Consider the following 118,453-nt stretch of genomic DNA (forward strand, 5'->3'; position numbering starts at 1 on the left):
GGTGATAACATCAGGTGAGAAGAGTAGAAATAAATCATTAAAGTTGCCTGCAGTGACAGGGGTGAAAGCTCAATGGTCAAAGTCACAGGTCAACGAAATTAAATAAACATGCCAGTTTCTGACCTCATATTGAAATAGGTAAGTTCAATTATGCTTTTTCGTAGTGTGTGAGTAAAGGATTAAAATAAAGTAAAAAAAATCTTCATGCAGAGAGGGTTAACTTCAATCCCTGATGATTGGTGAAGATCAACGAACTTCGTCAAACTGTATGTACAGCTGCACAGATAGCTATTTCATGGGATGTAGAGGAACACTAGGAGACAGCCATGTAAATGAAGAGCATTTCTTTTTTCTCCTTTTGTGTTTCTTAAATCAGTAAAGCCAATGACAAAAAAAAAATCTGTAGCTGGTAGTTGAAGAAAAATGCATGGTTCATTATTTCCCAAATAACCAAATCAAGCTATCTGTCCATATACAATTTTGTGGTTTATAGGGTCTCCAATTTGACACAATGATACATGTATTATGATAACTACACATGTACTGACAAAATGATACTAAAATTCTTATTTTTCAAGGCTCTACAACCAAATATCATAGGATCAGCAATTGAAAAAAAAAAATCAGATTTAATTTACCAGATGATGATGATGATGGAATATTTTGAATGACCACACACTATGTTACCTTAACATTTTATTCACACTTTCAACCTAATTTCACATGCATGTTATATAAAAAAACACAAGCTCATTATTTTGCATAATCCCTTGTGACAGAATCTCACAAAATATCATAATTGTGCTTACATTCAACCTGAGCATAACAAATATGATAAGATTAGTGATTGTCACTTTTTAAATGGATTCTCACTGATAAAAGTCTGAAATACATGAAAACACACATAATTTTGAAAAGTAATTTCAGTATCAGTAATTTCTGCATCACTGCATTACAGAAGGCAAGGACATATATCAGGTACAGTTAGAGTCAGTGTTTTGCTATCTACCAAATTGTAAAGTACATTGTATCAGGTAGAGCAAGCATTTCTGTATGTCATGCTGACCATAGAAACAGTACACAGTGTAGAATATTTCTGAAAATAGAGTCAACATGTTCACATCAAATACTTCCTGATGTCTGCAAAAAGTCATATAATCAACCACTATGTGACTTTCTAATAACTTTCCTTTAGCTCTAATCCTACCTGGTATTCAAAATACATGTATTAATACTGTACCATAATTACACAGATATTCTTTCCTGAGATACTTTTGAAAATGAATGGATACTACTCATGTCAGTAACCTGCAACAACTTCAAAAATCTATTTGAAAACTAATGTTAAAGCAGAACTTTGTCATCTTCCACCCTGCAAAGTCATAGTGAACAACATGGCTTTTCACTCCACTTTCATGAGATTGCATAGATATATTTATTTCAATACAACATTCTATTACAGTTTGATTATCTTTTTATTGACACATCTGCATTCCACTGCTCTGTCTCAGTCATTATTGCTTTGAAAGTTGTCTTAGTCCATTAGGCAGTATCAACCTCTTTTTCCCAATAATCAAACAATATTACACACAACATCCAAACCCCCAGCAGCAAAAATGGCAGCAGTTACTGTAGGTGCCGCTGTCCTCTATTTGTCTGGCTTTCTTGCTATCATGATTTCATACCCAGTTATCAATTTGAATTCCTGACTGGAAGACCGCTGGACAATCTCATGCAACCTGCATAATAAACAACAAACAAACACAACACGCAAACAAATACAGGATGAAATCGGAATAAATAATATACTTGTATCACCATCTTTTTCTTCTTCTTCTTCTTCTTCTTCTTCTTCTTCTGCTTCTTCTTCTTCTTCTTTTTTACAGACAACCAGAGTATAGGAATTATTTCCACTGGCCATTTTGCCTCTGACAAAGATTCCGCTAGGATCGAAAGCTCAGGCCACTTTGACTCCAATCATTCCCACTCAAAGATCTGTGTTAACAGTGATTTAATATTAAGTTTAGGTTTTTTTTTAATTCTTTAATTTACATTATCCATCCATGTGCTAAAAATTTCTAGAATTATTACTGAATAATTACAAAGGAAAACTTCCTCTCCAGAACTTTATTTAGAACATATCAGCTCGAGACAAGAGGGGTGCGAGTTTGCAATACTAGTAGAATCTCCTTCATAGGCAAACTGACTGCAGGTAATGGGTCAAAGTACTTCTACAGGCTTGCAACGGCTCAAAGTCAGCAATTATCATCAAGAAACCATCAAAATTTCTGTGATTTCGTAATGCAACAAAGCAATCTCTGCATAGAACTTGTTTTATAATCATACAACATGTGTAAAATCAAAGTAAGTTTAGTGCTAGATCTCAAGCTACTGAAATTCTGTGAGCAAGGGGTCCCATTTGTTCTTTGAATGTAAAAGGGGTTTGTCCATCTTACTACTCCTGGTGGGGTCTCAGACAGACTAACTATTTCCATTCTCTGATTATGTGCTGAGAACTCACCTTTTCTCTGTATCCACAAAGAGAGATGTGTCTGGATGATTCTGTTGGTATTTGACAGCATAGCTCATGGTCTTCACTAATTCAGTGAAGGTGTGGGGTGTGTGCTTCACGGCATAATCAATTCCATATCTTGGAAAATGAAGAAAGGTTCAGATTTAGATATAAATGAAATTTCCCTTCTTACAGTGAGGAAAAATTGAAAAACTTATTCTTTTTCATTCTCTAACATTCTCTGACACTTATTAATACTTTTTTTTTTTACTACAGAGATGAAAATACCACCTTTGAGTATGAAAAAAGCTGACAAACTCATACATTTTCATTTTTTTCTCCTTTGATAATGCTGAAATGCTAATTTATGCTACATTAATGTATAAGTATAAAGAATCCAAAAACTTGTCATTACACATGCAGTATATGCAATATTCAAAACAAAATGAAGGTGCTGCATTATCCATATTTCTTTATACCGCACCTTAGTGTTCTTTTTTTTTTTCATATTTTTGACTGAATTGATTAAAAATCAAGACATACCTGATCATCTCATCCTGGGGAGCAAATGGAAATTCCAAATCGCAGTAAAATTTCTCCTTGTCATTGTGACCTATTGGAGCAAACTGTTCCATTTTCTTTAACTGTGGGTATGAAATATATTTAACACATGAATACAAGAATACATTATATAGATGATGACTGGCGGGGGAGGGAACATACCGAATGTTCCACCCAAAGGGTTTGAAATGCTATTGAGGGAGGTTATAAGTCCCGAGACGAAGTCAAGGGACTTATAGCCTCCCGGAATAGCATTTCAAACCGTGAGGGTGGAACGTTTGGTACATGTTCCAGACAACAAAAGTCATTATCTGTTATATTATATGGGTTAGTCAAATACGTCAATGTCAACCACCAGCACAACGCACTCGATAGCTCGCGCAGAGCCAAATTCACTGTGCGCGCACGGTCCTAGGCCTGCTGTCATTTGTTACGTGAAAATGTTTTCCCATGGGAGAACATTACAAAAATGTTCTGCCCATGGGCGAACATAACGAATGTGCCTCCATCACGTGACTGTGTTTAGCCAATCACTAAACCGGTATTTGACTAACCCATTTAATATTGTAGGATGCCGACCAAATCTCACAATTCTTTTGTATACAAACACAAACTACTACTTTTGTGACTTTGGGCCCTTTTGCTTGGACTTCTCAGGGACTGCTTGTCTTGAACAAGATTACACTGAACAAACAATTGATGCTGATATCTCTGAGGTATCACAGGGTTAAGAAGTATCATTTGTTCATCTGTGGTTGAAAGTGTTTTGTCAAATCATCTTTAGTGGATCTGTCCTGGTAGAAGGATTTCCTTGTTTGCCGATTGTGCTTCATTTCTATTTTGTTTTGGTTTTGGTGCTTTAATTCTATCAAATTAAAACATTAATCTTAGTATCACACTCAATATGATGCACTTTCACATCTACATACATGATTTTTTTTTTTTTAAAGATAATGAAGGAAGGGGAATATCATCATGTATGCAATGAAACTTCTAAATTACATTAAACAAAATGAATATCACAGGTAGGAGGAAAGACTCTGTTGTTTCAGGGGTCACACTTACACACTCTGCAACACAGTGGTGGAGATCCATTTGAATCATTGGCTCATCATGGTATATCCTTCTCCTTAATGGAGTCAGTATGGCAATAACTCCTCCTGGCCTCAACACCCGCTCAGCCTCGGCAGAAAAGGTTGCTAAAGGGAACCAGTGAGCTGCAGAGGCTACTGTCATGAGGTCAACTGACTTGTCTTGAAGCGGAAGGTCATCTGAGGGCGCCACACTGTTAATCAACATTAAAAAAAGCAGGATACATATGTTAAACCAGTAGCACACATACTTCTATTTATATGTTTGATTCAAAATCTGCTCAGCAAGAGAGACAGACAAGTTGATTCTAATGTTGCATTGATCAATCAAGGCAATATCATCAATTATACAGAATCTCTTAACAAGGATAATTTAATGAAAGCATGAGAATATTAAGCAGATGCGTGAAGGATTAATATTCTCTGCTTAATATTCATTTCCTTTCATCAGTGCCTTGTCTGCCTTGGACTATACTCAACCCATTGAGGACAGACTGATTTTGTTACAACACGCACTTCCAATAGACACTTGCCCTGAGTATATTCGGGACTCGTCCTCAATGGGTTAACACAACAAAGTCAGAATTTTGGAGCTTGGGTATTTGTTCCACGTCCAACATGTCACTGACAGCCACCAAAGAGAGCCTGGTGGTAGTGTTGCTGCCCAAGGAGCAATAGATGACAGGTTAGAGTCCAGTGGTTCCTTTTTTTTTTTTTGGACATGTTTGTTAAATTATAGATCAGCAGTTGCGATCTTACAAATTTTCTTTGTAGAGGGAGACAAATTGAAGAAAATTTAAGGATAACTTGATAAATTGGTCACTCAAATCAAAATTATTATTTAAAGAATGGTTAATAGGAAACAGGCACGCATGTTTTACCGGTACCTGAATTCCAAGTTTGGCATCTGAATGAGTCTGTTAGCTTCTGCTATTTGACCTTTGCTGAGGTCAAAGCCCATGACACGGTCACAATATCTGGCCAAACTTTGAGTAAACTGACCACTCCCACAGCCTACATCAACCACCAGTGCAGGTTTGCCAGATTCATTCTAAAAGGAGAGAGAAAAGGAAGATCTTCTTTAGTGAAACTACAAAAATACTTCATGAGCATACACTTATCTCTATTTCAATTCATGCATTGCCAAAATGATTGTTCAACAGTTCATCATTCACACACTAAGATAAATTAAACTGGTGACAGTGAACTAGTCGGGTTAATTTAACACATCACACATAAAACGGACTTTGGTGCACACAAACCTTTCTTTGCTGGCACTGGGAGATATCTATCATTTCAATTTTCATATTAATTCTGTAAATTGAATATATATTGGGACATTATACTCCTAATAAGTTGATAGACCAAGTTCAGGACTAATTCTATAGCTTACTATATTACTATATTTTTTAACATTGCAAGACACAAGAGTGCAAACCATGGCATTATGACCACAGGTTATGGCAACAATAATGCTATTGTTCTTGTTACTTGCCTTGTAACTGATTTGTGAATTGTCCAAAATAGACTTTGTAACATGATCTGGGACCTTCTGCCGGAACTTCATGTACTGCTCAGCAACAGAGGAGCCTTCAAAGGCTTCACTTCCAGAAACTTTCTTGGTCGAGGAGCAAGCAAGAGTTTGGCTACAAAGTGAAATGAAATGATAAGTTTTAATACAGCTAGAGATAGACATGGGTGTGCATCCAAATGTGAATTGTGTCATATTTAATATTATAGACCTATATGTGTGTACGTCACTAAATATCATCACATAAATGGCCATGACCCAGATTACTTCAAAAAGGACCAAATCTGGATCTGAATATCTATCGAGACATACAAAATGTAATAGGTGCGACACGGTCACAGTAAACAAAGAAAAAAAAAAACACACACGTCCACACGTACACACGCACACAGCTGCACAAGACAGACAAACAAACAAACAAAAACAGAAAGACTGAGTCAGAAATAGACTAACCCTCATTCTATCGGGAGTTGTACTCTTGAGCAGAATTAAGACACAGAATTTAATGTTCAAGTTTCTGTTTAAATTGTTTTTCTTCTTCTGATCCCTACATTAATAATAATACCTCTAGTCTAACGTCATCATTTATAAATCACATGACATGTGATGATGTGTTCACTAAAGGCCATGTCACACCATAATGCGGGCTTGTGGCGAGGAGGTAGTTTAAAGCACGTAGAAGATTTTCAGCGGGCGAACAAGAATGTTTGCAATTTTCATCCATGCCTTGTCATACCGTACAGGGGAACTTCTGCGGCTTGACTTGCGGGGAAACACAAGGAGCTCTCCGCAGTTGGTCCGCACCTGGCAGTATCTAGCGCGTAGTTGCACAGAGGTGCTCACGCAAGTCCGATTTAACCGCAGCCAAGTTTTGAGCATGACCAAAACTTTTTCCGGGTGAGTCGCGGGAATGCCCGTAGAGGTCCACGCAGAACGCCAGTAGGAGACCCTTAGCGGCAGTACTTCCCAGGCAATTCCCACGCAGGTACTTCGCAGTCCCGTATGCAGCCAAGATAATGAAATTCTGTGAGATTTCAGCCATTCCATTAGAGGAATTCCTTCACTAAGTTGTCAGCTCCCACGCGACTGGTATACAAAGGTCACACAGTATACTCACAAGTATAACGTGTCCAGCAAGTAAGACACATGCGCTGACTCGCACAAATCCTTTTCCGCCCTCAGGAATGTCCGGTATGCTAGAAAATCCCTACACGTAACAAGCCCGAGTAGCTTGCCCGGAAAGGTGTGACAGGGCCTAAACACGGTTGCGGGTAAAAAAATATGTGTGCGCACCTCCGGGCGACTACTTTTCGAGATACATGCTAGGTACTGTCATGTGCGGATATCTATGGGGACCTCCGGGTAGTCAAAATTGTTATTTGCAAGTCACACGCAAGGCTGGTGTGACACGGCCTTAACATCCTAAAATCAATGAAAGGAAAGAAACCAGCAGAGAAAGCACATGGAATTTGCCATTTTTAGCCTCACCCTAATTTCTAGTTTCCGGTTAAGTGTAGATTTCTATATTGAAACTGAAAGGCAAAAGTTTAGCATACGGCACCCGCACCAAGGTTCGACCTTCCGTGACAAAATTCGACCATGTTTTAACGAAACATGTATTTTAACGAAACATGTATTTTAGAGGAGTCTCTTAGCCTCCCAAGCACGGATTCCAGCCTCTCTTCACAGTGGTCCCACCTATGTCATCCTGTGTTGGCCTGAAACCTAACTCCTCCAAGCTGCACATTGTTTGGGAATCCTGACTGCCTTTCTTCATTGAATGATACATATTCTTCCAGCTGATGCCAGAATCATCATGCAAACTAGCAACTGATGGCGTAATGTATTATTGATCAGTTATTTTAAAGCATGCTGATGGCTCATTTTACCTGTTGCTGATGTTCTATCTCATTACATTGACCTGAGACTGAGTGATAATGATATGTCTACACATGCAATAGGATTGTGCATAGTGTGATGTATTGACATACTACTGTACCGTACATCTGATCTGGTACTGTGCTGGTCATCTCAATTTCAGCTTCTGTGCTTGTATTATTATATCAAGTGCAACTGCACTTTTTAGTGAAAATTACCTGTTTACTGCAGTTTTTTTCCAACTGACATCAGAGTCATCCGACCAATCAGCTACTGTACTGTGCAGCTGTGCATTGTTTTGACTCATCACCACATCTACAAAAGAATTGCTTTTACATGTAACGTATGGGTATTATTGACTACCTGCCTACACCTGTACTCTCCGAGTTTAAGCTGAACTATTTCTGTTAGTCCTACATTGATCTACATCATGGAGGTCAGCAAGAAACCACACCACATTCTACTTGTTTTTCTCGCTACTGCCTGTGTTTTTCACATACTGAAATGTGACCTTCTCACAGCCCGCAGTCACAATAGTGCTGGATGTAAAGCTTCTATCCTCGTGTCAATGGGCAACAAACTGAGCACTATTTCTTCAAGGGCACGTTTGTTGACCTTCCACTCGGTATCCCCAAGCCACCTTGCAATGCTACTCCTCCTTGGTGGACAAGTGGAAACAAACCCCGGACCTCTTGATAATCCAGTTCCAAATTTTCCCTGTGCAATCTGTGACAAGGAAGTTCACGATGATGATCCTGCTATCAAGTGTGATGCCTGTACTTATTGGTGCCACATATCCTGCGCTGGTGTTTCATCTCGTTCTTACCAACAACTGCTCAATAAGTCAAGGAGTTTTGCATGGAACTGTTTTCAGTGTGGTTCTACCAACGTTGGATCCAGCTCATCGCTGCATGTACTTGACTTTTCCCATTCCAACAGCTTTTCTCCTCTACGAGATGATGACGAGGATAGCCAAGCAGCCTTCCCTCTCACGTCTACACCGACAGCTAGCCCAGCTAGCCATCTACCTCCTGCCCAGCCAAGCTTTTCACCTCCAAGATCGCACCGTACGCCGAAAAATCAAAGAAAAGCCTTCCGGGTGATGGTAATCAACTGTAATGGCCTCAAAGGGAGCACAAAACGAGCAAACTTCCAAGCAGCAATATCACAATACTCGCCCGACATCATCCTTGGATGCGAATCCAAATTGGATGCTGACATCTCTTCTTATTCCATCTTCCCTGAAAATTTCTTGGTCCTACGCAAGGATCGCAATCAGCACGGTGGTGGCGTGTTTGTCGCAGCTAGGAGTTCAATAATCATCACTGAATGTCCTCACCTTGATGCTGACTGTGAGATCCGGTGGTGCAAACTGGAGATGCTTTATAATGCTAAGCCCCTATTCATTGGCAGTTATTACTGCCCACCAGGCGCTCGTCAAGCAGGCATAGCTGGACTTGAAGCCTCTCTGATGTCTCTGATGAGAAACCAACGAGGTCATCCCAAACCCTGGGACTCATCCGCAGAACCCTGTCTCCATGTACTAAAGAAGTAAAGGCCAGAGCCTACACTGCACTGGTCCGTCCACAACTAGAATACGCCTCTGCAGTGTGGAATCCTTTCACTTTTATTAATATCAACTCACTCGAGCAAGTACAAAAGTCTGCAGCCCGTTTTGTCCTATGTGATTACAGCCCAACATCATCTTCCACAGCCCTAGTAACAGCACTCGGATGGGATAGCCTTCACTCTCGCCGCCTTCTTGCACAATGCACACTTTTTCACAAAATCCAACACCACCTGGTTGCCATGCCCCTCCCACCCGATATCACCCCAGCTAACTACATTGGAAGACAAGATCACCAACTCAAATACACAATCCCTAGATCCACCATTGACTCCCACAAGTATTCATTCTACCCAAGAGCCATAAGACTATGGAATCGCCTGCCGGGACCCATAGTAAGCACCGCCAACCCAACATTATTCCAAGGAGCTGCTTTGCCCATCCTCAGGGCAATGCAGCCTCCTGCTGGATCAGCCACTGTGTAAGAGGATCGACGCTGTTTTTACTCGCACTGAGCACCTATACTCACATTTTATTGTATGATAGTGAGACATCTGTACATACACTGAATGACACCCCCTCATGACACACAGTTCGAGTTCATCCCAGTATAGCTTCATGTACAAGCTGCTTCAAGGGATTACTACATCAAGGTATCAAGGTAAACGTTTCTTTTTCAACTCTTGCAGTGCCAGTGACAGTGGAGTCCAACTGCTTACTACAAAAGTTACGAGTGGGACCACAGACTGATGTCAGATGTTATTTTACAACACCGTAGATCTACTCGTAAACTTTTGTCCTTACCTCCATAATCGATATCCACGTACAAGTCCTTTATCCATGGGGCAAAAATTATCAGTCTGACCTTTATTTCTTTAATCTAACTACTGACACACGGAAAAAATGATTAACAATAACAAACGCCGCTTGACTCCACAGGCATTTAAACTGACCTGAGGCGGCTCCGAATACTTGAAGAAGTGACACGAAAGTGCAGCTGGCAAGTACATGTAAATTGACGTCTGGAAAACAGGCTAGTGCAGGGGAAGTCCCTAGTCCCTGGATTCGGTGGTCATCATTTGATTAGTATCTGAATCTATCACATCCGACACCTTTGTTTTTCTCTCGCTTCCCCTACTTTCCCTTCTCCCCCGACTCCTTTCTACTACCAATGCTAGCAAAATTTACGGCCCACTAAAAAAGTATTGCCTCCCACAATGTGAAAACATTGTACATGTATATCATTATCATCCCAGGTGGGAATTAAGGAAAGGACTCACATTTCCTCTGGAAAAGGGATAACACCTTGTCTGTCACTGTGCTTCTTGATCACAAAGTCAGCCGCTTTAAAATTGTCTTGCATGGCCCAAATTGGAAAAAAAAAATAACAATAAGAAATAAACATGCAGTCTTAAAATGTATGCCCTATACAGTGCATACACTGTATAGTAAAAATGGGTGTGAGTAGAAGGGAGTGTAGCAAAATTTGCAGTACGGTAATGGTAACGGTAGTACCAGCAGCAGTAGCAATAGGAGCCTACCACTGTATCTGCATAGCATGAAAATCAAAGTGGTATTCCATTCATAATGAATACCTTTATTATCATCCAAATGAAATATTCAAGTAGATTGATTGTTTCTCTAGCTTTTATAATTTTCCACTCCACCCCAACATGTACCTAGCCTACAATCTAGGCAGAGGATGCACCTACGGTCTTTACTGTCACACAATTTTTCATACCAACAACTGCCACTGATTCATAGTCGATAATAAGAAAACAACAACTAAAGCAAGACAGGATATAGGCTGTGGATGCTTCCACTGTTGTGGTAGTCTTGCCACACCAGACATATCACTTAGCAAAGACAACAGTCTTACCGCATCAGACGTTTTGTGTAACAGCAAAGACAGTGTAATATAGCTGCTTCCTCCACCTACTGTAAAAACCAAAATTTTTGAGGTGTGGAAGTTTAGGCGCATTTCGCGCAACCAGACGTTAGCCCGTAAATTGCATGCCATACGTTCCAGTGTCCTATTTCCACAGAATTAAAAACACACAAAATTCACCTTACCAGACCGAGCGCAAAAGATTGCTCACACGAAAATATCCACTTTAAGAATAGGATATAGGCTAACATGTACACGGTACCCAGAATTTGGCACCATCACACTTGCACAGAAAGACACAAACACATCACCCCATCCTTAGACCATGCTTCTGGCATACGCATTAGATCTCACAACTTCTCAAATAAAACTTAAAGGCACATGGTCCCGGTGGTTTAGTCAAATGCGTATGCGGGCGCACGGCGCAAGTTTCCTATAGAGACCTACGCTATCGACTCCTCTTTAGCGCTTACGCTGTGACCCATTTCCCCCGAGTCCGAAGAGGTCCAATCCACTGTGGTCAGTGGTCCGATCACAGTTCGGCTCATGATTCAGCTGAGGGGACGACAGCTTTAGCAAACTTCTTTTGTGATGTCATAATAAGAAGCACATATGCACAGGCATTACTACAGACTGCATGATGCACAGAGAAGACAACGAAGGCAACGTTACCTAGCAAGACCTACGCGCTTTACTCTTGATAACAGCTCAACTTCGGCAATCTTCGTATCAATGCTAGCGGTGATCAGCAGTATCATCAACAGCGCCCTCTACACTACCGGGACTATGCGCCTTTAAATAAGTTTGCAAGAACAAGTTGAGCAAAACAAGTCAAGCAATACCAAAAGCAGTAATACAAATTCAATCAGATAATATCCATTGTCTCAATTTTATTCTCCCTAAAAGCCCATATATCATTACTGGAAATGATCATACACAATAATGAGTGATTACATAATTTCAGTACATACATGTATAAAGATTTAGATACTTTTTATATACAGTTATGGATAGGCTGGATAATTCATAGACAATAGGCATGATTTGATTTTACATGTATTTGCAGTTGACCCAGGCATTTCAACCCCCATAATGTGAAACCCACAATTTTATGTAAACAATGCAAATGACCAAAGGACATAGAAAAATAATCTGCAAGTACAGTGTACATTGTATGTATAATCATGATGAAATTCTTTAGCCATGTTGTTAGTAAGATATTTGAATCATATGGAGAAGGTACTGATTTCTTTTACATTTGTCATTGACAAATGATTCTACTCTCAGAATCAAAGGACCCAGCTTGAGGTGACAGACCTCCTTTAGATTAATGCATGACAGATTTTGAATGGCTCACCACTACATCTGGGACTGCCACAAAAGAGTAACACTCGTTCAATGCAATCTCTGATTCAAGCAAGAATATTTCACACACATTGCAACAATATACATGTAAAAGTCATGACATCACATTGAATAAAGTGATAAGGGCAGTGAATATTGTATGTTCTATATTTCCATGAAACACACACACACATCCTATATTCCTCTCAGAGACTTTCTTGGCGTATCCAGTACATGTTTTAGAAAACATCACTGAAAAAAAAAAAAACTTTGGTAGGCATCAATGAAATATCTAATTTTGTATACACAAAGTCAGTTCAAAAGATACATCAATAAAACTGAAAGAAACCAGACATCTCTGACACTTAAAAAAAGGAATAATAATAATGAATATCACACTAGTGTTTACACCTCACACAAGAAAGAAATTTACAGGTATGCATAATATTGTATGCAGATATACACAGCTAGGAACACAATACCATGAAAACAATCTATATTGCGATGCAACTGTTTGTGTCTTGTCTTGCAGGTTCAGGGCAAATCATCTCTGTTGTTTCAATGCACTTTGAAATTATTTGTAATGTTACTTAATCTGTTTTCATCACATTGTAGCAAAGTGTTGTTTGAAAGAAAAAATGTTCATGATTTCTTTCCAACATTCCACTGCAAAGTTATGTAAATCTCTCTCCTCTCACTCTTTCTTTCTGCCTTTCTTTTTTCTTTCACACTTTCTATCTATCTATCAATCTCTGGAATTGGGTCCTCTCAGAGTACAATTCTTCACCTCTTAACTCATTCAGCTATAATCAAATTACTACTTTGACAACTAGAGAAGCACTCTGAGAGCGAAGACCTCTGCCAAGCAGCTCATTTCCACTATTGATCTTGTTCTCCAAATGGTATTAGTGATTTCCACCCATGCATATGGATGCCATGCACGCTGAAAATCACCCGATTTCCAAATATAGAATCCTTTTGTTACATCATCAATTTCCAGTTGCGCAGAAATTAGAGCACACATTTCAGTGCGCATATGCAAATCTCAAATACGCACAGCTTGAACTCCCAGGTTCATTGACCCTACCGGCCAAAATATCGAAAATCCTTCATAAAATCTACAAAACTTTCTGGATCACTACCAAAATTTGATGATCTGTTCCTTGTGTCACTATCGACTTTTCCTGCATGTCTCATTCAAATCCATTCACAAATTTTTTAGTTATCTTGCAAACAGACAAACCAACGCTGATAATCACTTAAACTCCTCTTTCCTTGGCGGAGGTAAAGAGTGAGACAGTGAAGGAAAACTTCAGTGAATGGCAAAAAGCACACCAACCGATCCGAATACACACATACTGGCTCTAAGGCAACATTATGCAATGAGCTATGTGTCGTCATCTATACCCATTTGTTATTCAAGTGAAATAACTGCTGCACACTCTCTATTAATGCCAGAAGAAACTGGTCAAATGTATCAGAACATTTATTATGTGGAATGACAGTGTTTTTTTTTTCTTATTACATATACATCATATCATACACTGTATTTCAGGCAGTGATTTAAATTCATGTATGGCAAAATGACCCAATGAAAATAAGTTCACAATACATTGTAGGCCTAACTGTATTTGGAATAATCATCAATCTTACCAGAGTTCAAATACATACGTAAAGTTGCATTGATTGAAAGAGCAAAGGTCTCATTACAGTTGAGTGCATGCTACAGCAGTTTATGAGTAGCATCATTTACTATTGTAGGTATGAATCCCAATCCACTCTAGACACATCAATACAATTGGTATCCTTGTTATACCAATTTTCTCCTTTAAAAAACATAAGAAGACTTCTGCATCATTTTAAGACATAAAACCAGAAAATTAAAATGGCAGACAAAACTGCAAGCTAACAAGCACACACACACACACACACAAAAAAAAAAACACATAGAAAAACAAGCAAAGACTTTCAATTAATCTCACTGCCGGCACACAAACATCAAATGTTTTTCTAAAGCTAATGTATCTCCATATATGCTGAAAACAAATCCTCTGTCTACTCCCAATTCATCCAGGGAGCAAATATAAGTATGATCACAAAAAGGCTAATCATCAATGATAGCTAATCAGGGTCATCCCACGAGACCGACATCGATGAGTCATACAGCCCGTGATTTCAACACTAGGTAAAAACAGCCCACGAGTTCGACAGATACAACACGGGGCTTAATGTGTCGGTCTCGTGGGCCTTGTTAGTTTAGTGTCGAACTCATGGGCTGTATGACCCGTGAGCTGTATAACTCATGGGCTGTGTGACTTATGAGCTGTATGACTTGTGGCCTGTATGACTCGTGGGTGTCAGTCTCGTAACGTGCACCCAGCTAATCATTGGTGATAAGAGCTTTCCCCTTAGACATGAGGAGCATCCACACAACGTCTAATCTTTATGACTTAACTATCAAGCCACAGTCCCACTTGATTACACCACAAACCAGAAGAAATAGAAACACACAGTGCTAGCAATAAACCAGATAATATGATTGATACAGTAAAGTACTCCACACAGTGCAGGTTGACCTGGAAGCTAAGGGGAGAATGGGATTCACAGAGAGAACATGCTACCTTTTTGAGTTAGTTGATTACTTTATTTTATATTCATTCTATCATTATCACCACTAGATTCACTCATGCATGTGCAGTCCATTCGCCTTGCACATGAAATACACAGGGAAAACAACTTTTCCTAAGAAATCAAGCTACTATAATTTTCAGCATTTTTTCGCACCATTGGCCCATACAAACTGCTTTTACATGAGAGTGACTCTTTGATCTTTAGTCTTCCCCGAGAAGAAATGTGAGAAATTTTGGTGGCAGATTTCAACGATCAAAGTTCTTACTACTGAAATCCGCAAACATGACTGCCATTTCAGTAGGCAGCAACACCACCCCGAAGTTGCAGAACACCAGAGAAATGCTGAGCACAACTAGAGCCGAAACCTTGTGTAGAATAATGTAACACGGACTGAATTATTAAGACTATCACGGATGAAAGGTATGGTCAACATTATGAGTATCACGAGCGGACCCCATATTGAAGTTCCAAATGAAACAGCAATAATAGTTTCCTTTTACCCTCTTTTGCGTGATTCTACACCTTGCTGGGCAATATTGCCATGAGCCCATCTACGAGGCCTGATCCCAAGGGCTCACCAGCAGGGAAACCCTACAAAATGAAACAGAAAAGTGAATGGGGAAACCTGCTCTAGTGAGTCTAAGAACTCGGGGACCTAAAAAGAAGGGCAAAAAGCCTGTGGCAAAGAAGTACTTCCTGGAATTGTGGGTGGATTTGACAAATATTAGAGTCTTTAATGAAAAGAATGTCAGAATATTTGCCATATACAACTGCAACTGCCACTTGCTCCACCACGGATACACAACATAGTACAGCTTCAGAGATTGTGAGTTTTCTTGATGAGCATGAAGATGATTTTGAAACGCTTGACACTGGAGACATACTAGATAAATACCCAATGGATAAGGTTGAATAAGTCCACAAGCAGCAGGATGATGAAGAAAAAGTTCTTCCCCTTGTGCAGAAATATGCAATTGACTTTCTCCTAAATATTCATGGCATAATTGTTGTTGTTCATTTTCCATCTGTGAAGATGGCTGGATAGCCCATATTCAGCTACGCTAAGCTGGTCTTCCATGGGGTCCAGTTGGATGTGGGGTAGGACCACTTCACCGGGTTAGACACCCTGCTCTTTGCGATGAATGAATGAAGCGGGATCTTTTACGTGCATGAGCTGTGACTCTCTCATACACGGGACCTCCATTTTATGTCCTATCCGAGGGACAGAGTGTTTTGCCTCTTGCTAGAGGGGACGGTATGTTTACACACAACATTGCTCAGTCCAGACTCGGGTTCGAACCCGGGCCGCGTGATCGTGAGGCAGACGCGCTACCGACTGAGCCAACTCACCGCCCTTAATGATTACACTTCAAATGGTAAATTCTGGTCCAATCTTAATATTGTGTCCAAATATTGTGTCCAATCTTAATATTGTGTCCAACTCAAAACAATGCACAGGGATCCTCTTCAGCTCATGGATAGAGCATAATAATTAAAAACCTCGCAGTGCTAAGCATCAACTCATAATTTTACAAGATTGCACAATTCCAAAAATGTCTACATAGGGCTAAAACTAGAAGCTTATCATTAAAGTTTAAAACTACAAGTTAATCTTTCTGATCAGCAGACCTCTACTTGTGAACCTACATACTAATACTAAAAGTAGCCAGATCAATCAGACTTTATCACTTCTTCACATCATCCAGCCTGCCTGATAATAATCACTAGCTGCTACCTTGACCAGGGCACTTAAAGGGATTGTATAGTTTTGGTTGAGACCTAATTTCATGTTTCTAACATTTTTTGGTGAGATAATGAGAAAACTCTTATGAAATATGAAAGAGCATGTAATTCCATGAGGAATTCAACGTTTATTTGATGAAAATTGGTTTTGAAATGGCTGAGATATCCAAAACAGAGTGATTTTAATAAGTGTGGGACCCATACTTTATTACGATTGCTTTGTTTTACTTTGTTTTTGGATGTTTCAGTCATTCCAAACCCGATTTTCATCAAATAAACTTTGAATTCCTCTTAAAATGGTATGCTCTGTACTATTTCCTAAGTGCTTTCTTGGTATCTCGCAAAAAGTTAAAAGCCCAATTCTCATCTCCACCAATACTGTACTATCCCTTTAAAAAGCAAGATGGACACAGAACTCCTGCTGTGTCTTCTTCTCAATTCAGGAAGGATTAAAATCCATGATGGCAAGAAACCCTACAGACTCCACTAAAGGACATATAAACAGATAAAAAACAGTTCCCACCAGAACTCAAATCTTTTCGGCAGGAACCTCCCATCCCTGATTGTTCTAGATTGTTCCTTTCTCAATCCCTAAAAGAGGTTGAATCACAAGCAAGCATGTCTGTATTATGTTGGTGATATATGGTTAAAAAAACTACTAAAGCCTTCATAATTTTGTGTAATATCTTTGTAAAATATGATACAAATGCTAGATTCCACTATATAACAATTACAGGCAAAAAAGCAATGCAACATACACTAGCAGATGAAAAACCGCAAGTGGAGTATAACAAATGATTATATAATCATATAGTAACTTAAAAAAACAAAACAATACTTTTGGCCCCTTCAATTGGAGGATAAGACATTGTAATTCTAAATCAAACTGCTACATATCATATATGACTTTATAATTCAACCACTCAATATTTACATATTATTCAAGGCCCTAAATATTGCAGCATCAAAAACTTGAGTTTACTTAAGATTAAGAAGTTTTGCTTAGAAAAGCTATTTTTCTTTTCTCAGCAAACAAGCCACAAATCTTTAAAGACAGCACAAGCTTTCAATACATTCACACATCTTTCTAAACCTGACAAATTTGAGGCATGGAACTGGCAAGGTGGTATATGACAGATATACCTGAGGAGGACACATATACCGTTATCTGCTTACTATCAAAGAATGGACACAAATCACTAGCATACAGTCCGTGTGGACATTTCTCACTACCAAGCCTGGACATTCGTTATTTGAATCCTCCCTGAGCCGATGCATGGCTGTTCCGCAGTAAATGCAGAATATTTAAAAGAGTTTTTTCCACTAAGAAACATATCTCTTTCACATTGCCCTGAGTGGACAAAAGTCACTCACAAATTACGAACACAGATTCTAATCATCTCAGCAATATTAAAAAGACCTCCCTCATTTCTTTGCCAGGAATGTGACTGACACAGCGCACTGAAAGACTTCATTATTGTTATCATTATTATTATTATTGGAATACTCCTCAGTTATCAATTGTCCACATTATAGACACTGAATCGTCATAATACTGCCTCAGGTGGACAGTCATAATCACAATACTGATTGTCCTAGATTGACAGTGTCCATTTGACCTTCTATTTGTATTATACACCTTTAGTTAAAATTTCCATCACACACTGTGGCTGTCAGCCATGAAATTTTGTTTGAGTAAGAATGGATAGCGCATGGCTGACGTCACCCATTTTCATTGACTCCCTTGTTAAACTCACGATTGACCCCTAAGTTTTTGTTCCATCGCACGGCTCTGATGTCACAATAAACAAACATTTGCCGCGCGCACTCATCAATCACAAACGCGCTTACAAGCGTGTACTTTTGTCACTCATTTTTTAAAACAACTTCAACCGACAGGCTTTGCGTACATACGTACACGTACGGTGACTGTGCTGTGTGGCTACTCATTCGTCTTTCATGGAAAATGGTTGCCATTTCCGTGCTAATTCCAGAATCTGTGTGGAACACATCTGTTGACGTTCTAGGTGTCGTAAAAAACAAAGTGTATGGTCTTTTGTACTCATGCAATGGAACAAGATTTTGCACTCGGTGAAAGAAGAGGCCTCTATTTAACTTGGCTTCGCCTTGTTGAATAGAGCGCCTCTATCTTTCACCTTGTGCAAAATCTTGTACCATTGCACTCACTATTTATATAATAACCATGCGGTCAGATTAGTGCGTTGCCTCCTTGAGGATATCAAAGTAGACTTGTGGTTGGTGCTTCCTCTTCAGCATACGCTCCAGGACCGCCCCAACTCGAAGGATGCGATTCTCCTCCCACCACGGGCCCATGATCTGGAGCCCAATGGGAAGATTTTTGGCATCATAGCCTACTGGTACCGCCAGCCCTGGTATACCACTCAAGTTGCCCACTGGAGCAAACCTGTAACATAACAGATATCACCGTCAATGTCAAAGGTGTGACAACTCATATTCAAAATAAAACAAAACAAGTAGTACATCATGGCAGCACTTAAAAATCTAGCACACATTATCTACTTTTTGAATAATCATCCATTTCAAAATCATTCGATCACTTAATTCCACTCCATTCAATAGAGTCAAATCCACTTTTATGTGTACATACAATCTATTCAACATGGACTCCTGGCATAAAAACTATACAATAATTTTCCTGTAGGGAGAAGTTTTGAACATTTCAGTATTTCTGATGTCACAAGCACCTCTGGCTTTCCCGAAAATAGGAAGCATCAAACAAATTATTTTTGTTTATGAGATGTGAAGCTAAAACAGAAAAGAAAATGAAAAAGAAATAATAATAATAATGATAGCAATGACAATGACAACAACAACAAAAAAGCAACCAAGTGGAAGAATACAATGATACACGTGTATGACAAGCTTTCTGACTGCTAGAAAAATGTTTTGCTTGTGCATAAAATAAAAAGACATAATGGAATGTTCTTCAGTCATTGTTAACTCTCTCACCTCATGAGGTCCAAAAGGGTTCCCGTGTCATTGACTCCAACTTGTAGATCTCCTGGCATGACTTGGGGAGCTGTCATACCGGTAGCTGTTTGATAACAAAAATTGGAAATATGACCTCATTATCATTGAAAGTCTGACAGGTAATTCTGGGCCAGGGGGTACTAGAAATCTATATCGGGCCACCAAATCCAAACTGTTTACTTAAGTGGTCCAATCGGGCAATTAAATTAAAAATTTTGTATAATTATATTTCATTTTATTTTGGGGCCAATATATTTCTTTTTGGGCAAACAAAATTTCAAACAAGAAAATAAAGCACTCTGAGAGCGCAGACCTCCGCCAAGCAGCTACTTTCCAATGATGATTTTGCTCTTCCATAGAGATCAGTGATTTCCTCCCATACATATGCATGCTGAAGATCGTCCGATTTCCCAATATAGAAGCCTTTGTTACGTTATAAACCCTCAGTTGCACGGCGTGCCTCGCCCTAAAAGAAAATACAGCACGCACTTTAGTGCGCCTATGAAAACCTAAAAAATGCACAGCTTGAACTCCCAAGTTCATTGCCCCTTCCTGCCAAAATATTGAAAATCCTTCATAAAATCCATAAAAATTTCCAGATCACTACCAAAATTTGTCATCTGTTCCTTGTGTCATTCTCAATCTTTCTTGCAAGTTTCATCCAAATCCGTGCACAATTTTTGAGTTATTTTGCACAAGGACAAACTAACTAACTAACAAACAAACCAACGGTAATGAAAATATAACCTCCTCCCTTGGGGGAGGTAATTACAAGATTCTCGCAGCCAAAAAAGGCCATCATATAAAAAAGTTAGTGTCTAGCCTTGGGTAATCACATTAGGAGACCAGTCCTCTGCGCTAGCTAAGCTTGACATCAGCAATGGGTAATCAGTTAAAGGCTGCTGAAGATTCATTTACAAAAAGTGATGACGATAACATACACGGAATTACAGGACCAGTAAATGCATTGCTTGGAAGGACAATGTTATTCAATTCTATCTCACCAGTTTCCCAATTTCAATTCTGATTACTTCATTAATTCATATGATGCACATTCTTGTACCAGATATGTCTATCTCAAGGTTTTTACCCAGGCAATTCTAAGTTCTGTGGACACATAATAGACCATCTTCAGCATGAATTAAGGTGATACTCTACATGTTGTCATCATTCAGGGCTCAGTTGACAAGACAACTGATTTCCTAGTAATGCTTCATTTACAGTGAACTGAAAGATTTTCCAAGAGAAGATGTCATTCTCAGATGGTGAAGAGAGTACATTGTAAATCATCAGAAAGTGAGAAATCTTCCGTCAAAGACTCTGCAGAACACATACCTGGGCAGACGATAACGTCGACCTCCTTAAAAATCTGCTTCAGAAAGTGGATGGTTCTCGTCCGCTGCTTGTTGGCATTGATGTAGTCCACTGCTGAGGCTGTGGCTGCCAGACCTAGAACCAATGTGGTATCAGCTGCCTGCAAACAAAAAAGAAATCACAACCTCATCTCCCATACGGCATCTCATCTTTTTCACTCCTACACTTTGACAGCAGCAACGTTTGCATACATTTTGATAATTGCTACCTTACATAAGGCTCAGACTTTCGGCAAAACCTAGGACAAACTTTTAGGTTGCTTTAGCTGCCAATTACACATGGAAAGCATGCACAAAAATTCACATTCATTGGTACTAGGATATATTAGACTACAGCATACCAAAATGAAGATGCCATAGTCTTTTGTTATAGCTTAGTGCTGGTTCTTAACAAAATGTCCTTCCACGAGGCTTCAGCAGCGGGTTGGGACCGGATGTGAACATTGTTAGTAACTGTTGTGTTCACAAATATTCAGGTGAAATGAATTTGTTTAGAAAGAGTTTCCATGGCAACGAATGGCTATGATGTCACACTTCTGTCCTCTATAGAATGAAGGTAAACTCTGGAAAGGCTTGCAAATGACAGCAAGAATGAATAAGATGAGAAATCACTGCTCACCAAGTCATAGAAATTGTCTCTCATCGCTCCCTGGAGGAGAGAGAGCATCTCCGTGGAGATGAGAAGGGCGTGGGCAATCCTCATCTCCTCAAACTCTGGAATCTGGATCCCAACAAGCTCCGCTCCTTGTTGCTCCAAGAAGCTAACTCCTGATGGGTCATACCAGAAAATAATCACCCAACAGAAACTTTTAGTGGGAACTGTGTGTTCTTGGGGCTTGATTACTATAATTGTTGTCCCTGTTTCCAACACACTTCTGATTTAAAGGGATAGTACAGTATTGGTGGAGATGAGAATTGGGCTTTTAAATTTTGCGAGATACCAAGAAAACACTTATGATATAGCACAGAGCATACCATTTTAAAAGGAATTCAAAGTTTATTCGATGAAAATTGGGTTTGGAATAACTGAAACATCCAAAAACAAAGTAAAACAAAGCAATCGTTACAAAGTGTGGGTCCTACACTTTATTAGAATCGCTCTTTTTTGGATATCTCAGCCATTTCAAAACCAATTTTTATCAAATAAACGTTGAATTCCTCATAGAATTACATGCTCTTTCATATTTCATAAGAGATTTCTCATTATCTCATCTAAACATGTTAGAAACCTGAAATTAGGTCTCAACCAGAACTGTACAATCCCTTTAAATCAGATTGATTTCATCTCTTCCCATGTAAAGAAGTAATAAAAAATCTTCAAAGACAGGAACAAGTCTTAGACAAGATGGTTCTGAAAGTTGTGCTCCTTACTCTTTTCCATGTTTGACAAACAAAATTTTGCAATGATTTTATGAGGATGAAGGGAAATGCTGCACAGAAATGGGGGAAAATAGAATTCTGTATCTACATGTACATTTAGTTTGGAAAATACTGACATCTTAAAACAAAGCAATGTGGAACCATGACAGCATCTTCATACTGATTTCAATCTGACAATTTTGATATTTATCTATGTGTATCAGTGAATATACTGAAAACATATGGCATTAAAAGAGAAAAGAAATTGTGTTGTTTTTACTTATACTTTACTTTACTTTGTTTACTTTTATTTACAAGAAGTTAACTTGGTGTATCACCCCTCAGAAGTGGAGCTCATCCAACACAAAAAAAATCAACATGTTGAATACTAGACCCAAGTATATTTGGTCAGGTGTCTATGGGAAATGCAGGTTATAGCAAAATTAGCCCATCCTCAATGGGTTAAAAAGCCACTGCATGTGCTCATCACAGCAACAAGCATCTGCTATAGTAGTGTTGTTTGCAAATAAGCTGGTATGAGAAATATTACATAGAATCGTGTATAATGAATTGTAATGAATTATAAATTTGTAATGATGTATGTGTTTATTGTATCGTGAGTATCGTATTATGCTTGTACTGTATGATTGTGTATATACTGAAAATTGTATTTACTTATATGTGTACATGTACATGAATCTACGTATGTATACATGCATGTAAATGCAGATATTCTATGTGTACGCCCACATGCCACCACAAAGAATTTCCTAAATGGACAATAAATGATTCTGAATCTGAATCTGAATCTGTATTGAAAATTAGAAAACAAACGAATTTCACATGAATTTGGGAAAACAGAAATCATGCAGAAGGCTTTTGAGACAAATTTTGTCATTGACCACTGAAGCATTTTACAATGTCCACATACCTCTGTCACACTCTGCTACAACTTCTGGATTGGCATGCTAGAAAGAGCAAAATAACACGGAGAACAAGACCATGGACAATTATTTTGCAGAAACTCATTAGTATAACTGATTAGAATTAAGAGATCATTATCATTTTGCTGTCATTAAGTCTTGCAATACAAATAAGAGACAAGACAAAGAAGCAAGTAAACCTCACAGCAGTCAAAAGCTGGTGGTTGGTTGGAGAGGCCCAAGGGCCATAGTGATTTTGATGGCTTTTTTCCAACCCGGCAACTTAGGGAAGTGCACCAGGGAAAGCCTGACATCTTGTATCCTTGTATTTTGCATTTTTTTTTTGTTTATCTGTATCACTTGTATTGTCTTGCAAATGCTGAGTAGATAATAATAAGGATAATAATAATAATAATAATAATAATAATAATAATAATAATAATAATAATAATAATAATAATAACAATAATAATAATAATAATAATAATAATAATAATAGCAATAATAATAATATATTCATTCTGTCTACTCCACCTTTTGTTAACACAAAATATCAAATTTATCTTTATATTGAGTGGTATCAAGTATGCATTAACAGGCATAGAAACATGGAACCACACAAACTAACAAACAAACAAACAAAATTCAGTTACTGATGGATAGTGGTACTGGTGGAAGGTACTCTCCTCCAAACTATGAGTAACATATAATGTAAATCTGCGTTTGTTACATACTCAAAAAGCTGCATCACTTCGGTGATCCCTCACATTTATCCCCAAGTTGAATTATCCTTTGGGTCTATGTCAGGTTTAGGTGTGTGCGTGTGTGTTACACACAAACACACTGCTATAGCTTCTGACCATCCGGGCATTGAGAATTCAGGGTTTCTGGGATGAACACTTTCTACAGCTCAGTTGGTAGAGCACCGGGCTAGCCTCCGAAGGTCTCGGGTTCGAATCCCGATGGAATTCCATTTTCTTTACTCATTTTTCCAGTAATAAAACAAAGAGTATCAAATCTTAGGCTTTGATAACATGTCACATAGAAAGGTTCTTGAATGGTAGTTAGAGTCCAACTCACCCTAAAATGAGTCCAGTCAATGCCAATCTTGAGTCCAGCGAGGCTCTTTGGCTCAAGGTCATTGAGGACCAAGGGTGGCTGAGACCATGATGAAGGATCTCTAGGGTCTTGGCCAGATAGAAAAGCTGTCAGGGAGGTGAGAAGGAAAGGTTTAGTCTCATACTGTTTGTGCCATATAATAGCGAGTCTCATTTTACACAAATAGGGACTTCCTGAAAGTGAGCGCTGGAACATATCATGTGTATTGAAAGAAAACATGTCCAAAAACACACACACAATTTTTTCATATCAAGCTGCATTGTAGCTAAAAAAGTTCAAAACAGCTCATACTATTTATATACTTTGAGCAACTTCCAGTGGATATTTTATGGAAAATTAGGGAAATCATTTAGAGTATGGTAAAAGTGGAAAGTTTTGTGCAAGTATTTTTTATGTGCTCGGCCAGGTACAATGAATTTCACGTTTTTAATTTTCAAGACAGTCTAGACAATTGAGCAAGCACTTCAAACAATTCAACGCTACCACTGCCGTTTTAATTAGGGTTCTGGCAACACATTCTGCGGTAAACGGTAACTGGTCTGCACTATGAAAGCAAATTCCCTCGTGCCAGAAGGCTAGCAAACCTGAAGAAAACTACAAATAACATCCAACATTGCAGTTTTATACCCATAATATACCTTCCTTGAAATCAAAGATATGAAATGGTAGCAAGCTAAAAGACTGCACATTAATTTTCACAAGAGCTTCATGATGCCCAAAAGATGCAAAAATTTCCACCTCTTGAAAATTTCCACTTTTACAGTAATACAACCGGAGCAGTATCTGAACACCTTTCTGGATGGGAGGGAGGGAGAGGGAGAGAAGTGGAGGCCTTCCTCACCAAGCAGCAAGGCAGTATCCCTGACACAGGTAGTCATGGGCCCAGTCACTGCCACTGTGTGGCACAGCGGCAGGGTGCCAGCTGCCGACACACGTCCATGGGTCGGCTTTATACCCACAATGCCACACAATCCCGATGGGATGCGTATTGAGCCACCACCATCTGTTCCTATGGCAATGGGACATAGTCCTGCAGGCAGTTGTAAAACGAGAAGAAAATAAGAATAAGAGAGTATATTTTCTTTCAAATTGTTGCTGTATTATCATCAACTCTGGCCATGTTTGAGTGCTTAAAAGTGAACTGTACCATACTGAACAGTACCATGACAGATTGGAAGTGTTCAAGCACTCTGTGGAGATTAGCCTACCTCACAAGTTATTCCTGGACTCAATTCAGAGGGATTACACGTTGCATAGCAATGGTGTCAATCACTTTGTGCAATTACGCTACATAAAAGTTTTACTAATGAACAGAATCAAATGTTTTTGTAACAATGTACTGTGCGATGCACACACTCTTTCTCATGTCTATATCCTGTATGACATGCTTTTGTACCCCTTTGGGAAGTGGTCCACTTTTGAACCAGTACAGTAAAGTATGGTATGCTTTGGGAGCGTTCAAGCCCTCCTCTGGCACAGGTACAATACAGTATGGTACACATAAGAATGCTCCAACACACCCTTCGACTTCCAAATAATGTGGATGGCCAAAAGCTATACCTCTGCTTATCAACTGATCATAAGTTTTTTGCATCCAGGTCCCTGATTAAATTCTACACTAAGGCATACTACAGTGAACTCCCATTACAAAGAAATAAAGAAACTCTTGTTACAATGAAGAAAAAATCAGGTCCCAAAATTGTTACCAATATATCTTTGAATACTTTTATTGTTTGGCTATAACAAAGTTTCAATATAACGAAAGAAAACAGCCGGTCCCAAGGACTTCATTATGACAGCAGCCACTTGCATACAGCTACTTCATGCACTGTTAAAAAGATTGCAGCTAAGAGAAAGAGAAAGCTATTAACTGGTGTCTGATTCTACCTGAAGCCACACAGGCACCCGACCCGGAAGAACTTCCTCCAGCATAGTGATGAGGGTTGTAAGGATTTCGAGCCGTGCCACTCCTGGATGGAAGAATATCAGAGTTATGTTATTTGTACCTCTTCTATCAAGTACTTTTCAAAGAAATCAATCTTGATAAAAAGAGAAATATTCATGTTGACGGGAGAAGATGTGCTGTAACAGAGTTTTGGTTGTTTTTTTTTCAAATTACAACCTCTGTATTTTAAGATGGCTACTAGTGATCTACAATCATAATAAGCGTGCCATGAAAACGAAACGAGTGGGAATTCAAACTTGTCATCTTCTGCTTTGCTGGCAGGGACACTACTACCACCACGCTTCCCTGGTTGCTGGCAGTGACACAATGAACCTGGAACAAATACCCAGGCTCTGAATTCCGACAGTGTTATGTTTATGTTTATGTTTGAATAGGCCACTTAATATATCAGTCATTTCATTTGTGAAGCATGTAATTGTTGAATTCTACATTTAATGACAATGTTGAATGACTAGCAAATAAATTCATACAGCTATGTCACCATAGTTCATTATTTGTAGCAAAGTTGCATAATCCATATTCGACATGAGCTGGCCACCTGGAATCATCAGGGGCTACCAAAATATAGACAAAAAACCCAACAAAAACAAAACACCCAAATGAGCAGGCAAGAAATACACATGCATATCCTGAAGGCAAAATAGAAGTTTCGATAGACGAAACGCATATATCAAGCATACTGTACCCAACCTTAAACAACATCTTTTTCTTTTTATTTCTAACCACATTTTCTACCTTTGGAATAAGGAAAAAATAGAAACGTCAGTATGGCGACTGATATGCCTCTGCCGTAATGCATGGTTCTCTCACTAGATCTATAGTACGTCTTGACATTGTGCGACGACAATTTCACATAACTGGCCAAAAATTAAAATGCCATGTTTGTCACAAATGTGTTGAGTGTTTACTTTCCTTGGGATGAATAGGTAAACCAGGTATTCAGGGATTTGATGATTTTTTTGCTTGATCTTCGACCCTTTTATAAATTTATGCATTGAGTAATCTCCAAGGTATGGAGAAAAGTTTAATTTCAGCATTACATACTAGAATTTTAGCATTTTAAAGGGACTGTACAGTACTGGTTGAGGTAGGGATTCATGTTTTGAACATTCCTAAGTGAGGTAATGAAAAGCCTCCTATGAAATATGCAAGAGCATGTAATTTTAAGAAGGATTCAATGTTTATTTGATGAAAATTGGTTTTCAAATGGCTGAGATATCCAAAAAAGTGCTAATAATAAAAGGCGACATGCCCCAACTTAATTAGTATCTCTTTGTTTCACTTTGTTTTTGGATATCTCAGCCACTTCAAAACCGATTTTCATCGAATAAATTTTTGATACCCCCTTAGAACTGCATGCTCTTTGACATCTCATAGAGTGGTTTCTGAATATCTCACAAAACGTTAAAAGCTAAATCTTCACCTCGACCAGAACTGTACACACCCTTTAACCTGCCCTTTGACCGTTAACCTTTGGGCACACGACCCTAAAATTCCCAAGAGATTCACTGTCAGGCAGTAAATGCATATGTACTAAGTTTCATGATGATACCTCGAGCCACTTCCAAGATATGGAGGGAGAAGTGAAAATAGTGAAAAAAAAATGTTTGTGATGGTTTTGATGTTGGTAGTGACAATCTGAGCGTATGGTCCTGAAAAGGACGACATATTAAGGTCTCTGCCTTCTGGCCCTACAGGAAACATACGAGCTGACGTTGATGCCGAAGGCTCCAAGGCCAAGTTCGTGCATGTTTGCTACACCAATGATGACGGCTCCCCCAGCCCTCAGCTTGGCAGCAATGGTACTGTCTTCTTTCTCTTCATCACGGCCAAGGAAAGACGTTCCATTTTTGTGTTTGTACGGCACCTGAGCATTGAAATGAATTTTAAATCCTAAGATTTCCTATTGGCCAAAATTGAACATTCACTAACAGAAACTTGAGATCTATGCTCTATGTTTCGTTTTTCACCTTAAAGACAACTTCCAATTTAAAGACATGTTCGACACTGTGAAGATCAAAATTAAAATGTCATACTTTGTTGACTGAGATCATCTTGATGTTCAAACGGATGAAAACACACATCACCAAACAAAAATATTGAAATTATGCTGTCAGTATAAAAACATCTATGAATGCATATATCACCCTGCTCACAGATTTTTCACTGAAAGATTTGTTTTAATGCTGCAGTCTACATTTAAAAAAAATAATAATAATAACAAAAACATGGTAAATCTAGTCACACAAACATCTCAATTTTTTTTTTTCAGATTTATTATTCAGATATTTCAGACCCAGGAAGTTTTATCTAGTGTTCACTAGTTTTCATTAAATAACATATTTCTTATGTGTTCTTTCATAACATCCACTAATAGAAATGGAACTAATGTAGGCTACATACCACAGCCAGAGACTCTTTGATGACCACTGGAATACCATCAAAGATAGACAGAGGCTTTTTGTTGTTGATCCTCACTGTTGATGCTCTCGCCATCTGGAAAATTTCAAATTTACATCAACGAGAAACATGAAACATTCCATCCATGCCCCGTACTGAGCCCAGCAACAGGAGAAAACTCCCTACCAGTATGCATTTTTCACCAACTGTCAATATGTTGTGTAAAACATCATGAGTTCATGCACAACAGTATGTATTGACTTCCTTTAACTTCCAACAATTATTTCATCGAAAGAAAGATATTATTCAGAAGGGTGAAGGTACAGGTGGGAGTTTCTTCAATTTTGTCTCGCTCTTTACAGATCACCAGTTGCGATCTTAACAAATTTAATTTGTAGAGGGAGACAAATTGAAGAAACACACCTGAATCATTTCATTGTTGGCACCAATGATATCATATGCAGTTAAAATATAACTATGACTTATTCTGGTATTTTGCTCTCTACATCCTGTGCAGTAACATCATCATAGCTGGTGCATCTTACGTAACACAAAATTCATTAGATTGAAGTTGATGAGTAGCACACATATCAAGAGTTCACTTGAGTTTGGAATACCACATTGAATAGACTTTAGTTTCCGTTCAAATAAACTGAGATGGTAAAAGAAATGTTGCTCAGAGTTAAAGTATCAAGTTGGATGTAGTTCATCTTCCTTAAACTTGTACCCCTACAGCTGTTTTCCTATTCAAATGAAAACAGACAAATAAACAAAATTCACACACCCCCTCCCCATTTTAAAAGAAAAAAGTTGATAGACCAACTAGAAATACTGTAAAATACAATATTTTCGTGGCATGAAATTTTCGCGAATTGGAGCCAACAACCTTTTTTTGCGGTATGAAATTTACGAGAGTTGCCTCTAACATTCAATCCGTATAGTGTAGACAAGAACTTTCATGTGCATTTTAATTTCGCGAATCTTGGCTCTCGCAAAATTCGCGAAATTAAAATGCATGTGATCAATCCTCGTTTTAAAGTACACCTCCAACAGACCCTGACACCGTCTCATGAAAGTTGTAGGTCCTGACATGCTGTCATTCTCTGACACTAACCTTACGGTAGTAATAGTCAGTGACCTGAGCTTTTCAGCCAATAAAAAACAACAAGGATTCTACTGAAACTGCCAGAGAATGACAACTTGCCAAAGCTGACAATTTTCATGAAATGTTGCCCATGACAAAAAGGTGGAAAACAGGATCACAGAACCTTATAAACCTCCTCTAGATCATACTGTGTGACCAACCTTATAAACCTCCTCCAGATCATACTGTGTGACCAACCTTATAAACCTCCTCCAGATCATACTGTGTGACCAACCTCGTAAACCTCCTCCAGATCATACTGTGTGACCAACCTTATAAACCTCCTCCAGATCATACTGTGTGACCAACCTTGGAAACCTCCTCCAGATCATACTATGTGACCAAACTTATAAACCTCCTCCAGATCATACTGTGTGACCAACCTTGTAAACCTCCCCCAGATCATACTGTGTGACCAACCTTATAAACCTCCTCCAGATCATACTGTGTGACCAACCTTGTAAACCTCCTCCAGATCATACTGTGTGACCAACCTTATAAACCTCCTCCAGATCATACTGTGTGACCAACCTTATAAACCTCATCCACATCATACTGTGTGACCAACCTTGTAAACCTCCTCCAGATCAAACTGTGTGACCAACCTTATAAACCTCCTCGAGATCATACTGCGTGACCAACCTTGTAAACCTCCTCCAGATCATACTGTGTGACCAACCTTGTAAACTTCCTCCAGATCATACTGTGTGACCAACCTTGTAAACCTCCTCCAGATCATACTGTGTGACCAACCTTATAAACCTCCTCGAGATCATACTGTGTGACCAACCTTATAAACCTCCTGCAGATCAGACTGTGTGACCAACCTTATAAACCTCCTCCAGTTCATACTGTGTGACCAACCTTGTAAACCTCCCCCAGATCATACTGTGTGACCAACATCATAAACATCATCCAGATCATACTGTGTGACCAACCTTATAAACCTCCTCCAGTTCATACTCTGTGACCAACCTTGTAAACCTCCCGCAGATCATACTGTGTGACCAACCTTATAAACCTCCTCCACATCATACTGTGTGACCTACCTTATAAACATCCTTCAGATCATACTGTGTGACCAACCTTATAAACCTCCTCCAGATCATACTGTGTGACCAACCTTGTAAACCTCCTCCAGATCATACTGTGTGACCAACCTTATAAACCTCCTCCAGATCATACTGTGTGACCAACCTTGTAAACCTCCTCCAGATCATACTGTGTGACCAACCTTGTAAACCTCCTCCAGATCATACTGTGTGACCAACCTTATAAACCTCCTCCAGATCATACTGTGTGACCAACCTTATAAACCTCCTCCAGATCATACTGTGTGACCATCCGCATCCTGGGCTTCATCTGGTTACTCCTCTCCAAAGCCTCCATCACACTCTCTGCTACATCCTCTGGTGTCACCTTACCAGACCTGATTTCAAAAGGGGGTATTAAAAGGAAGATGTAAAAATTCTATGGGTACAAATGGATGATACCAATATTGAAAGAAAATACAATGCGACACACAAGGATGACCAAATGTGACAGCAAAGATGATGCAAAGTTATTATTGCCATGGCAACCAGAGTAGGTTTGGGAGTGTAATGTAGTTTCAGAGTATGTGAGGTACATGTACACGTAAGTATAAAAATGTAAAAGATACCCATGGAGTGACAACTGCATTTTGGATGCTATGAAAAAATAAAAACAAAAACAAAAACAAAGGTCCGAAGAATTCCTTGAATATTTACACTTGCTAGTCTCTGGATGAATTAAACAATGTGATGTATGCCATATTGCCTTTGAATAAAAGCTAGACACAATAATACTATTGACAATATGATGGAAGAAAAAGGAAATTCCCAATATAAGTTTGTATGCAAAACGCAAAGACTGAAACATAAGTCTAATATACTGTAGATGATTTTAGATGCCTTACAATTACTGCCATGCTTTACAGCAAATGCACCATACTTTGTTTTACTGGAGTTGCAGAATCACAAAGATATACTGTAATGATTTCAAATAAAATGCAGAACAGAATCTAGATTACAACCATTTCAAACAAATTCTGTAACACTATATCATATGTAGTGTGTAATACACTTAAACCATCTTACAGTATCTAAACACTGTAAAATTCTCCAGACACCAACATTCATGTGGAAAACAGAAAAAAAAAGGCTGTTTTTAACAGTCTAGTCATCAGTCATTAGTGGCATTCTGTCTGTCACAAGATGACAGAAGCTTCGCGTATTATGCATGGTATGCAAACATGAGAAACAACAGATATCAAGGCTGGGTTTATGATTACACATAGGTCTGCAAAATGATGCCAACAGCATCTTGACACAATAATCATAATGAAAACTTGAGACTACATAATAGCATGTAGTGTGACTCTTGTCTTCTGAATAATATGAGACCACAAATGGAAAATATATTTCACACTTGTAGTTCACATTTCTGGCCAAAGTTCCAAAGTCAAAATTAAGACAAGGGTCTGTGCATCCTGGACCTGATAAGATGAAACCCATATTTTTTATTTAATGGGGGGGGGGGGGGGGGGGAGGGGGGGAGACAACAGAGCTATTAATATGAAACAGCAGATTAATGAAACATGTCAAAATTATGACTGTGTCGTGGTATTTCATGAGACAATATACTACTCTTATTAATCTGCCTGTTGTTGATTGAACAAATACACGAGATCAAGCTTTAATGAAGACTATAATACCTTTGGTACAACAGAGTAGACATACAACATACAATAAATCTTGTGATATGAAAAATGAAAGTCTTTCCAATCACCACTCCCATGGTTTAGTTTCAGCACATAGTTCAAATAATGAACAGGAAGGATGTTAAAAGGCAAGAAACATTCCACCTGATCGCTACAGAACTACCAGTATATCATGGGTGAAGCAATGTTGACACAATGTTATTCCAGGACAGCATGCATTTCTGAGGCTCTCCATTTTTGTAAGATTGTCCAGCATTTATTATTATTAACCAAATTTGAAAACAAACAAACAAACTAACTGCCACATGAATCTGGAACCCTCTGTCATCAAAATATCATGCCCAGCTGTACACTGACTTATACTATCTACATGTACATGTGGCCGAGTTATTAGGGGGAATTTAACACAAATATACAGTATGTCCCCAAAAAAATTACAATCGGATTTTCGCATTGATAAATTCCAAAATGATTGAACCATTTAAATGCAACTTCAGGATCTTAAAATATAACATCTTAGCTATATCATGCAGAAATCCCCATTCAATATGGTTGAGTGGTCCCAGAGATATGTGGATCTTTGTAATGCATGTCATCTTCCAAGTTAGGCACTTGGATGCTCTTGGAACTGCATAATGTGTGAACAAAATGGACAGAACTTGGAGGGAAGGGATTCCTGACATGCTCTACAAAACTCCTCATTTCTCTTTGACCACTGAAGCAAATCGGATGGGGTTTTCAGTAAGATGTGGGAAATAAATTATAGTTTCATGCCCTGAAATTGTATTTGGATTGATTCACTATTTTTAGAGTTATCATTGTGGAGGGTACCGTTGTAATTCTTTTTGGGGGGACATCGGGTATAGTGTACAATGAGGATTGAGTGAATGCAGATCGTATTAGGTAGTAGAACACACCGTCATCTCTTTAGTGAAGTTTGATGAAATTGGACAATCTGTTCAAAATTTACGCATTTTTAAAGTTTTATCACTGAATGACAAGACTACAGCAGTTCATGGCATCACTGCAGGACAAAAAAAAAAAAAGAGAGAAAATAGTTTGAAGAGAATTCAACATATTTCACTTTTCTGGCATAACGAAAGAGTAATTAAATTACCTCTTTTAGAAAGCAGGGAAATGATATCACCCAAAATATATGTCAGTAAAAGTCTACGAAATAATTGTGTCCTTTTCATACAAAATTCTACCTAATTTTGCATAATTTCTATACATTTTCTAAATATCATTGCCCTGCAGTGATATCACAAACTGTTGTAGTATTCTTATTCAGTGACAGCAGCACCGAAACTTTAAAAATTCCTAATTTTTGAATGGATTGTCGGATTTTCCTCAAACTTCAATGTGTTGACCATTATAGCAAAGTGTATGGGTACACAGAAATTTAGTTTTCTGACATTGTAGGTTATTGTACTGGTAATATCCCTAAGAGTGTAGCATTACTCACATACAGAGATATAGCAATAAAGAGACATAGAGCAATAATCCGATCTCTAAAATGCCAAAAATTACGTTGCGCCTTGATCTAAGAGTAGTCTTCTGACCCTATAGACTGCATTCGATTGTGTAGTTCGATAATTTTCCGTACGATCAGTGTACTACAATACTCTCAAAACACGCAAATGCACGCAAAATAATGTCTATAGATGTACACAGCTACATGTAGGTTGGTGCTAGCACTGACCAGGCAGCCGCGGCAGCCTCTACATATGCATAAGGCTCGATGAGGCGATACCGATAGACAGTATTTGATATACTGTGTGCAGACGGAGGCGAACGAAGGAAATGTGCACCCACCGATGGTCTACGCGCGGCTACTATTTTTAGATCTGGCTACTATTGCAGCACGCACTAGTGCGTGCTGATTAATATTTCACAGTTTGGGACATTTTTGTGATGAGATAGAATTTTCTCCAGAGTTCTTAGGACATGCTCTCACACCCCTCAAATTCAAATTTTAGGGGAGAGATTCCCTTTAATATTGCTGCATTCACTCAATCCAGATATATAGGAAAACTTCCCATTCAATAAACTACTGGAATAGGGAGAACAGTAACAAAGGGAATCATGTAGAGCACTGTCATGAATAAACTACAAGCCTAATGTCAACAGAAGAACGTTATAGATCATACAATGTAGATTTCCATCAAAGCGTAATCAAAAAGTAGATCGAAGGTCAAATATTCATACACAAAGTAGGTTGCAGTTACCCCTATTGAAATGCAATGATCAAGGCAAGTTCATTCAGTATGGCTGACCAAAGTTCAGTAATTTTCAGGATGATAGATATGATCTTTGTCTAAAAGTTCAATGTTCAGGTGGATAGATACAATCTGAGGATACCACAGCGGGTAAGGAAGGATATGAGTTGTAGGTGAACAAACTTTAATAGAGAAGGGATGTTTAGAAGGTAAGGAAATGACATTCACAACTCAGAGATACAAGTGTATATTAGTATAATACATCTTGTCAGGTGTGATGTCACAACAGACATTGAAATTCTTAAAGTATCACAAATATGAGGTCCATGCTGTGTAGCGGACTTAAATCTTATTATGTGGATTGGGCAACATGGACCACTCAGAACAACAGCTCCCTAGTAACTACACTGTAAGTGACAAGATTATGAGAAGAGAAAAGATGAAACAGACACCATATGTTTGTACAATTTGTACTTACTCTGATCAAATTGTTTTTAATGTGTCCCATCTTCTAGCCACTCTGTTAATCATTCTCCAGATATCAAAAGTGGTGGTAAATGGCAATTAATGATCACAAATTTCATGTCTTTTATTTTGACCTTTAATCCCACAAAATACCCATCCAAAATCTACTTTTTTTTTTAATTTGATCATTTGCCAGACTTCCAACAGAGATTGAATATCATGAAATAAGAATGGGACTTCGGACAAAATGTCAGAAGACAAATTTGATCCGCAAATTTTGATGATACTCCGTCTATTCTTTTTAAATCTTTATGAGTGCACAGGTCACTTCAAGCAAATTTGCACTAGAGTAAATAAAACTTGATTGTGTAAAACTTTAACATGGTCTCCTAGTCTTTACCAAACTTACAGTACATACTCCAGATGAGGCACAATTCTCATATCAGGATATATCCCTGCAGCATACTCGGCAAAATTTTGTCATATATACACCTTGATACCAAATCGGTTGTCAAGTGTAAATTTTATTTTAGACCTCATAGTATTCACATGTTACTTTCGACCAAATATCCCTCCTGATCTGTTTTTCTTTGAATGTTTCTACACAGACAAATGAAAGTGGCATATCTTGTGTCTCAAGAAATTGTAATTGGAAATCATTAATGTGCTATTTAAAGACAGACAATCAGAAACATGATGATTTTACCACCAAAGAGTGACAAGGGCTATAAAATAAATCAAGTGGCACACTGAAAATATAATAGCAAACAGAGTAGAGTAGATGGAAAGAATTTCTTTCGACCACCAATACCAGCCTTGCCTGCACCTTACCTGAAGGCATGATAATAATCAGAGATGGTGTTGAAGCGGAACTCGTCTGCCGCTGGTCTTGCTCTCTCTGGCTCGATGAACTGGTCAAGTTGCACTTCCAAGGCGTTCGTGGCAGCAGGCGGCTCATCATTTGAAATGGATGGGTAGTAGGTTGGAGCATCATCAAGTATCAGGGTCCGTAGCAGTCTCATGTTTACATTCCTAGAGGACAAGATGATGTTTTATATAAAATTATCTAGAAACGATATCCAGTGCCTTGAAAAGACTGATATCACTTCTTCTTCTTCTTTTCAGAAAGAAAACAAAGTTTACAGGAAATTTAATGCAACAAATATACTGTCGAGCTTAACTAATTTGAAATATTCTGAAGCTTGAATTCTACACAACTACTGCGTTATTGACTATTGTAATACATGTACAATAATCTGAAATTGATTAACTATTTGTTTTATTATTCACATAGCTTTCCAGTGTATGACGAGTATTCAACAAACAGAATATCATATATGAGTGGCTTACTTGTTTTCGTTATATATTGTATTTGTTCGGTTATAACGAAATTTCGTTATAACAAAAGAAAACTGCCGGTCCCAAGCATTTCGTTATAACGGGAGTGCACTGTACTGTAAATCTGCTAATGACACAAATCACTTACTAGAAATATCTACTGTATTTTTGCTTTCTGTATGTTGATAGTATAAATATTAAGCACAGTATACATACTCTATTTCTGGATACACTGCATGTCTGGTATACTTTCCATCACAAAAGTCTCATCAAACGAGCAAATTGATTCTCCTCTTTTCAGGCTTGCCTGGTAAGAGATTTGAGCTCTGTTGATTTTCAGTTTACTGCACACCTTTTAATGGCCGTTGTTGTAATAGTGGACCAGATTCAATGATGAACAGAGGACATAGTTGTTTAACGATAAAATGAACAACTTTAATCCACTATCACAAACTAGCGTCATGTAATGACTGCTGCTCTGACCGTATCACTCAAATATAGAATACATGGAATATGCGTACACTTGTGATAAATGTAGTGCGCTCACATAACACAACATCCCCCTCCTTCTGAAAAGATACAATGACGAATATTTTTAAACTGCACTTGTACATATGGAAACATTCACATTGATCTTCCAAGTATTATAAATGTGAATCTCTGACACAAAATGCTGAAAAATGGAGGAAGCTTGTTTGAGATTTGCATAGATACGTTGAATTACAATCAGGCAGGCAAATAAAATCTATTCTTCTTGAAACAGCCGGTCTCACAAATGCAATATACTCAGTATCAGAAACTCTTTTTTATCAGTATAAGTTTTACATTTTTCATACTGAACAAATCTCGACATATCTGGTATCGAAAGATAGAACGAATAAAACGATAACGTTATTCAAACTTATTGTCACAAAAATGCATGCAGTTTAACACCAGCATATTTACAAATAATTTCACGTATATCTTCGTGATATCTTTAATAATATGAAACAGAAATAATTATATTCATACGGAATGTACATATGTATGTAATAGAAACATAATGATTTAGCATTTGAGTGTGTACTCAGATTATCATCAACACAGGAAATGATTTATATATGCTTGTATGTTTGTTGTTTTTTTAACATTCAGTTGAGATGAACTTTTGTATGTGAAATTAGTGAACAGCTACATCATAGTTTCAATACACAAATGTGATTAACAGTTATACACAGATATAGCATGCAACAAACATTTTGATAAATGTAGCATATGTCGTAGTTGTTATGGTTCCTGACTTAAATTTCAGATATTGTCTTGTGAAATAAAATGATGTGTATCACTTGGTTACACAAATGTGCTGTAAATAAATCTACACTAAACATAATGAATGAATATATTATTTACACTGACAATGCAGCTAGTTTATCTTCCAGCATTGCATTACTCTTGGTACCGCGATGGGGGTCTGACTTCACGTCCATATCGCGTTATGTACCGGGTAGAGACTGATTTCCTATCAGATTGTCTTTGTCTTCTGTCTGGATGTTGTCTCCTTTCCTCACTCCTGTCGTCGTCTTCGAAGTGAACCCGTTTTGGAACTATTGGTTTCGTTCCAGTTGGCATCTCTCTCAGGTGAGATCTATTTCTCCTCAAAATGCTACCGTTGGGAGTTGCTACTTCATAGGATCTTGGTTCCTGACGTACTTTGCTCACTTCGGCAGGAAGCCAAGTGTTGTCTTTGGGATTCAGAACTCTCACTTTCTGTCCAATGTGCAGAGGTGGTAAATCTCTACCTCCATGCAAGTCGTGATTGTGTTTCATGTTCTCCTGTCTCTGAAACAACAAATCAGGCGTAGACGATTGTTTGGTCAAGTGGTGACTTGGAAGTGTTGTCCTGATTGGTCTTCCAAAGAGTAATTCAGCAGGTGATGGTAGGTTGGAGTCGATTGGTGTGGCACGAAAATGTAGTAGTGCTGTCTGGATGTCTTGTCCAGTTCTGGTACACTTGGTCATGATTCCTTTCACAGTTTGTACCATGCGTTCAGCGAGTCCGTTGGATCTTGGATATCGCGGAGACGATGTAATGTGATCAATTGACCATTTCTCACACATCTCTTGGAATGGTCTTCCAACGAATTGTGGACCATTGTCTGATATCAGAGTTGCTGGTGGTCCGAAAAGACTGAAGATACCACTCAGTATGTTTGCGACTGCCGCACTGGATGTATCCGTCAACTTGCGAACGATTGGATACTTTGAATGGTAGTCGGTCACCAACAGGTATTCTTCCTTGTTGAAAGTAAACAAGTCAGTTCCAAGCTTCGTCCACGGCGAAGTTGGTATGTCGTGAGGTTGCAAGGGTTCTCTTTGTTGCTTGACCTGATTTTCTTGGCAGGCGTAGCAATTCTTTGAGATTTGCTCAATGTCTTTATTGATGTTCGGCCAATACACGGTTTCCCTTGCTAGTCTGCGGGTACGTTCAATACCTTGATGACCCTGATGAAGTTGATTCAGGATGTCTTGTCTGAGGTCTGTGGGAATGATGACTTGATTGCCTTTGAAAAGTACACCATCTGATACTCCGATTTCATCGCGGTATGGCCAAAATGTTCTGACCTCTCTAGGTACTTCCTTGATTGTATCTGGCCAACCATTCGTGACGATTTGCCACAGAGCTCGCAAGGTCGGATCTCTCGACGTCTCTTGTTGCAGCTCATTTCTCTTCTTTTGCCCAAAGAAGATAAGGTCAATCTGTGATATGTCGATTTCCTCACAGATCTCTTCCACATTGACATCAAGGGGAACGTCTTGATTCTTTCTTGGATTAGGCATTCTGCTCAAAGCATCTGATATGATCATCGATTTGCCTGGCTTGTACTTGACATCATAGTCATAGCCTTGAATTTTGATGAGAAGTCTCTGCAAACGTGGTGGCGCACATCTCAGTGGCTTTCTGGTGATCATCTCTAAGGGTTTGTGATCAGTTTGGACAGTGAACTGGTTTCCGAACAGGTATGTGTGGAAACGTTGTATTCCAAACACGAGGGCTAGCGTTTCTCTCTCTATGTTGGAGTAGTTAGCTTGTGACGATGAGAGAGACTTTGAAGCAAATGCGACAGGTTTGTCTTCTTGCATCAAGCAAGCTCCTAGGCCTTTTGATGATGCGTCGACTTCTAGGATCGTTGTCTTCCTTGGATCATAGTACTGCAAACAAGATTCTGCAGAGATCGCTTTCTTGAGTTCGTTGAAGGCATGTTGATGATCGTCTTGCCATGTGAATGGCACATCTCGCTTCAGTAGTTCACGTAAGGGTGATGCCTTTTCAGAGAAGTTGGCGATGTGTGGAGCGAGATAGTTAAGAAGACCAAGGCACTTCTGTAGATCTTCTTTGTCTTGAGGCGTTGGCATGGCATGAATGTCTTCGATCTTCTGTGGATCAGGGCGGATGCCATCTCTGGTATATACAGAGCCGAAGAAGTTGATGCTGTCAGTTTTGATGATACACTTCTTACTGTTGAAGACAAGTCCTTCTCTTTGGGCAACTTCCATCAGTCTGTGGAGGTTTTTGTCATGCTCTGCCTCGGTACGTCCAACAACTGCAATATCATCAGCGATACAGATGCATCCATCTACTTGACCAACGATACGGTCCATGTGTTGCTGGAACAAGTCTTGGCTGACAGAAAGTCCGAAAGGTAGGCGTGTGTAGCAGTATCTGCCAAATGGAGTACGAAAAGTTGTCAGCTCCTGGGATTCTTTGGATAGGTGAACAGACCAATATCCGGATTTCGCGTCGAGCTTAGAGAAATACTTTGCTCCGGAGAAAGCTGGGTTGACCTCTTCAAGAGTCGGAATCTTGTGGGGACATCGTTTGAGATTCTGGTTTAATCTCCTGGGATCTAGGCATACTCTCAAGGATCCATCTTTCTTGAGAACTGTAGTAATCGAACTACACCAGTCGGTGTGATAGTCGATTTGTCTGATGATGCCTTGCTTCTCCATTGAGTCAAGCTCAGCCTTGAGTTTGTCTTTGATGTGGACGCTGCACTTTCTTGGAGCATCAATGGTGGGGACAGCTCCTTCTTTGACATGTAGTGTTGCTTCTCCACGAAAGTTACCAATACGATCAAACTGTTGCGGATAGAGCACTTGCAGGTCCTTGACAGATTTCAACGGAGACGGTCTGTCAGTTGGACTACGACTCTGAGGGTGCATCTCATGGATTGTTACCACGTGTAACTCACTGCACATAGGTAGTCCAATTATCACTGGTCCTGAGACATCGACCACGTAGAAAAGTTGATCTCTCCACTCGGAGTCTTTGCACTTGCACGTGATCTGAAGGGTGCCCAAACAATGTATCGGGGAACCGTTGTATACGGTAAGACGTGCTGAAGTCGGGTGTACAACTGCTTGCCACCTGCTTCCATACATGGCCTTGATTGTCCGTAGAGGGAGTGTATTTCCACTCGCTCCGGTATCGACCTTTGCATGTAAGATGTGTTGTCCACGTTTGCTGGGACAGATGATTCCAATCTTCACGAATGCTTCTTTCTGATGCACAGAATCGATAGATGCGTGTAGGTCATTTCCCAGTACGATAGTGTTAAATTCCTCAAAATCTTCCTGGGTTTCTCCTTCTGGCTCTTTGGAGAACTCGGCTACCTTTTGTTTGGTTGGCTGCCTGGTGGGTGTCTTCTGTCTTCGTGGTGAAAAACTGCGGTTACCACCTTGGCGTCCTCTGCTTGGACTTCGTCCTCGAAGCACTTTTCCGTGTTTTGTCTTTCTGCAGCATTTAGCCCAGTGTCCTTTGGAACCACATGCTTTGCAAATGTCTCTGTAGGCTGGACACTTTCGTGGTGGATGATTCAAATTACAGTTACCACACTTCTTGCGTCTATCTTGGTTATGTGATAGAGCATTTACGTTGCTTGCAGAGGAGTCGATCGAACGAAAACACTGTTTGCCTACGGCTATGGCTTCGTATTTCCTGCCTTCATCAAGGAGGTTTGCTATCTTGTAGCCTTTGGGTTGGTCTAGAAGATCTTTCTGGAAAGCCTCGATAGGTGTAGACGCAATGACTAGCTCTGTCACGCGTTCTGAGAGCTCATTTTCGGTAAAGTCACATTCTTTGGCTTTACTCCGGCATCTATTTACAAATTCGTCGATAGTTTCATTTGCGTGTTGACGATATCGCATCAGCTCCAGTCTGTGGATGCGAAAATTTAGCTTGACTTGCAATTGACCTTCAAGAGTAGACCACAACATTGCAGGCTTTTCTTGATCCTCATTGGATAGACCGGATGCGTTAATTCTACGCAAACCTTCATTTCCTACTGCAATTTTGATTTTGATTGCTTGCTTCTTTGGGTCTTGGACATCGTTGTCTTGGAAGCATAACTCCATGCGTTGTTTGAATAACTTGAATTCTTCCGGCACATCAGCACTATTCCAATTCATTTCTGGATACTTTGCCATCGTGCGTTTTGATTTAGATTGAGTTGGAGATACAAATGATACAATGCTTGATATCAATGTCACACTTTGCAAACTTACGGCTGAAAGGTTACAGATATAGTTTACAAAGTAAACAAATCAAGAATAGTTTGCAAACATAGAAATATATGACACAAAGTCACTACTGATATACATGTATCAATAATGTACACTCTCCAAAATACATCGAAACATGTCTAGATGTCAATATTACCACAGTAATACACAGATGCATATGAATATGTCAAAACATTCATGTACACAAATAACGAATGTATGTAATTGTCCACACGCAAGTGTTCAAATGTCTGAGATAGTTTAATGAATTGTACTCATTCTCATTTCTTTTATCTGGTTGCATGGATTCAATGTTGATATCAGTCTGGATCGTGCCGTGTCTTGATTGTCCGTCCTCGCTACGTTGTAGCTTGCAGGGTAGATGAACTGCGATTAACGGAAAACTGCGTATGCTCTGTCAGAAATATCCTTCCGCTGAGTGATGGTCTCGGTAGAAGCAATGATGTCGCAATACACGTTGCTATGCCGATAAGATAAACACATTTCTGGCCAGTCCAGGATAATACGCGTCTATCTGCGTCTTCTATTGTTATGTCAACAATGGATGTCAATGGATACGGTGCGCTCAGGTAATGCGAACTTGGTCTATTGTTACGTCAACAATGGAAGTCCTTGGATGAAACGCTCGGGTATTGCGCGTACTTGGATACGGTGCGCGTCGACAATGCTTGTTTACAGAACTGCAACTGTCCAATGTGGCGAATGTCAGTGATTCGTGCGATGAAAATGTTCTGACAACATTTTGTACGAGCAGCTCAGCTACACAGCTATGTCTAACGATGTAGAAACGAATATAGAATGCTCTGCAAAGCGTTCATCAATCCGATGATATGTATTCGTATCGTTATTCGTTGATGAGCAGCATGGATGATAAAATAATCGGTTTATTCACGCACAGTGTTACTCACAAGACGAGTCGTTAAGCTAGTCCATGCACGTATCTGCAGTAGACGTAGACGTGTTGTGCGCAGTGTCCTCTCGGGCGGTTTCAGCACAAATCACTCATGATGAATTTCCCTAAGAAAACTTAAGTTCCGTGCTGATTTGGCATAAATCCGTGTCGGCACCGCTGCCACCATGTTGTAATAGTGGACCAGATTCAATGATGAACAGAGGACATAGTTGTTTAACGATAAAATGAACAACTTTAATCCACTATCACAAACTAGCGTCATGTAATGACTGCTGCTCTGACCGTATCACTCAAATATAGAATACATGGAATATGCGTACACTTGTGATAAATGTAGTGCGCTCACATAACACAACAGCCGTATTTTCCCAATGATAAAGAATCCTTTCTAGCGCCTCTACTTTGGCTTACTGCTGCATTCCAAGTGCATGCTCAGTTTGTGTTTGTATCTGAAATACAGGCGACTTGAATTCACTTGTTTGTTGGTCCTGTTTGCAAATGATATCAAGAGTCCTTCAAAAAAAAATGTAAAACAATTCCTGGATCCAGATGGTTATCTCAATCACTTACTAAAATCTAACCATCTGTGCCTTGTGTCATTACTCATTTTTCCCATAAATTTCATCCAAATCCGTTCACATTTTTGTTTGTTTGTTTGTTGTTGTTGTTGCTGTTGTTGTTTTTTTTTTTTGGGGGGGGGGGCAAACAGACAGACAAACAAACAAGCAAACTGACAGACAAACAAGCCATTACCAGCAAAAATATAACCTGCTTGTGGAGGTAATCATTTAAGCCTTACCTTGCAGCATGGGGCTTTAGAAGCAGTGTCCCAACCCACTGTGGATGTCAAGATAAAGGAGATATGAGATGTTGAATCTGTTCTAAGAAAGACTGGTATTCATAGCTACCTCAATAGATAATCTTTGAGACATACCACCTTACACTGCAACATTTAACAGAGCACAGAAATGCATGCACTGCCAATGTTTGGTGCCATTGTCAAACATAGGATGCAGAGGGACGTGTAAACAGGAAATATCAAGTCCATCATTCTTCGAGCCAAGTCCCAAGGTTCACAATCACTCCTCACAAAATGAAACAAAAACCTTACACTCAGCAAAAACAGCGAGAACACTCACCCTCCTTTTCTCCAAAAGTTAGGGCAAGAAAATATCTACTTTTTTTTTTTACTTGGCCTTTTTAAACAAAGTTTTTACAAGTTTTTATATTTATAAGAACTTACTGTACTGCTCATGTGCCGCAAAAATCTCAGCAGAAGACCTGAAGACCTCAGTGGTACACTCTGGAAGGAAAACAATAAGATCTGAGTCATGAGAAGCAGGTAAAAATCATTCTGTTGCAGAAATTAACAAGTAATAAAATCAAAATTGCCCATTATGACACTTGGGGCACAAGAGGACATAGAGCTCATTAAAAAAATAAATAAATAAATAGAAATAAACGAATCAATCACTTATCACAAAAACACAAACGGACAAGGTTCTACCAATCTCAAGTTAAGGAAAGGGATGTCTTCACACTAATTTAGATGCTTGCAATTCAAATTTGAGGAGGGATAAAAGCTCACAAATTCAGCAGGCTGAAAATCCATTTTTATCAACATCTCTGTTATCAAAAGCAAGAGCCAAAGGGTCAATTCCACGGAAAGGTTGCATTTTATGAAAATCAAACTATTAAGTATAGATGATTAATGAAGCTTAATTAGATGATCTGGTATGGTTTACTCAAAGCAGCCTTTCACAACGGATATTTTGATACCTCATTTGTGAACATCGGTGAATGTGGAGTGGAGTTACGTCCCAAAAACCTTCATTTTTCATGAAAATTGTCAATTTTTGCAGAATTTATGTATCATTTCTGATACACTATTATCACCATAATACAGCTTGTGTAATTTTCAGATGGCTTATTTTCTGAATGTTCTTTGGTCATAGATTGGTTTTATGATGTTCTAGAACTTGTTCCGGCATCAGTAAATATTATTCTCTCAATCTCAGAATGTGGTAGTTGATAGCGTCCCATAAGTCACGTTTTTGTGTCCCATCAGTCACACTGGTTTTCCCTATCCTGCTACTGTACCAATGAGTAGATATTCATACCACTTGGCTCAGGGTAAGCACCAACCCTTTGCTACATTCAGGAAAGAAAATATCTTTCCAGAGACTCTGCGTGTAAGAATATTTCAGAACTTACTTTCCCATGTGAAAAACGGTGGCCCTCAAATGTCCAATAAGTCACGACAGCAATTTTTCGTTGCTGTACGTAATGCAATGACACTTTTCAAACTAAGTATGGTGTTTTCATAAACTGTGATATGATGGATCTATTAAACCATGAACTGAGAAAAATGCATTTGATGCAACTATTTTCTCAAAAGACTGGTTTGAAATTGCCAAAAATTGTCACTTTGTCCCATAAGTCACAATGGAATTGACCAAAGACATATTTTTTCCTTGGAAAGGCCTTCTATATTCTTGATTATAAAAGTACCTGATAAATCTTGTCAAAGACAGAGAATTATAGTATTCCCTGCATTTGACTAAAATTATTCAAAGATTATCGGTCTAATTGCTTTCAGTTTGTAATGATTGACAACCATATATCTTCAACCTTAACCTATTCAATGTGGAGTGCCACAGGGCTCCTGGACTGCTTGTTACATTGGATCACATCCTGATTTACATTAAAGATACCATTAACTCAAGTAAACTTTTACCATAAAATTTTAATCCTTCTAGCTCCTGACACAACATGTCATTGCAATTAACAATCATGTCGTACAACAACTTCCATTATAGAACCATGAACTGATACATGGTCCGAGTGATAGGTTGATCAATAATAAATTTGTGCTACTGCTAGATACCGGTACCAAAAAAGAAAAAAAAAATCTCTTTTCTCTCACTTGAAGCTCTTAAACATGCCTGTACATCTGTAACTATGACATAGATATTTACAGATGATGTAACTGCTATCTATACCATATGTTCATGTGCTCAAACAATTTATTACCCTCCAACATTCATTAAAATTTTCATTGGATCATGATTAATGATATTCATGATCATATTAGTTTTATCCATAATATGCTGGTAATTCAATTTTAGATCAAGACAGAACAAATATCTGAAAGAAAACATTCTTCAAAGAACCATCAAAATTCATGAAAGTGGAAGGATATGCCAATTGATCTGAAAAGTAAAGCCTCCACGGAATAGTTTTAAATGAGTTCAACCCGCTGAGGATGTGTCCCAAGTACCACTGCCAGTACATATTGTGTATCTAGAACCTATAGTATGCTATACACTGTTGTAGTCAGGCAAGTATCAATGGGACACTCGCTCTTCTCTGCCTCGACCGAACAGTGCTACTACAGCAACGTTTCAACGGGCTGCACTCCCGAGAAATGTAGGTCAGAGTCAGCTTACCGCTTTCTTGCAATTGTATTCGGTGGAGTCTGGTTGGAGTGCCCTCCTTCTGATCAGACGGCCTGTTGAGCTTGCCCTTTTCACAAAGAGGAACCAGAACACAATGGCTCCAGAGAAAATTCCGAATAAATGTTTGAAATAACCCATGGTAACAAAATTTCGAGGAATTTTCGCTCCACTAACACCAGTGCCAGGTAGCACTCGGGGCATCGGGCTTCTTGATTAGCGCGCGCAATAGCGAGCTGTGAACTGTGTTAAATTTACTGCACTGTTTTCGTACCGTGCATGCGTGTAGTACGTGTGTGCGTTGTGAAATCTACGCTCCTCTGGCTGCACCACAGAACTCAACCTGTGGGCTGCACAGCTGCAAAGCTGCACAGTTCAGTGGACAGTGGACCTGCAGTGGACACGCTAAGTATCTTTGGCGCCCTCTCATGACGACATACAAATCAAAATACAATGTACTTCTTATGGCCATCTCTGACTCAAAAGAGTAGACAGACACCGCCAAATTTAACATGCATATAAAATAAAAATTTGCACCTCTTCTAAAGTAATAACATGCCTACAAGTTGTTGATTTTTAAAAGATCACTGTAATCATTGTAAATGATGCGAAGTCTACTTTGCGATCTATTTCTTGTGGTGTTCCACAGGGGGTCGCTGCTTGGTCCCCTACTTTTTATTTTGTATACATAAACGATTTTCCAAAATCGTCACAACTTATTTCTTTCATATTATTTGCCGACGATTCTAGTTTTTCCTTCTCTCACAAAAATCCACATCAACTACTGAATATTATAAATTCAAAACTGAAATCTGTAGTTAAATGGATCCATGCAAACAAGCTATCTTTAAATTTCTTGAAAACCAACTATATGTTATTTAGCAATACATGTATTATCATCTTTACCAGGCCATAAATACACAAAGTCACGAATACAAAATTTCTTGGCCTAAATAATTATAGATGACAAATGGAATTGGAGAATGCATGGATATGCTACTGTAAACTTCTTTCCAGAAATGTTGGCGTTGTCAATAATACAAAATCTATATTTCCAAGGAATAGATTGCGCAACCCTTGTACTAACCTATCTCAATCATGGCGTTCTTGCCTTGGGAAACTCAACAAAATTATACTTGGATAAGTTTACTCTAAAAACGGGCAGTGATAATTATTTCTGGTGCAACATGACGTTCTCACACTAATGAACTCTTCTATGAAAATAGATTTCTAAAAGTACAGGATATTTATCCTATGAATCTAGGATCCATTATGCACAGCTCGAGGGATTCTGAATTTCCACAGGTTGTTACGTCACTTTTTGTGAAGAATGAACAAGTGCGCAATTACTACACTCGGCAGTCTTCTTCTTACCACCTGCCATCCATTAGAATAAACTTTTAACACAATACACTTGCTTTTGCTGGACCGAAATATTGGAATTCTTTAGCCTATTCCCTTCAACAAACCACAAGCCTCAAAACATTCAAATACAAATTAAAACTAAGTCTTCTGAGTAAATATGTTACGATGTAACTAGCCTTTATAATCCTATACCAGATATCTGAATACTTTTACCCTATAGGGATAAGGTAATCTTATATCAACTTTTACATGGCATATTATTCATGTGGAATTCCTATTCATTTTGATTCCACTGTTTATTTTCTTCTCTTTCTTTCTTTCTTTCTTTTTTTTTCTTTCTTTTTCTTCCCTCTCTCTCCCCCTTCGGTTCTCACTTTATTTCCTCTATTTCTCTCGTTCTCTCCAGAGACCTTCTCCCCCTCTCTTTCTCATTCGAGGGTTTGTTCGCAAAAACCGATAAGTCCATTTTTGAAGATTTTGAAGTACGGTCTCTGTCATAAAGTACAAGATAATACCTTTTAAATGATATATTGGTCACTACATATAAAGGTATAACATTTTTGAAGTTATGGTCAAAAGAAGCAAAAATTTTCTTATTATTCTCTTTATTTTTCTTGACCTTTAATCGCAAACATCTCCATGTGGCAAATATGGACTTATCGGTTTTTGCGAACAAACTCTTCACTTTAAGATGTAAATAATTATGTACAAGTTATGTAAATATGTTTCAGAAGTGTCATATTCTCAGTTATTCGTACAATATCAATATGGCTTACATATAGAACACTCATTAAGTTAAATATACCTAAACCGACACTCATTCAAACTTTACTATTGAATAAGTATACATGTGACTCTGTACAAAGTGATATCAAACAAAGTGCTCTCTTTTAGCTGCATTCAACTGATGGGCAATAAGACTAGTAGTTAAAAATCCAAGATTTTAAGATGACCTTGATTACAGTTTCATGTTGTTTTCATGCTTTCGTACATTTAATTCTATATTTAAGTGGTCCCAGTTTTAATCATCATAATTTTTGTTTGTTTATTTTTATATCAATTTTACATGCAGTTTTTAATTCGTAATTGTTTTAAAGTCATTGAATTATTTTAGTATGCATGATAATTTGTTTGCTTGATTTTTCTCTGTTAAAATGAAATCAATAATTCACACCAGAGTTTGTTTCTCGCTGTAGAATAAGTTGATATAGCATTGTATTATGTATACTTTTATTAGTGGAAAATTGAGCAAAGAAAATGGGATTCTATCGGGATTCGAACCCGAGACCTCCGGATTGCTAGCCCGGTGCTCTACCGACTGAGCTATACTTTTAATGTATAACCATAGTACTTATGTTTAAAAAGAGAATGTGTTGTGAGCCCTATCACATTATTTTGATTTGTTTTCACCACTTCAAGGAGTAACTGACAAACAGGCTTTATGTTGTGTGAGCAATTCGTCAAAGTCACAGTAGATATAGTTCCTGGGCTCCGTCCATCTCCCTGGAACAGAGAATAAGATCATGCAGATGGAAAAGGTCCACCTCCAACCTGACAGCAATGCGACCCTAAACAAGAGATATTTCACTCTAGAATGATTGTATCAGCGCAATGAGACAAAACATGCAAATGCCATGCAAACAAAAAGGGGTATACTATAAAGCAAAGGCAAATCCTACGCGAAATTTTACCGGTATACAACACATTGATCGGTAATTTCACTCAGGAAAAAGAGATCAACTGAGCACAAGCGATCCAAAAGAGTTCTGGTAGGGTTGTAAGAGAGAAAGGGGAGAGGATTCGCGCTGAAGAGCGTTGTCCAGAGTATATATACTGAAAATAAAACAATGTTGGTCATTTGCGAGCGAAAACGAGAAATTATTGCCTCTTGCATCACGAATGATAGAGACTGAAACTTAATACGGATTTCACTTGAACCATTTATTGCCGACTAAGAAAACACATACCCTGATTAATTCGGTTAAATATTAGTGATAGTCACGATTTTTACAAACCCTAAGAATACAAAATGAACACATTATGAACATTCGAAAGTAATTTTGTTAACACACCCCAGAAAAGCCTAAACAATATGGAGTATAGAGCGTGAACAAATGTCTCGTCTAGAAAACAAAATGGAAATAGATGATACTTATACATTCAGAGAAGTATCAATTCAAACGGTTGCAAAACAAATCTTTGTATACCACTCAGATTGTTGCGATGGAGTCGGTCTATGCAGCAAGTGGTGAAGGATACTTATAATGAGCAACTCAGCTTGTTATAAAAGCGCACACTCAAAATAGTCTTCATTGTCAATATTCATACTCATTGTCAATAGACAATATCCAACAGAGGGTTTTCTTGCCAACTTAAAATAGATAGAAATAGGGTTACCGAAAAACTTAACATAACATGAGAACGCTATCATTATACACAATCCATAATCTCACAATATACCAGTTGGTTTACTTTAATACCAGATCCGTCATCCACTGTATAGAACTCACAAATCCAATTACAGTATTACCTCGAGTGAAAACATAATGCATACATAAAAACATACACATTTGATAAATCTATATACTAGAGTACCTCGTTAAAATGCATATATACCACCAAAATATCAACTTGAATCATAAAAATGAATGTGACTCCACGTTAATACAGGAGTTACAAAGACCCATAGTAATCCCCATACATATGTGATCTCTCACGCGATTGCAAACACCTATACCTTACTGTGGGGGGAATGCACGAGTTTTATCAAGTCTCAAAACGACTAAAGGAAGAAGATAAAATTTCTTGGTTGGACAAAACTTTACAAAGTCGGACAAACTAGATTTTTTTTTGTTGTTGAAAATCTGTGTTTTGTTCGGCATACTAAAAAGCTGGAAATAAAGAGAAATTCTTGTATTGGATTAAGAGTTTCATTATTATCTATCTATTTATTCATTTTTTTTTAAATTTCAGTCAGTCACTTTAAGGCCAAAATACCACTAACTGACATCACTCGACATCTTATTTGGTGAAGAACCCCATGGACTCGAACGTTCAGATCCCGAGGAAAAAAAAAAAACACCCAGCTTTACTCCAAACTTTTATCCCATTTTTTTTTCTTTGATACAGAGTTAGAGATTCATGACAAACCGTATGATTTTACATCAGAGAGTGAGAGAGAGAGAGAGAGAGTGAGTGTGAGAGAGAGGGAGAGAGAAAAGGACCAAATAAACTTCAAACAACATGATGAAGTGCATGGAGCCCTATAAAAAGTGTGACAAGTCGTCAGACAGGAGAAAACCTCATCGGACCAGAGGTACATTAGGGTCGATGCCAGCCGCTTCGCAGCTTACATCCCAGAGCTGCTTGGTAAGAGCCACATCATTGGCCTTCTCATGCATAGACTCCTTCGCCAGCTGACAGTTTGCGAAATATTCACCGCTATGCTGTGTGACTGAGTCGTCGATGGCACAATATACTGTCGTTTGGGCTCCGTCCTTCTCATTCAACAAGCAGAGCCTATGATAAATTGAGAGAGGGAAAGTACAGGTAAAATAGCAGAACTTAGGACAGAAGAGGTTTAAATAAAGATAGAGAATTACTGACGTAATCTTCATAAAATCAGTCATGGGCTCTTACATTAGCTTGAAGTCATCTGTTAGAAGTCAACACTTCATTAAAAGAAGATGTAATGAAATCTGACATCTTTGTCCTTCAAAACTTAATTTATTTCAAATACCGTAATCGGAGAAAAGTATATACCCCAATCTTTATTTTAGAAAAACAAGTCACACGTCACTACTTGTTATGGTGGAAATTTCTCAAGGTCACTGTCATGCGGGTGTTATTCATTAAATATAAAGAAAATACAAGTGACTATGATTTATATTGTTTGGAATAGGCACATATTCAGGTATCACATTTCATAATATTTCCATAATATTGGAATTCTGAGTTTGCATACATATAACATGATAAACAAATGAAACTACAGGAAAAAAAAAACTTGTGTAAAAGATTCAAAATGAAACAAAATAAAAGGGTAGTCTTTGGATAATACCGTTTGTCCAGTTATCTCTATCATAATCTATTCTTTGATGCCTATGTCACAAGAAATAATAATATAATAGGGTTAATAGGGTTAATACCAACAGTATACTCCAGTACCAACATCAAACTCACCAAAAAAGCGGGCGCATGAAGTAATGCAGCCACACCTCGTCGGTTCGCCAGAGGCTGCTGAAGATTGCTCCTGGGTGCAGCGAGTAAGCTGTCACGCCAGTGCCCGCTAGGCGGCGCGCTAACTCTTTGGCAAAGATCACATTGGCCAGTTTGCTCCTCGCGTAAAATTGAAGGCCTTCTAACCCTGTGCAGGGGCACACGTCATGAAAGGGAACAAAGATAAAAAATCTGTTGAAAGGTTTATTATACTATAAGCTGAATGTTGCTGATTTGAGGATAATGTCTTGATTGGAGGACAACTATTTGCTGTATGGCTTTCTCAATGCCGGTTGATGTTAAATTCGTCATTACGAAAGATCCATCTTGGGTTATAAGCTCTTTGTTTTTACTTTTATTATGAAACAAGTGCTTCCTTTAAACATCTCTTCCTGCGTATAATTTGTTCAACAGAATGATATCGAGGAAAAAAAAGGTGACTCTATGATAACTAATTTAATGCTTATGTCATGCAGCATAGAAGTATCCTATTTTAGCAGCGTAAGCATTTTACATTATCTATTTTCTTTGTTTGCTTTTTTGTTGTTCTTACAAAGTCTGCTCAAATTTTATGTCAACAAACAAATAATTTCAATCTTCTCAGTCACAAAGTAAGATTCTTCCGAGGAAGCGTAGGGTTGGAAAATTTAAGGGCAAATCTCAGTGATGTGTGTTTTTCTTGCTACTCTTTCAAAAAACAAAAACGTTATAGGCCTACGTTGTATCCAGATTTGATTTGTTGAGGGTGAACTTTAAATATCTTTTCAAAAGACTGAGTGTAATCTGTCGGTTCTCCCAAATGAGCAAATTCAGAGCAGAAAAATTTTGGATAACATTACGTCACGGATCAGAAATCCCGGATATGCGTAATGACACAAGAAATTCGCTTGAAGATGACAGACATTTTGGTAAATATTGATTGGTTCGATCAGTTTGTTTCTAACCTTTGCCAGATTTGTTGCTGAATTCCATGCCAGGCTTCTCAGTGTACCATGCATGAGAGAGTGACGAGACGTTGAGAATCCGACTGGGGGCGCTCTTCTTTAGAAGGTCCATCAGCGTCATGGTGAGAACGAAATGACCCACGTGGTTGGTCGACATGATCATGTCAAAGCCTTCCGGTGTCAAGATTTCCTTTGCTGCGACGACACCTGGATGGGTTGAATACTTGAATTTAAATCTTGCTTCTATTTCTTTCCATTGTTCAAAATGTTTATGTCGTCATGACATGGGTATATCCATCGGTTCGAATTCAAATTACAACAATCATATATGAAATAAAGTGCCTGCAGGAGTATAGTCGCTCTGGTTTGAATGATGTTCGACCAATGGACTAAAGAGACTGAAAATTGATTTTTTTTTTTTTATAAATCGAACTAATTGAATGTCAATTTTGTTTGATCATAAATAGTGTGTTCTTGACAAAAAAAAAGACAAATAAAAAGTTGTGTTGATGAAGTTGGCTGCGACTTCCAGTAAACTGCCAATGTGTATGCTGTGGTCAATAATGAGCCAAGCGAAGAAAGATTCTTTTTTTTTTAAATCACCTGCATTGTTGATGAGGATATCGAGTCGGTCCTCCTCCTTCAAGATCTGATCAGCGAAAGCTCGAACCGACTTGAGGTCAGACGTGTCCACCTGTTTGAAGACCACGTTGTCGCTTCCTGATCTCTGGCGGACCTCTGCCAGAGCTGCTTGGGCTTTAGTCGGGTTGCGACAAGCCATGATAACCCGCGCCCCTCGGCTGACCAGGTCCACGGCCGTCTCGCGTCCAATACCAGCATTGGCACCTGGAAGGAGGGGACAAAGTTGTTGCCAACTTAATATGTTTTCATAATAATTCTATTCACGATGTATTCGACCATGATAAAATGGGGACACCCATGAGTCCACAGCCCACGAGCTATACGTATATTACAGACATTAAGATGAAAAGGTCCATGGGTCATGACGGCCCGCTCGCTCGAAACTAGGGAAAAAAGGCCCAACAGCTCGACACTTATAGGCAAAAAAAAAGCCTATGAGCTCGGCATTATGCAATTTACGTCCACAATTAGACCAAAAGAAGGCAAATAAGCCAAAATGTTCCTTTACAAACAGACAATTTGGTCATTCCGGAAAGATATTTGAGAAATATCAATCCTTGCCATTTCGAGCTATTTACACGTGGCACTCCTCTTATAAGATGCATTCTACAGGTAGAATCGATAGTGTATAGAGTGTAAGCATGGTAAGTGATGAAGTACAACTGGTAAAAATGTCAAAAAAAGTCAAATACTGGTACATGCATATTTCACTAGACCAACGCATCTGCACCTTCCATACTTCCACCATGTTTAGTCTAGATATTTTTATGATGAAATCATTTTGTTTAGATTTACATTCTATATAAAGCGTTATGTGACTTCTTTTTGCGTCTTGTGTCCAGTCGTGAACAGTTGTTCTCTGTATGATTCTTCGAGAGAACATTAAGATATGCAGGAAATATCTTTTCTTTGCATGTTTTTGTATCAAACGCAAATCCTGATGATTCCAGAAGTTGTCTGTGAAATCAAATGCTCTATTTCCATATTCTAATACAATCATTGTAGGTAAATAATTTTTCATGCGTCTCCGGATGGATTCCATGACATTTACTTTGTTTCGTATTAAAGGACCTATGTTACACAAATGCTTTTGATTCATGTGTCGATCATGATACCCTCAACATCACTTATCACTATTTTTTCCGCAATCTTGAATCCCCGTCGATAGGTGATGTTTTCCTGACATATAGGAACAAACTGTCTGGCCCAGCACATTATGACGGCGTTTTCTGGGCACATCACAACAAGTAATTTTGACTTGGCAGTCCAAGGGAAGAGGGATTTAAACCCCTACCCCCCCCCCCATCCACCACTGTTTATGTGGCAGAGCAAATACATTCCAAATTCTATCGTAATTTTGTTACTATTTTTCTTCAGATTTACTTGGATACGCCCACAAAAAATAAACTTCCGAAATACTCGTGGACTCATCTCATTTATTGCTAAAGTACTAAAGCCAAGTTGAAAAAAATACTAGTTTCTCAACAAACCAAATAAACCAAAGAAAAAAAGGAAGAAGAGGGCACTTTGTCGTTGTCGTTGTTGTTGTTGTTGTTGTTGTTGTTGTTGTTGTTGTTGTTGTTGTTGCCTTTCCAGGATTCAGTTGACATAATGGATTTTACGATGGCCTATCCACTGCACAACGCTATTCGTGTAGTCACATTCATAAGTACGGTACGATATCATAGGCTCTATGTATGTGCTTTATCCAAATTTCGTCTTTTTATCGTTGAGAACAAGGAAAATAAAACACTTCTTTGATGCGGCGGCAAAAACGATTTTTTTTTCTTTACTTGGCCTAATCTATGTTGAACAAAAGACATTGGAATGCACTTTCCACTCGACTGAACATAAATTGCATGTTTGCATGTTAACTCACCATGACATGCTGCAATTGCAACATACCGTGATGGAAACTTTCATGGCAAACAGCTTCTTTCATGTACTCGTGTGGAGATCGACGTCTGTATGTGTTTAGGAGGGAGAGGGTTGGATCATTGGATGGGTAGAACATGGAGCTATATTGTAGCCCCATGGGTAGATTGTTAACGTTGTCCCACACAAGGGGGCTTTTGCATTTTCAGAATTTTAATTTAACAATCATCTTCTCTTTTTTTTTTGGCACACTTTAGAAATTATTTAGAGAGTATTAATTGCGTCAAAAAAGAAGAAGTAGATTTTCCATCTCTCGGGAATTATCCTTGTGATGATAACTTGGAAGTATTTTGATCTGATGTATAGTTCTCACTTTAGCTTAACCTGTGAATAGTAAGATCAGGTATCCTATACACTAAAAGCTAAGCCGGTTTGGAGGTTTCTGTAGACCTATGACCTTTGGTTTCAAGTTGTGAGAAAAACCAAAACGTGCATGAGGTATCTAGCTGAAGAAAGTGGTCCTAATAAAAGGTGGCACTCACCTTTAGTTGGGACCACTTTGCGTTACTTTGTTTTTGAATATCTCAGCCATAACAAAACAGATTTCAATCAATTAAACTTTTGATACCTGTTACAATAATATGCTCTTTAGTGCTTCTCAAGGGGTATGTAATTATCTCGCGAAATGTTAAGATCTGAATTCACCATGTCAACAAAAACTATATCTACCCTCCCTTGGTCTTTTTTTGCAAAGTTAGGGTATGTGAGCTTCGCTGCGCGTAACGTAGTGGTTATGTTTTGGGGAGCATTTCACGAAGAGTTTTGTCAGATATTTTTTTCGACAAACTGTCATATCGGCTACTGAAATCCTTGCATCTGATTGGCTGGGAGTAAATAATGTCAGAAAGAATATAAAGGTATATAAAAGCAGAATATGAATACAAAAGGCTTCATGCTTCCGAGCTTTCATTAGTGTTATTTTCGCGTTATGAATTCAATAAGCAGGCCCGTAGCCAGGATTTTTCAAGGGGGGGTGCGGTCACTAAAAAAATGGACCTTCGGTACCAATACCAATGATGACACACACACACACAATTATATATATATATATATATATATATATATATATATATATATATTCTTTGGACGACCGAACTACAAAAGTTGTATAAGAATTTGCGCGCGAAGCGCGCAGCAAATTGTGAATTTTGACTGTTTTAATGACGTTTTAAAGTCTCGAGGAAATTTGTATTTTTGTCTGTTGCATGCAATCGCGTTACGGTATTTCATCTAGGAAATAGTAAAAACTCATTTTGCCAGGAAGTTGCAAAGTTTAATTGTGTTCGAGACTCTGCGCGCGTAGCGCGCCGCAAAATTGAGAATAGTGATTTTCCTGGTGTTGTTTTAACTTTTATTTTTTCTATTGTGTACCCGCGTTAGCAGGCCTGAAGCCAGGATTTTTAAAGGAAGGGGGGATTGCGTTAATTAACAAAACGGTCCTTTGATACTGTCCCGGGAGGGGTAGCGACAATTAAAAGGTGGACACCATGCTCATACATGGACTTTCAAAATGGCCCCTAAACGAGTAATGATCATATGATTTTTTTGGGCCTTAAAAACAAGTATTCCTTAAATGTTTCCTGCACCCTAAAGAAGTACTTCATCATGATTGAACAATATACCATTTTCCCAAATTTCGGCCTTTTTGATACCCTTTGATTATATACGCTCGTACATCACACTTTCCATCTAATCCGTGAGAAAAAACGACCCCTATTACGCGTTTTCTTTAGCGAGTATGGTCACGGTGTCCACCTTTCAGTTGGAGTTTTCCATCCCATTGGATGCAGTTTGGAAGATGAAACATTCACTTTACTATACAGTATATCAGCCGTTGGTATGCGAGTTTGTCAAAAACGAAAATGAATAAGAAAATTTTTAAAACAAAATGAATTGTAAATGTGAACCATTTATATTTTGCCTCCTTGTGGTAGGATATTTCCAGCATTTCCGAACTTTCAAATAATCATTTTAGATTTAATAATATTAAAGGTAGTAGATCCGATTCGCAAACATCTCCAATATCAGTCAAATGTCATATTAACCATCATGCTAAGAAGGTTTTCTTTGTGAAATTTGGAGGTCAGTGAAATTCAAAAATTAAACATCCGTTAGCCATTGGAAGAAGTTGAGTGCAAATTCAGACCTCAGGCTTAGTGCTCAGATGTTATCCTATTTGATTTGATCTGTCTTACTGTGCACACTAAGATACATACTGGAATGTTTATTTCTTATTTATTAAAATAATTATAGTAGCATATTTCGTTACTAGCTGTCTCTAAGCATTTTCGAATTTGGGCTGCAAAGAGATCCACTACCTTTAAGTTAGAAGAGAGATAAGTAAATAATGATAAAATAAACAAACAAAAAAGAATGAGTTTCTTTTGTAATACTATCTGACAAACTTTTTACTTTACCATTTTACTTCATAGCTCAGCACTTTCCATTCTCTCTCATACCCTCTTACCCATTACATTTAAATGAAATACAACTAAAATGAGTTTGCGTGCCTGCATAATACTCTTTGGAAATTATAAGTGAGAATGTTCTTAGGTTTTGGCTCACTTTAAAATGAGAACCAATAGAACTGTCACAACATGAGAAAATGTATAAGTAATAATCAACAGTACATTTCCGAATTTGGCCTGCAAAGAAATCCGCTACCTGTAAGTTAGAAAAGAGATTAGTAAATAATGATAAAATAAACAACAAAAAAGAATGAGTTTCTACCGCCGTATCCAGAACAGAGCCTGAAACGGTGCAGGTTCAAGAAATCGTTTGTACTAATACGTCTTGAAGTACTGTGTGATACTGTTGACTCAGACTTCTACAAAGCTGTAAGAATTTTAACCCAATCCGGCTCATTACCTGTGTTTTTTATGAAAAAGATGAATAAAGAATGTAAATTAAATAACGACGCGTCACAATGCAGTCTAACGCTCTCACAATGTTATCATACATAGGGTTTTTCCCTGACTGTTTTTACTCCGGAGCTCTTGCAATATTCAGGCTTTTGTAATACTATCTGACAAACTTTTTACTTTACCATTTTACTTCATAGCTCAGCATTCTCTCTCATACCCTCTTACCCATTACATTTAAATGAAATACAACTAAATTGAGTTTGCGTGCCTGCATAATACTCTTTGGAAATTATAAGTGAGAATGTTCTTAGGTTTTGGCTCACTTCAAAATGAGAACCAATCGAACTGTCACAACATGAGAAAATGTATAACTAATAGAGAACTGGAGTAAGACAGGCCTTTCATTTTGTTTTGTCTCTCCTGATCGTTCGTAAGAAATGCTAATTCATGACCACCTTTTCACAATTTGATTGGAGCATGCATTCATAATGGAAAATAGTTGACATAATAATCTATCCCCAGGCATTATCATGCCAACATGTACTTATATGTACATGTACTATATCTTTGTGAGACGTAGATATAAAATGTTTCAGGTTTTCGATTATAGTAATTTCGAGGAAATTTCTTTAATTTTTATCATACAAGGGGTATGTAAACTTGAGGCTATTAGATTTTCATCCACTTACCTCTGTTCCTGTGAAAAAATGCAAGTGTCAACCTCAATGTCATCCACGAATCGCACGTACTCGGGCGGCCAGTGGAAAAAAAAAAAAACACCGGTCACACGCGCCAAGGGCCATGGCATGCAGTGCCAATATAATAATAGCTCGCACAAATTGATACATAACATTTGTGTTTGTGTGCATGGGGACGATCCGATGGTTCATACAACAAAAGGGTTTCGTACAATTATTTTTAACATTGTTAAACGTACTCTTCCACATTTACGTAGCATATAATGTGTCTTTATATTTATTTGGATTGTTATCTTGAGAATTGCTAAAAACCGTTATTATGAAAAAGTGGACCTTTCAGAATTTGGGGGGGGGGGGTGCGTACGCACCCGACGCACCCCCCCCCCCCCCCCCCCCCCTGGCTACGGGCCTGATAAGGGGTTCGAGGAAATTTGAGTATTTCCAGCAGCCACAAATTGCAATCACCTAATTGTTTGCGCCGCTTGGTGCACTGTTGGTTCGTCACAGCCACGCGTTATGATATTGTGTTTGTATATAATTATACGAAACATGTCTTCTGATGGGTTCTCTTCTTCCTCCTCTTCCACTTCCTCGTTTTCTCTTTTCCTTCTCTCAAATGTCTTTACATTTCTTTTCATTTGTTGAACTTCCAATATTGGGTAATCTGATAGTTTGTTTTACAAAAATTAATAGTCGTGATTTATTATCTTAGTGATATTTTTTCTCTCTCTCACACACGTGAAATACACTGCGAATATTGTCAACATTTTTTTCTTTTAAATAGGATACTTTAAAGACAAAATTTACCATTTGCAGATGAAACAAAAGCCCAGGTTTAGTGCTTCAAAATAGTTTTAGAATGTGAGTTAGGGATTGAAACAACCAATGTGAAAATTTGAATCAGTAAGCTTGATTTTACAGAGTATTGTTACATATACAAAATGTGAACAATAGTTATGATAAAAATGCTTCTGGACTAAACCTGTACAGTTACGGTTTATTGAGAAAAATAGTGGTATTTCCTTTATGTTTTAGACTTTATTACGAAATCATTTCATGGTTGGATGTTTTGTGATACAACTGACCTACCACATATGCATGAAATGTATATCTTAACATTTTCGAAATTACTACGTGTTCCCAATGGTAAAAAGTACCTTTAAAGATAAATACATAGGTAAAATAGGTCCGTCTCATCTTCACTGGGTTTTTATTTTGTACAGAGCAGCAAACGTAGTTGTGCAATCAAATGAACTGGTTTTCTGGAAGAGCTGCATGGCTCGGCATCGGCAGGAACTGCTCAGCTCGTCTTTGTTGTACGCCAATGCTTCTACATATATACATTTTTTTTTCTGAGGCGGGTCTTTGGCTTCGTTGCATCAGTAGGGCAGTGCTGTCTGTAAAATGTGCATTCCTTCCTCTTCTTTCCATTATTCTCCGCCAAACATTTTTGTGCATAGGTATTGTCCTTGGCTTTTATTTTGGAACCCCACCGAGATACGCGTTGTCCCCTCATTCATCTGTTGTGTGTGTTCAGTGCTTTCTTTTCTCCCTCGCCGTAGCTGGTCTTGATCGTCAAACCCACCCTGCTATATTTTTTCTATTCAAAGGTCCCTTTTCTTTGCAGTGATCCTCTATTCATCCCGATTTCGACGCCGCTCATTCATGTGCCTCGATTGTTCCCGTACTTTTTTTTTTCACATTCCGTATTCATCAGACGCCATCTATATTCATGTGCCTAGATTGTTCCCGTACACATTCACGTTGTCACATCCCGTCTACCACCCTGCAGGGTCTACTGGTTTGATATTTTCTCATATTATGCACTCCCTCACTACCGATGACTACAGTTCTGCTGGTAACGCAGATTCCTATTTTAGATAATCACATTAATAATACTGCGAAAGCTGATTTCTCGAATGCGCATGCATTTTCATTCCGTGGAAAATAATGACTTGTTGGAATTACTTGGCCATATAACATCAGAATTTGACACAGTTGATGGGGTACCATTTATCATTACACGAACAACTCCTTATGACAATAAGGATGCCGATAATCTAAATTTCATCAGCAAACGAATTGCCCTATGATTTTAGTAGGCCTAATGATTGAATTCTGAACACGTCATGTAATTACATAACCGCTAATCAATGCAAAGATATATCATAGTTTCTCTGTTGCATTTAAACACATGGAGCAACATTTAGAATCTGATACAAGTCAGTCATTCTCTGTCGCTGGACTGAGCATGTTGAGTGTAACTTAGTTAACTTCTGCTATACTGCCCTACTTTGGCAAAAGGAAGCAAGTGACAAAAGTGACATTTCTCATAAAAGAGCAAAATGAGCCTGTCATTTACACTGACGTCAATGGACTATCATGATGTCTTATCTAACATATCTCTTAGTAGGATGAGTGTCTCTGCATGAAATTTGGCCTGGAAGAAGAGCGCATTACGTGAATTATGAAAACATCTATGACTCAAATTCGGATGGTATGCCACTTGCTTCCTTTTGCCAAAGTAGGGCAGTATACTGAAATTTCTTTTGCAATTGAGGGTAACGATATTTATGTCAGTAGACCTGACAAGAGTATGTTTATTGATTCATGTAAACAAATGACGTGTATCTAAATTTCATATGGAAATGTAAAAGTTACATTGTACTTAATTTGTTTATATGAAATTGTCTTATTATATGCTTTGGCCGGAAATGAAAAAAAAAATGAAATGAAATGAAATGAAATGAAATGAAATGAAATGAAGAGTTTGTGGTGGCGGTGTTCCATTATAAGTATCAAGTACTTTTAAATTATATTGTATCGTTCACGATGACATTTTGTCTACTGTGTAACACCGTTGAATCCCTTTTTCATAAATTTGTATCAAAGTGAGTATAGGAATGTTGTAGTAAAAGTATTATTTACAGACCGCACCCAACTCAAATATTGCACACTTATTGCTTTATCTTCAGATTTGGCAAAAAACAACTAATTTTTCGAAATAAGGATTGTTTTACATTTGGCGATTATGTTATTGATTTGCTGAAATCCGGAAATGGTAATTTCTCAGGCCAGTTTCTAGAAATACTTTTGTCTTCATCCTTTCGGCCACTTATTTCAAAATCAAAAGGAAAAAGTATCATTCTCAGCAGTTAGCGAGATATAAGTTTGAAATCAAAATACTTGGAAAGTTTTAAAGCGTAAAAAAAAAATGATAATTAAGAGAAAACAGAGATTGGAGAAATAAAGCTGAATAATGAAATAATCAATGACCCTATATGATATTGCAAGTTTTAATTCTTATTTTGAACAAAAATAAAACGCTTTGCTCAAGGTACCCCGGCTACAAAACAAAAACTTACTGAATTATCAGGCAAGATTAACCCCAATTCCATTTTTAACCCCAACAAATATGTATGAGATTACTGATATTGTATCCCCTGCAGAAAATAAACGAAGTTCGGTATATTCATGATATAGGATAGATAATTTTATTCTCAAAGGTTTATATCCTCGGTTGCAGATCCTCTTGCTCATATTTTCAATTTGTCAATTTATAATGGTGTGTTTCCTGATGAACTAAAGTTTTTCAAATATCTAAGAAGGGCAACAAATTGGATGTTAAAAAAGTATGATGATTTACCGCCCGATTTCCTTATTATCTTCACTGTCCAAACTTTTAGAAATAAAAATGACATTAGAGTTATTTTTTTTTAGTCTGCGCAAAATATTTACAATTCCACTTTAGTTTTCGAGAGAGACATATAGTATTACCCATGCACTTTTTATTCTTATTGACAAAATGGTTCATGCAACTCATACTGATATACAACCACTCTCATTTAATTAGTATTTTCTTGGACTTCTCAATGGCCTTCGATACAATGAAACATTATATTTTACTCTATAAGTTATTGCATAAGGGATAAGCGGGAAAGCCTTGGAGCATGAGTGGTTCATCTTTCCATAAAAAATTGCAATAAAGCCTAAAATATAAGGAGATATCACTACTTTTCTCAATAAACCATAACGGTTTAGTCTGAAAACATTTTATAAAAACTATTGTCCACATTTTGTACATTTAATAACACGTAACATCGATTATGATTATACTGATTCAAATTGTTACATTGGATATTGTTTCTATCCATAACTCACATTTTAGAACTATTTTGAGGCACTAATGCTGGCTTTTTGTTTCATCTGGAAAATCTTATGCCTTTAAGTGTGGCGTTCTAGAGGGAAGTCTTTTTAGGGTCGTTGTTATTTTTCTTCCGTATCTGAAGAACTAATTTCCTTCATATATTTTGCCGATGACATTGACCAATGTATTTTCGCCCATAACGATATCGATGTTTCGGTTAAAAAGTGATTAATTGGGTCACAGCTAATTATCTATCATTGAATGTCCAAAAAAAAAAAACGAAACAAAGTCATATGCTTTACAGTGATACTGTTGACATTTGAGTTCAGAGATAGTTCTGGACGATTTTAATTTAGAAAGAATACATATCTTAAATTTCTTGGAATCTGTATTACACTGAAACTTTCTTGGGAAATTTTGTAAAACCAATTCGGGCAATATAGGCGTCATGAACAGACTGAAATTTCATATCTTTCAATATTACTTACGTTATACTCCTCTTTGATATTGCCTTAATACCTTAATTACATATATCGTATATAGCTTGGGGCAGTACTCATCAGAATAGAGAATACTCATCTGAAGAGTGTTGCTACTGCAAAAGAAAGCCCTCAGCATCATTTGTTACTCTCTCATACATATGTCATTTACTTTTCATTTCGTTTCCAACATCAGAAAATACTTACATATATCACATAATCAATGAATTGACAATGAATACTGTGGCATTCTGATTATACTGAATTAAAATTCAAATTGTTATAAAGGAGAAGACATGCAGAAAAGCAAAGCTTGTATTTTGCAGTCTCCTTGCGAACTGTCATTCTCACGGTCGAACAAATTTACTGCTTGCTCCTAATAACTTATCAAAAACTATTGAGTTGTTTTTATTTAACTTCTAGGACAATTTATGTGGAGCATATAAGAATAATTTACTCTCCTTTATGTTTGATTCGATGTTCCTCAAAAATCAATCACTCCATAACTATCCCACTATAGCCGCTCAAATGAATTTCACTTACCACTTCTTCGAACGATTTTAGCTATGGGAAGAACACACTTATTTAAAGGCCTACTTATAGTCCAAATTACTGGAATTTCCTGAATCATGATATTAAAAAAATGCTCCTTCTATATAATACTCTTTTAAACGGAGACTGTCTCAATTATAATCATACTGGTGACTCAGAATCGGACGAGCATATTTAAAGCCTTAGTTTGTCCCTCGCTCGTAGAATCTACTTTGCCGCCTTTATTATCGCCACTCTTGCCCGAATATACAGTTAGGTTTCTTATAGGGTAAGAGTTTTTTTTTTAAAGGTCCAGTTTACCTTTGGGACCAGTGATTTACAAAATGTTCAAGATATCACATTTTGTTTATCACAAAACATCCTATACCATATAAGATTTTCGCAATAAAGCCTAAAACATAAGGAGATATCAGTATTTTTCTCAATATAAACCATATATAGCTGTAAACGGTTTAGTCTGGAAGCATTCTTATCATAACTATATTGTTCACATTTTGTGTATTAATAATATTTAACATTGATTATACGGATTCAAATTTTTACAGTGGTTGTTTCTATTCCTAACCAACTATTTAAAGCACAAATGCCAGGTTTTTGTGTCATCTGCAAATGGTAAATTATGCCTTTAAGCTAATTCCGCAGTTGAAGAGTTTGTTCCCGGAACTTGCGTGTTAGATCTACTTTGGACAAAAGGAAGAGAAAAAAGAAACGTTTTGGGGTTTTTCACATAGTACATGTACTCGCAAATCTCTGGAGCGTCGTTAGTTGCAGCACAATATTGAGCAAAGAGGTAAAAAACTACGATAAGTATATTTGTCACGATTTGGAAATGAACCCTTTAATCGCTGCTCTATTTTCCTTGTTTTTTCGTTAAACATCTGAAGATCGTTGTCTCTGTTGTGTTTTCCTCTCGTTGTTATGTTAGATGATACAGTATTGGTGGAGATGATAATTGGGCTTTTAACTTTTTGCGAGATACCAAGAAAACACTTAGGAAATAGTACAGAGTATACCATTTTAAGAGGAATTCAAAATTTATTCGATGAACATTGGGGTTTGGAATGACTGAAACATCCAAAAACAAAGTAAAACAAAGCGTCGCACAGGCCCGTAGCCAGGGGGGGGGGGGGGGGGGGGGGGGGGGTGCGTCGGGTGCGTACGCACCCCCCCCCCCCCAAATTCTGAAAGGTCCACTTTTTCATAATAACGATTTTAGCAATTCTCAAGATAACAATCCAAATAAATATAAAGACACATTATATGCTACGTAAATGTGGAAGAGTACGTTTAACAATGTTAAAAATAATTGTACGAAACCCTTTTGTTGTATGAACCATCGGATCGTCCCCATGCACACAAACACAAATGTTATGTATCAATTTGTGCGAGCTATTTGGTCACATATTGAAAACTTTCGGTCATCTGCGAAGCCGCGCTTCCGCGCGAACGCTACAACACGTAAAACGGGTCAAAAATTGACGCATTTTTCCACAAAATCTGCCATAACTTTTAAACTGTTTAAGAAGCAAACTTGGGGCGCCCGGATTCTGAAAGTGGGTACTTTAGGGATTTTTTTATGTGTATATATCTTTATTGTAACATTTGTAGCAGTGACGCAAATTAGATCAGAAAAGTACCTTATGAGTAGAATTGTCTATGGCGAACAGTCCAAATTTGACGAATTTGAGCATATTTTGCCGTCTTGCAATTCTTCCAGACGGGATATCTCGAGAACGGAAGATCGCACAAACTTGGGGCGCACGGTTTCAGAAAGTAGAGGTTCTGCCCATTTTTGTGACATAAGAATCTTGTCCATTGGTTGAGCAGTCCTGACGCAAATTTGCAGTAAAGCTAGACTACCCATTCACAATTGCTGTCATAGGGAACGTGTACAATCCATACAGAACTATCACGTGACGAGACTACCAACGAAAATATGAGCCGTTGACCTTCACTGTCTGCCGTCGTCAGCAGTGTGAATTCCTGTGATTTCAAGCATTTGTTTCTCGCCAAATATCATTTTCAACGCAACATCCAGATACAGTTGTATGTGAGACATTATCTAGATACGTAGCAGCCTTATTGACAACATAACTGTTAAGTTTGGGAGCAAAAACGACCAAATACATTCCACATTCCATCTCATTTTTCGATGATGGCTGTAGTCGGACTGGTGCATTTCCTTCGGAGGTGGTAATAATGTAAGTACATGTAGTTGCAACGGTCACCTTGCCACCTGCTGTCTGCAATCGGGCGCTTATATACACGTGTTGTACACAGGTAATCAACTGAAATAATGTTGTAAAGGAATGATATGCTACTATAATTTAATAAATAAGAAATAACCATTCCAGTATGTATCTTGCATGTGCACAGTAAGACAGATCAAATCAAATAGGAAAACATCTGAGCACTAAGCCTGAGGTCTGAATTTGCACTCAACTTCTTCCAATGGCTAACGGATGTTTAATTTTTGAATTTCACTGACCTCCAAATTTCACAAAGAAAACCTTCTTAGCATGATGGTTAATATGACATTTGACTGATATTGGAGATGTTTGCGAATCGGATCTAGGCCTACTACCTTTAATATTATTAAATCTAAAATGATTATTTGAAAGTTCGGAAATGCTGGAAATATCCTATCACAAGGAGGCAAAATATAAATGGTTCACATTAACAATTCATTTTGTTTTAAAAATTTTCTTATTTATTTTTGTTTTTGACAAACTCGCATACCAACGGCTGATATACTGTATAGTAAAGTGAATGTTTCATCTTCCAAACAGCATCCAATGGGATGGAAAACTCCAACTGAAAGGTGGACACCGTGACCATACTCGCTAAAGAAAACGCGTAATAGGGGTCGTTTTTTCTCACGGATTAGATGGAAAGTGTGATGTACAAGCGTATATAATCAAAGGGTATCAAAAAGGCCGAAATTTGGGAAAATGGTATATTGTTCAATCATGATGAAGTACTTCTTTAGGTTGACCGAAAGATCGGTCTGTATCTGTCCGTCGGGGAATGTTCCGCGGAGACTGCGTCTGGCTTCACGGATCCCCTCCGTATACAGACCGAAGTCAATGATGCCAGCTACTGTGTGGCAGTAGCGCACAGATAAAACGTTACGATAAACCAAATTACAGGCAGCTTTTTTACATTCAAACAAGTTTGACATGATATGACACATTATGCAGCAATATTTGGGGGGTTAATTTCTCACATTTTGCAATCGAAATACTCACAGTAACGCGGTTATAATGCAGAAATTTTATCCATATCGCAACATTGCCGTTCGCTAGCTGTAAGTCGCCATTTTGAATCTGTAAACCAATCACATGCGAGGTACTTTATTAAGTAAAAAAACACGTAGAAACTACCTCGCATGTGATTGGCTAATAGATTCATACTGTATGTTTCTGCAGTTTGAACGTGACGACGCGACGGGCTGGTTGATGTGTGTTTTGCGTTGAAAATTCGACCGAAATATTGGATTATTTATTAATCTGGTGAGTGTAGTCTATTCTTGAATAGTTGATTTAACTATTCAAGCTTAAATTTGCCGACCTAGGGCCGTGAATTAGACGCAATCGAGAAGGGTGAGGTACCTCACCCAATTTTCCATAGAGACAGTGGTTAAGAACATCCACACAGCAATGGGTACTACAACCTTCCGTCTGTCTACGGAGGACGGCGTTAATGGCAAAATACAAAAAGAGTCCTCCGGACAGACGGATCTTTCTGTCTATTCTTTAGGGTGCAGGAAACATTAAAGAAATACTATGGTGTCCACCTTTTAATTGTCGCTACCCCTCCCGGGACAGTATCAAAAGACCGTTTTGTTAATTAACGCAATCCCCCCTTCCTTTAAAAATCCTGGCTTCAGGCCTGCTAACGCGGGTATACAATAGAAAAAATAAAAGTTAAAACAACACCAGGAAAATCACTATTCTCAATTTTGCGGCACGCTACGCGCGCAGAGTCTCGAACACAATTAAACTTTGCAACTTCCTGGCAAAATGAGTTTTTATTATTTCCTAGATGAAATACCGTAACGCGATTGCATGCAACAGACAAAAATACAAATTTCCTCGAGACTTTAAAACGTCATTAAAACAGTCAAAATTCACAATTTGCGGCGCGCTTCGCGCGCAAATTCTTATACAACTTTTGTAGTTCGGTCGTCCAAAGAATATATATATATATAAATATATATAACTATATAAATATATATTTATATATATATTTATATATATATATATATATATATATAAATATATATATTTTAAAACACTGATTTCATCCTTTCATCTTTGGCTCTTCGTGGAGGGAACCAGTCCATGGATGCGTCGTTGCTATGCCAAACGCGCACATACACACTGCGCGGTTACCATGCACTGTTATGTGGCAGCAACTACCAGTCTAGACGCATTCCATCACAAGCAGGTTAGTTTTGAAATCCGTCCGACCAGGAGCAGACGTATACCCTTGTGTGTATGTTCTGCTTCAGAAACGGATTTTTAATCTAACATCACATCGCATCCTGGTCGCTGATGAAGAATGCGATGACTAACCTGTTTGGTGTCTTGTTTCTAAAACATGCGCTTATTTTCCTCGCCAGGATAAAGCGTTTTAATGCCATTTTAGGTTTTAATCTCATTCACTTCTGTTCGTTATTGATCAGTGACTACCAGGAAAGGCTGGTTGACTATCAGGTAAAGTCTGATTGACTATCAGGAAAAGTCTGATTGACTACGGGAAAGACCGTTGACTATCAGGAAAGTCTGATACAGTTTTCCATCACGGACAAGGCACAACTACTGGCTGGGATGTCTCTATGGGGGCCGGAGGTGTGAGTTTGCGTCAGTGAAAGACAAGATGAGGTGGGTCTCTGAACCGTTTATCTTCGTGATAGTAAATCGGAGCATGACGTTGGCAATGTAAGTCTATTGGAAAGCTATCAGGGATTCATATTTGTCATGTTTTTTTAAAACACTGATTTCATCCTTTCATCTTTGGCTCTTCGTGGAGGGAACCAGTCCATGGATGCGTCGTTGCTATGCCAAACGCGCACATACACACTGCGCGGTTACCATGCACTGTTATATGGCAGCAACTACCAGTCTAGACGCATTCCATCACAAGCAGGTTAGTTTTGAAATCCGTCCGACCAGGAGCAGACGTATACCCTTGTGTGTATGTTCTGCTTCAGAAACGGATTTTTAATCTAACATCACATCGCATCCTGGTCGCTGATGAAGAATGCGATGACTAACCTGTTTGGTGTCTTGTTTCTAAAACATGCGCTTATTTTCCTCGCCAGGATAAAGCGTTTTAATGCCATTTTAGGTTTTAATCTCATATATATATGTATATATAAATGTGTGTGTGTATGTGTGTGTGTCATCATTGGTATTGGTACCGAAGGTCCGTTTTTTTAGTGACCGCACCCCCCCCCCCCCCCCCCCTTGAAAAATCCTGGCTACGGGCCTGAGCGATCGTGATAAAGTGTGGGTCCTACACGTATCGCTCCGTTTTGGATATCTAAGCCATTTCAAAACCAATTTTCATCAAATAAACATTGAATTCCTTGTGGAATTACATGATTTTTCATATTTCATAAGAGGTTTCTTATTATCTCACCAAAAAAAGTTCGAAACCTGAAATTAGGTTTCAACCAAAACTATACGATCCCTTTAATCTCGTTTCTGATCGTCTCGTCAAGTAAGTCTTTTCCCTATAAGTAGTCTTGTTGTTTCAGTCTTGTTCGTTGTTTATTTGCTTATAAATAAGATAAAATTCGATTTACCAGTAATGATAACTGTCTTGCCATCCAAACGAACGCTGCTCTTTACACGTCGTGTGCCGCCAAAGAACCACGCATACCACACCCCGTAGGTGGCAGCCAAAACTCCAGCGCCACTCACAGCGATTTTCACCGGGAGAGAGGCGGCCTGGAACCACTCGGCCTCCTGTTGGAGTAGATCTTTGCAAAACACGAACACTGCTTTAACAAATTCCATCACGATTATCCGCACCAATCCGCTCGCTGTTTGACTTAATCTATTATGATATATTGCCGGTTATTAATGATGAAATTGCCGTTCGACTGTAAACCTTCGCACAAGGCGTTTGGAAGTGCATTCATCAAGCAGAAAATACCTTACTGATTATATAAGCTTACTTCAGCTTTTAAACTTTGTCGTGTTTTAGCCACATTTTCCCTGGACCTCTACAAGTGCGAGTTGAATAGTTGAAAAGTGAGTAGCAATTTCATTTTTAAGATTGAGTATTCGTTTACGTCTGTTCAATTGAAATAGGTTCTGGAGGGCCTTTCATGAAGCGTCTTGTCGGGTTTTTTTTCCCTCTCATAGCCAATCAGATTCAAGGATTTCATTTGCTTCTATCAGTTTGTCGGGAAAAAAAAATATCTGACAAAACGCTTCATGAAAATAATGCCCTCCCCAATTGGACTTTGGTCGGTGGTGTATTGTGGGTACTCATACAATGGGGAAAAATCGTATGAAGTGTATCATGTTCATAATGTTATACTCAAGAGAGGAGCATAATAGCTTTTGATAGGGTCCATTGAGTAAAGACGCCATCACCTATACGAGTATATACATACAGCCACCATCAAGCTGAATATGATTCTATACGTTTCGTCGACTGCCGAGCCTAGGGCCCATAACACATACATTTTGTACTAGGCATTTTCCCATCCCCCTGCTTGAATCTCTTATCAATTTCCCTTTAAAAGATCCCATCTCCCGTGATTCTATCCTACGCTGAGAGGATTAGATTTACTAAGATGCTCAATGAATGAAAGAAAGATATTATTTCAGAGGGGTGAAGGTTCAGGTGCGAGTTTCTTCACTTTGTCTCCCTCTACAAATTAAATTTGCTAAGATCTTAACTGCTGATCTGTAAATTTAGAGTGGGTAGAGGGAGACAAAGTAAAGAAACTCGCACCTGATGGTCAATGAAGTTTGATTTAATAGCGGTTTAATAGCCACAGTAAGTGATTTAATTTGAATAGTGAGTTTCGTAGTGGCGAGACAAATATCAGTAACGAGGTGACGATAAATATTTCATTCGTCTTTCATCATGTTATACTTCGAGCCCTTCTTGTATAGCCGCCATTGATTCAGTGTGTGTGTACAGTGTACTTGCGTACTCCCATTAATATAACGAACACGGTTATAACGAAATTCCGGATACAACGAAGCAAAATTCGGGTCGTAACATATTACCTGCTCTATGTCTTTATTATTTGTTCGGTTATAACGAAATTTCGATGTAACGAAATACCTTTATGTAACGATACAACAAGTCCCGAGGACTTCGTTATAACGGGAGTCCACTATGTGTGTACATTATTTTGTAGAAACCTCTGCCTCCAGAGTCTTCTTTTTCTTTTTACAAGTTCACTGAAGCGTTTGAAGAACATTTCACACTGTCTTAATGTGTATTGTTGGTGTGTGTGTGTGTGTGTGTGTGTGTGTGTGCGTGTGTGTGTGTGTGTGTGTGTTTTGGGGGGAGGACATTGCAATCGTAGCTTGATCTGTCGATGTGAAGGAGGGGAGGATTTAATAACTTACTTGCAAAGAGCTTTTTCATGGTATCGAAATACTGACAATGTGATCGTATACCTACTCGTAAATCAACAAATCATATTATGAATTGCTTCCTTAATCGTTCTCTCTTCCATATAAAATATATGTTATCCAGTGCACTATGCAACGAGCTTTTAAAATCACGACATTGTGTAGAGATAAGTTCTTAAAGAGCCTAATAGGCCCTATAACTGTATAATGCAAATGCATGCTGACACTGGCTGTTTTGTGTTGATTCGTGATGCCCTCAACATTACTTTTGTGGCGCAACGAACATCATGCTTTCAATAGGAAATTTTTCTACCACATTATTTCAGATTTTATACAACAAAAGAGAGAGAGAGAGAGAGAGAGAGAGAGAGAGAGAGAAAACCTTCCAAGCAAAAAATACTCTGCTCCTGAGCTCATCTGGCAATCATTGCTGAAACACTAATTTAATATGTTTAACAAAAGACATTGGAATGCACCTTCCATGCACTCGACTGAGCATAACTTGCATGTTTCCGTTTTACTAATGCGACTAACAAAAGACATTGTAAGGGAACATGCAAGTTATGCTCGGTCTCGAACTGCTGCAGTTTGTAGGTTTAAGGCAAAACATTTTGCAGTACATAAGAATGTATTGTACTGGCACAGTAACAGTTCATAGCAGAATCTATAAGGAATCATAAATTTTGATTACACATTAATTTAACTCATTAAAAAGAATGTTTTCAGAAATATGACTTATACTACTGTGTGAGTCAAGTGCTGAGACATGATTTCATTTTCATGATCCTTTTACCTGAATTCTCTTTATGTCCTGATCAAATGAATACGAACGCTTATTCTGGTATTTGGCCTATCGAGTTCCGTGAAATACACACGCCTTCCTGATTGCCGTGTTGAATCTAACATTTTTGATGGAGAAGTTTAACACCACAAATTTAGATCGCCATGAGATGCTTTCTTGAGGCAGTGTAAACGTTTGTTTTGTTTTGTTGTTTTTAGTTTCTTTTCCTTCTATATTTCTTGACGCATCTATAATAGATTCTAGGTACAATTTGAAGCTGAGGTCACTCGGACCAAGCTTTAAGTTGGAAGCCCAGGGTTGGAGGGTATAGTAATGCAATATATAGGATTAGCAGCTCGCTCTATCAGTGCTGACAAAAGGAGGCAGTAATCTTTGTGAACACATTATATCAGGGTGAGGTCATTACTCTCAGAGAGCAAGGGAAGGAAGACGGTGTTTAGAGGCTGTGACATGCACAAGGGCGGTAATGACCTCAGATGCATCAATTGACAGGCAACTGGTGTCGTTCTCAGCACTTCTTGACTACTACGATGTTAAAGAGTCATTCCTCATGAGAACAAAAAAAAAAAGATCATTAATTACGCAGTATAAAAGGGGGTGAGGGTGCAGGGAGGGGGATTTGGTATTACAATTTTTCCCAAGTGTAATTTGTTCTCACAGTTTCCATGACAACCATTTCCGAACAGATAGTCAACAATGTGTACCTCTTATTTAGGTTTCATTGCTAATATCTAGATTAGAATCATTCTTCTTTTTTATTACTTTTTATTACAGCCTGTATTACTTTTTTTTTTTTTTTTGCTGCGTGGGATATTATAACATAATATTATTTCATGAAATATGTACAAACAAAAAACACATTTAGATGGAAGAATTTAGATTGATTAAAAAAACAATAACTTTAGAATATTGGTAGATTTCACAAACTACATGTATTATTTTGTATAAATCACAGTTTTAAGCTTCTTTGCACAGTACATGACTATCGTGTGTGTTATATCTAACTTTCAAATGTACATCACTCAGTCAGGTTTCTAGCTTCAAATTGAAAATAACACTGAGTTTGAAAGGTACTTATCAAGCATTACTTATTTCGACGAAAATCGTGATTTCTTACATTCTATTACACTAGCCCTAAAATGGCACTTTTAGGCAAAAATGTGCTTGACATCCGTTCGTACGTTATTCCTCAGTGTTTTGCCAGACTTTTAGCTGGATACCAAGCATCAGCGGAGCGGTCGCCTATACCATGCATACAGTCAAGTTCTGTGAATCCTACCCGTGAAAAACGCCATCACGTGTCAAGACCCACAAAATATGTTCCTAGCACTCTGTCTCGGGCCCAGCCCAACGTTGCCAGAATTGGCATATATCATGTGAAGACTTTTTTTCATGTTTCGTTTTTGTTTGTTTATTCATTTGTTTGTTTGTGTTGTGTTGTGTATGTGTTTTGTTTTGTTTTATTTGATTGTTTGTTTGAGGTGTTTTTTGTCAGCCGATATTGGGATAGAAGTGGCAGCAAAAAAAAAAGGAATTCTGGGTTCAACAAATTCTATCATTCTCATTCCACACAGGTTCATCACTCTCCAGTCTCTCCATGCCAGACCATGGGCGAGAAATCTTGTCACCACTAAGTGTCAAGTATTGTTAACACAGCATTCCTCTACACCAGACAAAATAATATCATATATGTATATATATTTTGAACTACTGTTGTGAATCATATATATATATATATATATATATATATATATATATATATATATAATAAAACAAAGAAACAAGACACATGAACATTGTAAAGAGACAAATAATGTCGAACACAATGATCAGATAGTATTTTAACTGTAGGGCCTAATATGTTTCCATGAAATTGCACAATAATTTAGAGAATTAATCAGCATTTAACTCTTCTCTTATCACTGTAAGTTTATACATGCCGACATGCACTCATTATTATGTGTGTTAGTTAAAAGAAGCTACTACAAAATGTACATGTATCATATATTTTGACAGAAGAATACATCGTACATATGGTAGAGTAATATCTTGACGTTCAGAGTAAAGAATATTGTAATTTGTATGCATGTAATATGCACGCAAATCCCTTTCTGTAAAGTCAAAACATGGAAGTGGTGCATGATCTTGTTTTGGTAACTTCATGACTATTTTAACTTGAGTGAAACTTTGCATTATCAAACCCTTACAAAACAAAAGCAAGACAAAAGAGGACAATATAGTTCATCATTGCACTTTATTACATCATTCATTCTGGCTCAAAGCCATGATCACTAATACATTGACAGAATTCATCTATCGATCACAATATACACACCGAGGCTATCACTCACAATATACAGTACATTGAGGCACACTCTTCTCTAAAGTTCATGTTGCATTACTGATGGAAACATCAGTGCATGACAGCTAAAACCTTGGACAATAGCGATGGACAGGAACCAAAATCTTCAAGAGTCATGTTTATTTTCTCAAATAAAATCAAATTCTCCCTCGTTAAGGCTCTTTGGACCATCGTAATTGCAAGTGTACAGTGGAACTTGGTCATAACGAAGTCAGATACAGAGAGATACAAGTGTACCCAGTACCTGATTGACCCATTCATTTTATATTCTTCTGTTTTTATCTCTGATATAATAAGAAACCTGATATAATAAGGAAATATCAGTGGTACCAAGCAGCTTATTATAACAACTCTAGGATCCCATATATCAAGGAAGGCAGTCAATCATGAGTAGGTCAACCAATCCACATCCCTCCCCCAACACACACACCAAAATAGGAAAAAGGAAAAAAAATTGATCTCTGACATTCAATAATGATTAGCGGCAGAGGTACGGCTGGCATAGCACCAAAGCTAACATTGCAGGACTCACACATGACTGATTCATGATACACTGGCTGCACTTTGAACTTTCTCATTCCCCAAGAAATTATAATGGATTTAAGATGTTAATAGCATCTTAACTGACTGGCCCTGAGAAGTTTAATCATCTGTCATTCATGTATATAGGACTGATGGATTATGAAAATTATGCCACACACTGTTCAAAAAATCTTTGCAATAATATCATTAGATATTAATTAATTTCCATGTAATTCAGATCAACAGAAAAATAACATGTATGCATAATCCTTAACTTACATCACACACATGTACTTACTTAAAATGCAATGAGTGGGGTGCCCCGTTAATTCATACATACTCATACCGTTTTAACTAGTGCACTTTGATGCTGCTCACTCTTAGTCTTGTGACAAAGAAATATTTCAGGCATATAACAAGAAACTAAAAATCATTAGCCACATAAATACCAACATTTGTTTTAAGAAGCAGCAATTTGAGCCCTAAAACTTTGTAATCCAGGAGGTTTGTAAAATTTCAACTGTTAAGCACACTCACTCATATTCACAAAAACAAAAATTCAGAACTACATAACATTAGTAGTAACCTGTCTTTGCTTGTTTCTTCAAGAGCAGCTCCTTAACTGTGAATGGGAAGCTAAAAATGACTGTAAAATATGCACATACAGCTATATAACATATATATGCAAAACGTAATGCAAATTCACAAACCCTTTCCCTTGTGAAGTTGACTGTCATGAAAGCATATCACCCAAACAATAAGAATAATAGGTGACCACTGATTATTTGATGTTTTGTCATTAGTTCTTCCTGCAGTGTGATGATACATTATGTTTGTTTAGTGTGCCTTGTGTATGCTTTGTGTAGATGTTATGCTAATGGTTATTTTTTCCATACCTGAACTGAGGTATATGAAAAGGAAAAATTAAGTAACCACACTGGACAAAAGATCTTGTAGATAATTAACAATATTGGTTGACAGAGCAAATATTAAAGATAAACCCTTCGTCTTAATCCGTTATCTTCAGAGGAATATAAGCCTGAACCCTGTCCAGTAATCATTGACTGAATGATTATAATCCTAAATGTCTGTCGACAATCAAATATCATTGTATGAATTCACTGTAAAGTACGGTTCATTACGGTGATACATACAGTGGACTCCCGTTATAACGAAGTCCTCCGGACCGGCAGTTTTCTTTTGTTATATCGAAATTTTGTTATAACCGAACAAATAAACAATAAGAATACATAAATTGGATAATGTTACGGCCCGAATTTTTACTTCGTTATAACCGAAATTTCGTTACAATCATGTTCGTTATAACGGGAGTGCACTGTACAACGCATCAAATATCATGTGTTAAGAAAGTCTAAGTTAACTCATATCATTTGTTTTTCACTCTTTCTCCTTCTCTGTCAAAAAAAAGACTTGTCATTTTTGAGAGAAGTATGGACAAACTGGAGAAAACTTTGCCAGCCATAACGGCAACCTCATCCCCAGCCAACTGAACCTGTTCAGTCACAGGCTCCTCCTGAGTATTTTCTGCTGCTATTTTATCATATTCTGAGACAACCTTGGCGATTTCCTTCTTGGGACAAATATGGACCATCTGCAACTTGATGATAGGCACGATTAGATTAAAGTCATTCACCATTTTGTTAATCCCCTTCACTGACTCTTCAAATTCAATTTGAAGCCCCGCCCACTTTTTCACGTTGAAATCATTGAGCGGTTCTGGTCCCAGTTTACGGCGCTCCTTCAGAAGAGCTTTCTTTGCATCACTGAGTGAGTTACGGATCTCTTTCTCCCGCTGGATCCACTCTGGTGCATAGCCGTTATTGACGAGGACCTGGTTGAGGTGGTGGGTACTAAGATCAATGTAAGGGCAGTAGGTGGGTTTGGGAGGGAGGGGTTTCCCCTTTCCAGGGAGGTCATCAAACTCTCCCCTAGCCATGGAGTCCTGAATGAGATCTTCAACAAGCCTCTCAATGACATTGGTTGTTCTAATCTTGCGAGCTGCTCTCTTATCCTTGATTACAAGGCTCTTCTCATCAGTCATGGCTATCTTGTACATTCGATGAGAGCTGACCGCATCAGCTGCCTTCACTGCCCGGTGCTTCTGATACTGCTTCTGCCGTTGGCTTGGCGTGCCGTAGCCGATGCCTTCATACTCCAGGTACTGTCGGTGCTGTGGTGCAGTGTGCTTGATGTCAAACTCCTGCCTGTCTCCCAATTCATCTTGAGCTTCCCCTTTCCTCCTCTCTAGTTTCTCCATCTTTTCCATGTGCACACAGATGGTGCTGTAAGCTTCCTGCACCTGGTTGAACTTGTTACCGTCGGCCTGCCTGCTCTTGCTGTCTGGGTGGTACAGCTTTGCGAGCTTAAAGTAGGCCTCCTTCACCTCCACGATGCTAGCTTTCTCAGAGACGTTGAGCAGTTGGTAGCAGTCCCGCACATTCTGACTGATACGGTAGCCTAAGGCGGCCGATGATGTGTGAAAGAGGTGTAGCACAGCTTGGCCATGCCAGCCTTTGGTGAGGACATGATAGCTATGGCACAGTCTGTACCCAAGGTGTCTGTAGTCTGCAGTTATCATGATAAACTCTCGCTATCGTGCTTGGAGAGAGTCAGGATCAGAGGCAGAGGTCACAAACTTGCTTCTTAGATTAATATGGCCATCTCTAGGTGCTGACGTCTCGAGGTTCACATTTCTCACATCTGAATCCAGCCACACATTATTTCCATTTGATCTGTTACAATGAACAACAACAACAAAATGATTCACATCACATATTTGAGATTAACATTCATATCCCTGTAATGTGACATAACTATTTTGGCCTCACCCCATCCCCATTGGCCATGGCCCCAGCCAGGATGCAATTTGCATCTTTCATATAGTATTGCACAAATACAACAAGCATAAATGGGTTTCTGGACTGCGAACGGTGTGGACTGCAGTATTCAATATATGTTTACTTCAAGGTAACCGCACCAGCGTCCAGCGACCCCAACACGTATCATCGTTACTGCCACTGGTTAACAGCGCCCCGCAACTTCAAGGTGCCTACAACTGTTATAATTATGATGCGTTAAAGTGCATATTTTTACTGCGTGGGCCCTATAGACAACTGCCGATTGCTGGTTTAAATACATGTCCACTCCATCTGCCAGGTGGCATTCTCTTATCGTAGGGCATGGCTTACCGTGATCTGTCTACCTAACCGCACCAGCACCAGCGTATAACATATACAGTACAGGCGCCCCGCGTGCCGGGGTTGCTGCCTGAGCTGCCGTGCCCACTTCCAAAGATATTGACTGGACTGTCCACTTCAGCATTGACGTATTTGGTTGGATAGCATCATTTGGGCCACGTGTGGCTATAATAGCTAGCAAGAAGCTACAGTACTAGTACATTGTATAGTATTGTAGTACAGATATTTATTGCTACGAAGCTACGGAAGAATAGGCCGTGAAAGAGTTGATTAAGTTAGAGAACCACTGCACGGCACTCCACGTACCGCTACACAACACAAACAGTCAGTGCAGTAGTGCAGTGTACATACGTGTAGTATGGGAACGTGATTCGGACCTGTCATCTGTTGACATGTTGCGCAATGAACAACCTCGCCTCCAGAAATACGTGCGGATAATGGCAAAGAGCGTCATTCGGGTGATGATTAAATTGTGATGATGTTCATGACGTTGATGATGAATTCAGATTTCAGTGACCGCTGCTGATGGATGGTGATCACAACACTTTTTACTGTCTGATGTAGCCCGTAGGTCTATTCACGTTTCCGCTTGTGCGTGTTTGCTAACTATGTGAATGTTTGTGAAAATAAACTGAAACCGAAGGTGCTGCTGATGGTTTATTTCCATCATTCCACAAGGATAAAAAAACACATGACATATAAAAGTCAAAACAACGTTAACACAAGGTATTGTTACATTCATATGCTATACAAATCAGCACAAAGTACACAACTGTAATGATGAAAAATGGAATGCACATAAGAAAGCCTTTAAATGGCTTGTAAGACTGTGCATACCTAATAATGTATAGAAACAGATTTGAACTGAGAAAACAAACAAGCAAAAAAAATACAGAAACAAACAAACAAACAAATTAACATGGTCAAGATACATAAGGATATCACCCAAAATCTAAAACCGATACTTTCACATAGAACTTCAGTATAAACTCAGAAGAATCTTTTATACTGTTCTTTTAAAATATTATTAAATTGTACATTAAAAACATGGTTCACGTTCAAATCATTCCACAATACAGGTCCAAATATACCGTAATGAATATTTGGACCTATCATTTGAGAAAGACCATCGGTGAATCTGGTAACATGATCTAGTATAATGAGTGTGGACATCAGCATTAATCATGAACATATTCATAAAATACGGAGGGAGAGTTTGTGAATGATAACGTTGCAAACGAGGCAATTTGCATCTTATTTATATCTATTAACTTCAGTGTTTTCAATGATTTGAATAATTCAGATGTAGGCGCTTGATATGTAGAGCCAGTGCAGATACGTATAGCCTTCTTTTGTAAAACTATCAACTTTTGCAAGTGGGAAGAATATGTATTCCCCCAGATAGAATTACAATATGTCAAATGTGATAAAACATAAGAATTATATAAGATGAATAGTATAGACTTTGGCAATTCATATTTCAACCAACAAAACGAGACACTTTTTGGCAAACAGAATTAATATGTTCCTTCCAACTTAAAGTGCTAGTCAATGTAACACCAAGAAAATTTACAGAATCATAAAACATTAAAACATTAATGGTGATCTCTAGTTGGCCAGTCTGATCAATGGTGATGACGATACGACGATGACGATGACGATGACGATGACGATGACGATGATGATGTTGGGGTCACCCAGGTCACTCTGTCCGGATAAACTAGAGCTCTAGTAATGTGAAAAGTCATTTCAAAATTAAATTGAATGGGGGGGGGGGATTATCGACATCCCCTCTCCCAACATAAAGTGAACGTCAAACACGGTCGTTTCATGATGATTATTTATCCACAATCTTATCGGGTGCTGTTCGTTATTCCGAAGGTTCGTTATTCCAAAGGTTCGTTATTCCCAAGGGTCGTTAATCCGAAACACGCAAATTCTCTATACCTAGAGGTTTGTTAATCCGAAAATGAAAAATGGTTCGTTAATCCGAAAATTTGTGGCGTTATTCCGAAGGTTCGTCGGTTATTCCGAAGATTGGTTAATCCGAAAATGAAATTCGGAACAATGAACCGTCGGAATAACGAATCTTAGGAATAAAGAGCCTTCGGAATAACGAACCTTCGGAATAACGAGCTGTAACCTTTTTATCTACCGTCGATGTAATAAGCCTACATCTTAACTTGCAACAGAATTAGAGGATTATTTCGGGCAAAATTTTATACTATGTGAGTCTTGTCAGCATATAGGCCTATAACCTCACGTATTTAGCCTAAGGAAATAGGTGGTTGCCACTTCTGTAACCCTACTATGCCAGTCACACTTTTATTGCTAGCCAGTCTGCTTCCTATAAAAAAAAAAGAAAAAGAAAAAGAAGTTCGCTGTCTTGTCATTCTTTTACGTGGGTTTTGACTAGGCCATAATTATATTGGCCGACGTTCATGTAGCTCACAACGACTGAGTGAGGACTGAGGAGTGTATGCAATATCAAATCCCTCAGTCTGGAAATGATAAATCTAAGTGGACTACTTATTCATGGGAGTCGATAGGAAAAGAATTTAGGATCTATCTTAGTCATATCTGTCCAAAATTGACAGAATGAATAGATAAGATATGATTTGTATAGACCCAACTTTGATGGATAAAAATTAATTTAATTTCTTTACAAGTAGATTCTCCATCACCTGCAGGAACACAAATTATTGTCTCGATGTTTTTTTTTTGTTTTTTGTTTTTCAAAACGGCAGCAAGTAGGTCTATGTTGATAGGCATGTCATGCCGTATTGACTATATCATAAACTGAATTACATCTATATTCCACCGTGATCGCCTTTAACACCATAACGCACGGCAGATGCGATCCCTTTTTTACATCAGAGTACCCTCGTCACGTTGTATGGATTCTGTTAGCTGCTAATTCATTGGATCCGATTTTTCTTTTGCACCTGATGCTGTGATGGTGACTGCTAAATGAATACTAGAAGTGATCTTGGTTGCATGCTGTCTGTTTCTTTCTATCTGTAGATGAACGTATAGAAAAGTTAAAGTAAATTTTAAAAGCCGACCGAAAGACGCTCCATTTGCGTGTTTTTGTTTTGTTTCTTTTTGTGTTGTTTGCTTGTGTGTTTTGTTGTTGTTGTTATGTTGTTGTTGTTGTTGTTGTTGTTGTTGTTGTTGTTGTTGTTGTTGTTGTTTTTTGCTTCAGCTTGTTTTGTTACGCTTGTGAGTCTATAGTCTATACTCTCACGTTTTCCAGGTTGGGGGGAGGCGGGATTAAGGTCATCGCTTTTGCTTCTGCCACGCGTTCGTCTCTCAAAAGGCCTAGACATCGATCTGTACATGTGGGATAGGCCTATCTCCTCTTCTCACTGAAAAATTAGAAAGTAGACTCTATCGACAAAAATTTAACGCAACGTACTTCAAAATTGCGGTTTGCTAAGTACAGCGCTGGGTCTGTACGTACTTTGCACCAAGTGCATAATATCTTCCTATCCCTGAGTGTGAGTACGCTGCATATCAACAGAAAAATAATTTGTCCCCTTTCCACATATTATTTCAAACAAGTTGATTAGCATGCAGAAACACGCTTTTAAACCACCGCAAAAATCTGACTTTGAGAATAGCACTTTTGCAGTCTTTGCCATTCGCTATCGAGAAATCATTAATAGGGCCTAAGCCTATATGGTTAATTATAAAGCATCAGCTTGAGGGCTAAACAGTTTCAAAACTTCGTGACTGTCTTGCTTTTTCTTGTCTTTGCTTATAAATTACATTTTTAATACACATAGGGGATGGCATTTTCGTTTTATCTGATTCTGGATCACGCTTCCATTCACTGCCGTTTATTGCCGTGAGCGTTATATCCACCTCCGTAGACTTAAGAAGACGCACTTATGGACAGAGAGAGGTGACAAGTACGGCCTATCACGATTTTCTCCTACTTTTTGATTTGAAAATTTTCTAATGTTCTATCCTCACTGCACGCGCACCAGATTGTTGAATTTAAGTATAGATACAAATTAATGCTCACACTGTAACCTCCATCCCACATCCTCCCTCGCAGGCCTCACTTGCATGTTCCCCTGAAAATTGAACTCTTTATTCCTGCTCCCACCCCCCCCCCCCCCCCAACCAGTTAAAGGGGAGGGGAATTATTATCCTACGTATGGTCACGCCTGTGTGCAATTTATTCCATTTTGAAGTTTCCCCTCTTTTTAACCCAGGGTCGGATCTTGCTTTTTGCTAAGCGGTGGGGTATTAGGCCTAACTAATTACGATGGGTCACTAGTCGTACAATTTTATTTTTCATTTTTTTTTTTTCTCCCCAAACCCTCTGACAAGAAGAAACAAAACATAACAAAAACGAAACAAAACAAAAACATAAACCCAAAAGTCCCGGGGAACCGAGATACAACTTTTTTTTCTTTTCTTTTCTTTTTTTCAATGATGATACAATTACCCGCTTCTCCCCCCCCCCCCCCCGCCCCCCCCCCCCCCCCCCCGGACGAAAACACCGCACACACACCGCACACACACCGCACACACACCGCACACACACATAGAGCGTAAAAAAACCTATGCTCTTTGCATACATCGATCGCACGTACACCTCGTATAGCGTACACTGTACATTAGGTCGACTTTTTGTTTATGTGAACCGACTATGGATCGGAATGTGAGTTTTCCTCTCACAACGAGTCGTAGAACTTTTGGATTCCGAGATGAACGTGCCATCAGAGATGCTGTATTTGGTTAGTTCTTGATAAAGCTTCGATTCTTCATTCTTTCGACCTTGCATTCCGACAATAGCTCGAAATTCATCCCCTGTATCGCAATCTTATTTTTAGTGCCCCACATATTGCTTTTCATGTTGTGTCTGGATCTACGCACATATCAGTTGGTGCATGCTGCTGATCTGAATGCGGTTGAATTATTATGCAATCATCATGATCATGTAACTAGTCATTGTTTGTAGATCTCTGTAACGTCAGTTCACTTTCTTCCACTCACACGATAATTGTGAATGATGGCGCACTGCAGTATTGTATCCTGTGCCATGTGCCGTGGGGGAAAGAAACATTATGAGGAAATGCTTTGCCAAGTTGAGCATACAAAAGCCATACACTCACCCATGGGTCATACTCATAGTCGTCTTTGGGTGCGTTCGAGCGCTCTCCTAAAGCGCACTGTACCATACCGTACTCGCGCCAGAGGAGCGCTCGAACGCTCCTAAAGTGTACTGTAAATTACCATACTGTACCGAGCCAAAAGTGGACCACTTCCCGATGTGCTCCAAAAGCGTACCAAAAAAGCGTACCAAAAGTTCATTGTACAAAGTGTGCGCGTATCATGCGTATACGTCACAATGCAAAGACATCATTTTCTTTGTTTGGGACAGCTGTAAGAAGTTCAAGCGCCAGGTGAATGACATTCTTGCTGCAAACATGCGTGACCTTTTCTAAAAATAACTCGTGAGGTACGCTTTCTCAACAGAGCGCTCGAACGCTCCAAAACTGGCACGGTTCGGTACCGTATGCTTTGGTTCAGTTTGCTTTGATTTGCTTTGGTTCACTTTAGAGTGCTTGAACGCACCAATACATGTACATGTGACATTCCGCTTATCTGTAATTTCATGTCATATAAGTAACAATACGATATGTCATGTATGTGAATGAATCTGTCTCTGATCATCTGTGAGCAGCTGGTGAGCTGCTAGTTGAGTGGAGCTGTCCTTGTCCTTGTTCAGTTTGGGTGTGTTAGCAGGCCGTTATATTACCCACCTTTTAAGTTGATAAACTTCGTGTTGATGTCAAAACCTAGTTGAGTTGAGTGTGTCACTGTGTGTGTGTGTGTGTGTGTGTGTGTGTGTGTTTTGTTTATTTTTTTGCCTCTGTCTTTTTCGCTTGTTATTTATATATTATTTTAGGGGTCTACATCTCTCTGTAGCTCTTTTTCACAAATGGAAAACACTTCCAGCACACTTCCAGCTCCCAGGCCAATGTATCATCATGCGCATGTCAGATTGTTGTTAACCCGCTTTCCTGTGCATGGCAGATTATTATTAACGCACTTCCCTGCGCTGCGCATGGCAGATTGTTGTTTATAACCCTATGGCTATGCACACACCCACACCCTAACAAAAATCTGCCATGCCGCACTCCCACTCCGTAATAACAATCTGCCATGCGCAGCACAGGGAAGCGCTGTAACGACAATCTGCCATGCGCACGACGATACATCTATTTAATGATCCCACTCCATTCCATAATGTATTTCATTTCTTTTGTTTGTGGATGGGACTGAAGCACACTCTCCACAGAATAATGTTGTAATTGGATTTACTTTTCTTAACCCTAAACAGACTGGGGGGGGCCTAAAAGGCCCCCCCCCCTCGACATATCGCGCGATTACTCTGCAACGCGCAATGCTCTCGCCGCGATGCTCTATGACTTTTTTCTTTCGAGTTTCCCGCACATTTTGACACCAAATTTGTGACGCCCGGGGGTTCGGTTCTGAAGTTACATAACTTTTTGTACATGCACGTGAGGCCGAAAATGGCTCAAAAATGTGATTTTGTGTACAAAGTCATAGTCTGGTAGGAATGGGGGGTCCCCATGCACCCCCCGAACACATTTTTTTAACTTACTTTTTTGTAACCCTTAGGGTGTCTAGTTAATGATTTTTTTTGTTCCCAAGAAAAAATCGTGTCCCATGGGGGTCATTGGCGGCCATCTTGGCAGCCATCTTGGATTTTCAGGGAAAATCATTATCTTCCATAACTTTTGAACTACACAGCATAAAATTATAAATAAAGCATTTCTTCAGGGTAAACGTGACACGAGGAATCGATTGCAATGGTTATTTACGTAATTAAAGCAAGTCTGAAACAAGAAAAGCCTAAAAATATGCAAATTTCGGTGTCATTTTCACCGAAAAATACCTAAATAGTTTAACTTTTGAATAACACAACATACAGGGACAAATAAAACAGTAATTCCGAGTTAATATGGCATGAGGAATCGTTTGAGAGAGTTATTTACATGATTAAAGCAAGTTACATACAAGAAAAGTCCAAACATGTGAGGAAAACCAGTGTCGTATACTCTAGAAATATTCCCAAGTATACATATATACATGACAATCTCATATCTCCTAAGAGTAAACTAACCTCTTTTTCTTAACAGTCTGGTAGGAATGGGGGGTGGGGGGTCCCGTGCACCCTCCTTTTTGTATCCCTTAGGGTGTCTATTTGATTTTTTTTTTTTGTCTCCAAGTGAAAATCGTGTCACATGGGGGTCATTGGCAGCCATCTTGGATCTGCGAGGAAAATCATTAATTTCTATAACTTTTGAACTTTCCAACATACAAGGACAAATAAATAATTTCTCCAGGGTAAATTTGGCATGAGGAATCGATTGACATTGTTATTTACATGATTAAAACAATTATGATACATGAAAAATCCAAACATGCGAATAAAAAAAACAGTGTTGTTTGCTCTGCCCAGATAGTCCATCATATACATACATGACAATTATATACCTCATATGATTGACTAACCACTAAAGTCTAGGAATGGGGGATCTTTATGCACCCTAAATTTTTGTATCCCTTATGGTGTCTATTTGATGATTTTTTTTGTTTGTTTCCAAGTAAAAATCGTGTCGGGGGGGGGGGGGGGGGAGTCATTAGCGGCCATTTTTTATTTGAGAGGAAAATCAGTAAATTCTGTAACTTTTGAATTTCACAACATACAGGGATAAATACAACATTTCCTTCGGGGTAACTGTGTCATGAGGAATCGATTGAGATGGTTATTTATATGATTAAAGCAAGTTTGATACAAAAAGTCCAAAATAGGAAAAATTTGGTGTCATTTACACCGTAGAGTACCCAAAATCCGTATACATACATGACAAACTACTTCACAAAAGTGACTTGGCACTTTGTCTTTAGATCATAGCTCAAATATGGTGTTTTGTATATCCAAAAAAAAAAAAAAAAAAATATATATATATATATATATATGCAACATGCAACTCCAAGCATTTTGACGCCTCACTTGTTGAAATCAAATGAAAAATGTAAGCACAATGGCAATTCATATGCAGATACCCCTAAAAAAGCAGATCGAAAGAGGTGAACATACAAATTTTGATAACAACATGTGAAAGTGACTAATCGACAAAATTCAAACCTAAAATATAATTGAACACTTTTTGTGTGCATCTTCTATTTCTTATAATTTTGTATTTGAAGAGTTTGAGTAAGTGTATTTTCATAAAGGAAATCACTGTACCAAAACGCTCTGTCGGTTTCACCAATTTAGATGTCTGATTGTTATCATTAAACTTATTTAAGATTAAGTTAAAAATGGTTCATTCAAACGTATTTGTTTAAAGCCTTCCTGTCTGAAAATAAACATATGAAAATCACTTGACAGTCAGAAATCCACTCTCTCTCTATGACTTTAATTTGTCTAACATATTCTTAATTCTCATCCTATGCACTTATACAAACCTCAGATTCGGTAAGCGATAATATGTTAGCTTTTGGTTTTACACTTCTGGTAATTTCCAGTCATCATCAAAACGATCATTGTAATCAATGTCTGGCTCCTCCTCTTCATCCTCCTCCGTCTACGGAGTAACTTTCTGAAGCAAGTCAATGAGGGAAGTGGGAAGGATAGGGCCACTAGTCTTAACCACACCGGATCCATGATACCGAAGGCTGTCTTATGCCACCTTTGTCCAGGATTAAAGAGGTAGCGCACCAGAAGATTGGCTAGTCAGATCGCTTGAAGACGGCAAGGTGGTACCCATGGTTCACACATTGAAAGTGTGAAATAAGGTTGCCTCTGCCAGGTGGGAGCAAGGAGAAATCCACCTTGGATTTGGTCATCAGTTGCTCGCCCTCTCCCACCATCTGTTTCAGCATGATACTGCGAACGCCATTATGATAGACTTCTCCCGGGCCTCGCTATACATTTTAGGCATGTGAATGCTTCAATGTCATCTGTCACCTCTGGCTCCACAGACCACCCATCACCAAGATTTGTGAGGAAAAAACACTCAACTTGGCATGTTGTAAAGTCATAGTCTAAGATTTTAGTAGTGTTTATTATGATATAATACTAAGCAACTTATTAGATTTCAGTAAAATACTTCTGAAATCATGAAATCAAACAACTCTCACCTGAATGCTATGTGGTATATGGGAAGACTTTTGTAGATTCTTTAGGGGTCCAACTTTTCCCAACCCATTAAGGCACTTTAATTGTTACATCTTCCCCGGTAAACACATACAGTCCAGGTATTTTGGTATACAGTATATGAGCTCCCGTTGATTCTATATAAATGCAAGTTAATTGACATTGACAACCTGGCAATACGTGACAGTCCGTTTATTAAGAAAGATACTGCATTGTAGAATGGATTAAGCAAGGACCAAGGGGATCAAGAAAATGTGTGTCTGGATTCCTCACCAAAGCTACCTTGTACCCAAGTTTAGCAGCGCACTTGAGGTAGAGCACGAGTAAACAAAAGGAATGTAACAGAAATCACATTATCTGAAGCTTAAGTGATTCCTGTTACATTCTTTTTGTTCACCTAATTATTCATCCCAGGAGACAATAAGCTCTATCCATGAGCTGCCGTCTAACCAGGAGAAGGACACTAGGGTAGCGCTCTACCTCGAGTATTCCACTATTAAGCTTGGGTACAAAGCAGCTGTGGTAAGGACACCAGACACAGACATTTTTTTGATCTTCTTGCACCATGCTTACTCCGTCACCCTCACTATCCTCCTTGATAAATGGACTGTCGAGCATTGCCAGATTGTGAATGTCGTTGAACTGGCATACAGAATCAAAGGGAGCTGGCTACTGTACCACAATACTTGGACGACATGTGTTTACAGGGGAAGATGTAACAAGTGCCTTCAAGAGCAGGGGCAAAGTCGGACCCCTAAAGAATCTACAAAGCTACCCCATGTACCATACAGCATTCAGGAGAGAGTAGTATGACATTATAATCTCTGCAATATTTTACTGAAATGTGGTAAATTGTTCAATATTACATTATAATGAACACTGCTGAAATCTTACAACATGACTTTGAAATGTGCCAATGTTTTTTGTCCCCCACTTAAACCTTGGAGATGGGTGGTCTGTAGAGCCAATAAAAGGTGACAGAAGACATTGGAGCATTCACATACCTAATGTATGACCATAAGAGGTGGAGAAGTCTATTTACAGCAGCATCATCCAAAGCAGATGATGGGAGAGGGCGAACAAATGACGACAAACTCCAATGTAGATTTCTTCATGCTCCCACCTTGCAGAGACAACCTTATCCCACACATTAAATGTGTGACCCATCGCCTTGCCATCTTAAAGAGAGCTGACCAACCAATCTTCTGGTGCTCTGTATATGACTCCTTTGATTCTGGACAAGGATGGCAGAAGGTAGCCTTTGTTATGATGGAGCCAGTGTGGTCAAGTGGCCCTATCTTTCCGACTTCCCTCATTGACTTGCTTCAGAAAATTACTGAGGAAATGAAGGAGGATGAAGAAGAGGAGCCAGATATTGATTACAATGATCGTTTTGATGATGACTACCGGTAGAGAAATTAAAGAAGTGTGAAATGAAAACCTGATATATCGCATAACCGCTTCTGTGGTTTGTACAGTTACACAGGATGAGCATTCAGAATACTTTTTTAAGAAAAGTGAAGTCATATTGTGTTACTTTATATTTTTTCAATATACGTTAATTCCATACTTCATGAAAAGCATATACACAATGTCATGTCACAAACGTTGAAATATATAGATGATGACTGGCGGCGGAGGGAACATACCCAATGTTCCACTCGAAGGGTTTGAAATGCTATTGAGGGAGGTTATAAGTGCGGTGCGGTCCTAGGCCTTAATTCTGTCATTTGTCACGTGGAAATGTTTTCCCATGGGAGAACATTACAAGAATCGCCCATGGGCGAACATAACGAATGTACTTCCATCACGTGACTGTGTTCAGCCAATCACTAATCGGTATGTGACTAATCCTTTCAAAATATCGTTTTGTCTTTTGATAATAGCTTGAATATTGCGTCTTATATCAGACAACTTTTAACAGAATTCGAAAGGAAACTTAATTCCAATCAATGTGAACTTGAATTGAATGCATACAGGATGTAAGCGATTCATATGCAAATATTTCTAAATTAAAGTAGCAGCAATCCACATTGATATACAGTCCCTATTCATAGGCTAGATTTCCGGCTGTGAAATGAAATGTTTCTCTTTTTGTTTTCGGACAATATACTTTAAACAAATACATTTGAATGAACTGCTTTTTTAACCTGAGAATAAATGAAACCATTTTGGCATCTAAATTTTTTAAATCGGCTCGACATTTTGACACAGTGATTGTTTCCTTGAATATATCCCAACTCAAACTCGTTTTAAATATAAAATGAAATGAAATTGAACGCGCACAAAGAGTGTTAAATTTCAGTTCAAGTTTTATCTTTGTCCATTAGTCACTTTTAAGTGTTGTGATCAACATTATTATCATGCAATGTGTCACCTCTTTTTACGGGTATTTGCATATGAATTACCACAGTGCTTACATTCTTATTCTATTTTACCAAGTGACGGGTGACAATGCTTGATATTAATTTTCTCTTCAGATTCTATTTAATGTTTTTGATACAAAACAAAAAAGGCCCATTTGGGCAATGATCTAAAGACAGAGTTGTTAGTCACTTTTGTGAGGTATGCAATTTGTCATGTATGTAGCATGAAATATTTGGGCCATTTCCAGAGTAACAGCACTTAATTTTTCATTTTTGGGACATTTCTTGTATCAAATTTGCTTTCATCACGTAAATGACAATCTCAATTGATTCCTCATGCTGTGTTTCGTCTGAAGAAATGTTTTATTTGTCCCCTGTATGTTGTGTATAGTTCAAAAGTTGAACTATTTGGGTACTTTTCAGTGTAACCGATACAGAATTTTTCATATTTTGGACTTTTCTTGTATCAAGCATTTTTTAATCATGTAAATAACCATCTCAATCGATTCCTCATGTCACATTTACTCTGAAAAAATGTTCTATTTTTCCTTGTATTTTGGAAACTTCAAAAGTTATAGAAACTAATGATTTTCCTCGCAAATCCAAGATGGCTGCCAATGACCCCCATGTGACACGATTTTCACTTGGAGAAAAAAAAATCAAATAGACACCCTAAGGGATATAAAAAGGAGGGTGCACGGGACCCCTCCCCCCTTTCCTACCAGACTGTTAAGAAAAAGAGGTAAGTTTACTCTTAGGAGGTATGAGATTGTCATGTATATATGTATATAGACTACTTGGGAATATTTCCAGAGTAAACGACACTGGTTTTCCTCGCATGTTTGGACTTTTCTTGTATGTAACTTGCTTTAATCATGTAAATAACTCTCTCAAACGATTCCTCATGCCATATTAACTCGGAATTACTGTTTTATTTGTCCCTGTATGTTATGTAATTCAAAAGTTAAACTATTTGGGTAGTTTTCGGTGAAAATGACACCGAAATTTGCATGTTTTTAGGCTTTTCTTATTTCAGACTTGCTTTAATCATGTAAATAACCATTGCAATCGATTCCTCGTGTCATGTTTACCCTGCAGAAATGCTTTATTTATAATTTTATGCTGTGTAGTTCAAAAGTTATGGAAGATAATGATTTTCACTGAAAATCCAAGATGGCTGCCAAGATGGCCGCCAATGACCCCCATGGGACACGATTTTTTCTTGGGAACAAAAAAATTCATTAACTAGACACCCTAAGGGTTACAAAAAAGTAAGTTAAAAAAATGTGTTCGGGGGGTGCATGGGGACCCCCCATTCCTACCAGACTATCAATGCAAATTGAGTTTTTTCACATGGTTCATATAAATATGCTTATTTTTACTCTCAATGGCTAAAATTAATTTGTTTTAGGAGTATTATGCTTCAAAAAGTGTCTGCCACAAATTTTGTTGAAAAAACAAGAAAAACAAAAGGTCGAAAAAACATAGAAATACATAAGAAATTCATAAAACAATAAAATAAATAAGAAATTAATTTTGATACTGAATTTTTTTTCAAATGCATTTGCTAAGAATGCCACACAGAATAATTAGATAAAAAATGAGCACTTTTCGAGCTTTATTTACTGATTTAGATCAAAGAGTCTGATTTCTTGCATAAATTAGCATAATTAATCAAAATAAAATAAAAGAAGACTATTTTGTAAAATTTAAATATACGATCTTGTAGATTACATCGCACACTACCATTGTGCAAATTTCTGCGGCGATCGCGCGATCCACGGCCGAGATCTTAAGGGGGGCCCTTTAGGCCCCCCCCCCCCCCCCCAGTCTTTCGAGCTACCAAAATAGCCCAGTCTTTTTAGAGTTAATGCATTTCTGATTTTTTAGTTCATTTTTATTGAACAGGTTTTTGTTTTTTTTCAATGGTAAATGTAAGTGCTGAATCAGCTTTCTCTCATTTTCAATGTCCAGGCAGCAGGGACTTTGTGCAGCGCTTGCAACTGGATACAACATTAGATGTCCACAGAGGATGTGTATGTATATTATCAGTATTTCATCTTGATGACAACTTAATTCAGGCTCTCTCTCTCCTACATAAAATGCTTGTGTGTTGCAATTTAATGAATTCATGTTACCATCATGAAAGCCATGTATACAACAAGTATTCAAGTGTATTTTCAGTATTACATATATATGTATTAACTTTTCTACTTTTGTATGACTTACAGTATTATTCTTACCACACATGAAATTGGAACATGATATGGTACAACATTTCTCTTAGTTATTGCCACACTTTCATGCATTTCAATTTGAATATCTTTTTAGAATAAGTCTGACTCAATTCTGGAATATTTGTGGTTGATCTGTGTACAGTAGTCATGTCCTTTCAGCTTCTTCAAAGTACTCATGCTTAGTCATTGGCCAGTGGTGGGTTTTGTCAGACCATACACCTCTACCTGAACTATCCTTTTCTGCTATTTTTATGAACTCAGCATTTTCTTCACCAATTCATCAACTTCAACCAATGATATATATAAACCTTAAAACTGTGATCATACTGCCTATGGATAGTTGGTTCAGATGGGTAATGCAACGCTGCACACTTCCACAGGTCCGACGATCCCTGACCAGTAAAAATCACGGTCGGACTAGTAACTTTTTCAGGAATGGACCAGTAAAAAAAGGAAAAACTGGGTATCTACTGGTCCAACAGACAGGTCGGATTAGTAGAGAAAATGGGCTAGTGTGCAGCCCTGGGTAATGTTTCTTTTACAGGGGCGGATCCAGGAATTCTGTAAAGGGGGGGGGGGGGCGTGACTATTATTTTTGGTGCCACTTCCGGGTTTCATTTCATTTTTTTCTGTTTATTTCTTTTGTTTTTAACGATAAATAAAGGGGGGGGGGCGTGCGCCTCTTGCGCCCCCCTCTGGATCCGCCACTGTTTTACGTACTAGAACACCATAGAAGCACTGTGCATATTATGCATAACCCAAAGCTTGATTCATAACCTCTGCTCCAGGTGAACTCCATCTGCTGGAATGACACTGGCAGCCTGATCCTTTCAGGCTCCGATGACAAGAAGCTTTGCTTCACCAACCCGCACAACAGACAACTCGTCACCAGCGTTCCCTCAGGCCATAGATCCAACATCTTCAGTGCAAAGTTCTTGCCATACACCAGAGATCAGCAGGTAATTACCTCCGCCGAGGGAAGAGGTTATGTTTTCATTACCGTTTGTTTGTTTGTCTGTTTGCAAAATAACTCAAAAAGTTGTGCACGGATTTGGATGAACTTGCAGGAAAGGTTGAGAATGACACAAGGAGTAGTTGATTAAATTTTTGGTAGTGATTCAGAAATTTTGTATGGATTTTATGAAGCATTTATATTTTGGGAGGTTGGGTCAATGAACTTGGGAGTTCAAACTGCACATTTTTGAGGTTTTTATATGCGCAGTAAAGTGCATGCTCTAGGAACTGCTAGGGCGAGGCGCACCGCCAAGTGCAGCTGAGGGTTGATGATGCAACAAAAGGCTTCTATATTGGAAGAGTGGGCTATTTTCAGCATGCATAAATATTATATGAGTGGAAATCACTGATCTCTATGAAAGAACAAGATCAGTGGTAGAAAACCTGCTTGGCTGTGCTCTCAGAGTGCTTTTCTAGTTCAGCAGGCTCCACTTCAGAGACAATCCCATATTCATCATTACTACCACTTTATCTATATGCAGGTACAGCATCTTGTTCATATTAATGAATTTTATAATTATAGAGAATAACCTCCAAGGGGAAATTTAAGTCAGATGAATGCAATGGTATAAGAGCAACAAATCAGTCGAAGTTTCAGTGAGATGACAACAAATATACAAAAAGTTTTTGAACATGTGAATGTGGGTCGGTCATCTAAAGTGGCTTTCAACCAGGAACTTATTTTAGGGTATAAATGTGACATTGCTTGCATAATCTCCTATTTGGTTGTGTCAGAAATGTCATATACCTCACACTTTCTGAATAAACATACTTTCTTCATGACTCTTCTCAATGTTTATCAAGAGCAAATGGTGGACCTGAAAGATGCAATTATTTTGGTGTGAGATATTTGAGTTTATATCTGCTCACACACTGTAAGGATTCCCTCAAATAACTGTCATGGCATGCTCATTGTAGGCACTTTACATTTTTTAGAGGACGAGTCCCGAGTATACTCGGGCAGTCGTCTGTGGGAAATGCGTGTTGTAGCAAAATCAGTCCATCCTCAATGAGTTAATTGTCCTGTTTGATACTGCGCTCAAACTTTGAATAATAAATTGCTTTGCTTTCACCAATATGACACTTATTTGAGATGGAATCCCTACACTCCTATTGTCTGCAGCCCCTGCTGATAGCATTGCTTTTGGAACCAAGCATGTTTTCACTTTGCCACTAATAATGGTATAGCAAAACAAGAAACTGCTAGAAGTAAAACTGAATCCAGGAGGCAACTTGTGGAATAACACATTGAAACACTGTATCAACTGGCATGTATGTGTACAGCAGTGCCAATGAAAGATTGGGGAAGCATTTCTGACTTTGCTTTTGTTTTTGTTGTTGTTGTTGTTGTTGTTGTTTTTTTTTTTTGTTGGTGCATTTGATATTCACACTTGTCCCAAAACTCTGTATGAATTCATCATCATCTCATGTTTCATTTTTTCCAGGTAGTATCATGTTCAGGGGATGGATGCATTATTTACACAGATGTAGAGAGTCCAGCTACATATGGGCAGAACATCTTTAATTGTCATCATGGTACGACATATGAGGTGAGACGTCTGCTGTGGGTGAGATGACTGTCTGTAGCGTTTTGTCTGGCACACTATTGATAGTTTATTGCCATAGTTCAACCAGACGCATGGATCAAGACAGAAACAAGTGCCTACACACTGGTAGCCTTGAGCCCGAGAGATTTATATTTGAATCATTTACATGAATTGAATTTGCATACATACATGAAGTCCTGTTAAGACAAGAGATAGCCTGGTTCGATGTGTGTGGATTTTTTTTTTTTAAATGTTTGTCTTAACAGGGTGGTATTTTGAGAACCCTGAAATAAGGAAGATATTACAGTTTCATGTAAATGACATCATCACATATGTTGTGATGTGCATTTGTCACTATGTTAGTCACATTTATAATGTTAAAAAGTGTGTATTGCCAACAGATATTTGTCTCCTTTGGCTACAATTTTCACAGACCTATCAAGTCATTAGCTATTAAATGTTATTAACAGTAAATGTTCCTGTATACATGTGATTTTTTTTTTTTTTTTTTTATCATGAAGGGCCAGCACCCATGGTCTTGTTTTGCCCAGAGTCACCTCTGAGAGTGGGAAAAGGGCTTTTTCTTTCTCTGGAGCTATGCTTTGGAATGCACTTCCTGCAATTATACGCAGTTCTCCTTCAAAAGCTACCTTTTGCTGTAATTATTTGAAACATTTCACCTCATAACCTGGGTTATTTGTTATCTGATATATGTAGATCTTGTTAGATCCATTTTCTGTAATCTCTGTTGTATATTTCTGTAGTGTTATTTGTCTGTTTCGTTTGACTTTTATGAATGTGTTTGTGACACAGGGCCTCTAGGGAGAACAGTGCATTGACTACTGATAGGGCCACCCTGTATAAATATGACTAAATAATATAAATAAATAAATAAATAAATGATCAGAGGTGAATTGAGGATGGATGAAGTACATCTACTGAAAGATTACATCTAGTGTTTACATGTATGTAGACCTCTCCTAACCATGGAGCAATGTGATGTGTGTGTGGTGATATGGTAAATAGTGTTTCAGCCATTCCATTGTCAAAGTGTAAAGTTGATTTCATTGGTACTTCCAGGTCGTGACCCTGCCCTCTGACCCCAACACCTTCATGTCATGTGGAGAAGACACTATGGTGAGGTGGTACGACCTTCGCATAAAAACCAGCTGCTCTAAAGAGAACTGTGAGGATGTGAGTTTTCATATTTCAGATAACAAAATGCTTTAAATGCTCTTTTGAGTCACTGCACAGACACTTCTCAGCTATTGTTCAAAGTAAAGTGCTGCAGTGAAAATATCCATTTCTTCTTAGGACTACAGTCAGAAATGTGGAATCAAAGAATTTATCTTTGCATTTTGTTGCCTTCTGCACATATGAATCCACATGCAGTTTACAATTGTTAACATATTAGATACGCACAAAGATGCAAAGAATTTATACTGTGATATCGAGTACCAAAGTTTTTTATTTTACGTGCATAATATACTTCCCACTTAAATGCTTTTAACATTACAGTGTAGATGAGAAAACATGGAATTTTCTGCTTTATTGAGATGATTTATATACTTGACTTCATTCTACTCATGGGGCTCCATCTTGAATGATTGTGCTTTTTGCATACACCAACCTCTCAATTACAACTAATGCTTCTAGTCTAGTATGACATGTTACCATAATTCTTTCATTTAACCTTTTTCAATCTCTTTTCTCTCTCTTTCTTGGTCCTTTCCTGCCCTCTCACACACTTAAACACATCCCTACATATTCACTCTCCTCTATATTGCCTTCTCCCCTTCCATGTTATTTTCTCTGAACCGCTGTAATCAGGATGTATTGATAAATTGCCGTCGAGCTGTGACTGCTTTATCAGTCAATCCTGTCCTTCCGTACCATCTCGCCGTAGGCTGCTCCGACAGCTCGGTCCTCATCTTTGATCGCCGAATGCTGGGCACAAAACTCTCCGGTAAGATATCAGAGTGGTGCGACATACCCCTTATGTGTCATAGCCCTTGTGTCTTCTTTGCTGTGACTTGGATATTTTTGTAGTTTGTGATATAAAAAGAACAAGGTTTAGACTGAATATATTAGGGTAATCGGTAACAGCTCTTTCTCTTTCATTCAATATACGAAAATAATACAATGGGAACTAGTTAAAATTATTTGTATGTTCACCTTGAAACAGTGTAGTATATTTAAAGTTTTCACCACTTTTCATACTTCTTTTTACAAAGTTTTCACTCCTTATGTTCTATATTTTCAAGGAAATGATGCAAAACATGCCTTGTAATCCAAGATATTTCATATGTTCAAGTATCCATATGTGACCCGCTACAACAAAAGGATCCTAAAGTCGCTGACAGCTGAGCCGAGAAAATCAAGTTTGAAGTCACATCATCAAAATTGGTCAAAACAATCAGATTTCTGTTTTTGGCATGATTTTGTAGTCTAATGTTTTGTCTATCATCTGTTGAAATTTCGAAGCTAAATGATCAAAGAAAATGGGTCAGCTACTCACAAGGGCTTTTCCTTTCTTGCTGCTTCCCCCACCAATGGCATTGTCTTTGTATGAATTCATACCGCCACATTATTTCTAATTGTATGTCCTATGTCTTAAGAATTTTTTTCTTTTGTATCTCATTTTGTACATTCATGTTTTTATTGTTTGCTCTGTATGTTTTTAATGCTTGGTGCAAAATAAACTAAACTGAAACTGAAAAAAGGCAAGAAATCAGCGTTTTTCTGGGCCATGATTTTTAGACTTCCAATGTAACAGAAACGTGTCCGAAGATTTGGATTTAGCACGGCAGCTAGACTCTGCCCCTAGCAATGAGGGAGTGATCTTATTGGTCAGTGTGTGGCATCCTGGTGACTGATTGGTCGTGCGTAGACCGCTGGGGCTAAGCTTGAATGAACATTACGGAGGTCGCTAGGAGCATACCTTCTATTGTCAAGCGGTGAAAACTGTCTTGCCTCCCCTTGATCATGATAGCGTCGGAAGGAAAACTGTGAAGGCGTTTTTCTTGAAACTCTGATTTCCTCAACCACTTGAAAGTAAAATAATAAAATCATTGATATCTCCGCAACCAAATACTTTTATGAGTTGTGTTACAATGTATATGAAATTAAAGTAGAATAGTAAGGGAATAATGTCATGTCATTTTCAGAAAATTGTTCTCCCCTGACTTTCGGATCCTTTTGTTGTAGCGGGTCACAATGTTTATTATCGAGTGAACTGATTACAATGAAAGTTGTAGAGAATTTTTCCAATTCTTTTGTAGAGGTGATTTTGAATCACACATTGATAATTGAAACAGGTAAAATTCTTGTTTCAAAATCCAAAACACAGCTAGGTTATGGTGAGTCCATCATTTCAATATGCATTGATGTCACTGCCCATTCTATCTTGCTATTCAGGGAACTCAGTAGGGCGGGGCATGCAAGGTATCCTGAGCAGATTCTGCCCCGCCCACCTGACGAACAAGTACAGTCGCCCCACCTCCCTGACTTACTCCCGTGGTGGAGACAGTGTGCTAGTCAGCTACTCCTCAGACTACATCTACCTGTACAGCAGCAGCATGGATGATGAAGGGGGTGGGGCTAAGGGATATTTGGGGGATGGGTCACTGGCTGAGGCTTCGGGGGAGGAGCTAGGTGATGACAGGGATGTGGTAAGATGCTCAGTTTGATTCTGGAAGCTCCTTTCCATGATGAGTGAAATTATGAAGATAAGGAACTTTGTTATATGTTTCACTTTGTACAAGATGGAAAATATATCATTTCTTAGCCTTGTTCAATTCATTAGGCACCTTTCCATGGTCACGTATGCACAGGGGCAAAGAGATTAGTGGAGGAACTTTTTCCTTCATGTGACATGAGAATCAAGAATCAAGTAAATTATTGGTGTATAGAGCATACAGGAATATTTATATGATAGTCATCAATATGACTCAGTAGATGTAGTAATGTGCACCAGCTCTTCTGTCTGGGTAAATTATTTCCTCTCCTCTCAATGTGCATTAGTTCAAAATTATTCTACTTCCCTCGATGAACACTTTAGAAAAACAGAAGTAGCCTGTTGAGTTACATGTCTCTCTCCATACCAGTCATGTCACAAATTGAGTGCAATATAGTAAAATCGATGTCCATTCTCATAATGTTGGATGATTGTGTATTTAACCATTTAGTACAAGTATGTCCCCCCCCCCCCCCCCCCATATCATATATTCTAGATATCACCAGGTAATCCAGTCAAGCGGCTTAGATTACGAGGGGACTGGTCTGACACGGGTCCAAGGGCCAGGCCTCGAAGTGAGCAGACAGAAGGTATGTCTGCATTCATTTGTGACTTTGGACTGATTCTTAGCCTCACATGTAACATTACAGACAGGTACATTAAGGGAGAATGAAATCCAAATATGTATGTGTATTAAGGGGATGCAGCAACATTAGTGGAACCCCATCAGTGAAGTTTAAGGAAAATCGGACAATCGGTCAAAAAGTTATGAATTTTTGAAGCTTCAGTGCAGCCATTGCTAGTCTCCAGAAAACTGTGATATTTTGTGATGTCACACACTGGCAAAGATATAAAGGAAACATATAGAAAGATTAAACATATTTTCACTTTTCTAGCTAATTGAAAGAGGACTTGACTTACCTCTTTGAAGAGCATACAATGGGAAGAAATTTCTCTCCACTTACAGCACATCTGACATGTTAAAAGTTTCTGGGAGAAGCAGCATTGTACATTTACACAAATTTGTTGATTGTATTATAATGACAATAGTTATAATTATCATCATCATCATCATCGGTGTCAGTTATCTGTTATAATTATTACTTAGTGCGATTGTATCGACATCCTTTTTGTCTAATCATTATAGAAGAGCGTCCTAGGCCAACCATCATCCAGAGGATGTCTGAGATGTTAGCCCGCTGGCTGGAGGAGTCCCCCTCTGCCTCTGGACGATCTCCCCCTCGAGATGGCCGCAGGCAGACAGACCCCGCCTCATCATCCGCATCCTCCTCCCAGCCATCGCCGGAAAGTCCACAAACGGGCGGGGCAGCGTCGGATGGAGCCACTCTGGGTGCACAGTCCGCCAGGGACCTCATCAGCAAGTTTGAGTCAGGTGCAAGTCCCGCTGGTGGTGGAAGTAAAGCCAAGGTTGGAGGGGCAGCAGGTGGTCCTTCCAAACCCACCAAGGGGGTCAAAGGTCAGGGTGATGATCGAGAAACAAAGAGTGATGACACAGACAGGGGGTTGAGGCAGAAGGAAAAGGTGGATGGTGCCTCCGTCAAGGGTTCGGCAAGTTGTAGCAGTTTACCAGGGGATAGTCCAGGGTCGGAAACAAAATCTAAGTCAGAAGAAAAGCCATCCAGTGCGTCACTGGGTCAGAGTATGAAGGAGCCATGCCAACTTGGAGCCGATGGAGGAAAGGCAGCGGGCTTGGGTGAGACATCATCACAGGATGGTGGAAGTAGTGTAGCAATGACAGATGAAGGGGCGGAGAGTGTGAGGGGAGATGGATCAAGGTCCAGCAAGGAGGAGGACAAGGAAAAGAAGCCGCACACTGTCAATGAAGGTGACAAAAAAGGCATCTTTGCTCTGGGAGATCGGATGGAAGACAAAAATCCACAGGTGAGAATTAAAGTTTGTTGACATCTTTGTGACAATCCCAATGAAAATATGTCATTGTTGTATGTATCTGACAAGTGCTGTCCCTTAATGATAATCCTGTATCGAAATTAATTGAAAAATAACTGTGATGAATTTTATATCACAGATCTAAGTGATATCAATACAATGTATTATTTTTGCTAAATGTTTGAGAAAACACTACTTGTTAATGTTTACAGATGCACACCTGGCCAGCTTGTGTTTTCAGAGAAGTCTTATAGAACAGCAGACAAAATAAACAATTTATGATTAACAGTACAAGAATTTTTCTTGTGGATTACTAAGCAACTACTGAACCTTTTTATTTCTGATAGTGCATGTAATGGATCAGGGGCAGATCCAGGAATTCCGTGAAGGGGAGGTGCCTTTACAAAATTAAAGGGTAGTGTTCGTACCCCCCCCCCCATTTTTTTTCTTTTTATTTATTTTGTTTAAACAAAAATAAAGAGGGGGTGCACCCCTCTGGATCCACCACTGCAGATGATGTTGAGATGGAAATTTATCATGTGATTGCAGACAAGATGAAGATTATTTTTTCAACACCATTGCCTCGCTAGCCAAGACTGACCAAACAGAGTAGCCTGGAGCACACCAAGTCACGGAGGAGGAGTGTGTGTGAAGGGTCAAGGAGTCCATCAGAGCTGGCGTCCAGTGCGGCTAGCTCCAGCAGCAGCCTCTCTACCACCGGTATCACAGAGACCAGGTCTTCACTGGATGAGGGGAAGGAGAAAGGACAGAAGGAGGAGGGGAGGAGAGAGGAAGGAGCAAGAGGAGGTGGAGGAGGAGGAGGAGGAGGAGGAGGAGGTGGAAGGAAAGAGGGAGGAGAGAGCAGCAAGAAGGATTCCAGTGGAACCAGTGATGGTAGGAGTGGTAGTAGCCGGTCCATGACGTGCAGTGAATCAGACAGTGAAGAAGACATGGCTGTGATGGGGGCAGAGAGGGTGAAGAAGACACCGGCTCCAAGGGAAGCACCCCACCAGTACGTTAACCCTTTGATTACCAAGTTATGCCTCACATCATTATTTGATTCCTGTACATAGAAAGTGTCCACTGTCTTCACTTCAGGGAACTGTTCAGTACAAATTTGACATTAACTAAGGCATAACATGAAGTCATGTCAGTTACATCGAGAACTGTGACATATGAAAAAAAAAGTCATGGGAAAAAAACTCATTATCTAATTTTTATGACAACATTAGAAGTATAATGTCTTTTCTTGCATCCCAAAGACAGTGTAAACCAAAAGACATTTAGATCCAAGAAGGATTATGGGAATATTTTTCAGCATCACAAATGTTTTGAAGCTGCAAGCAGTCTAAGAGCTGCATCCTCAGATTTTCCATGAGACTTGCTTAAAATGCACTAATGCCCAGTCTTTGTAATATCTCCTAGTTTAAGTCTTCATGATTATGATGTATCAAGGTATAATATGAAAATGAAGTTAAAGTGAAATTAAATATTACATTTCTCCTTTAATCCTGTTTATCATTGATGTTCATAATGCAGCTTATACTGTTACTGGTACCCTGAAAGTGTGAATGATTAATGTCTCCAATATCTTGTAAACTTCCTAAGTGCAGATAATACCGTGAATACCCCAAGGAGCATTCCCATGAGCTTGCAATGCAGTCATCATGCACATAAAGATCTCCTCTGTTTTTTCATACTGATAGCTGCATCTTTGCCTCTGTTTCTCTCTATTCATCTCTCAATTTCAATATTAGTTATATGAGACAGGTGATAAAAACATCTCAGAACCAAGGGACGACATGACCTCATATCTCACTTGGCATGTATTCAAAAATGCTCCTAAACCATTTTTGAATATCAAATGTACTGATTTGAGTTTCCAAACTCTACAGTCATAAGTGTAATCCGAAACAATGTTTGTACATTATTTGATGTCAACATTAAATTCAATTCAATTCAATTTTATTCGGCTCAAAATAAATCAAAAGTACATTATATACACAGTAAAAACAAAAGCAATGCAAATATACACATGCACATGTTAAGGAAATCAATGTCAACATTGATGTTATTTTGTGAAAATGTTGCAAAAATGAAAAAGGTTTTGGTTCTCCTGAAAATTCATGATTTCTTATCTACAAGATTTTGTCACTCCACTGACATGTTATGAACTGTTACCTCTTTTTGTCTAAAAAGTGAAAAATGCGTATCTGACATATTGTTGCCTATCATATTCCCAGACCAAGGGAGAGAGTACGATCAGAGGCTGAGATGCGACTGAGGGAGCTCTTCAAAACACGCAAACAGGAACGAGAGACGGAGGCTAACTTTATCAAGAATGTCTACTCTCCTTCTGTCAAGATGGTTTTCAAAGGTCATCGAAACTCAAGGACAATGGTAAGACCTCATCTCACTCAGAACAGACATTGATTGTGTCCCTGTTGATCATACAGTCCAATCAAGTTCTGATGTTATAGAGATGTTTTGGTCAACATCCTTGATTCTGGTAAATTTTGATAACTTTGAATGTCATATCTCAAACTAGACGTAGTCTGAAAAGAAGGGATACCGTTAGATTTAAGAACAGTTTGGGAGTAGAAGAGTTTCAATGTATTGCAAAATGCAGAGCGACTACACCATTCCACTTCTGCAAAGAGAGTCTGGATAGCATCACTATGAATGTATGTAATGACACCATTTGTGACATCATTCATCTTGTCTTTTCACCTTGCATCTTTGGAAGATGAACAAATTTTGTATGTTTTTCTTACACTCAGATCAAGGAAGCCAACTTCTGGGGTGATCACTACATTGTGAGTGGCTCAGATTGTGGACACATCTTTTTCTGGGATCGCCACACGGCCAAACTAGCCATGCTGCTAGAGGGCGACAAACATGTTGTCAACTGTGTCCAACCTCATCCTTGGGATCCAAGTAGGTTGATGTCAGAGTTTTGTCAAAAGGGCGTGTCTACAACAAGACTGTAGTCATTAATCCTTCCCTTTAATCTCTTTCAATGAATGTGAGGTATATCTGTGAAAACTCATGTGCAAAACATTAGATATGAGAAAAAGTGCTTATCTTCCTACAATATGTTGTATTGAAGCTACAACGTATTTAGATAAAATCTGTCCAAAATACATGTACCCATTGTGATTGATAGCCATTATAAAAACATTAAAATGAATTTTTGGCCGGGGAAATGTTGAAATAGAATGCAATGGCAACATACTGCATAAGAGTTAGAGAAGATGTTTAAATTGGCATTTCTGTTTCTGTTGTACTGTATGAAATCTGTGTCCTGAAATGAACATGGGTTTGGAGCATTACAATTTCTCATTTACTCATTTATTGCTTCTAGGTTCAAACAAATGTGCGTGTGTGTGTGTGTGTGTGTGTGTGTGTATGTGTTAGCAGTTATAAACCTTTTACTGATCAACTATTCATATATTTAGTCTTTGAATTAACTGTTAACTACAATTAATCTTACATATACATTGTATTACCCAGCAGAGCTTGGTTTTCAATGGAGACAGAATCTATGGAAATTGAATTTGCACTTCTTGTCGGCTGTTGGCTAAGTGTGTGTGATCTCTCTTCATTCTTCGCCCATTCTCACCCCTTTCTTCCCCATTCAACATCTTCCGTCCAATCTCTCACATTTTTACCTTTTCTCCCATTACCTCATTCCATTTCCTGCTCTCCCATAACTCCACCCCTTCCCCTTCTTTTGTTATCCCACCCCTCCCTCCTATCACCCCACCCCTCCCTCCTATCACCCCACCCTTCCCTCCTATCACCCCACCCTTCCCTCCTATCACCCCACCCTTCCCTCCTATCACCCCACCCCTTTCTTCCTCTCCCATTGCTCCACCGGTACCCCTCTTCCTCTCCCATGACTTCACCCCTTTCACTCCCGTCACCTCACCCCTTCATTCTTCTCTTTTTGCTCTACCCTTCCATCCCATCACTCCACCCTCCCATCACTCCCCCTTCCCTTCTCTCACATTACTCCATCCCTTCCCTCTCCTACTGTCACCCACCCTCTTCGCTCTTCTTCTGTCACCCCACCCACATCCCCACCCATCATTCTATCCCTTCCCTCTCCCCCCTCACCCCATCCCATCTCTCTCCTGTTACTCCACCTCTATCACCCCCCATTGATCCACCCCTTCCCTCTTTCCTGCACCCCCATCACCCTACCCCCTTTCTTCCCACTCCCATCCTCCCATCCTCCCATCCTCCCATCCTCCCATCCTCCCATCCTCCCATCCTCCCATCCTCCCATCCTCCCATCCTCCCATCCTCCCATCCTCCCATCCTCCCATCCTCCCATCCTCCCATCCTCCCATCCTCCTCCAGTCCTGGCTACCAGTGGAATTGACTACAATGTGAAGCTCTGGGCCCCTCTTGCTGAAATGCCATACTTCCCAGAAAATTCAGCTGAGGTATGTAAGAAGTCACCAGATGCAGACTGCATGCTGTGTTGCCATAGATACAGAGTATTGTTCACTAAACTTTGGTCGCCATGCCAACCCTTCCCTTCAGTGAACATCTGAATTCTAACTGTATCTAGGCAGTGTACAATGCTAACATGTGTGTCTTAGATTTGGTCTATGTTTTGTTTTTGTTTTGTTTTGTTTTGTTTTTTGCCAACATTGTTTAGTGCCGGTCTATGTCCTTACTTAGTCACATGGAAAGTTGATGAGTATTTTCAATTCCAAATTTTATTCTGGATTAAAACTTTAATGTAGCTTTGGTGAGAAAACTGTGTGTGAAGGAAAAATGTATAATTTCTGTTCTTGATTATTAAATCTACCCATGTCCATTTTACTCTCTAGTGTTAGAGAACAAGTAAAAATCTGACACAAACCTAGATGCTGATATCACCTGTGTATGTTACAAAATATCCCATTGGATATTAGTATGTGGGATCAACAATCCAGAAACATATTTTAATTCCTCCTCAATCCACTATGCACCTTAAGTTGAATGTTTAAATATACATAGATACTACCTGACTTCCCCGGATATGAAATAATGCAAGTCATAATTGCATGAAACAGCTGTAATACTACTACGGTTTATATTGATGATGATGATGATGATGATGATGATGATGATGATGATGATGATGATACTAATGAGGGAAATAATAATGATAATAGTTGTGATGATGACAAAAATAATTATAATGATAGTAATGAAAACACCACCACAACAAAAATAAGATTCTTCATTCTTTTCAGATTCATTGTTGTGGAATATGTAGAAGCTGATGCTAGAATGTGGAATGTTTCTTTGAACCAGGTGATCCGAATCAATGAATTGATGCTTGAAGAGACGAGAGACACCATCACCGTCCCTCCCTCCTTCATGCTGAGGATGTTGGCCTCCATGAATCACATCAGAGGAGGTAACCTAGCAACAGACTGATGGGATGATGGGAATGGTGTCATCATTCCTCAGATGATGATGATGAAGATGATAAGTGGCAATGTGATGATGGTGATAATGAAAATGGTGATGATGATGATGATGGTAGTTATGGTGTTGATGATGATGGTGATGGTGATTATGATGATGGTGGTGGTGGTGATGGTGATGATGGTGGTGATGATGATGATGATGATGATGATGATATGTATGGTGGTGATGATGATATTGATGATGATGATGATGATGATGATAGTCATGGTGGTGATGATGATATTAATGGTGATGATGATGATGATGATGATATTGATAATTGTGATGACAAAGATGGTGATAATAATGACTGATGAGCATTGTGATGATTGTATTGATGCAGTAATAGAGATGGTTGTGATACTAATAATGTTTACAAGTTTCATGATACAGTGCACTCCCGTTACAACGAACACGGTTATAATGAAATTTCGTTATAACGAAGTAAATCTTCTGGTCCCAAAATTATCACCATTAAAGTTTATGGTATAAAATTCGCTTATAACGAACACGGATATAGCGAAATTTCCGTTAAAACGAAGTCTTTTCCGAGCGCCACAGACAAAGAAAAACAAAAGAAATGTGCTCCGTTATAACGAAATGCGAATTGCTTTCGAAAATACGTAGCGGAACAAGCATTTATAGCGTCTCTGCACGGGTGAACGCTTCACACCACTGTGTGTTTGCTCCTTGTGTCACGCACAAATCTGAGGAGAACATGTGTTTATTATTGTAATACAGTTATCCCATCACATTTCACATTGCTTTCCAGTGTATGATGAGTATTCAGCAAACATACTATGATTATATATACGTGGTTCCTTGTTTTCGTTATATATTGTATTTGTTCGGTTATAACGAAATTTCGTTATAACGAAAGAAAACTGCCGGTCCCGAGCATTTCGTTATAACGGGAGTGCACTGTACATGTATTTGTAGTGATAGTGAATGTGCAAATGTATAATTTAAGAAGTCAATATACTGTCAGTGATTAATAGTTTTCTAGAGACGTTGTCGTGTAATAATGTTTGGTTTTGGCACAAGTGCAAAAATTTTGTAGTTAAAATGTTTTCTGTAGCATAATCTCTGTAGCAATATACCCTTTTATTGACTGTGTGAATATTGTTTAAATCCTTTTTTTCTTCTGTTGGTATATTTGTTGTTAGATCGCAGAAGATCCCAGGATCGTCCCTCAACCAGCGAAAGCTCAGATGACTAGCAATGAAATTCTTGGCTGCAGGCGAACATACAACTTGAGATATCCTTAATATGCAATTTTCATATTGGTATTAAATGCAATCTGTTCCCAGTTCATACATGGTATCCGACTCTCAGGGCTGGTAGGATTGCCCAAAAGTCTGTCTGATAATCTGGAGAGTTTGTAGGTGTGTTCATTCATTCAATGTGCAAAGTCACAATAGATACTGGTCTGCTTACTTCATTCATGCCTTATTATATCTGCGTATTGAGATCATGTCGTGTAGGACACACACACACACACACACAAACAAACAAACAAATATGACAGGCATAAAGACTGTGTGGTGTGGTATGGGAAATGCATTTGGTTGTAGAGTTCCGAGATACATGTATGTTTATGTATTCCTAGATAAGAAATAGTACAATCCTTAGAATTGGAGGAGATCTGTGAGAACTCTCCATCTAATGGATGTTTTGCGTAGATCGAAGATTCTATCAAAAATTGCCGTAATATTATCATTTGTGTAAATTCATATGTATAGTGCAAGATGTCAAGTTAATAAAGTTATGTAAATATTATATATATTATATTTCATATTTAAGTCAGAGTAATGAGATATGATATGACAAAGTCATGATCAGTACTCACCAAAAAGTTTCGCTGAAGAGTATTTGAGATGAATATTGTGATTCAGTGATGATGCTGAATCATTTTTGTCACCATGATTCGTTTGCAAGTATTTTATTTTATTTTATTTTATTTTATTTAGCTGCATGTTGCAAAAAAAGATAACTCATAGTGGAAGAGAGAAACACATTTTAGTTCTTTTAATGAAGCAGAGAACATTGATGTACGCCTCCTGTTGTACCAAGCATCACAGACGTCTGACAAATAATACCAGACAATTACTCTACTAAGAGTATGAGTTATAAGAAACTTCTAAGTTTAAGGAATGTTGGCAGTATGGATACTTAATGTTCAATGTGATGTAAAATTTCAAGGGAAGGAAATATGGTAGGTGAACAGGCTAAGAAGATGTCTTTTCCAGTTAAAGCTCTCAATGAAATAATGTCTCTTTTTTATATATGTTTTTATTTCTTTACTCCTTTCTTTGGGAGACATCACAATTTCTTTGTCTTTTGTCAGTGTTCTGTTGCGTATATGTATACTGGCCCATCAGAGGACATCACCCACCTGGTTGGGGAGGGGCAAGGTTGCACTATCAATGGTACAAATCTTTATTTTTACAGGAAAAGGCAGTAAATACTCCATAACTCAAGTCATGTATACAGATACATTTCCCTTCTGACCACAACACACTGATGTCTTACCATGATGTAGTTCAAACAGGTTTAGGAGCTTAAACCTGTTTAAGACTAGTCGAAATATACTGGGACAAATGTCTATGAGAAACATGCATGTGTTGTAACAAACTTAGCTCGTTCTCAACAAGTTAAGCTTTTCCACCACTGCTTTAATACTGATGTTTTCTTTTACTTTTTGAAACTATTCGTACTGTCCCTCATCCTGATCTTGTCATCCCTTGTAAATTCCCCGTGATACTGAAAATTAGCTCCTTTTTCTGTGTGAGGATGATCTTGTTACAAAGCTTTTAACAGTTTATTTCTCATGGTTTTATTAATCCTTTCGTATATTCTTATCCTGCTCCGTGCTGAGCAGAACACTTAGATCTAGTTTCAAAGTGGAAAATGTGGAATGCAAAGAGAGACACCAGTAGGTAGGTTTCTTTGATGGATGCTTCAGCTTTATCTCTCTGGGAAAAATTCTGCCGGAGAGTATCCCCTGATGCTGAAGAATTATTTTCATGGTAGTATGGAAGAATATGGGATAGCAAAAAAGGTTCAGGTGATGCTGTACAGTAATTCCAAAGAACTGGAAGCGTTGTATGTTCTGTGAAATCAGACTGAATTATAGCTTCTATCGCATTATGTAATTGTCCACACACTCAGTCTGTTATTCCATAAGAATGACTTTTTAAATGTCATATACCTTCAAGACAAGATCTGTCATTAAATAAGGGTGATGTGATATTTCATATCCATATTAATCTTACCATTTTGTTGTTTTTGATTCGCATCACATTCAGTAAACATTACCAGTGTGACAATCAGATGTCTTGATCATACTTGGTCTTGATGCTTGCCCACAACTGTAAACTGAGAATTATACATGTAATATGCAGCAATGTAGGCCAGACTCTGCCTGTCCTGTGACCACATAGGATTTTTCACTAATACTTCTATCTATCTTATCTTGTTAGCTTAGGCAGTAAACACAAAGCTTACTTATTAACCTTTGCACTAATGTTCTGTAATTGAACATAAACTACCCCCTGGTATTTCAAATATTCTTCTGCAGAAGTAAGATGACTGTAGGGTGAAGATGTTGGACTGCTACTGGTGAGGTCATGAGTTCAAATCTTAGACCTGATTCCACACTGCATCAGCCCTTTGGTTTCTCATTGGATCTGTAGCTACAGGTGGATGTTACCATGGTAACCTGTAGGAGGGCTGTCTCTCATCCAGGGTGTGTCATGTGGCATTGGTCAGCTGTGTGTCACAGGAACCAGTGTCGCCCCCAGCATTCTGGTCCTATGTAGGATTCTCCCAGACATCAATTGTAGGAGAATATAATGTTCTAATCTTCCTAATGACTGCATTTATTTAGACAATGGAACAAATCATATTAAAAACAAATCTTTCTTCTAATTTCATTAGTCTTGGGACAAAACAACAAGATTATACACAAAGTACAGTATTATCACTTTGTATAACAGAGGATTTCAACAGACTTTGTTCCCAGCTGATCTCATAGAGGACGTCTGACCAGTACTTTTAGAGAATATCCAAGGAAAATATCTGTACCCACTGATCGAGTGATGCCTTCGTTCTTTTGATTTTCATTTTGTTTGTTTATACTGATGTTGTGTTATCTTATGTAATGTATCTCAATGTGCTAAGCACATATTCTTCATTATGTCTTTCATATGATTTTGAATTGCGTTATGTTGAGACAAAAGTCACATCTTGCCAAACCTTTTTCTTATATTACATTCATTTTTGTCAGATTGAGCAATACTCACTAGGTAGAGACATAGGTCCAGTTATGACTTCATTCCTCAATGATTTTGATATTCAAGTCATGTATATGCCTGTTTGTGATTTATCTGTTTGCGATGATCTGTTTGTGATTGTCTGTGTGTGATTATCTGTTTGATCTTGTATTCTGTTTGTGATTATTTGTTTGTGATTATATGTTGATGTCTGTGTGTTAGGTCTGTTATTGTCTTTGTGTGATTGTTCTTGTGGTTGTTGTGTTTTTGATTGTCTGCTTTCCCCCTCGCAGTGCAGAAATAGAAAAGAGGTTGAGTGCATCTATGATGCTCCTTCCGGGAATGGTTAGCTTGGAGAGCTTGACTTATATCTGATAACAGTATTAAATATATGTAACAGAATCACTGAATTTACTTATCATCACATTTTATCACTTCTCAGTTTCTCGTGACAGGTTGAGATAGAGGTAAATGTGGATCTTGGTGTCAGGCAAGTTGGAAGACAGGTTGATGTCATGTGATTTTTGTTTTCTCTAGTCATTCTGTACCCTGCTTCATGTTGAGTCTAACAGTGTCAATGTGAACAGGGCAGTCATCGTGAAGCCCTTATCATCATCAATGTTTGGACATTTCCCATGGCTGGAGTACATCTCTTGGAGTTCCTTTCTCCCTTCTCTTTTCAATGATTCCCTGTCACTACAGTATGTTTGGTCAAATGCAAAGTTTGGCAGTGCCTGAAGAGAGGTGTTTGGTAACATCATGTGAATATAGTCCTTGAAAGGACTGTTGGTTGGTGACAGAAGAACCTAGAGCTCTAGAGGAGAGTGGAGGAGGGAAGAGAGATAGGGAGAATGCAAGGAAGGCAAATAGTGACAGTCAAAGGGTAGTGGTGAGCTGTGAGTGAAGGATACACTCATGGAAATGGGATCTTGAATGGAAGATAGGGACAGTTGTTAGGAAGAATAGAGTGAGAATTAGGTAAAGGGTTTGGAAGTTGATGGGAGGAGAAAACAGCCCATGATAGGAAGAAATGAGGTGATATTGATAAAATGGGTATCGGAGCAACATAATCTATACTGTATTCACAGAATGGTAGTAGCTTGGAGTCTTTATTGATGGATGGATGTTAGAAGGCTCACCCACATGAGAACTCGGACGGGGATGTGAGGAATTGCAAAGAGTCATATCAGGGGGTGTCTGTAGGATCAGCTGAGAAGCAAAAGGTCATAACTGTCATACACTTTATGTGATGTGAATACCCTTCTACTTCTCAAGCAATAATGAATCTGTTATTTCACCATTCTTATTTTGATGAAGCAATTAATCTTCACACAGGTCATATCTTGGACTGTTTATATCTTGCTCACTTTGCCCTTAAACTTGGCAAATGTAGGTTTTTTTCTGGTCAATTTATTGGAATATGCCTAATTTTCATGCATATATTACATCTACAGAGAAAGCAAAGACTAGTACAACAGAATGTTGGAAATGATGCCATTGCAGTAGTTACTATGCATGTGCTTGGAGAGTTATGTAAATGCTTCAAGAAATAATTTCACCGTTTGCATGTGTATTATGTGATGTCATGCAATAATTATTGCATTTGGTATCCACAAGCTCTGTGATTCAATTTGAAATAGCCACAAAGGAGGACATTTACGAGGGACTAGAAGGGCTGTTTTTCAGCACTCAAAACGAACCAAATCGAATGGTGCTGTACCGCACCATGTCAGACTGGTTGACAGTGGGAGCATTCAAGTGCTCTGTAGAGATAGCGTACCTTACAAGTTATTTTTTGAGTCGAGTCGGGGGATCGAGGGGGGGGGGACATATTGCATAGCAACAGGGCCATTTACCTCGCGTGCTTATGCTACATACAGGCGTCCCTCGTGAAGAAAATCAAATCTTTGCATTTTGTTGGAATGTGAAATGGTATACCACAAAGAATAGTTATGTGGACAGCATCGGGCATCATTAAAATGACTTTTGTGTTTTTGTGTTCTTTATGTTATAAGTCTTGCCAAAGATTGATATCCATTTGCGCAAGTCTGTTGTCACTTGAACCATGATGAAGAAATCAGTGCTTTAGTTCCATTACAAACATCAGCAGGTGACTACTCTGATCTGAATTTCACAGCATGCTAGCTAGTCCCATGTATCTTGTGGCATGGATTGTAGCTCTATTATGCTTAAACTTGTCCAGCCTAGAGTTTATCATTATACATGTATTTTGCCAGACAGCAATATTTGTATCTTACCGACATGGATCATGAACTTACAAATTGTACCATGCAGCTCTATCACAGCTAATAGCTCTCTTGTACAAACTGCAGTCATACATGTATTTGAGGAATGGATACCAATGGTCATATTATCAGAACAGTTGTTCTTTTCCAGTGAAAATCTGAATAATTTTAAATCAATTAACACTTTATGCAGTATTCTGTGTTAGGCCCATACCCCCTCTATTAGAGCCATGTCACTACTTAAATACATCAAACCTTTTGTTTTTGTTTTTGTTTTTGTCAGTGTTTAAATCTTTCTCTGAAAGTCTCAAATTTGCATCCACTTCCCCTTTCCATGTTGAATATATCTGTATGAATTACTTATTCAAAGCATTCACATGTGTATTCAACAAAGATATTGAAGTATTACATATTTCATGTAAGCATGAGCTTACTCTAAATGACATACAGTGTACTAGGAAAATCAGAGGCTATTATTATATTTGCCTCATTATTATCATAGATGGTAAAAGTGTAGGTTGAGGTCAACTTTATATTTCCATGTTTGTGTACAGTGAACAAAGCTCTTCTGAGGGATCTGGAGTGATGTCTTCTGCTTTCTTGGAAGAAGCAGTAAAGGTAATATGTGAGTTGAGAGGCAAAGAGGCGTTACATCTGTACAGTGTGGAGTTAAGACTCATTTCCTCATCAGAGGTGTGATATGAAGTGAACAGACAAGAAAACAGCTGTTTACAAGTCTAACTTACTTGGTGCAGAGTTCACACAAATACATTGTACTTTAATATGTGATCCTCGAATTATGCATGGAATTAAACTGGAGTGGAACTCGATTGATTGTTCTAAACACGACCATGGAGTGTTGGTAATTAAAATATTCATATGCCGGCATATTCAAAAGCCTGGCAGCAAAGAACTGTGGGTAGTGACTTTTTGTGGTTTCAATGTGTCCAGTTTTCTTAAGAACTCGTCCAGTAGGACATACATGTACATTGTATGTAGTCTCAATTATTATAATGAAGGAACACTTGCAGGATTAGAAACTGATTTGTACAATGTAGATTTCATTCACATGATAATGAAAAAAAAATGATCAAGTTGTTACTTTATCATGTGAAAGAAATACAGCTGTCACCTTCTTACAAAGTACATTTTTTTGCAAGAAATGTAACATCTTGAAAGCCAACTATAATACAGCCCTGTATTGTTTGGTGATCTGCATAACTGTTTGCTATTGCAAATGCATGTGTGTGTGTCTCTGTCTGTCTGTCTGTGAAAGAGCAAGCAAGAAAGAAAGATTTGTGACAAGATCTACTTGCTGCTGAAGGAAGCAATTGTCACTGTGCAGTTTTCATACAATGTATATCTACTGTCTCATGACTTTGTGTGTTTAAAAAAAAATTGATGTCTTACATTTTTTTTTTCTATTGTCCCACACCTTAACCATACCCCAACACACACGTCTCATCAATCACATCTCAACATGCTACACAAGTCATGACAAGACATCAAAGGTTTCGTTGTACTTTTTTATTCCCAGCAGAGTAGACATCTGACGACACCACCACAACCATCTCTTCTTACACAATTTGTTACATTTGCTGTCGTGCTTTGCGCACAATACTTAAATCTTCCCACTAGAAATATTACAACATGTAAACTCATGCTTCAATGTGTAACCTCTCATAATAACCTATAGAGATTTTTTTTCTTCCAACCAAATATTTGATATAATATATAAAGATTGAACTTTGTATAAATCTTTCCAACATACTTAAGGCAAGTACACATCGTATGACAAAGTTTGAATGAATAAAAATAAAGTCAGTACTGATAATGCAAAGATAGAAACGAGCCTTTAGTCCCAGCTACAAGTAAATCTATAAAGACCAACACAAATATACAAAGACCAATACAGTATCATAGCAATGTCATACACACGTCAGCAAAACCAAATGCTAGATATCGAAGCAAATAAAACGAGGTGTTCGTGTGACCCCATTTCTGGGTAAAATGACACATCATCTGTCCACTGCTTCACGTTTGCACTGTGTATCACACGTTTTGTGCAAAGCTACAATATGAGTGCACAAATGCAAAATATGTCACGAAGATATTTATACAAATACTATATGGATCATTCTAAAATCTATCTATCGGTCAATCAAACATCCAGGGCAAATCATAGAGTTTGATTTTCAATGGCACCATACTACACTGTCCAAGATTACTGACTTCACCACAATAATCAGCAGAGATTCCAACTTCTAGCATCTCTCAAACTGGAGACTCTCCAGCCTGGCCCCCTATCAAACGGGAGACTTTAATTTAAAGAGGTGCTAGGCAAGACTGCCTAATACACTTCCTTGCTCTGATCACGCAAGCATGAGCACAGTGTAGCACAAGCACATAATAAACACAAAGCGCAACATCTGATGCGGCAGGAGTCTAGGGCATGTTTTAAAGGCCCTGGCAGCTCTTGGGTTATATCCCATGCTCACTGATGCTATCATAGCCCTATCTTATAACAAACATGACAAAACTTCTTGAAGCTGGGAGGGGGGAAGCAAAAACAAAAAATCTGGGAAAACACATCTTAAAGATAGAACACACAGCTAGAGCAGTAGAGCGGGAGATTGTGCGAAAATGGTCTCAAGGCGGAATATCTCCGTCCGAAAGCGGGAGAGTTGGAATCTCTGAAACAGCAATGACTGTCGTACATAAGTTCTATTGATCCTCCAACTCGTCTATCAGCATGTACTCCACTCATCTTGTGCTTCCTGATACATGAACTCCATATGGTTGGTGGAAATAATCATTCCACAAGGATGATTTTTTTTAACACTTCTACAAACATTTTATTCAGATCATGACTGCTTTGGTGCTTGCTGGGTCATGTCTCGGGAGATTTTTTTTTCTTCCAAACTTGGGAGACACTGGGGTGTCTCTGACTAAACCACTACACTCACAACAAACAAAGCATTGCAGCAAGCAGCGTTGATTAGCATAAATAGACTGCACAAAAACAATACCTGTTGAGTGATAAATACAGCATTTGACAACATTTCATAACTATAAATCCAGTACAGTGAATATAGCCTGTTTATGCACAGCTGCTTGTAGCCATATACATCGCAGTGATTTGAGGTAAGCTCAGATATATGCATTTCTTTGCTGAGCTTGCTCAAAATTCTAAGCCAAGTACCAAGATATCCTTCAGTCATTTTCAAACCAAAAGCAAAACATTCAGAGCTTCGAAGCTTGGTCAGTCAAGTCAGTTGTGTGCAGGGGAGGAAGGTTACTGTACAGTTATGTTGCACATGCCAACATTGACTATAATAGCTCACATAAAATAACTATATTTTCCTTCAACTCCCTTCTAATATCACATTGTGAGGGTACACTCATTTATGTGGAAATAATCGCCACTTCAAAAACAGTTACAACAAATTGCAAAAGGAAACAGAAAACAAATATAAAGTGGTGCAGTTTCGACATGTACACCTGAATGAAGACTAACAAAGAAGATCAACTCTTTTGTAGTTGGTCACAGAATGAGAATTTGTAGCCTTATACACCTCAAACATGCCTCACAGACAGAATACCAAAGATCTACCCAACACATAATATATCCAATCTACAACTCAATCACTCCTTCTTGCAATCAGCACTTGAAACATACAGTGTACATAGGCTAAAGAGCCCTTAAACAAATTTCTATCCCAGACCTCCTTCCATACAGTATAACTGTTTTCCTGTAATCTGCACTAGTAACACACGGTGTTCATTTGCTAAATGGCCATCTCGCACAATTCTCTTTCCAAGAATCTTGACCATATAGCGTGTTCTTCCTTCTGGTGTTGGCAACCTATACCTATGGTCACTTAAAGTCCAGACTGACCCATTAAATCAAACATCCTTCCTCTCTGAGCAAAGAACGAATGCACATTCACCAAAATGCACAGAAATGAAACTCCGAATAATATACAGTGTACTTGATCTTCCACCAACTATCACCTAAAAATTCACCCATATCACATTCTTTCCATTTGCTTTTTCAAGACTTATATAGAATATGTCTGTTTCTCACACGGCAACTAACAGTTTCTGATCAAACCCTAACACAGACTCACAAATGTCTAAGATGTCATGTAACATAAAGCCTGAGGTGACAGTGGAATGAAATAAATACCAAGAATCATCGGACTGGAAGTCAGGTGCAATGAAGCTAAAGAAATCAAAATCAGAATAAAACCAACTTTGATAAAAACATTCCTCAAAAACAGCATGAACTAACAAGTCTTGGATTATTTCAACTTGACTACAACAAAGTAAAGAACATCTTGAAGGCAAATGGATAGACTGTCACTCTTGAGGAGTTATCAAGCTCAAAGAAAAGTTAAACAAATAATGACAAGCAATTTTTTGGAGCAGCTGGGAGCAGAGCAAACATTGTTTTCATAAGAAGTGATCACAGCATATATTATAAACACATTCCATCAACACAGCTAAGCCATACCATGAGTGCATTTGTGAAATTAGATGTATTAAAGTATACAAAGAAATAGCCACTATACATTCTTTGCCTGGATTTCCTGTCTGTACTATCATATGAGTGAATGGTTACATGGTTAGATGTGAGTTCAAGTCTTAGAGTGAAAGATGCACTTTTTGAGGTTTATTGGTTTCCCTATTAATCTCAATCATATTCATCCATTTTTTTATATCAAAATATTCCTTGAGGTCATAGGTCAAAAACTATAATATACATCTCTTTGATACCCACAAGCGAACCCAAGTGATTAAAGTACTGTGAGATGAAATGCTAACACCCATCACAAGTGACCTACAGATAAATAACTGGATTGTTGTTGTTGTCTTTGCTTTACAATTACTTCTTTGGCAAAACACAAAAACTGTGTGTCATTTTAATTGAAAATTTGTGCTATGAAAAGTTCCAAAACTGCTTTATTTATAAACCAGAGAGATAAAACAGTATGTACTACTGAATTAAACTAGAGACTTTATAAGCTGAGCAACATCTGGACATTAAATACAAACCTACTTGCACAGCAGTAATTTTCTCCTCATGAATTTCCATTACAATTATGTGACTCACATGGCATTTGAGTGTTCTCAAAACAACTCGTGTTACCTGAAGAATATCCACTGCAAGAATTGCTCAGAATTGATTTGAAAACATCTTTACAGAATACAGACATATCAAGTGTCACTTACAGAGAGCATCCATACACGACTATTCAAACGCTAAGAGATTCAGCAGATGATGTGATTTGGCGTTGCTAATCGCTCAAATGTGGACATCTATTACATTAAATTTCTGCTTCAACATCTG

The 118,453-nt window shown here is 38.4% G+C and overlaps 5 protein-coding genes across 5 annotated transcripts; 1 reads left to right on the plus strand and 4 right to left on the minus strand.

The window, feature by feature from the left end:
* Positions 1-1,648: 1,648 nt before the first annotated feature.
* Positions 1,649-10,053, minus strand: LOC139740169 (uncharacterized methyltransferase Mb3374-like). Its single transcript, XM_071650757.1, has 7 exons — positions 9,945-10,053; positions 5,660-5,810; positions 5,052-5,215; positions 4,139-4,358; positions 3,056-3,156; positions 2,522-2,650; positions 1,649-1,739 (listed from the first exon to the last, which is right to left on the minus strand). The coding sequence occupies exons 1-7, from the start codon at positions 9,980-9,982 to the stop codon at positions 1,649-1,651; spliced, it is 894 nt and encodes a 297-aa protein (XP_071506858.1). The 5' UTR covers positions 9,983-10,053.
* Positions 10,054-18,960: 8,907 nt separating this feature from the next.
* LOC139740170 (uncharacterized) lies at positions 18,961-46,907 on the minus strand. The gene is made up of 15 exons (XM_071650758.1): positions 46,726-46,907; positions 44,520-44,579; positions 44,076-44,113; positions 36,298-36,498; positions 31,351-31,471; positions 28,902-28,994; positions 28,205-28,365; positions 26,420-26,502; positions 25,374-25,562; positions 24,494-24,618; positions 23,422-23,458; positions 21,751-21,899; positions 21,094-21,232; positions 19,738-19,822; positions 18,961-19,171 (listed from the first exon to the last, which is right to left on the minus strand). The coding sequence occupies exons 1-15, from the start codon at positions 46,870-46,872 to the stop codon at positions 18,961-18,963; spliced, it is 1,839 nt and encodes a 612-aa protein (XP_071506859.1). The 5' UTR covers positions 46,873-46,907.
* A 4,491-nt stretch (positions 46,908-51,398) lies between these two features.
* On the minus strand, positions 51,399-70,601 carry LOC139740171 (retinol dehydrogenase 11-like). The gene is made up of 5 exons (XM_071650759.1): positions 70,388-70,601; positions 53,862-54,104; positions 53,259-53,465; positions 52,279-52,462; positions 51,399-51,615 (listed from the first exon to the last, which is right to left on the minus strand). Exons 1-5 carry the CDS (start codon positions 70,599-70,601, stop codon positions 51,399-51,401), a joined length of 1,065 nt encoding a protein of 354 aa, XP_071506860.1.
* Positions 70,602-77,258: 6,657 nt separating this feature from the next.
* LOC139740172 (dnaJ homolog subfamily C member 28-like) lies at positions 77,259-78,470 on the minus strand. The gene has a single exon (XM_071650760.1). The coding sequence runs from the start codon at positions 78,468-78,470 to the stop codon at positions 77,259-77,261; it is 1,212 nt and encodes a 403-aa protein (XP_071506861.1).
* Positions 78,471-83,713: 5,243 nt separating this feature from the next.
* On the plus strand, positions 83,714-108,281 carry LOC139740173 (DDB1- and CUL4-associated factor 6-like). The gene is made up of 15 exons (XM_071650761.1): positions 83,714-83,840; positions 92,641-92,702; positions 93,692-93,862; positions 95,363-95,467; positions 96,545-96,658; positions 97,295-97,430; positions 98,882-99,135; positions 99,697-99,790; positions 100,348-101,102; positions 101,699-102,120; positions 103,352-103,508; positions 103,889-104,045; positions 105,474-105,559; positions 106,422-106,527; positions 107,747-108,281. Exons 1-15 carry the CDS (start codon positions 83,753-83,755, stop codon positions 107,797-107,799), a joined length of 2,760 nt encoding a protein of 919 aa, XP_071506862.1. The 5' UTR covers positions 83,714-83,752; the 3' UTR covers positions 107,800-108,281.
* Positions 108,282-118,453: the final 10,172 nt, after the last annotated feature.

This window comes from Diadema antillarum, unplaced genomic scaffold (genome assembly GCF_040938485.1).
Source record: "Diadema antillarum isolate AM-2024a unplaced genomic scaffold, OU_Dant_1.0 seq00000839_RagTag, whole genome shotgun sequence".
Lineage (NCBI taxonomy): Eukaryota > Metazoa > Echinodermata > Echinoidea > Diadematoida > Diadematidae > Diadema > Diadema antillarum.

What these genes read in the sequence shown, in the direction of transcription:
- LOC139740169 (XM_071650757.1), bottom strand. Translation starts at nt 9,982, where the DNA reads ATGGATAAAGGACTTGTACGTGGATATCGATTATGGAG. An exon ending in CGTGGATATCGATTATGGAG is followed by an intron (nt 5,811 to 9,944) that starts GTAAGGACAAAA and finishes TTCACTTTGTAG; the next exon opens with CCAAACTCTTGCTTGCTCCT. An exon ending in ATGCCAAACTTGGAATTCAG is followed by an intron (nt 4,359 to 5,051) that starts GTACCGGTAAAA and finishes GTTGATTAACAG; the next exon opens with TGTGGCGCCCTCAGATGACC.
- LOC139740170 (XM_071650758.1), bottom strand. Translation starts at nt 46,872, where the DNA reads ATGGGTTATTTCAAACATTTATTCGGAATTTTCTCTGGAGCCATTGTG. An exon ending in GGGTGCCTGTGTGGCTTCAG is followed by an intron (nt 25,563 to 26,419) that starts GTAGAATCAGAC and finishes AACTGCCTGCAG; the next exon opens with GACTATGTCCCATTGCCATA. An exon ending in TGTAGCAGAGTGTGACAGAG is followed by an intron (nt 21,900 to 23,421) that starts GTATGTGGACAT and finishes ATGACCCATCAG; the next exon opens with GAGTTAGCTTCTTGGAGCAA.
- LOC139740171 (XM_071650759.1), bottom strand. Translation starts at nt 70,601, where the DNA reads ATGGAATTTGTTAAAGCAGTGTTCGTGTTTTGCAAAGATCTACTCCAA. An exon ending in CAGCAACAAATCTGGCAAAG is followed by an intron (nt 52,463 to 53,258) that starts GTTAGAAACAAA and finishes GCCCCTGCACAG; the next exon opens with GGTTAGAAGGCCTTCAATTT. An exon ending in TTCATGCGCCCGCTTTTTTG is followed by an intron (nt 51,616 to 52,278) that starts GTGAGTTTGATG and finishes AATTTATCATAG; the next exon opens with GCTCTGCTTGTTGAATGAGA.
- LOC139740172 (XM_071650760.1), bottom strand. Translation starts at nt 78,470, where the DNA reads ATGATAACTGCAGACTACAGACACCTTGGGTACAGACTGTGCCATAGC.
- LOC139740173 (XM_071650761.1), top strand. Translation starts at nt 83,753, where the DNA reads ATGGATCGGAATGTGAGTTTTCCTCTCACAACGAGTCGTAGAACTTTT. An exon ending in TCGAAGTGAGCAGACAGAAG is followed by an intron (nt 99,791 to 100,347) that starts GTATGTCTGCAT and finishes TAATCATTATAG; the next exon opens with AAGAGCGTCCTAGGCCAACC. An exon ending in TGGAAGACAAAAATCCACAG is followed by an intron (nt 101,103 to 101,698) that starts GTGAGAATTAAA and finishes TTGCCTCGCTAG; the next exon opens with CCAAGACTGACCAAACAGAG.